This window comes from Coenobita brevimanus, chromosome 14 (genome assembly GCF_032717465.1).
Source record: "Coenobita brevimanus isolate Jiangsu-jjx chromosome 14, ASM3271746v2, whole genome shotgun sequence".
Lineage (NCBI taxonomy): Eukaryota > Metazoa > Arthropoda > Malacostraca > Decapoda > Coenobitidae > Coenobita > Coenobita brevimanus.
This window is the reverse complement of record NC_136967.1, coordinates 858,933-1,003,111: the sequence shown is the minus strand read 5'-3', so window position 1 is coordinate 1,003,111 and position 144,179 is coordinate 858,933. Positions and strand designations below refer to the sequence as shown.

At 40.5% G+C, this 144,179-nt stretch overlaps 6 protein-coding genes across 11 annotated transcripts in view; 2 read left to right on the top strand and 4 right to left on the bottom strand.

Moving 5' to 3' along the window:
• LOC145417712 (tRNA endonuclease ANKZF1-like) overlaps positions 1 to 17,283 on the bottom strand; it is a 20,906-nt gene extending 3,623 nt beyond the window's left edge. Inside the window, exons 1-13 of the mRNA XM_080286316.1 lie at positions 17,276 to 17,283; positions 15,123 to 15,199; positions 14,601 to 14,691; positions 13,419 to 13,637; positions 11,332 to 11,415; positions 9,900 to 10,000; positions 8,233 to 8,347; positions 7,053 to 7,207; positions 5,607 to 5,829; positions 4,631 to 5,143; positions 3,388 to 3,507; positions 2,516 to 2,657; positions 190 to 331 (exon numbers count right to left, since the gene is read on the bottom strand). Of these exons, the coding sequence (XP_080142442.1) occupies positions 190 to 331; positions 2,516 to 2,657; positions 3,388 to 3,507; positions 4,631 to 5,143; positions 5,607 to 5,829; positions 7,053 to 7,207; positions 8,233 to 8,347; positions 9,900 to 10,000; positions 11,332 to 11,415; positions 13,419 to 13,637; positions 14,601 to 14,691; positions 15,123 to 15,170 (1,953 nt within the window). The 5' untranslated portion in view covers positions 15,171 to 15,199; positions 17,276 to 17,283. The remainder of the gene's footprint in view (positions 1 to 189; positions 332 to 2,515; positions 2,658 to 3,387; positions 3,508 to 4,630; positions 5,144 to 5,606; positions 5,830 to 7,052; positions 7,208 to 8,232; positions 8,348 to 9,899; positions 10,001 to 11,331; positions 11,416 to 13,418; positions 13,638 to 14,600; positions 14,692 to 15,122; positions 15,200 to 17,275) is intronic.
• A 2,351-nt stretch (positions 17,284 to 19,634) lies between these two features.
• LOC145390429 (ES1 protein homolog, mitochondrial-like) lies at positions 19,635 to 26,328 on the bottom strand. Its single transcript, XM_080265358.1, has 6 exons — positions 26,174 to 26,328; positions 24,966 to 25,106; positions 24,159 to 24,304; positions 22,353 to 22,522; positions 21,864 to 21,940; positions 19,635 to 21,722 (listed from the first exon to the last, which is right to left on the bottom strand). Exons 1-6 carry the CDS (start codon positions 26,261 to 26,263, stop codon positions 21,585 to 21,587), a joined length of 762 nt encoding a protein of 253 aa, XP_080121484.1. The 5' UTR covers positions 26,264 to 26,328; the 3' UTR covers positions 19,635 to 21,584.
• A 609-nt stretch (positions 26,329 to 26,937) lies between these two features.
• LOC145417700 (uncharacterized) lies at positions 26,938 to 32,779 on the top strand (the record flags this gene model as incomplete). Its single annotated transcript, XM_080286310.1, has 4 exons — positions 26,938 to 27,113; positions 28,246 to 30,835; positions 31,539 to 31,673; positions 32,366 to 32,779. Coding segments are annotated over 4 exons (3,315 nt in total), but the record flags the coding sequence as incomplete, so codon positions are not given.
• An 18,366-nt stretch (positions 32,780 to 51,145) lies between these two features.
• On the bottom strand, positions 51,146 to 58,745 carry LOC145418500 (androgen-induced gene 1 protein-like). The gene is made up of 6 exons (XM_080286901.1): positions 58,630 to 58,745; positions 57,653 to 57,834; positions 55,015 to 55,152; positions 53,845 to 54,062; positions 52,988 to 53,139; positions 51,146 to 51,296 (listed from the first exon to the last, which is right to left on the bottom strand). Exons 2-6 carry the CDS (start codon positions 57,806 to 57,808, stop codon positions 51,229 to 51,231), a joined length of 732 nt encoding a protein of 243 aa, XP_080143027.1. The 5' UTR covers positions 57,809 to 57,834; positions 58,630 to 58,745; the 3' UTR covers positions 51,146 to 51,228.
• A 2,485-nt stretch (positions 58,746 to 61,230) lies between these two features.
• Positions 61,231 to 75,712, bottom strand: LOC145417684 (astacin-like metalloendopeptidase). Its single transcript, XM_080286309.1, has 7 exons — positions 75,652 to 75,712; positions 73,775 to 73,903; positions 63,426 to 63,484; positions 62,851 to 62,943; positions 62,064 to 62,205; positions 61,702 to 61,802; positions 61,231 to 61,344 (listed from the first exon to the last, which is right to left on the bottom strand). The coding sequence occupies exons 1-7, from the start codon at positions 75,710 to 75,712 to the stop codon at positions 61,231 to 61,233; spliced, it is 699 nt and encodes a 232-aa protein (XP_080142435.1).
• An 18,209-nt stretch (positions 75,713 to 93,921) lies between these two features.
• Stat92E (Signal transducer and transcription activator Stat92E) lies at positions 93,922 to 139,247 on the top strand. Of its 6 annotated transcripts, none has more exons than XM_080286872.1 (19): positions 93,922 to 94,104; positions 98,732 to 98,871; positions 100,161 to 100,320; positions 102,741 to 102,833; positions 104,104 to 104,275; positions 104,525 to 104,631; positions 105,746 to 105,927; positions 106,193 to 106,351; positions 107,457 to 107,691; positions 109,491 to 109,643; positions 110,271 to 110,399; positions 111,391 to 111,497; positions 113,353 to 113,467; positions 113,751 to 113,928; positions 114,345 to 114,561; positions 115,228 to 115,248; positions 116,513 to 116,632; positions 121,724 to 121,786; positions 138,106 to 139,247. In XM_080286872.1, the coding sequence occupies exons 2-19, from the start codon at positions 98,738 to 98,740 to the stop codon at positions 138,215 to 138,217; spliced, it is 2,457 nt and encodes an 818-aa protein (XP_080142998.1). In that variant the 5' UTR covers positions 93,922 to 94,104; positions 98,732 to 98,737; the 3' UTR covers positions 138,218 to 139,247. The 6 variants fall into 6 exon arrangements, with proteins under 6 accessions (XP_080142998.1, XP_080143019.1, XP_080143025.1 ...); XM_080286886.1 differs by lacking the exon at positions 93,922 to 94,104 and adding an exon at positions 94,994 to 95,080; XM_080286878.1 differs by lacking the exon at positions 93,922 to 94,104 and adding an exon at positions 95,120 to 95,149.
• Positions 139,248 to 144,179: the final 4,932 nt, after the last annotated feature.

Sequence of the window (144,179 nt, the reverse complement as noted above, 5' to 3'; positions counted from 1 at the left end):
GCCTTGTCTTAAGTGGTTTCATTGTTAGGCTGCTGTTGAACTGACAACATTCTTCATTTAAAGGTGCTTTGATTAACTTCTTTATCATTGTATCCTGCATCATGTAAATATGCATACCTTACTTTACAGCACCTTGAACCAGTAAAGTTCTACAAGCCTTTGCTGGGCCACATATTCATTTCATATTACCTTAGCATAGTCATAACGTTGTGGCTGCTGGGCCATAAATCTGCGGAAGACGTTACGAGTGTTCTTGTCTGCGGCGTCCTCATATGCCATCCTGTCCGTGATGTCACCAGCAGCAGCATCACAGCCCTCACACAGCAGCCACCTAAGGGATCACAAAGCTGGTGGTAATTACGATGCAATTAATTAACTAAATCAAATTATGTTATGCCTCCTTTTAAGGAATCCTCATATAACGTAGTTCCGGCCATGGCACAGCTGATGTTTTCTATGGACTGGAAACTAAATCAAATGGCAAAACTAGCTAATTATGTTTTAACAGTTGTAGAAATCTGCAGGGAAAAGAAATATCAGGTATGTAATATTATCTGTGACAATGTGAGAGTCTCAGCTTGGACTTTGACTCTGTTTACTTGTGGCTGAGTATTCTGCCTAAAAATGATGATGGTGTCACTAGGTATCAAGCTTATACCTCACAATATCACTAAGTGGTACCGGTAACACCTCCCACAGTCGATGTTCTTTGTCATCATCATCATCATCATCATCATCACCCGGACCTCCTTTCCCACCCTAGGGCAGGGTGAGGAGTAGCAACGTCCAGACAGCCCAAGTCTGCCTAATCCAATGGCCCACGCTTCCATTCACTCATCATTCAAGCCCCCGGAATCCTGGCTCTATCTGATGTGCCAGAAACATTCACCACATTCCGTAGCTTCACATAAATGTATCCGACTTAGTCAATCTGAATGCTGTCAGGTTAAAAAAAGGGTGCCAAATCCCTGATCATGCACTTCTCACAACATTCATCCAGCCAGCTTGATTTCTTGTCAGTCCCCTAGCCTAACCGACTTCCATACCTCTCTTCCTCACGCATTCATCCACCATATTCCTCCACCTTCTCTCCTTGGCCTACCTCACCTCTTCCCTCCTTCAACTTCGCTCAGATATACCTTTCTCACCACTCTATTGTTATTCATTCTCTCCACATGACCATACCATCTCAGCACACTCTCTCCGATTCTGACGTCCACAGACTTCCTCACTCCACATCTTTCACGATTCCCATTATTTTGTATCCTATCCACTCTCTGTACTCCACAGACATTTCTCAGTAGTCCCATCTCCACTGCTCTCACCCTTGACTTTTCTTTTTTATACCACACCATAGTCTCACACCTGTATGTTTAAAGTTGGCACTAACACTCCTTCATGTAAGCACCGCAGCTGCAACACTCAAGCCTCTATTTCCTATCATAGCACCAGCTACTTTCCTTCCTAGTGTTACTCTACTTTCCGCTTCTTTTGCACATTTTCCTCTCTTTTCTATCACTGTACCCAGGTATTTGAACTCTCTCACCAATTCAAGTTTCTCTCCAACCATATATTAACCACCGAGATAACTTGGAAATAATGCACGCAAGTACAATACGACATTTAATGTCTATTGAGTTTTAGGTGAAAAATAACAATGAAGTAAGAACAAGAAGTTGTGCTCTGACTGTGATGTGTGACAATGTAAGATATAACAGTGTGTGACATACCAGTGAGAGTTGTATGCCAAGTAAGGGAACATGTGTAGTCTGTGTGTGTAAAGTATGGTCAAGCAAACTGTAGCAGTGCAGTGTTTCTACTGCAAAGTGGCTGTTCTGATATCCTGTGGAATAACTCAGGGCAACACACTAGGTGAACCAGTCATGACAGGTCTACACTTTTGCCTCAGGGATAATAAAGAATCAGAGGTGCAAATCCATCCATCCATCATTCAATCTTATGCTGCCCCTTAAGAAGTTTAAGAGCCTGTGGCTAGGCAAGCTGGTTCTGCCATTTAAGATGAGAGTGATCAGCCTCACTCATTGCTGAGTGGGATTACGTGAGCAATAAACCCCAACCACCCGTTGGATAGAAATCTGCACAGGCTCAATCCAACTGGAGCGTCTTTATTACTCACTAAAATACCAGGCGCCATAATTTAGTTTTATGATCACCACCAAGTGTAGTAAATGGTTTCCTGGTGTACAGGGAATCATTTGGCTTGTCACTCAGTGCAGTGTCATCCATAGGCAGAAAGACAAGGAAAGAATGAAGGAAAGAAAGACAGAAGACAGAGTGTAAAGTCACCAGTAGGCAGATGCAAGAGGAAAGGATGAAAGAAAGAAAGACAGAAGAGGATGGAAGGAATAGAAGACAAGGCAGACACCCAAAGCAGCACTAAATTGAGTGAGTGGATGTTAAGTGTCCCCACCTAACACCAAGAAGTGCAAATAATTCATATTATCCTCTCCTATCCACCTCCCCTCTTCCACCCTCTCCATCACACTCAACTCACCACACAACATCTGTCTGTCCACTCTCTGCTGCAATGTGGAGCATGGTGCGTTTTTTCTCACCAAAACGTGCCTCACTTAACTCCTCAGGGATCTCGACCAATGCTATGGATGTGAGAACTTCTGCAGATAATTCCTTGCCTGCTGGGACAGTAAGTATTGGAAAGTTATCATCATCATCCTCATTAGCATTATTATTATCGTATCACAATTTCCCATTACTGGAACTTCACACAAGCAGTTAGGGAAAAGATATTACATACTCAAATAAAGTACTGACATTATGCTAACTGTAATCATGTGAAGAGGGTCCAAGTCAGACCAATATGGCTGAATCCTGATAAAAACGCAGTTACCATATGCGAGTACAGTACACAATAATTCATCCATAAAAATATTATCATCTTGGTAGAAAGGCTTAAAAAATAGGAACCTTAAAATTCAATACTAGAAGCTAACACCAGTGCTCTGTAAAATGGGACACACATTCAAGAGCTCATCACCAGAATGCATTTAATCTAACATAACAGAGATTCTTGACACCTTTCAGCTTAGTTTATGGCAAAGTGTTGTCATACTGGAAGGTCAGTTTAAACAGTCACTAAGGAAACTCATTCCTACCCCACAACTAAGGTTCACTGAATTTCATGTAACCACAACATTCAAATTGTAGCAATGGCTCAGCTGTCAAGTGCAAACAAGCCAACTAAAATATATATATATATATATATATATATATATATATATATATATATATATATATATATATATAATTATTTTCTTCATGCTTTGGTCATTCTGTATTGTAAGTCAGCATCTCTTCCTGAAAGTGTGTGCCAAAGTGATCATGACTGTTTTGGGACTGAGTGGTTACCTTGTGTGTCATCTTGGTCAGCTGGTGGTGACCTCTTGAGTACCATGGCCAGGTGATGCACGTTGCCACTCTTACAGGCTGACTGCAACACATCCCACACACGTAGCTTATGGGGGCACTCTGCCAGGAATACAATGGTAATTACTACATAAGGTACCAAGCAGCATAGATCTACTTTGTGCTGACCATGAAGGGGCATCAGCATTGTAACTCCCATGCTCATATCAGTGTGTGGGATCCAAAGCAAGGTTCTTTAATCTCTCTCAAGACAAGAGTCAGTGGATGAAAGAAGCCCTAAATACGATCTCATCACCTGTATCACAGGAGGTATATGACTGCTTGTTTCACATGTGCTGAGTTGTGAGGTTGTCATATCTTATCACAAATATGGAAATTACCTTGAATATTTAACAGTCTGATTAAACACAACGATAAATGATGAAAGTGAAGATTAAAGTAGAAAGTCAAGATAGGTTATGGGTACAGTCCCATCCTGAATTAATTAATACTGATGTTTATGGTACTGCATGATTTCCAATTCTGACTACAACACATCACTATACAGCAGCAGCCTCTATGCCACTTAACATGACAATCATCTTGTCTTGCTTCTACATCTTAAGGAACTGAACAACAAGTGTTTGATCTGTTCATGCAGTCAGACACTTTAGCTAAATATTCTGATCTTTGCCCACAGAAAAGTCATCACCTGATTCATCAATCCCATCTAAATGGGGTTGGTACGATTCAGAAACAGAGAGAGAATTCACAAAAGAAGAACTATTAAAAAGCATTCATAGTGAAATGGGCCACAATTATTCGCATCATCATCATTCAGACTTCTTTTTTCTCACCTAAGGATGGGATGGTATATCCAGAGAGCAAGAAAAAACATGACAGAATGAGAACTAACCAACTCTGTCGAACTAAATGGGCCATACATTCATTCACTCACCGTTCAAGTCCCCGGAAGCCTGTATCTACCTCATGGAGATACCGTTATTCACCCATAATACAAAACCTCAGACACATCCTACTTATAATCCCATAAAAAAAGGGTTGGATCAATTTAGCAAATAAACACAGCAAAATAAAAAATCAACAGTAGGAGATGCTACAAACAGAAAGTCTTAGGCAACAGGTGATACCATACATTCAATCATTCAATATCCAAGCCTTCAAAATTCTTGGTTCTTACCCACAGTCTCTATCATACAAAAAAGTAAAAAAGTCTAAAACCTACCTTTTGTTTTCCCATCACTTTTGCCAGACTTCTTGCTCTTCTTCTTTGGCCTGGACCTCCCCACTTCTCTTTTGTTCCTGCCATTTTCTCCTTCCAGGCTTTCTAAACTTTCTTCTTGCTTCACAGTGGTGGCATCCAATCCTTTATTACTCATCTGATTTACTGGAGAATTATCTTCTTTATTCCTCTGCTCCCACTGCACATCCATTCCTTCTCCCGGCACCTTCTTATTCTTCTTCCTCCATTTATCCCTCTTCCCCATGCAACAATCAGGTCCACCTCCCAGCTCGTTTGTGCTGATTGTTCGAAGCCTCAACACCAACTCCATTTCCCCATCACCCTCATCCTCAGTTTCCTCCTCCTCTACCTCTTTCTCGACCTCCTTCTTCCTCTCTGATTTTAACTTGAGTTTTGTAGGAGATTTCTTTGGGCTGGGCTCTTTGGGTTTTGGTTTTAGTTTCTTCTCGGCCTCCTGTGATTCCCTCACCATGCCTTGAAACTCTTCCTCTGTGCCTAATTACAAATTGGAAATCACAACATATGACATACTTAAATCTACAACAAAATGTGCTATATTCTAATAAAACAATATCCACTGTTTTATCCCCTCTTAGGTCTAATTATATACATGTGACATTGGAACAGATACAATAATATGTCTACATGTCATCTTCCTCACCCCATTTCCCAGTATTTCAATGAGGTGGATGAGAAACAGTGATAGGTTCCACCACCAAAAAAATGGTGATGATGATGATGAAAGTAGTGGCAATGAAAAAATATTGCAAATGCATGACAGTGATGATGAAGGCAGTAGCTGTGAAAAAATACTGCTAATACATGACTGATGGTGAAGGCAGCAGCTATGAAAACTATTACATATGCATGACAGTGATGATGAAGACAGTAGCTATGAAAAAATATACCAAATGCATCACTATACTAAGAGATTAGGGTACCAAAAAACCTGACCCACCATGTATAAAGATCTCCGAGAGTGCCACATGGACCCGCTGGACCTCTGCAAACTTTGGGCGTCTGGTGGAGAATGGGATGCCTCGTATGCGGTCATCGTGCGGGTCCAGGATGGGCCGTCGGCCTCCAAACAGGGTAGGCCGACCATGGTGCTTGGTGTGACAGAAGATCAGGTCACAAGTGTCCAGCTTAGGACGCCATGCTTCTAGGAGTTCTTGCACATGCTGTAGAAGGTGAACATCATCAGAAAATCAACCCCTTCCAGGCCTGATGTGTTGCTTGGTGTGGTAGAAAGGCAGAACTGTCACACATGGCAAACTGAGGTCTCCATGATTCTAAGCATTCTTGTGTGTGCTGTAAATTAGTAAAATATATCCATCCATCATATACTCCTCTGTTGCCTCATTAGAAACGATGGAGCCCAGGGCTAGGCAAGTTGGTCCTGACATTTAAAAAGAGAGTGACCTGCCTCACTAATCCCTGAATGGCATTATGTGAGCAATAAGCCCCAACCACCCCTTGGACAGAAACCTGCACAGGCTCAATCCAGTTAGAGTGCCTTAATTATCCACTAACCTGGCACCATAAAGGTGACCATCCAGCGTAGTAAATGGTTTTTTGGTGTACAGGAAAATCTAGTTATGCGCTTCTCCGCACAATATTCATCCAGCCAGCTCGGTCTCTTGACAGTCCCTTGGCCTCACTAACTTCCATACCCCTCTTCCTCACACACTCATCCATCATATCCCTCCACCTTCTTCTTGGCCTACCTTGCCTCCTCCCTCCTTCAAATTCGCTCAGATATACCCTTTCAATATATTATAGAGATTTGATAATCACAAAAAATGGCCAAGATCCTTTATAAACAAAACCCCTGGAATAAAGCAAGATAGATGAGGGTTTTCACTGGTAGAAGGAGTTACATGGGACTGGCTTTTGATGTTTTATCCTCTATATTACATTAAGATAAGTGGTAGGTGGGCGCTCTCACCATCCACTCACTCAATTAGTGCTGCTCTCAACTGATTGCCCTTCCATCTCTTCCTTCCTTCCTCCTCTGTCTTTCTTCCTTCATTCTTTCCTCTTCCTTCTGTCTATGGGTGACTCTACTCTGAGTGACATGCCAAATGGTTTCCTGTACACCAGGAAACCATTTACTACGCTGGGTGGTAAACATATAACCAAATTATGGTGCCTGGTGGTTTAGTAATAATGGCACTCCAACCGAAGTGAGCCTGGGAAGGTTTCTAGCCAAGGGGTGGTTGGGGTTTACCGTTCACGTAATGCCACTCAGAGGCTGGTCTCTCTCACCTTGAATGTCAGGACCAACTTGCCTAGCCCTGGGCTCCTACGCTCCTCATGGGGCATCACAGGTCTGGATAATGGATGATGATACATTTCTTCCACACAATCACATCCTTTGCCATCTATCACCCTATCCACTTGCCTGCCGCTGTGAGAGTTCGTTGTAGCGGCGCAGGGAAGCCCCACTAGAGCGAGGGTGTGAGGTGCCACTCTGAGAGTCCCGCCCTGCCTGGCTTCCACCCTGTTTGGCTCGCACAGTGTAGTTGTGGAATGTCTTGCGCATTTCAACTTTGTTCCCTGCGAAAAGAGACGAATGCTCTTCACTTAATAATCTGATTTATGTTACAGTAAGTCATACTGTTGGCTTACTCTGTTAAAACACTCCTATATCTTATACGCTTCCTAACCACGAAGATTCTGTGCCCTTTTTTTGGATACACCATCTAGGGAAACATAATACCCAGTTTCAAACCTCTCCAATATGTAACAGGAATTCCAAGGCCAAATTAACAGTACATGGAGGGATGTGCTGTCAACTTTTTCTAGTGCTACATCATTCCTTATGCTTAATATAATCTAAAAAACTTCCAGTAAAGACTTTAAGAGAATCTGGCAGAAATGACTTGCTATCTGTGATCCCTTAGTTTCATTATATAACACAAGTCCCAGCAAAAAGCAAGCATACCTGTATGATAAGTGCATTTAGACAATCACATAAAGACTTAAAGTTTTATTTTCTTACCAGTATGTCATGCAGTTTCTGTTCCACAAGTAAGAATGGTAACAAGGGAAGACACAGAAATAGCTTTTTTGGAAGATGGCAGACACAGTGGTGAGAAATCTTTATACACTAGCCGCAAACAAAATGATTTCCCCACTGTGTTTGTATCTTACAGAATGCTGTACTTGAAGCTAGAAGAATTAACTTTCACTACAGCCACACTATTTAATTCAGCATAATGGAAACTTGCAGTAGAGATGTTAGAAATAATATCCATTAAATCAGCTTGATCACGTCTTATACACCGTACTATATTATTCAACCAATAACAAAATTGTATTCAGTTTATGGAAGGCTTCTCATATACATTACAGCACTAACTGAAAATTCAAGCTCTTTGGAATGTGACTCAAGAAGACTGCAGGCTGATGATGTCCTCTTTCTGCTGCCCACCATCCTTGGTGGAAATGTAGGAAACTGATGGATGTTTGCATAACCAGGCAGCTCCACCACCCAGATATACTGGTGCCACCACATGAAGGTTAAACTTATGCAGTCTCTCCCTTAACTACACTGTATCAATTTCCTGATTTATGCTAACCTGAGAAGATGGCTGCGGCAAAGTGTCCACCTGAGAGCAAGAAAATGGCCCAACATTGTCGTCGTGGGGTTGCCTGCAGCCGCTGAACTGCATCCAGCTCACCATCAATCTCAACCTGACAACATCACTGCAATCATCATCTTAATCTCTTCATTCTTAAGTCATAGCTTTTATTTAATATCTGCTATAAAGTATTTAGTAACTTTTATTTAGTTTGGGAGAATCCCCTTGTAGTGAGAGAGAGAATGAAGACTATACCCAACTCTTTCTGTTCAAAGAGGCTTGCTTGAGCTGTACAGAACTGCAGCAAGAATAAAGTGGAAAAAATGTATCACTGGAGTGAAGGGATTAAAAACATGGGCTGACACTGTACAATAAAGCTGCCAATGTTAAGTGCTTGCAAGCTGGCTGCTACAATTCCTTCTTTCATTAGTTTGTCCTTACCCAATTTCCCAATCTTTCTAATTAGAGGAAATAAGTCCAAGGTACAATCTCCTTCCCCCCTCTGCTTGAGCAGGTATGAGGCTGCTTATAACAAGTGTTGGGCAGTATGACTGACACATCCCCACATCAATACAAAGAGGAGAGGTTTCCAGCCACAACTATATTAGGAATACTGTGGATACTGTGTCTTTTCTTCTCTCCTATAAACACCATCATCATCATCATCATTACCACCTTTTTCCTGTTAAAAGATGGGTCAAGGAAGCATCCAGAAACTCAGAAACACATTGTACAAAGTAGGAGCATATCAACAACTAATACTAATGAATGGGGAAAAAGTACTCTTGTTATTTTTCATGCATCAAAAACTCAGTTCTTACATCTATCACCCTGACAACATCTTCCACAGGAATAGCTACCCTCTAACTTTCCATATTATCCAGCTTAATTCTGTATCATCCTCAAATATACTTGGGGTTTTATTCTCTTGGGATTTATCTTGGAGAGAACAAATTACCAGTATCTCTCTTGTAAAACCTGCTGGTGGTAAGTGGGGGCACTCACCATCCACTCATTCAATGCAGTGCTGCTTTGGGTGTCTGTCCTTTCCTCTCTTCCTTCCTTCTTCTTGTCTTTCTTTCCTCTTCCTTCTGCCTATGGGTGACTCTACACTGAGTGACAAGCTAAATGGTTTCCTCTACACCAAGAAACCATTTATTATGCTGGGTGGTAACCATATAACCAAATTGTGGCTCCTGATGGTTTAGTGGATAATTAAGGTGCTCCAATCGGACCGACCCCGTGTAGGTTTATATCCAAGGAATGGTTTGGGGTTTATTGCTCATGTAATGCCACTCTGGGATGAGTGAGGCTGGTCATTCTCATCTTAAATGTCAGGACCAACGTGTCTAGCCCCGGGCTCCGATGCTCCTCATGGGGTGGCACAGGAGCAGATGATGGATGGTAAAATCTGCTTCTAAGAGATTAGGTGTGCTAAGCTGCCTTCATGCCTTCTTTACCCCTGCACATCATACATGGGTTTTATTCACCTCTGTATAGAGTACAACTCTCATATATGAGGAGGCTCCCCACATACAGCACTTTTCAACAAGGTGGAGTCAAAGGAATTTCGTCTCATTAACTCTCCTCCTCTTACTGGCTCCCTTCAACCTCTGTCTCTTTGCCAGGCTAACAGCACGTATGACTATGCATGTCTAGCTTACCCGTTTGCTGAAGAGAATGTTCCTGTACACAGAGAAAACAATGCCATCTGCGTTGAGGAAGAAGAGACGTGGCTGCCGGCCCAGAACATGGCTATCTGACTCTGTAACAACGCAAGACAAAACAATTATATACTGATAATGGGTACCCAAAGTTTCCTAATTGTTATTTTAATTCTTCTCATCACTTAACATATATAAACACTTACTTCCACTCAGGGATGAGTGAGGCTGGTCACTCTCATCTTAAATGCAAGGACCAACTTGCCTAGCCCCGGGCTCCTACGCTCCTCATGGGGCAACATGGGATTGGATGATGATGATGATGATGATAATGATGACTTCCGCAAGCTGGCTTTGCCACTGAAGCACAAACATCACATCACTTTCATTCATTCATTCGACCCAGCACTGCCTCATCAGAAGTTCTGGGGCCTGGGACTAGGTTACTCAGATGTAACATTTACTGCAAGTGACTAGTTGCACGCTCCACAGTCGCGTCCATAATTCTCGCAAAAAAGGGGCGCACAACCAAGATTATTCAGAAAACTTGATACTGAATAACATATAAAAAAAGAAGAAAAAAAATCAATCCCTTCAACCAGAAGCATTCAAAGTACAGGTACCTTACTCTGGCTGCCAGACAATTATTTTCAGCTCAATAGAGGTCCCTCAGAATGAAAGTGTTAAACTGATCATGTTTAACATAATTATGGAATTTATATACTGTATTCCTTACACTGTCAGAAGCAGCTGACACACCCTGTAATGCATCTTCATAATGCCAACCAAAGTCAACACAATTACTCACAGTGAAAACATGATATCTATGTTCTGTTCAATAAGCAGCAACAAACTGTGCAAGAGAACAATGTTCTACATACTAGAAATTACTTGCACTGCTGTTTTATCAACATTCTTAAGTTTAATATTACAAAACTAAATAATTATATATACATACATCATCTAATCCTGTGTTGCCACATCAGGAGCATAGGAGCCCAGGGCCAGGCAAGTTGGTCCTGACATTTAAGATGAGAGTGACCAGCCTCACTCATCCCTGAGTGGCATTATGTGAGCAATAACCGCAACCACCGCTTGGATATCAACTTGCACTGGCTCAATCCAAGTGGAGTGTCTTAATTACCCACTAAACCACCAGACGCCATATTTTGGTTTTATGGTTACCACCCAGCATAGTAAATTTTTCTCCTGGTGTACAGGAAACCATTTGGCTTGCCACTCAGTGCAGAGTCACCCGTAGACAGAAGGAAGAGGAAGGAATGAAGGAAAGAAAGACAGAAGAGGAAGGATGGAAAGAAGGAAGGAAAAATGGAAAGGGCAGGCACCTGAGAGCAGCCAATATTTAAATGTGTAATACTATCCACTCTAAGTAATGGCACTACCTAATCCTCCAAAACTTTCTGTATCTCACCTTCATCATCTGTACTGTCATCAGTGCTATCATCCTCAGTGCTCTCCTCCTCCTCATCATCACAGCCTGGTGAATCTGAGCCATCTGCAAGTGTAATATGACTGAATGCAAAATCAGTTCAACAGATACTTTAATATTAGCCTTCAATATTGTTTACCTCCACAGTTAGTCATTTACTATGGTTCCTTATTATCATTTAAGCTGTAATACTGTACTCTTCATAAGTCTAATGTGAACCTAAATTAGCACACCAAAATTAATTATCTTAGTTACCGGGTATTTCCCAGGTTACCTGAGACTTGATATCAATAAAGAACCAAAGTATGAATCAAGTATCCATTTAAAATGACACCTGTCCCATATAGTAAAAGTGTCAAAATGAACAAAAGTCACAAAATTTTCTGAACTGAAGCAGCGAAATTTTCAAACTCAGTGAGTTTTGGATGTACACATAGTTATACCCCCGAGATAAGATACCCCTCGATGCAATACCCCAGCTTAGCAATGAGGGTAGAAATACCACCATACCCTGCCTAATGATGGCCAAACCCTTGTATAACGATGGGTTTTGATTTTTTAAAAACCGATTTTGATGATATTTTAGACTTAAATTTTGTCTAGTTTGATTTATAAACTGTTTTTAGACAGTGTGTTTTAGCCGTAGGTGGGGTGAACATTGTCATTTTGGGGTACAGTTTACTAAGTTTGATTTTTTGACGCATAAACATGTCATTGGAATCTCTGAGGTTGGATTTGAAATGATGCAAAAACGCATCAGCGGAATCTCAAAGGGTTAATATTCCCACCTGTGATATTCACACAAAACGTGTCGATATTAAAACGATATAAGATCCATAAAAGTACAATAAAATACAAAGGTGCTTTAAGGAAAATACAGTACAATCCCAGTTAACCGGGTGGCTTGGGGAATTTACCTTCCCGGTTACAGATTTTTCCCGTATTTCTGATTTTCAAGTCAAATCTATACAAAGGCTATCACAGCAGTAAATACAGTTCAGGTACTCACCAGTCACATTAGGGGTTACACTAAGAGATTCCGCCTGAAAAACTGCCTTGTAAACACACACCATGGTCATAACGCACGTGTGCAATGTCTAGCAACTAGCAGTACTGCAAATTACACCAGTCCATTGTTTACCGAATTACTGTATTCATTATATGTACTGTACTCATAAAAATTGAAAAATAAAATATCGAAATAAAAGCTTGAACATTTATTAGTGAACTGATGATGTGTTAAGACTGCACTGTAGAATTATCACAACACCTGTGCCCCCACGTGAGTTTGTTTACGTTTCCGACTGTTCTTCTTCTTCCCTACATGACCTCCATCACTCCACCCCTCACCCGCCACTCAGCTGTTTTGCAGAAAATAAAATAAATGATGTACGTATGAAATGCAGGCATATTATTTATTTATTTTTCTTCCAACAAAGTAAACTTTCATTTCTATTAACATTTATATTCAGCCATTAGTGTTTTATAATGTTCGCCTTTTTCAAGTCTGTTGCATATGTCCAGCTTCTGTTTCAAGGTAAGCACGATACGCTTACGTTTAGTTTGCACTTTAGGCATTTTGGAGTGTACAAATTACCGTCTATCAGAGGAACACAATAGTAAGAGACCTTGTTTACTGTCTGGTGGCAAAACGCAGACTGGTGATTTTTGGAAGGTGTGGAAGATGACTGAATTCAAGTAGGGGAAAGAGGGGGAGAGGAGGGGTGGTTAAGAGGATTTGCTAGGGATTTACATCAGCCGGAAATGCCTCCACCTCGCTTTGTCTGACTTCCCCCAGCCTCGTGTGACACTATCAAACAGCGGTTTGGCGGTCCATTCAAATTGGCGCACAGTTATAACTTACTGACATTTTTACCAGCCCTTGAATTTTCCCGTTGTTCTGAGTATTCCGTTTGTCTGGATACCGGATTGCTGGGATTGTACTGTACACTGCTTAGGAAGAGGCATTGGAAAATTTCCTATGCTGATGAGAATACTGGGCTAAGACTGTACACTCAACCTTCTCAGAATGCTTGTATCTACGGACATCACAAGGACTGTATTCTCACCCTTCTCATCCTGGGCCTCAAACTGTTCTAGTGAGATTGGTGAGTGTCCCTGAGTGGAGCGCCTCAGGTTGTGGAGGTGCCAAGGGCTGCGGTAATGCTCCACTTGCTGCTCCCGGGAGGTGAGGGCAGCACCACACATTGAGCATCGCAGCCCATCAAAGGAAGTTGGCAGGTTTGGCTGAGATGGCACAAACATGGGTAACCCAATGGAGCAGTGTTCTGTTGATAAGAAATACATCATCATCATTACCACCTCAATTTCTTCCTGACAAATGGTGGAAACGTTCTACAACTGGGAATATGGATGTCTGAGAAGTTATGGACAAAACTGGACTATACAGACATTTATCAACAATTCACATCTTTAATACTCTTTACTAATGGTAGGTGGGGGCGCTCACCATCCACTCACTTGATGTAGTGCTGCTCTCTGGTGCCTGGCCTTTCCTCTCTTCTTTCCTCTTCTGTCTGTCTTTCCTTCATTCTTTCTTCTTCCTTCTGTCTACCGGTGACTCGACACTGAGTTACAAGCCAAATGGTTTCCTGTACACCAGGAAACCATTTACTACATTGGGTGGTAACCATATAACCAAATTATGGCACCTGGTGGTTTAGCAGGTAATTAAGGCATTCCAATCGGACTGAGCCGGTGCAGGTTTATATCCATGGGGTGGCTGGGGTTTACTGTCCATGTAATGCCACTCAGGGATGAGTGAGGCCGGTCACTCTCATCTTAAATGTCAGGACCAACTTGCCTAGCCCCAGGCTCCTACACTCTTCATGGGGCAACACTGGATTAGATGATGAATGAATGAAATACTCTTGACTACCTCACTGGTACCAGTAAATATACATTAACCTCTTCACTATTTGGGGTCTCTATCAAAACAGCTACCATATATAAAACCACCTGGCAGCTGCATGAATAAACAACACAAAACTATACAGAAAGGGTTAATGGACTCACAATTATACACATACAAAAATTTTGCTATTTACATACTGGTAAGTACTATATGCTACATACAGTATATACGGTACATGCATACATACATACCAGGTACTCGTGAAAAACATTGGCTAACACACACACACACACACACACACACACACACACACACAATTTATCTATATCTATCTATGGCCAGATATCCTTGACAATTTACATGCACACCCACGTACCTTTGCTGGGAGAGGATGAGGTCTGAGACATAACCTCTTGAAACTCAGCACTACCAGGTGCCAACTTTGCTCCTGCCAGTACTGTTGACACCTGAAAATGACAAGACAATGAAATACAAGTATATTACCTAACTCAGCAGTGAATCATGCAGTCTCCTTAAGTACTTCAACTGACCTAGCAAACTCCGTAGCACCTACTGCAGTAATCGTCAATTTATTCAGAATACAAGACTACACATTATTCTCGAGTATGTCCTTTAATTATTCATTAAATAGATGCAACTTGTCTAAACAACATACCTGAAAATATTAATGTAGTACATAATATACTGATAAACACTGCTGTAGAAGAGCTCATTTCCTAAATAAATTTCCTCACTTATAAGTTGGTTTACAGTACATGATTATTTCCCCATGTCCAGTATTTCATGATCAAAATTGGTGTAAATGGAGAGCTGACACTATTCCAGAGATAAAAGTGAGCCTCCAGTGACAAACAAAACTGTACATAAGATCACATACAGCATCCTTGTCCCAGAGAGAGACACTCTGCACACGCTTGATCACCATCCTGATTCTCTGTAGACTTGCCCTGTTTCCTGTAATAAATAACACCACATCACAATTATGATTATCATCTGTAGGAGACTAACAAAAATTACTGCATTATATTCAACACTAAGAACAACACAATACAATAAAACACATACAGTACAGTAGCCAGCTACAAAACAGAATGAACATTAAATTATGACGTCGCAATTGTCTCAAGTCTAAAATATTTTTTTTTTTTTTTTTTTTAAAGACTCTGGCTATAGTGACTGCTGGTATTTAGGCTATGAAAGCTAAAATGTGTCCAGTTTTTGGGGGGTTGGATATGATCTCTGTAATGTCTTCAGCAGAGGGATGTCATTTTCCCTACTCCAATGCATGTGTAAGGAGTGGGATGAGGCACACACTTTCACTAGGGGAATGTAGAGGAGAAGGACAGAGAGGGTTTGAAACAAATGCTGTGTCTAGCAACCAGGAGCATCTTGTTACAGGAAAGTTTTAAGGCTAAGTGTAACAGACACAGAAATAGTTTTACAGCCACCAATGGTTTTATTTGCATTAGCTGTGTGCATCAAAGTTTCAAAGTCTCCTGCTGTGCACCGCGCCTTCACAGTTTTGATGTGCTTGTTTATTTTATTATGGTTAAGGCAAAATTATTTTTTTACAGCTGTAAGACATCCTAAGGTTGTAGGGTTCAATGAAAATCAATAATCACAAAAGAAAATTCTCTGTATTACAATAATTTAGATTAAGTATATATACGTGTATACTGTGCACAGTAAAAGTCCTCTCATTCAGCTTCTGGTCTTATGGTACTTCAGGTATTTCAGTGGTTTTCATACAGTCATACTAGTTGCAAATGTTCTCTACTCTTCTGGCATATATGCTGACCCGAGTGGCACCTGCGGCGGGGTCGCCGGCTCGCCACTGATACCTGTGTGCCCATAGTTGTCAATTTCACACTGTTGGTGCTAGATCTAGTGCTTGACATAATAATTTAACACTTTTCATAATACAGTAATTTCACGCCAATAAATATCAGCTTTTCCTTTACATCTAGTGCATATTGAAGCCCAATTTACCACAAAAATTTGAAGTTCATCCATAGCTTACCGTGTTTTAAACACGAGCTTAGCACTTTTGAAGATTTTCGCTTGCCAACACTGCATGAGCCATCGCCCGTCAGCCATCATGACTCGTGAGTGTCTAGTTTTGTGAGCAGGACCTTTCAAAACTTTGGAAACTTTGTTGTGCTATTTTATGGTGTACATACTGTATCTAAATACACATAGGTTAAAGAGAGTTCATGTGGATTGTACCATTATATACATTAAATATAAGTTGCTTATTAAATATTTAGTGCTCAGGATTGACCACTAATACTCGCTAGACACTGTGATTGCATTGGGGCAACCGACCATGAATGCTAGAAACATTTTTGCAGGTTTTCCCGGTCATCTGGCAGTTTCTGTTTTTTCGGCACCTGCTTGGTCCCGAAGATGCCAAATGAGAGGAATTTTACTGAAGTTGGTCTGGCTGATCCATTAACTTGTCAAACTTTTCTGCTGATATCCTCAAAAGACTAAGTGAAATCATTAGGCAGAAGCATGGCTTGAGGATGCGAATAATCTTATGTTAAAGTAATTATCTGCCAATATAATAATCACACCAGAGCCACCCTGCCACCGGTGACCATGCATGCTGGAACCATTACAAATGAAAATGAATGGTGGATGACTGCTTGCCATGATTTGTGTGTAAAACTGGTGATTTTATGGTAGATATCTTCAAAATTACGAATTTCCTTATCTTTTAATGCTACAGTATCACAATGTTAATTCAGTTACAGTTTATTAAGGAAACTATACAACTGTAAATTTTATGTATCAGAGCTCTCCTGTAGTTTCACCCACTTTTTTGTGAGGAATGATTAAAATCTAATTAGCTTAATCTACTGAGAAAATACGGCGGTCAATTACAAACAATTACCACCATAGCTTACCCTACGCACAAAGGAGTTAATGTGAATTTCTGGTTAACATGAATTATCCAATAAGCTGAATTTGAAAAACGTATAATTTTCGTTAGCTTACGGTAAAAAAAAAAAAAATTACGCTACTCACCTCCCTTACGAAATACGGAGCGCAACAGCCCCTACCCCTAAAACAGCAGTGACGAGCGGAACATGTAACTCACCACTTTTACATGGTTATGTGCCTTTTGTAATAGCAGCACAGTACAACCTGGCGCAATAACCCTTGCAAGTACTTCTCAGGTGACGAAACTTTTACACATACACACAACAGCTGATTGACGCACCTGATGTAAGCGAACTCGGCCGCTGTGTAAACTATACATACTTATACATCATATAATAATTACAGTGATAGTGTTTGTATATTGCATTTGGGACCAACACCATAAAATTACACACCAAAAACTTTCAGTAGGAACAGTGCCGAAAATGATAGAAAAAAAAAAAAAATCCATAAAATCTCATTGTTTTTAGTTGGCACGCCTCCGCAGTACAATGATAACTTTGATGACAATCACCAATATATTTTAAATGTTTGTTGCAAATAAATTCACAATCGTCTTTGATCACCATAACCCTAGTTACCCCTGAAGTCTAGTTTTTTATTAGGGAGGGTAAACAAGAGGAATAACTAAATTATAAGACATGACACAAAGGGAGTCACCATGATCACTTAGCAACCAAGCAAATACACCTTTGAATTTGGCAGTGGACAATGGTTTCCCTTTAACAAACTTCACTTTTTTGGTCTTCTTAGGCTTTTCTCCCGGAGTGCCGGGACAAATGAGTACCTATCAGTGACCCCGGAAGGTACAATACCATTGAATTAAATATGGTAAACCCACTCGAGGCAGGAAATTAAACTCATAATACTGCATTTTTTCCCCCCCCAGCAACCATAAGAAGTAATTAACTGATTTGGCTGTTTAGCCTTCAGTCAATAGGAAACAGCAATACCACGCCAACCTCAACATGATTCAAGAGATAGCATGGCATCATTTGATTGATTTATTGACTGAATTCATATTTGAATGTGTCACGCTGTTTTTTTTATATTTGCATAATACTTTTTAAAAAAAATTGCAATGTATTCCAAGAGACTTATTTACAATTTCTTAGATGAGCAAAGTAGCTTTAGCTAGTAGCTTTAACTTATGCTTCACATCTTTGACTCAAATCCCACGGAACTGTCTGAAATTTCCATCTCGAGTTACATTCAGTAGTGAACTTGCAGAGCTGGTGAGAAAAGTCAATCTCTTTTGTAGTTTTATTTAACCTGAATGCTTTCCATGTTAAAACTGGGCTGACTTCAGTATGTTGCCCCTCATATGGGCAGCAGAGGCCCATACTTCAAGACTCACGTATTCTCCATTAGTTCAGTGTTCAAATGATTCTTGTACACTTGTGAAATGTTGGCTATTGCAAGTACAGTTTCTCAAAATTTAACACTCTGCATGAACAGTTTTCTTTAACAAGCACAGGTGGTCAATCCATTAAAGCTTTCAGACTCTCCTGAATTAATGCCGAATACAGCAAAACCTCTGTCAAAAGTACGATCAGCTCTCGTCAGTACAGCAATTATATTACCATACAGCTTCATACTAGCATAGCAAATGGCAGTACTAGCTCTCTTTACTATGTATATAAATGTGTCTCAGAATACTCAAAGTAACGTGGCCAGAGGTAGACTTATACTGCATATTTCAAAACAAATCTATTAAAACTTTAAAACATATTTCAAAACAAATCTATTAAAACTTCAAAGCTGTTATTCTCACTGGCTGTGGAAGCTCCCTAACACCCTTTCCTATGTGACCTATTTCATTTATTATACCTTACTGTCCTCTTCAGTTAAGTAAATCTTTCTAGTATTGCCATACTGTGCATAACAACATAAAAAAGTATATCAAACTCCCATATCCAAATTAAATTGCTAAGAGGTGTTCAGGAGATTCCTTAATAAATGACAAGAATACAGGCCTTAGTGTTCTGGGCTACAGTGGCATAGCTTCAGACTCCTACACCATGAAGAGGGTAATACAAAAGTAACTTTTTGAAGCCAAAATATTAAACTATAGTTTTCATCACAAATCTACTTCCCACTTAAAGTCTTCATGAACAGTAGACTAAAAAATGTACAATAAAAGTTTCAAGTACAGCCAGCGCACGCATAATGCGGGAATATTATACCCTCAAGCTCCTGCTTTATGAGAATCCCATGTTACAGGGCCATATGTTTACATGCTAAAAGGTTTCATGGCACCTAAGCCATCCATAAGTTCACCTTTTGTGGCAATTTTCAGTTTTTTCTTTCCCATGACATTTACCTAATAAATACTTCATTACATAAATGCTGGTTTCCTCATCTTAAATGGAAGAGGTTGTGGGCTTGCTGGGGGGTAGTGGAGTGGGGTTCAGAGGCAGGGCAGGACTCCTACTAGTCACAAAGATCACACAGAGCATGTGTGCAGCCACAGTGCAGGGAGTGGGAAGGCTCAACTGGGGCATGAATGCTCAGTGGACTGTGACGACACTGCGCAGACAGACAGCCATATCATACGGTGATGCAATCCGTGCTATGACTATCACTGGCCACGTTGTGTCCACACCGCATTATGACCCTAATTTGCCATGTTATGACTGTTTGAATGATAATTTGGGGCCTCTGGCCGCATTATGTCTATTGCTGTCGCATGGTATGGTGTTAAAAGAAAAGGGCAGCTTCCTCTGTCCATTCAATGTCTATAATTTTCACGGAGACTAAATTTGGACATAAAATTTTGCCTCCCGTGTTATGTTTTGCACTATAGGATCGCATGTTATGTGAATGCTGACTGTACTGTAAAATGAGACACAATCATTCAAGCTTTTGACAACTTGGCTTAACAGAAAAACTTCATCTGCACACTTATTAAAACACTTGACAAACACATCAGGGACAGAGAAACAGAGCACTTTTATAACTTTTACTTAATAAATTCTCAAGAATAAGAACTGATAATCTCCTTCTTAGGATGTATAATGCTATACTGTAACATCTGTTTTCTGTGCACAAGAGCTGATCAGGTAATTCACTCAATTTTGCTCACTATATCTGTATAAATTTCATTATATACAGTACTGTATACCACACAATGCACAGGCCTCTGTCACCTAATACTAAGTGCAAGGCCATGAAGTGTAAATACTGTACATGTATTATCTGGAGAGAATAGTACTAAACTTATTTAAATTAATGTGTAAATCAAATCTTAAAGTTACAATTTTAAGACTACAGCACTCAAGTAATAAATACCGAGCATTATACATTGCTCTCATTAAACTCTGGCATATCTTGGTTGGTCTTTAATTTTAAAGTAAATTTTCATTAAAGCTCACCAGTATAAATCCAGGTACAGTTTCAATTACTGTACAGTACTAGTTATCAAAAAAAAAAAAAAAAAAAAAAAAAAAAAACAACGTGCAGTAACTCATAAAATGTTCAATCACTTCAAGAGAACTTGGCAAGCATCAGATTTCTATTCACAGCCAACTGTTTCAATGATAATTTATAGCTCTTATTTTCCTTTCAGTGTAAAACTGTCTACAATCATTATAGCTGTATGCAGTATAATAATAGCATAATTTTTAAAAATGCACCATTAACATAAGGTTAAGACTATCTAAACACATGCCATATCCAGATACAGAACTGAGCCAATCACATGTTTGATACTAACTGCGATCAACATTTAGCTAAATTCATATCTGGAAGCATTTTCTTTTTCTAAAACACTGTCAAAGGTTACTTTATAACAACTACAGGCTACTAAGAACAGAAGAAGGGACCAAAGGCGACAGGAACTGAGTTCATTCAAGATATTTCATCAAATCTCACAGGGTCAATAAATGTTGTGTAACATATTACACACCTTTTGTCGAACAGTTATACACAGGTATACATTCTTAAAAGAATTCAACTGAAATACAAAGTGAAGTACAGTAATGCTCATGGTGTTTGGCTTTCATACACAATGTGTCTGGCCATCTCAAGATTAACAGATCTTGATTTGGCTCTTGCATAACTTTCTTTTGAAGACATGAATTTAGCAGGGTTTCGCACTTTCATTCTCCTTTCCTGTAAAAAATCTCATGATATTAACAAAACAGTTATGGGAAAAAAGGTCACTCTGCTATGAGGCAACTTAAGTCAAGTGACTGATGTGCCGCCAATTTTACTTACACACACCTAAAATCCTAGTGTAAACACGGCTTCTAGTAATATGTAGAAATGCCTCATCTAGATGCAATCCATCCTTGACAGGCAAATCCAACAAGAAAATTTCTATACAAACTAACACTTGGTTTCCAGCGTGGGTTGAAACAGCACAGTATATACGAGGTACGTGAACATTGGTTTAGCTCTTGATGAGGCTGAGGAGTGAGTTGATTGCCTTGGCAACTCCATCATGAATCTCGTGGAATTTGCCTTCGTACATGTAGGCTGGTGTTGTCACTACTCGGTTAGCTTCGTCTACTGCCACCTCGTTCACACCCTGCATAGTCAGCAAAGGCTTGTATTAAGACAATGAGGTGTAAAATTCATAATATCTGCTGTAAAGTGTAATGAAGAAAAACTGTAGGTTACTGTATGTAATGGGTATTTAATAATTATGAAACAATGAAAAACAACCTACCTTTTCAACAGCATTTGCACCAAAACTTTTGGCGGCATCAATGGAGCCCGCATATGGCCACTTCCCAGAACCATCATCTCAAGAGATAGAGAAAGGAAAGAAAAAGTAAATACTGGGCACTGTAAGCACTAGAAAACACAAAGCAATACAAATAATCTTGTAATGTGAATTCCTGCTGTCATAAACCATCACCATCATCAACCTGATATTTTTATTTTTTTCCCACCTCAGAATGCAGTGAGATAGTGTCCAGAACACATGGAAAGAGAAAAGTGGAATAAAACTTCACTGTACTGGACTAAAAGGGGAAGGTCCTGTTTGATAAAAGCCACTCTTAGCTACAGATATTAAAGAACTCACAGTAAGTTTTGCACAAAAAAACATACACACTTATCAGAAAATGAACTTAACAAGAAAATGGTCCCAGCCATTAAGTGGGGAGTGCCTGTATCATGATGTCAGCATAAATAATACAGCAGTTTTACTAACCAGCCTTGCCAAGTGTAAGAGTGACTCCTGAGGATCCGAGAACCTTAGCAGCGATGACAGGTGCAATACAACAAAGGCCAATTGGTTTCTTGGCCCCATGGAAGTCCTTGATCACTCTCTCCACCTCACTTGCAACGCTCATGTCTGCGCCCTTCACTGCGAAGTCTGAACTGATGGTAAAGATTTTGAGAGTTAGGTCTCACAGGCTGGATCAAAACTACAGGTTGTAGCTATATACCTGTAGTCCTTGTTATAGCTAAGTAAGGGATGAGATCTCCAGTATCAAAACTTTTTAAAAACAACTGCTACTGCAGTTTATGGTAATAACTACAGTAAATAGTAAGAAATGGTGCTTTAACAACTAATCTCCTTTACCCTTCTGAGGCTTTAATAACAAAAAAGAATGTCAAAATGAACTCATAACAAGGACAACCTGTAATGACACTGTAGGTATTACAGTCCAGTATTACATAATGGTCTATAAAATATCTGTATTTTTATCAATACCTATGGTATCTAATAATCAGAAATTACAATGCATGTCAGTCATATCAAACCATCAACATACCTCTCCCTGGATTATGTCTAAAGTGAAATTACCGTACTGCGTGTCAAACATGGCTTTGTTGTTGCCCCAAGCTCATCTGAAGGTGAACCCTGTAGATTCCAGGCTGACGTTACCCTTCTCATACAAACTGCCCAAAGCATGGTACAAAGAGTTTATCCATCCATCCATCATCCAATCCTATGTTGCCCCATGAGAAGTGTAAGAGCCTGGGGCTAGGCAAGTTGGTCCTGACATTTAAGATGAGAGTGGCAAGCCTCATCCCTGAGTGGCAATAAGTGAGCAATAAACCCCCAACCACCCCTTGGATATAAACCTGCACTGGCTCAATCTGACTGGAGCGCCTTAATTACTCACTAAACCACCAGGCGCCATAATTTGGTGATATGGTTACCACCCAGCATAGTAAATGGTTTCCTGGTGTACAGGAAACCATTTGGCTTATCAGTCAATGTAGAGTCACCCATAGGCAAAAGGAAGAGGAAAGAATGAAGGAAAGAAAGACAGAAGAGGGAGTGTAATGTCACCTGCAGACAGAAGGAAGAGGAAAGAATTAAGGAAAGAAAGACAGAATAGGTAGTGTAAAGTCACCTGCAGACAGAAGGAAGAAAAAAGAATGAAGGAAAAACAGATGAGGAAGGAAGGAAGAGGGGAAAAGGTAGACATGCAAAGCAGCACCACATCAAGTGAGTGGCTGTTTATCCTGGGGGGGAAGGATGCAACTCACCACTCCATCCTTCTGCCTATTTGACTCATCCCCTTGTAAGAACTCTTTTACTTCATCTTTCCACTTGACATTCCCCATTTCACTGCTTCAACAATCTAATACATTTACTTAATTAACTGTTAAAAGTTCTCTCAGCTGAAGAAGACTGTAAAGTGTTTGGCTTAGGCTGTGTGAAATACTGAATCAGTCTACAATGCTAAAAGGGTTAACTACAATATTGATACTTTGCTTTTAAACCCTCCAAGTTACAGGATTTCCCTCAGCTGAGCAAAACTATGATGTTATAGCTCATTCACCTTAACTTGGCCCAGATTTTCTCCCTTTAGTGGCTTATTACATGTAGCTCAATGGTTGGGGGGGGGGGGGGTTCTGGCTCCGTATCCTTTCCACAGAACTTCATGACTCATACACTATTGTTAATCCACTACTGAGTCTCAACATTCAAGATGGAGAGATTGCAATTTCAGGCCAAGCTGAAAGTAAAAAAACACAGTACATCACATGTGGTACTTACAGATTCTTAGCAGCCCCAAACCCGCCTGGGAAAAAGACGGCATCTGCAGTAGCTGATGACAGTTCGGCAAGAGGCTTAACGTTGCCTCGCGCAATCCTGGCTGATTCCACCAACACATTACGACTCTCACCCTCCATCGGGGCACCCTGAACAAAAATGTTAATAATTACTTACAGACTAGGAAGTCTCACATACAGTTTTAAGATGATGAAGTACTGTGGTGTTGATGTGGATGTGACTGCAAGTGTTAAGAGAAATATTCTGAGATGGTTTGACCATGTGGAGAGGACAGAGAAAGCGTGATTGACTAGACAAGTGTATGTGAGTGACCTGGAGGGGGAGACCAAGGATGAGATGGAGTGATGGAGTGGCAAGGTAAATGAGGGAGGGGGTATGTGCTGTAGATAAAGTGCCAAATGGCAAAGGACAGGCAACATGGAGGCAATCTGTTTGTGGCCACCCCTTATGGGATTAAGACATCTGGTTATAAACAGAGATGGACTGATGATGAAGGTGCAGACGTGGGACAACTTCCTGTGGTGGCACCGGTATGACTGGGCAGTAGAGCTGCCTTGTTGTGCAAATATCTCAATCCTTCCCTATCCCTTGAAAGATGGACGGTGGACTGTAGTAGGGCAAATATGGCATGCAATCCACCATGTTCACATTCTGATTAGCTTGGCATTGCAGCTACTACTAAGATGACACTGACAATGATAATGAAACAAAAACAATGAGGATGATGGATGGATGGACTGAAGACTAGATGACTGTGGGTGATGATGCAATTTCCTGAATGTTGGTTACCTTAGTATGGTCGATGACGTGGAGTTGTGGGGCATGTGGGGCATAGCAAACAACCTCAGCCCCAGCCCGAGTAAGGCTGACCAGTGCTGCTGATGCCTCGTGTATCTCTGAACCATCGTACACACCCGACCCAGACAGCACCTGAAATAGACAGAGTATCAGTTTACATACACATGAATAATTTATATACCATTTTTCATTTTCTGCGTAAGACAGTGGGGTGGCTGGTGTTTGATAAGTTGGGAAGTACCAGTAATTAGCTCACTTGGGTACAGTATGGTACGGGGAGCACGGTAGCTCAGTGGTAGGGCGGTAGGGTGTTGGGCTTGTAATCATGAGGTTGCAAGTTCACACCCCGCCCGGTGGCTGCTGTGCTGGGAGGGATAGCGCTCTCCTGTAACCCTAGCAGGGCTATATGATCTGATCAGGTCTAGCTCGGGAATTGATTCCCCCCCTTGGGTACGGTACTTGGTTTTGCCTCCAGTTCACAGGAAACAGCTGCTGTACCATGGCCAACATTAAGCTGATACAGGGATTTCTTTAAGAGTTAGCAAAGATGTAATCTTACTCCCTCATCTATTATTATAAGTGTACAGCATATAAGTGTAACTACAGGCCAGGCAGCCCTTCCTAGTGGCAAGGCTGCCATTCACCTCTCAAAAACTACCCTTCCCAAAGAGATACATGTATAATTAGCTTGGTTATGATGCTAATCCCATCTTTGCCTCAGTACCAACACATAATACAACTAATATTCCACCATGCCCTCATTGTGGTGCAGCCCCCCTACACACCAATACCCCATGCATCTTACACCTTACTATCAGTGGGTAGTAAAGTGGCCTATGTTGTTTAGTAACTGTGAGTAATTATAAACAAATATGATGGTGTTTGGAACTTCATGGTCAACATATCTGCAATATGATCCCAAGACGAACTCTGGATTTTCATTCTAATAATCAATGCAACCTATCACAAAGTGGAATGGGCCGTTATGAAACTGAGGTTTTGGAACCGCCAAGGCTTCTACCACACTCTGTAATGCTGTTAACAACTACCTTAATACACTTTTTTGGTAGTAGGGATGCACATTCAGTTTAGCATTAAATCAACCGTTCTGCAGAAAACAATCCTAAAATACCCAATGCAGTTCCTGTCACCACAGCCGGCAACCAGACACAACATTTTTTAACTCTAATTAAGCTTACCACGGCCACTGTAGGCGCCTGCATGGTGGGGCTGTTGGAGAAGAAGCGAGCAGCTGTAGCCCTAGCTGTTGTCCTCACCAGGTTAAACATTTTCAAGCTATATTCTGTAGTGTCAACCGAAACTCCCAGACAGCTGAGCACAACCCAATTGTCCGAATTCTTGGCAGAGACTTTGGATTTGTGAAAAAGCTATTAAAAACGTAATCCTATACTGCCAAATATCCTTCTGCTATCTTTAAAAATAGAAATGTGTATTTTTCACTGAAATATACTTCGATTCAGCAACGCACACAATATATACGCAGAATAATGGAATTAGCAGTAGCAGCTTCCTGTGCGCTCTCCCACCACAGTTCATTGCATATATTGTTAGGCATCCATCGTAGAACCAGATGTAGTGATGCACAAAGGCTAAAACTACAAATATTTAGTAGTCTCAATAGGCCTAAAATTGCAACAAGCACAGTGACAGCGGCGCCACGCATGCGCAAATGCTCATTTAATCAACTCTGAGGAGGGTCATTTTTATTTTAAGTCGACCGTTTTCATTTTGACTCGTTCAAGTGCTTACAAGCTAAAGTGATTTTCAAGGCAGCAGAGACAATTTACCTACTTTTTTTTGTACACATGTTCTCTGCGTAGTTTTCTCAACATTTTCTTTAAACTGGAATATTATCTAGAGCGCTGGTAGTGCGATAAAATGGTAATATATATGCATGTGTGAGCGAGGCCATGTGCCCCCCGCCTCCCCCGCCGCCCAGTAACATGGCGGGGCTCGACTCGACAGGAAAATGGAGGGCCAACAACCACCTAGTATTGATATATGCAAAGGCCAAAAACTGGTAGTGACGGTGGAGGATGCCTACCCTGACCTGCTACTTGTGTCCTATGAACATGGCACCCAAGTTTTCCAAGGAGTTCTGCTGGATTCATCCAAGGGGTGAGGAGAAATAAGGCTTCATATTTGAAGGTGTCGTCATGGCTGGCCCTGCTGGCCATCTTGGCATTAGAAATATGCATGTCTGTTGCTTCAGATTTCTCACATGGAACATCATTTTAGAGGTTGTGAAATACAGGATCTTTCTTAGAGGGAGGTGCTGCAGTGGATGAACTACATTGCATCCCCTCACAAAGCCTGGATGTTCAAAATAGTCTTGTTTGAAGAGCAGGGAAGCCAGCCCTCACCTTTGTTTATTTTCTGCCCTTGTTTCTCTCAGCTCATATTTGTTGGGCCAGTTTGTCTCATTCTTTGCCTGGATTTAGTGTATGTTACTTAAAAAAATGTAGTGTACACTTCTTCTTGCCTTTAATAATGATAATTTGGCCCATTGGGAAGCTGAAGGTAAATTATTGGGAAAATTTGCCTCACAGTATTTTAGACTGAATGTATTTAAAACTTTCGTTGAATTTCTGATATAGAAGGAAGTCATTAATACTGTTATATTTAATTTTACTTGATTTTTGTTTGGAATTAGTCAACAACTTCATTTTAATGGTACATCTGAGCATGTGGAATGTACCTCGAATTATGGATAAGAAGGCAATAGAAGAAGGCAGAGCACAAGTGACATTAACAGATATTATTTTTGGAAATAGGAATGTGTTGTTTGGACATAAAGGAATATGTTTTCTCATGCAAAGTAAAAAAAAGTACTCACATAACTAAATAAGTAAGGCCTAACACAAATGCTAAAATATCTGTTTACTGTGTGCATCGTCATGCACTAGACTGATACACGAAGCTGCTGGAGATGGTAAATGTTACAAAATTCAACATAATGTGTGATAGGAAAGCAATTAGTGGAGCCAAAGAAGTACTGGTACAAGAGTGACCACACACGTTATCTTGTCACGGTAACATGCAGTGCACATTAATGAATCACTTCTTAATTTATATTGTATCAGATACATCGCAATGTTGGTAGAATACCATATAGCTATGTAAAATTTGTGGATGTTATTCAGAAAAGAAAAGAAAAAAAACGAAAAAGAGGGGATGTAAAGTGACTTTACAGGGTATTGTACACAAGTTAGTGAAATACGTATTATATGGTATAAATTTCTTCTTCCAGGAGACTGCCATGTGGTATCTACCCACCAGGTGGGGTGTTTCCTCCTCCTCCCCCACCAGAACCTACCATGGTCTCTGAAAATGATGATAAACTGTTTTCAGTGAAGCAGCGGCACACGTACTACCAGCAGGACCCGGTTGTGGACGGTAATCCCAAGAACAAAAAAGGTGTGCAGTTGCGTCAATCGATATCCCTCACACAGCGCTTTAAAAACTCCCGTATGACTGTGCGCTTGAGACCCAGACAAGTGCTGTGTTCTAAGTGTCAGTCAATATGCAATGAGAAATCTGAAAATGTGAGTGGTAACAAGGGACAGAAGACCAATGAAGTTACGACTGCAGCGAGACCAACTGCTGAAACGCGCTCAAGCTCCCGGACTTCTCGTGATCGAAGCGGCCATGACTCGAGTGTCTCCTCACACAGCCGAAGGACAGATCGCTCCCCACAGAAAAATGTACGGTTGGTCCCCAAGCTGGTTAAGTTGAAACCCAGTGAAATAGAAGCTGCCACCAGTAAAGGTGTGAGTTGTTTAAGGAAAAATTCAAGCCGAAGCTCCCGAAATGAGCCGGAGCCCAGTGATAACGAAGATAATGCAGGAACAAACCACTTGTATTCAGTGTCTGGTAATAACTCAACCTCTGATGGCAAAGTGCCAAAGTTGAAACTGTCGACAAACCTCTGTGTTTCTGATGGGGACACGAGGCGGAAGGGTCGCATTCCAAAGATGACTATATCCACACTCAATCTTGGTGTATCAGGAAGTGATAGTTCCAAGGAAGGCTGTGAGGGTGAAAGCGGTGATCTAAAATTACAGAGTATTCCCAAAATGATATTAACGGCAAGTGGTATTGTAAATGAAACTTTAGGTGATAAGAAGGATAAAGAGAGTGGAAAGGGCAGGAAAGTGAGTGACTTGGGTGAGTCCCATGGTGATGGAAAAGAATTAAAACTAAGATCCGGCAATGTGCACAAAGTGAGCCTGGCTGCTGGGGGTCATCAGGAATTTAGTGATTGTTTATCAGAGCGAATGTCTCCAATACCAAAGTTAACCATCCTTCCCTTGATCCCAAAGAAAGAAAGTCAGGGTGATGATGTGGGAGATACCAAGCATCATAAAATTGTAAAAGGGTTTTTGGAAGATATTCCTTTAGAAAAGATGAGTCTGAGAAAAAAGCGCTCTCTCGGATCCATGGAAGACCTATGGGATGAGAGTGTGTTTGATGAAACCGCGAAAAAGCACAAAAGAGAGGAATCGGAAGACAATATTGATGAGAGTGATACACAGACACTTACTGGTGAAGACACAGAAGGTGACAAGCCCAAAACAACGCCTGTTCTTAAGATATCTTTTGGGCCTGAGGGAAAAGGAACTGTTCTCAAAATACCTTCCAGAAGTACTGTTGTGACTATTAGTAACCCTGAAGTAGACACAGAGGAAGAGAATACAAAGAAAGACAAGGATATGAGTGCCAAAGCTGCCAAAAAGGCCTTGAAGAAAGCCAAAAAGGAGGCCCAGAAAAAAGCAGTGTTAGGCGGAGCGTCACCGGCATACATGGTTGGTGGGATGTCGCCACGGTTCGGTGGAATGTCTCCCCTGCGGCTGGGTGGCATGTCCCCTGCCAGGCTAGGTAGTTTCTCCCCTGCCAGGTTTGGTGGGACATCTCCAGCACGATTTGGGGGAATGTCACCTGCCCGAGCCACAGCTGTTGACCTCTCCACCAGGGACCTCCCACCCAAGAAGCACAAGCATAAAGTGAAGCATAAAAAGAAGCACAAGGATGAACGCAGGCACAAACTGGCAGACGACAGCAAGGTTCAGGTGGACTTGAAGGATGACACGAAGGATGGTGCACCACATGCAGCAGATTCGGCAGATCCTGATATTCCTGTTGAGAATATAACTCCTGACCTACAGTGGAATTCTGAAAGGTCCGACTACCAAACCGACCAGTCTTCTGCCATGCCTCATAGTCAAGGGGGCACCTTAAACTCACAGACTGCCACCACTCCATTGCAGCCCTCCCGTCATAAACTGTCCATATCCATCAAGAGAGTTAGTAATGCCAGTTATGTAGCGTGTGACTCCAGCCATTCTGATGGGGAGCGGACAGTTACCCCAACCAACCCAAGCTGTAGCGAAGATAATCTGACGGACCAGCTCCAGGATCAGACCTGTGAGGGGTTTAACACGTGTGAGAAATCCCTGAGAATAGAGTGTGAGGAGTATGATAAATGTGCCCCTTCCGAAGCACCCAATGCATATCATGTAGAGGGTGCGAATATGGAGAGTTTGGGGTACCTCACAGATAGCAGACGGGATGGGGTCGGTCTGGGGGCCGGGGGTCCATATGGGATGGAAACCCCTGAACCATCCCTAGCCGGCAGCAACTCCCCATACAGTGATGATCCTGGCAGCATCCCAGACTTCCCCAGCACAATGGACGGTGGGGATGAACAGCCCAGCGCAGCACTTCTAATGCGGCTGAGCTGGCAGGAGGTGCAGCAATGTGAAGTTGGGGATGGGCGTGTGATGGCGGTGGGGGATGTGGTTTGGGGCAAGATACATGGCTTCCCATGGTGGCCAGCCAAGGTTAGCACTCGCATGTTAATGTACTGTTGTGAATATAAATATTGATTCACTTTATTACAGTAAATAAGGAGACAGTGAGCAGTACCTAACTTATCAACCTAGTATCTATTGTTTTCGTAAGAGACCAACAAACTTCTCAGAATATTGTAGCTATAAGGATTTCACATCATAGCCATCTACATATGGACTGATATTATTCACTGCAGTTTTACCTTGTCTTAGTACCTTAGAGCATCATAATATATTTTATTGGAAGATTCAGAGCCACGTTAGATTTAGCCTCAAGATTTTATATCATATAGTTATTTTGTTACCTGAAGGGATATTGTGAGTGATGTAGCAAGTATTCATAAAATTTACCATATGTTCATCATCATCATCCAATCCTACATTGCCCCATGAGGAGCGTAGAAGCCATGGGCTAGGCAGTTGGTCTTGACATTTAAGGTGAGAGTGACCAGCCTCACTCTCCCTGAGTGGCATTACTCACTAAACCACCAGGTGCCAAAATTTGGTTATATGGTTACCACCCAGTGTAGTAAATGGTTTCCTGGTGTTCAGGAAACCATTTGGCTTGTCACTCAGCGTAGTCAACCACAAGCAGAAGGAAAAGGAAAGAATGAAGGAAAGAAAGACAGAAGAGGGAGTGTAAATATTTTACCTTTTTAGGATCCCATGTTCTTAAAGTAGTTCATGTGTTTAGGTGGTAGGAATGCGAGTGTTGCGAGAGGGTAACGGCGAGGCTCGGTGGCAACAGGCACATGTCAGCTGGTATGGCTCATCAACGTCATCACTCATGCCCGCTGCTACACTACAACCCTTCCTCAAGATGTTTAAGGTTGGTATCTAGCCATGTGTCTGTCTGTCTGCCTCAGTATTGTTAAGGCCAACATCTGCCTGTCCATCCTTCTGTGCACTGGACTGTGCTCCATAGCCAGATGCCTTAAGCCTGAAAGGGTTGGCCACAAACACATTGTCTCCATGTCACCCTGTCAGTGTATCTTAATAAACTGGATTTGCACAGTACTGGTAGCTGTGACTTGGTACATACCAGCTCAGATGAATTTCCAGGAAAGAAGATTTGTGTGTGTGTGTGTGTGTGTGTGTGTGTGTGTGTGTGTGTGTGTGTGTGTGTGTGTGTGTGTGAAGAACAGACCACATAATTCTGATTATTAGTATTTTCTAGTTGGATATGCTGTACAGTATTTGACAAGTTCATAGTGTAGACTTTTTTGTTTCTGAATTTATGAAGAACAGACCACATCATTCCAATTTTTAATAGTTTTTAGTTGGATATGTTGTACTTGACAAGTTCATTAAGGGTGACAGCTGTGTGTGTGCATTGTTGAAAGGCCTTTCCCCCCCCCCCCCAACTACACTGAATGAGCTCTTGGAACTGGGTATGTCTCAGTAGATAGCAAGTAGACTTAGTTACAAAACAAGGACATAGAAGAATTGGAAATGATGTAAAAGAATGTAAGTACAGATGATGGTAAGTATGACAGCAGTGATGATAATGAAACTTTGCAGATGCGATATAACAAGAGGAAGCGTGGACCATACCGAGAGGCCATCAAGCAGGCCACAAGTGAGGCTGAGCAAACTGTAGGTGGGGATGACCCACCAGGCCAAGAGAGGGGCATGACAGACATGATGTGTCTGGCATCGGAGGCAGTGGTGAGTGACGATGCGTGTATGGCACAGGAAGATGTAGCAGATGATGAGGTGGAGTCTCAGAGCCAAGAACAAACTGTACAGGGGGAGATGGGGTGCTGGGGACAGGAGGCGGGGCGAGTGGTGAGTGGAGGGCTGGACTGCACAGGGCAGCAGGCAGAACAGCTGGTGGAAGGGGATGTGGAATGTCCAGGGAGGGAGGAGCAGCAGCACACAGCCCCAGAACACCTACTGGGGGCATCACCCAGAGAAGTTGATGTAGTCAGCTGAGACATACCTGGCCTTGCCCTAGCCTTTTTCTAAACCTGCCCTGCCCTGCAATAGTATAACCCTACCCTTCCTTGGCCTATCATAACTTTTTCCCTACCTTACCTTTCCCAGTTCCCTGCTCTGTCCCAGTACCAGGTATGGGGTATACCTTACCTGACTAACCTTGCTTCCAATATTCTGCCTTGCCCTGCCCTAATATAACTTTCTTTAACAAGCTCTGTAAATCAATAATAATGTCTAACCATCTTCTGCTCATCTACACTCCGACCAAGCTTGTTCTACCCAGCCATACCCTGCTTTGCCTAACTCAACCCAGCCCAGATAAGCTTTAACTTGGAGGAGAACTGGTGTGGCAGGACCCTTTGTAGCAGTGACTGAAGCTGAATCTCACTAATTTCAGTTTGTCCATTTGGTGCTGTTGAAAATGCTGTATGGTACGTATAGGTTAAAGGGTATGATTTTATTTTTTGCTTTCATGTACAGATCCTGAAATGTGCACAGTCATCTGCTTGGTATATGCAATATTATGTAGAGAATGTTATATCCTTTATGTCATTTATGTAATCTGTTTTGATAACCTGTTTTGCCTAAGGATAAAATGTTTAAATGTAATATAATTTTAAAGTTTCAGTTATTACAAATTTGTTTTAACTAGTTTCTTTTTGTTTGAAATTTCTGTTATGGCTTTAATGTATATTCTGTAAATGTTATTTTGTTTTACCCCATTAAAAGTTGACGATCAGGCCATTCTCAGTCAAGTTCAGTGCTGGGGTGTTGGCTCTGATATCCTCCTGTCCTACACACACTTATTTATACATCGTATACCAACACACTGAGTCACACTCACACCCACACACTTAGGCATGTCTAACACAAACACCAATGTAATGTAAACACACACACACACACACATAACTACAGTACATGCACAGTTCCCTCACACCAGTCTAATATATACACACACAAACACATTCACAGTTCCTCCTGTACAAATTTAATGCAAACATGGACACTTCTCATGTCAATTCATTATACAAACATATACATAAATAAATGTACTCTTGCATTCCCTCTTATCACAATCACAAGCTAACATGAACTATGGTTGAATCTGTCATTTGGTTCTGTGCAATGTCAGCACTTGTGTTTATCTTCAGTTTATAGTTTTTATGTACAGTATACACCTTATGAACAAATACCTACTGTAGAACTATTAATAAGACAACCTTTTCCTCACTTGTGTGTAAGAAATTTTGTAGATATTTAAGGCCATATTGCAGGTGGCATCAGAAGCTTCATAGCATCTTTTCCTTGGTGATCAATTTCATGTTACTTAATGGTACTGGAGAGGGACACCTTTATGTTGTGGTACTGGTATAACTAGACTGTGCTGCTACCTGCTTATGCAAACATCCCTCAGCTCTCCTCGTCCCCCAGATGAGATCAGTGGACTCCGGGAAGTGGGCAGCTTAATCCTGCAGTCCACTGGGTTTACATATCAGATGGGCATGGGGTTGCAGCGTCTACTGCTGAAACACCTTTTAATGCTCTTATGTGTTACTGAGGCAGACTTTATCAGTACTGAATATACAAGATAACACGGAACAGAATGTCTGGTAGCAGGGTGAAATATGCATGATAAATTGCCAAAAAAAAGTTGTTATGAAGTCTCTCATGCCAGCTAAATTATGACCTTTAAAACTACAGTCACTCCTCACTTAAAGTCTAGGATATGTGCATGAAATGCTGTACTGTATTGCAGAATAAGGAAAATAACTTTTTTTTATTATTATTATTATTTTTTTTTTTAGGAGAGAATTTTCAATTTGGAGAGGTGTGATGGTGATTTCAATAACCCCTTCACTCCTGGAAGACACATTGTTTTGGTTTGATTGAAGAGTTGTGAGTGTAGGGAAAGAGAGAGAGAGAAATGGATATATAGCTTTAACTGAGGAGTATCTGCAGTGACTTACCATGACTGTGATAAGCAGAGCAAGATCTTACGTGGCGATAAAGGAGTGTGACCTTAACCAACAGAAGTGTTCATTTGTCCATGTAATTCACCATTGACCTAAATATATAGAGTATTTAGGAAATAAATGTTCATCTGCCCCATCAGTCTAATGATACTTTTTTTTTTTTTTTTTTTTTCCACCTTGGGATTAACTTTTTGAATTGTTTACATATAACTTTCATTGACTTGCTGTGTGACAGGGACTCGTAAACTGAGTAAAATAATCTGGCAGCAGCAGAAATTAACTACAAAAATGCTTTACCATATTTATGATGTTAAGTGGGTGATGATGAGTTTTCCGGTACTGCTGTATATATTAACTGACATCTCTGAATTACTCACTGCTGTACTTACTTATGAATCGATAGGGTACTAGTTAAGTTTGGTATGTGTCCATTACCATGATTTGAAAGTCTGCAGTCACTTAAAACCACACGTCTCCCTCTGTTGCCATACGTCCTCAGTGGCACTCAGAATGTATGCACCTGTATTTGTTGTATGCCCTAAAGTATTTGGCATTACTGTGTTTCCCTCAGTTATTGGTGAATTAATTATCTTTTTGCATGTTTGTTTTATTTTAGGGAAGTTATGGTTTATTAGGAGTACAGTACTTTTCCACTGCAGTAATGAACTAGAGGATTATAAAGCAGATTTTAGGTTTAGTCAGACATTGGTAAATTCGTCATTCTGATTTTGAGGTGTTGGAGTAAGGTAGTGTAGTAGTAGTAGTGGTGATGGTGATGGTAGTAGTAGTAGTAATAGGAGTAGTAGCACTGTAGTTGCATCTCCAGGCTCATCCCAAAGTGAACCCCATGGACTGCAGGCCAAAGTTGCTCTTTATCTGCAGTCTGCTACCCACCTTTTGGGCGATAGAGCGGGGACTGAGGAGCATTTGTATTTCCAAGCAGCCCAACACCTGGTCATATTGGTGCCATCATGTGAAGGTATACCTCATCAGCACTAATATTGTGAGGTGGGATGGTGTGTGGTGGTGGTGGTGAGGTGGGTGCAAAGAACTGTAATGGTGCTTTTCTTTCTCATCAGTTCACAAAATTACAAGATCAGTGTGGTTGGTGTAAAATGTATATTTTCCTGTTACTAGCCATAATACAAAGTGGACAGGAGAAACAGTGATAAATATTTGACAGTTTCATCAGGATCATCTGTACATTGATTCTGACTTACTGCTGTTTTCGTATTCCAATGCAGAATTGAGGAACATGTACTAATGTTTATATCTGATTTTGTTTACCTATTCAGTAGGTACAAATTAAATAGGCAGTAACATCGCCTAACACTTCTCCTGTTTTGGTCATGTTGAATATTGTTAATAAATATGCTTTCTGTCTACAGTGACTGGTGTTTTCACATTGATTTATCACAAAATGCCACTTAAAACTGTCAGGGTATAATAGACTGCATTGATGCCACATATTAAGAAATATCAAAATGCTGTGTAAATCATATTTAGGCAACATCAAACCACTTCCTATAGCCATGTACTGTGTTTCTTCTGTGCATTATTTATTCTTTTATTTTACCTTTTTGCTGTGCCTTTTTATTATGACTCGCACCTGAATCCAGTCTATTTGACAGTAGGTCATCATTGTTGTAAATAATTTTCCAGAAATAGGACAGGAAAACACAATACTATAGTAAGAGAAGTTATTAAAAGAGTACCAAGTGAAATGGATCATACAGCTGTTCATTACATGACATCATCATCATTATCATCATCTGTGCCCAAATTCCCACTAATAGATGGAGTGGGGAAGATCCAGAAATAGGAAAAAAAAATAATAATAAGTCGGAACTCTAGTGTATGAATTTCTTGAATCCATAGTAGCACCAAAATTGTTGATGCTATAGTCTTTTAATGCTTGTTATCCAGCAGTTGGTGGACTTATTTTGGCTGAACAAAATCATCTGATCTTAATTTGACTGAAAGCATCTAAATGCATCCCTAGCAGGGAAAAAGTTTTTTTACAGTCCTCTAAAGATCTAACATCGTGTTTCACTGATGTGGTGGAAAATAGTTTCAAGATATGACCAGGGTTTCCACATACAATTGTATTTGGCCAATGTTCTGGAACATACCTAAATACAGATACATACCTGGCACATAAAAATGATACCATATTTTGGTAAAAATAAACTTTATGGCAACTTTTGTCATTCTTCCCCAGTGTGGTGTTTTATATACCAGGGGCATTACTTGTACCCAGGGACACACTCCTCTTGGGAGTGACAATGCATTCCCTCCTTTTGTAGTTGACTGTACTACTTGGATTTAGTTTAAGCAAGATACTGATGATGATTCTGCATTCTTTGTCTAGTTAGACATGTACTAACCTTTCTCTGCAATAGCAGTATGGTTATGAAATGAAGTAGCTTACTGATAATATTTTATGAAGTTGTCATTGTCAGTTGTGGGTAAGTACAGTCTCCTTAGCTCCACTTGTACAGGCACGCTTCAAGATTTTTAAGTGTTGCAGTGCTGTGTAAGTTAATATACAACTGGATGGACCATTTTATAGAAGACAATACGGCAGAACTGTTCATGTTAGTGTTTGACTGGATGGATATCTTTATAGGATACTGTGGAATTAGTGAACAAAGTTTTTAAACTTTAAAATATTGCTTGAGACCTGAAGCCTGCCTCTTAAAGCAGAAATGGTTGAGACTGTACTTTCACCCTTTATGGCACTGTTTAATTTTTACTGAGTGTTGAGGATGCTGACCATTGCCGAGTTTACTAACAGTATTCTCACAGCTTCCTTGCAAACTCTTTACCAAACTGTGATTTTTCGGATGACCGGTAGATAACTGTAAGATGATAGTGTCAAATTTGTAGTTGAATGCATTTGTCTATTTTACTACTTAAAAATTATGAACACAGTTCACTTTCACCTCATGGGTAATATTAACTGGTGTCCTGCAAAATGATTGTCAGATAGAGTGAGTTTATACTTAATATAAATACTGTAATTTAAGCAATGATACCAAATAAATTATTATATAGTATTCCTCTGGTAAGCATAAAATTTTTATTCATTATAGCCATTGCATTGGTAAGATTAGTGTTAATTAAGAAATGTAAATGGCTGTTGGAAGATGGCCTGTTGCTTTGATAGGAGAGGGTCAAGCCATTGGAAGTGCCATTTACCAAGGTAACATACTGTAAAAGCGTTGGACCCAGGAAAGTGACAGGTTGCTGTTGCTGTGTTGTTGGATTGTTCTGCTCAGTGACCCACTCCTGCTTACCCTTGACTCGCCCCAAAGCAATATAAATGCGATACTGTGTGTGTGGAAGATTGACACGTGTTTGAGGATAGGTACTTGAGATGCTGTATTCTTGTTTGCCTAGTAGCTTTCATAACACATCTTCTTAAGCAATGTATTTAGCCCATTATTGTATTGTTTCATATCATCTATAAAGGCTCCCACATGTTTGCATGCTTCAGCCATGGTCAACTGATGGTGGCTATCCATAATGCTCAGTGTGACAAAAATAGATGCAAACTTTGTTGATATTACAAAGATGTAAACAACACATAAAAGTACTGTAAGTTGTAATATGCAAAATAAATTGGTTAGGAAGAAGAGCTACAAAGTCTGTCATGACAACAAGCTTATGAACCAAGATGTGGAAGTTGTATGAGTTTTTCTTGACAGAATGTTAACCAGAGGGATGACACTACTGATGCCTCAAGTAGTATATCACACAAATTTTACAGTGATGAGGATACTTAATTGAAGGCAATGATGTATACTGTAAATATTCAACAATGTGTAATATGCATGTTATTACTAAATAACTTTGACATTTTCCTGAGGCACCTTTTGGTGTCATGGAGTTGCATGTCATGTACAGGTTTACACTGTGTGTCATACACGCATGAAGGTGTTTTAAGAATATTTTGCATGCATTGGAGTATAATAGTATTGCTTTCTCATAAAGTACTGATAGCTATTCAAAAGCTCTGCATGGTGATGGAACTGCAGTCACTTAACATTCTGTGATGGCTGTGATTGCAAGATGTTGATTATACAGTACAGTACCAGTGTGTTCATAATACTTGAGCAAAAGATGTCATGAGCCACAAAGCAAGTTGTAAACAAGTGTAATACTGATGACAGAATGTGGTATGAGAGTATGAAATAATGCAAATGCTGCATCACGACAACATTTCCATACATATGCAACTAAATATGAGATCTGAAAAGTTTGGAAAATAATAATGTAACCATGCAAAAGAATCAGGGGAACAATGAAAATATCAAGATGGGGTACTTACTGTAGAGGTGATACATATTAAATGATCACTATGAGCCACAAATGGTTGGTGAAAGTAAGTAAATAGGATTTGTAAAGAACTCTTTCTAGGGCTGGTACAGAAGCCACTTCGGGTTTGTACAGAAGTCATTTAAGGTCTGTAAAGAAGGGAGCTCTGCTTTCCTTATTCTTATGTAAAGTGTAATATGACTGTATAAAGATGTTCATAACCGTATGCTTGCAATATATGATTTGCGTGCATTTTGGATATACTGTAGCAAAGTATGGTATTGTATATGTTTTATGCTAATTTCCTACTATTATGTGTGTACAGTTAATATTACAATAGGATCTTCCAGTATTTCCTTTGTAAATATTGATGCTCCCATTATTATTGTTGTAAACATATCATATATTTTTTCAACATCATAACCAAGGCTACATTTTCTCCTGAAAGTGGTTAATTTATAAGTGACAACCCTTTGTTATTAGAAATGCCGTGATCAAACATGCAGGGTACTACTCCTCTAGACCTTATAATCACTCTTTGATCCAGTAAACAGCCATGTAGCACAAGTATTAGGCCACATCAGGTAAGACTCTACAACTTGGCCATTGGAGGTGATGTGCTTTGCTTTCTGAGGTATTTTTATTTTCTCTCTTCTCTCTTCCCCCCCCCCCCATTCTTGTTTTACCTCTTACTCATCTCTTGTTTTCTTTCCTTTCCTCTTCTCTCCTCTTCCCAGTCCTATCCTGTTGTATCCTCTTTTCTTTCACCTCCTCATTCATTTTACCTAATCTTCTCTTTCATAAGTATGTTGCACAGATTCAAACAGATGATTTTATGCAACTTGGGATGGAACTTTCAGATTCTGGGAGTTAGTGGAAATAATCTGAAACCCTGTCTGTATGTGAGGTTCCTCCCAAGGTTAACAAAGTTGTGTTACCAGTATAATTAAAGGAAAAGCTATTGTTGAGTTATTGAGGCCAAATAGCTTATAATATACAGTTATGGAAAGAGGATATATGTTTCAGTGTTTGGAGACTCATTAAGAATATTTTTTTTCTCCTTTTCTCCTCCCCCACCCTTTATCTATTGTACTTAGCAGGCCATGAGAAACCAGGCACATCCAAGTTTTGATGGTGGATATGTGGAGTCTTACTAAACCCCTTCAGTATGATGAGTTGCTTTATTTAATTCATGCAATCCCTAAAATATTGTAATCAGCTTGGGAGAGACTTTATGATTTGGTGGAATTACATGCAACTCATAAATATAATACTTATATATATTTATACATTCTCATGCTGAAGATGTTACTGATGTTTCTAGTGTTGGTTGGTGTGTGCCATTACTGAATTTTGTATTTTCACTTTACCTGTACCGTGTTGACGTGAAATTAGGACCTATAGTATTCTGCTTTACCTTAAACCCTTCCTTACAAGGATGTCTTCTGTATTTTATTCATGCTTTCATCAGATGATTATATTCATCTTTGAGGGGAGATTTTGGAACTGGAGAGGTTAAAGTTAGATACTAGAGATCCTTCATCTGTATATCTATCTATAACTGGATGCCTTAACCCTGGAAGGGATGGCCACAAGCAAGACAACTTCATGTCAAACTGTCCTCCACCTTCAGGCTGTCCTCTCCTAAACTCACAATCCATCTCCCTTATACCTTTCCCATCCCTCCATCTCACAAACCCCCTCTCTCATTATGTCTCCACCTATCTCTCCATTTCATCCTCTGTCTCCCCCTCCCCCTTCACCTCACTTATATACACACTCTTAGTCAGGCTGTCATTCTCCCTAAATTGAAGAAATTTGATGGTAGTAGTACTTAATAAGAAATAATAATAAAAAAAAAAAAAAAAAGCTTAGCCCTTCAGTACTAAGCATTTTTCATCTCAGTTACCATCAGTTTTATAGTTTAATACTGTAATCCCAAACTGCAAAGGAATTAGTGAAGGATATAGTGATCTAACCCCTCTAAATCAGAAAAGTCGCTCTTAAGCTGAATAGTCTCCAGCAAAATAAAATATGAAAGACATCATCATAATGGAGTGGTTGATTTTTATGACACTGTAATAGTTCTTGCATATTGGTCTTAGTTTATACACAAGTCCTGAGAGTAACCCCAATATATGAGCTTATACAAGGCATTAGTGATGTGACCAGTGTGTTTGGGACAAGATACAGACAGTCCATGTTGTAAGTCAGGGATTCACAGCCTTTCATACAATTGATACTGTAAACTGGGAATATCTGGCCAAACAGCTCAATAAGTAGTTGTTATTGTGGACCCAGATTCATTTGAATATGAACCCAGTTGACTGTGGGCCCAAGTTGTCCTTCTCTTATGGTCCAGCATCCTTCTTTCAACGATGAGGTAGCCCATCACGTGTAGTCCATCCTCCTCCTTCCAGCAGTGAGGAGGATGTCCATCTTTTACTGTCCGTCATCCATCTTTCAAAGTATAAGGAGGGAGCTGAGGGATGTTTGTTTAACTAGACAGTGTTGCTACTCGATATATCAGTGTCACCACGTGAAGGCGTCTCTCCAGTACCAGCTCTATGGAAACTTAATATGCAGTTGTTTTAGGATTAACTGTGGAATTAATAGCAAAAGAGATTACCAAAATGGTGACTTATAATGAGGACTTTCTGTAGTGTTTACATGCATCCAATTACAGTAGTTTGCTTTTTTTTTTTTTTTTTTTTTTTTTTTTTTTCCTGATGCTCGTCTTTTTACATTACTGTGTTGTACTGTATCATTTAATTACGACAACACCATATACCTCCTGGAATGACATTGTGGTTTATAAAACCTAAGTAAATATAAAGATTCCAAGACAGAACCTCTTATTTGATATACCTGTATGTAAAACATTTACTCCCCCCCCCCCTAGGATTCAGTCTTCAGTGTTTGACATTACCTACCTTCCATCTGATTTTTTTTTTTTTTTTTTTTTTTTTTTTTTTGAACTGCTATCTGCAGATCATTTTGTTAACTTTGAAAAGACAAATTATATTCTTGCTACCTCCAGATCATTTTGTTAACTGGAAAAACAATTTATAGTCTTGATAACCTGCAGACTGTTATGTTAACTTCGGAAAAATGCTTTATATCTGGGGTTAGAAATAGTCTCCATTAACCCCTTCACAACTCATTTTCTCTACCTAACTGAATAAAATTATCTGCAGATGACAAAAATACACTTTAAAAATAGGACACTGGATTGAAAGGGGTTACCAAATTACACAAAGACCCACTGGCTTATTAAACATCCCAGCCTATGGACAGCTGTGAGTAATGGCACAATGTCAGGAACTACAGGAATTAAGAAAACATGCTTTAACCACCCGTATAAATGAAAGGTATGTTCAGAATAAATAAGCCCTATTTTTATATAACCTTTAAAATTTTAAAATATCTGACACATTACAACCAACATATGTACATTACAAACATTTCAACTTCCTGTATAGTCAGCTTTCCTGAAGCTGACAAATATTCCCAACCCCTTTCAGTTCAGGTGAAGGCAGCATGCAGTCAGATTAGAGGGTTGATTTGACTAATAACCTAGGAGATTTGTATCATATCCAAGGCTCATCCAACTTCATGCAAACATGACATCGTTTTCCAGTTTGAGAGTAGCCTCATTCCGTCTAATGAAAATGAACCATCTATAACTGCTTAGCCATGCCTGAGAGAGCACTGCATTGAACCCAGCCTGATGACATCCTTTTCTATTTTATCAGATTACCACCACAAACACCGACTCAGCTCAATGCAAATTCTCTAGCACAGAAGGGGTTAATCAATGTTATCTCCAATCCAACAGGATCAAGAAGTCTTCCAACCTGAGTATAATCACCTGCAGATGGCACAGAATTACAGAAAAATACATCCATGGGTAACAGCATTAATGTTTGAAGCTCCTGTTTGTTTGCATTTTTACAAAGAAAATCAGAGTTTTTTTCTATTTCTGCATCATAATGTAATGTCTTGGAGAAACCAAAAGCAGGCAAAAAATATGGTTTCATGAGAATTTTAAAACAACAGAGGTACATGACCATTAAAACAGTTCTGTGAGAATTTAAAAACAACTGAGTACTATATGCAGTCTTAAAAAATATGGTGTTTTGAGAACACAGAATCAACAGAATAAATGATCTCTGAAAATTTCATACCACCTGTGGCAGATGCGATCTAAAACCAGAGGGCAACTAAACCAAATAATATTTGATGTAAAAAGAATGAGCCAAAGGCTGATAGCATGCAAAATTTATCATTGCCAGAGAAAACTGGACAAAGGGAAAGCTAAATTCAAGAAACGTTCATTTTGAGATGTCTGTATGTACTGAATTTTTAAATGACTGGAGGTCACCAGTAGTGGAGAAGACAGAATAAGGTGATCCAGAGTTAATCAACTGGATACACAGAAGAGTCTGAGAACCAGATAATATTTACATTAGGGAACTGGACAAAAACGGGGTGAGTCTGAAGCTAGCTGGGTGCTGGGTACCTGCAGTAAGAGGGAGCAATGCAAGGAGAGAATAAAAAAAATAGTGGCCAGAGTAGTAGTTCAAGATGATAAAGATGCAATAACGATGTAATCTGCTGTGATGCAAGTGCTATAGTGTACTCACTTTCCCTTTGTCATAAACATGTCTTTAAATGACGATATATAATACAGTACCTGGTCTGTTCAGAAAGCCTCTGACCTTACCCTCTAAAACAATAAATAGCTAACCTGTTGAGCTAGGACACTAATCCCCCTCAAAGTAGGCCCCATTTGACTTGACACATGTAGCCCAGTGTTCTTTCCACTGCCTGAAATGCTGTATTTTTCAAAGTTGGTTTTCAGTATCTCCTTTCGACATGGAAGTAAAATTCTCATGTGGGAAGGCTCCCCACACACAGCTCTTCTCAACAGGGTGGAGACAAAGGCTTTTCATCTCATTAACTCTCCTCCTCTTACTGGCTTCTTTCAACCTCTGTCTCTTCACTGCACTGTTGCATCTTTATCTCTTTTTTATAGCTACTTCAATGGTCACTGGTCCTCTGAACTGTATGCCTGCATCCCTCCACCACTATGGAGGGTATGTAGCATCTGTCTAGCAACAAAGTCTCATCCTTTTTCTGTCCAACTCTCTAATGCAAGAGTTAACCACTACTCCTAGTCCTTCATGTATGCAACAGGCCGACTCTGGAACTGTCCCCCTCTCTTTTTTCCTACTGTCTACAATCTCCAGTCTTTCAAATGCAGTGTGTCCAGGCATCTCAAAATGAATGAATCTTGAATTTGGCTCTCTGTTTTCTTGTTTTGTTTTTTTTTCTTGGAGGGAGCAATTTTGCAGGCCCCTGGCCTTTGGTTCCTTCTTCCTTGTATAAAAAAAAAAAAAAAAATCCTGCTTGTGCTTCATCACATTTGTCATGGTCTCTTTTCTCGTCACAAATCGGGAATCCTTCAGCAGAGTTTGGATCTTGGGGAATAACCAAAAGTCACACGGAGCCACATCTGGTGAGCAGGGAGCCTGCCAGACCCGCAGGATGTTGTGCTTGGCCATAAATTCCTGAATTAGTTTAGAAGAATGGGAAGAGGCACTGTCATGGTGCAGCTCCCAACTTGCTGCTTTCTAAAGGTCTGGTCTCTTCTGCCAAACTGCATTATGAAGACAATGGATAACGTTGAGGTAATATTGTTTGTTGACAGTCTGACCTTCTGGTGCATATTGTGATGCACAACACCACTGTGGTCGAAAAAAAACTGTCAGCATGAAATTCACCTTGCTGCAAATCTGTCATGCTTTTTTTGGCCAAGGCGACCCTGCAAGCTTCCACTGGGATGACTGTGCTTTGGTTTCTGGGTTGTACCTGTACACCCAAGTTTCATCTCCAGTCATAACAGTCTTCAGAAGTCTGGATTGTGATCTGCACAATCCAACATGTCTTGAGCAATGTTTATCTGCAGAGGTTGCTGTTCATGTGAAAGGAGTTTTCAAATGAACTTGGTGGCAACCCTTCGCAAGCCTAAATCATCCACTAAAATTTTGTGTGCTGATTCATTGCTGACTCCAACTTCATTAGCAATTTTTCAGTCAACCAATGATTTCCCTTGAAAAAATCACAGATTTTCTTGACATTTTCAACACTCCTGCTTGTTGATGGCCTCCCAGGATGTGGATCACTCTCGAATGACATTCAGCCATTTTTGAAGTGATTGTAAAACTCCTTTATCTGCATTATCCGCATGGCTATCAGGACTTGTTGGATCATCCTGATAGGTTCAACTTGGGTATCATAGGCAGAATCTGATGCAGTATCACTGTTTGACGTTTTCGGTTGTCGTCATGAATGCAGGAACACAAGAAACGTAAGGTGCACGACCATGAACACAGGCTGACTAATAGCCAATGAGTCGCTCATGTCAGCTGGCATTAATCACGCATGCGCACAATGGTCCTGCACTACGCTACGCAAAAAACGGCCCCTATCCTTCAACTGGTTGGTGAGAAAAAAAAAGAAAAAGAGGTCGGATACTTTCTGAGTGGACCTCGTATGAAGCATGCTGGGTATAAATACTTATTTCAACTGAATTTGTACACAGACAGTACTTGATGACCACAAAGTCAACAATGCTATGTACAATGGTGGGCATCAGGATCCCTGACTGATATGCTTCTGCCAGAAATACCTTGCACATTTGTGCTAATGGAAGTTAGTGGGACATGCACCTCCTAAATTACCACCCAATACTGGCACTCCTCACCATGCTAACCCCTAAATCATAGGATGTCTTTTTAAAGCATTCTTGCTACTTCACTTAATTTTACCCAACTTAAGAGAGACAATGCAAATTGGAGGGGTTAAATACAGCGCTTCATTAATACCTACACTACAAAGAGGCTCTCCTAAGATGAATAAAATCAACTATGTGACAGCAAGCATAAATAACAAAAACACCTTACCAGTGACGTGGCTATGGATGTGTGCAAACAAAATGCTAGTTTCTGTAAAACAAAAAGACTGGCTTCCAGTTTAGAAGTTGTAAGCACAAAACCACTCAATTCTGTCTTCAAAACATATCGTCGCAAGTGTTTATTTTTTTTATAATTTTAATAATATGTACCATTAGAGTACAAAATTCAACTCTTTATCAGTCAGCCACTTGCATGCTGTACAATCATTTTTTGCATTTAAAATCATACTACTGTATTTATTTTTTTTCTTAAAACTGTACATAATAATGATACAGTACACTCTTGATACACTGAACCCTGTTTTAACAAATTTCGATCTTAACGACCACCTTGAACGGGCCGAACGTTATGTTCATTTAACGAATTTTGTTCGGTACAAGAATGGACGCATGAGAAACATCCACCAGCGTGACATGACAACTAAACATAGATTTATCCAAGGCCTACTTGCAGTCTTTATTTGCAGTGCAATTACCTCCTGACTGGTAAGAATAAATACATAAGAGAGTAAACAGGGCATTTACTGAGAAAAAGGGCCATTTAGACCTAGCTGTATGTTACTGTGTACGAACGTACAGCCGAACGACATTCTATAATTAACGATCTTTGTTCGGTAAAAGCCATGACACCTGGGAAATTACTGAACGGCATGGTGTTCGGCTTTAATGAACTATCAACTTTAACGTCAAGGGCTCCCGGCCTTTGGTTCCTTCTTCCTAGCATTAAAAAAAAAAAAAAAAGTTCCTTATATCGAAGATGTACTGTATTTTAGAATAAAATACACGTCTATAGTTTTATTTATGTAAAAAATAAATTATACCCACATGGTGAAATTATGTTTATTATGCCCTGAGTTACACAGTTCTGAAACGTGGATTCATGTTACACGGCAACAACAACCATGACCCTATACTGTACCAAGCTGCATGATTTCAGAGTTACAATGGTTCAGCCTGGTGGAAAATCTCGCCGATGCTTGAAATCTGGCACGTGGTGACATCATGGTGTACAAACCTCAAAGAGAGAGAGAGAGAGGAGAGAGAGAGAGAGAGAGAGAGAGAGAGGTGAGTGGCAGGAATGGACTAATTTTGCCATAGAGTCTCTTAGGTGTGAGGAGGAATTCTGTTATCTGGGGGACACGACGTGCTGGAAGGGGGGCTAGAGATAGCACAGTAGCAAGGGAAAGCAGTGGTTGGAAGAAGTTTACGAGCTGTTACTTCTTCTGACATTGAGAGGATTCTCCCCCTGTGTTAGATAGTCCTTGTTTGCAGCATGTGTTCAGGAATGTAATGGTGTATGATAGTGAGACCTGGGCAGTAGAAGAAGAGGATATTTGTAGGCTCAAACAAAGTGAGCATGATCAGATCGATGTGTAGAGTGTCCTTGAATGAAAGGTCTGGGGGGTTAGGACAGCAAGAAGAGTTGAGAGGATGGATGGGACTTGAATTTACTAGTAACATGATGAAAAGAGGTCAATTGAGATGGTCTGGGTATGTAGAGAGGAAGGAGGATGACAAATGGGTGTGGATGGTGAGAAGTATGAATGCTGAGGGCAGAGTTGCAAGTGGCAGACCAAAAAAGACTTGGGATGATGTCATACAGTATGGCCTCAGTGAAAGAAGTGCCACAATATGTTACTTTTCTAATATGACTATTTTATGCATGTTTACCTCTAGACGATAAGGTATGTCTTTAGGAAGCATATCAGCATAGTAGGCAAGTCTGTCCATTAGGGGAAAGTGTGAGCCAAGCACAAGATGTGGTTAACACATTAGTATTCATATACTGTAACGTGTTTCAATGGCTCAAAATATACAGTTTCGTGTCACACAGTGTGAGCCGAGCACAAGATGTGGTTACCACATTAGTATTCATATACTGTAATGTGTTTCAATGGCTCAAAATATACAGTTTCGTGTCACACAGTACCCTGCATTAACACATTAATCTTGTAATTCAGGAGGCCACTGTATAACAATTCTGACCCTACAATCTGAAGCCACAGAACCTTCACAATAAACAAAAACATCACTCAACTCCCTCCCTATTCTCCACATGAAGGAGGGTGGTCTGTAGAAGGGCAGCTTCAGACTGTAATCCACCAAGTCCACATCCAGATAAGAACAGGCCCATAAAAACAATAATAACAAAGTTTCATTATGTGAGTATAATTTCTTCCAACTGAACAATTCCTAGCACTGTGAAATCAAGACTAAGTTGTACAGGTATATTTAGAGTCAAGCACAGTGATTAAATTTATATACTACTACTCACAAAAGAGGTAACTCTATGGGAGAATTAAAGAATATTTAGATAATAAATATACTGTCAATATAGTCTAAATGAGTTTTCAAACAACTCTATAAATTACTTAATTTACCTTGTCAGGAGTAACTGTTTTGTTTTGTTATTAATGGTTCCAACATGCTTGCATGCGTCGGCCTTGGTCACCCAATGGCAGCTCTCCATGCTGCTCGATCTCTAGCAGCCTTCCTATTCAGTCCTTTATCCCTGAGGTCAAGCTCAACGACTTCATCCCAGGTCTTTTTCGGTCTACCTCTCTCAACCCTACCCCTAACGTTAACACTTCTCACTTTCTGCACCCAACTGTCATCCCCCATCCTCTCCACATGCCCAAACCTCCTCAATCTACCCCTCCTCATCACAACACCAATACACTCCAGTCTCATCCTACCTCTTAACTCTTCCATCGTAAACCTAGACCTCCCAGGCCTCGCATTCAAGGATGCACTGCACATCCACCTATTCACTGTCATTTCTGTGCATCTGAGCCTGGAACATCCTCTTCCTTTACTGCCCAGGTGTCACTACCATACAGCATTACACTCTTAACACATGCCACTTACAAAGATCCTTTAGTACAGGGGAGAGCCATCTCAGTGTTAGGAGAGGCAACAGCTCCCTGATCTTTTTCAACCACTCCTCACTCTAGCCACAGAGCTAGCTCCAGCCCCACCTCCAGCACTAACATGTCTCCCAGATAACAAAACTCTTCTACACAGTCGAGAGACTCACCAGCAAGATCAATCCGTTTACACCTGACAATCTCCACATGCTCTCCCTGACACACTGCACACATGAAATGATCAGCATTACCTCCCAGTCTACCTCTAATACCACTAAGTCTCTTATGCACCCATGTACCACAAACACTGCACAAGATGGAATTACCTCCCATGCCCTTGTGGCAATTTGCACATGACCACTCTTTCTCTTCTTTGACAGTACCTGCACCTGCCCTACATTCCATGACCTTTGTAATGGCTACAATATGTACTGTAATGGCTACATTTAGGTATTGTAATGCCTATATATGTATTGTTACAAATATTAACTATATAATCATTACCTATGTCAATTTCCCTTCTTTATACAAGATGGAAAATCTGCAAGGCTTCCTTTGATCTCTTGACATTAATCAGAGGAGACATGAAGCCCTTGGTTTACTGCCCACCCACCCACCTTCCCGTGCCAGAGGACACTACAATATATAGGGTATAGGCGGTCTGCAACACAAGTGTTGAGTGGTGGGGCTGCCACATGGTTAAGGCAATAAAATTGTTGCACCCACTACCTCTGACCCTTCATTCATCTTTTGTCACATATGTGGCCTTGTGTCATTCTCAACTCTGCCTTGGGATTAGTTTGTTAATAATAACTCTGAGATCTGGTGAGAAATACTACTGCACAGGTTATGTATTATAAGATGTGATTAAATGGGGTCAAAGTGGAAGGCTGGAATCCACTCTGCATGTTCACATAGGGATATGACCCTACCATTCAGCCTGTATGTTGCAAGGAGCATCATACCTCCTAATCACACAATAAATGCCAGATAATACAATAGGCTATCCAAGGCTTCCTCTCTCCCCTTATTTGTATCACAAGAAAGATCAAAGAGGCTTGCTTTCAGTCTCCTCACTTAAGTGAATGGAACATGCTGAGAACTGTACACAAGATGAAGTTTGTATACCTTACATATTGTAACTAGTGTGATTTACTACAAAAATTTTAAAATACATTTTCTACACTCTACTTTCTGTATTGTGATCTGTAAGAATTAATATTGATCAGTGTTAGCTTTTCTCTTCTTCCCCAGATCATTTACCAGTGTATCACCTCCAGTAATGGTAGCAAACCTACCACATGGAGTGGCTTAATCAATTAACTGAGTTTGTGTAAGTAATGTAGAAACTCAAATGAACCACGCAGTAATTTAAAGAGAAAGTATGAATGTATGACCAAATAAAGTAGCCCTCAATACATGTCAAGGATGTGTTTTAAAAAATCACAGTTTTTCTTATATACTGTACTGTGGTTAGTATTGTAAATTTGGTTCAATAATTCTAGAGAACTGGTAAATGAGCTTTATATGAAGCAATGTAAGTTTGTCAAATAATTTTTTTTTCTAATTTTCTATGGACTTTATAGCCAGACTATGCATCACATAAAGGTGACACAACAAGGATCTATTGCAAGGAAATTTAGTGGAATGTTGATGTGCCAGGTTAGAGAAATAGGACTAAGCTAATACAGCACATGAACGACAAATAAGAAATTTGTACTGCACTACAATATTGAGATCAGTGCTACAGAAGCTAACAAATGTCTCAATATGCTCTGATCTGCCAACAGTAACATCAACTGTTACTATGTACAATACTCTATATGGGGTACTGCTGTTCCTACCTGCTGCTGTTGCTGTTGCCTTCGCTAGTGCATGAATCTGAAGTTGTGAGAGTAAAATATGTTACTTTCAGAGTTATGTTACTTTTATACAAAAAATGATAAGTAAAAACTGTACATGTAGTCCTCATCTCAAGCTGCTTCATGCAGTGCTGTGTCATCATTAAACTGCTAATGAATGATAACTGTTGCAGTAGTAGCTGCAACATCAGGCTCATCTCAATGCAAAAAAGTTATCCCTCCTCCTGCAGTCCACCATCCTCCTTGTGAAGAGATGGGGAGGGATTTGAAATACATTTGTATAACCAGGTGTTGGAACCACCCAGTCACCATGTGAAGGCATCCCTCTAAAGCAGCAGGGGACAGGGTAACACTGGGAATTTATGGAACTGAGAAATCAAGACACACAGTAACTCCTCTTACCATCACTGTGGTAGTCTGCTTCACGTTATCACACCTGCATTTATTTTATCTTCTGTTTCTGCTTTTGCTTCTGCTTTTGCTTCTGTGTCTCCTTCTCCTCTTCCTCACCTGAGAAGAATATAAATGTAAAATATGAGCTAACAGTAAACACTGCAGGTAAAGTTATACAGAGAACTGAGATTCGCTCCTTCAAAATCTGGGGTGTTTCAAAAGGTGTTCAAGTGGTTGGTGAAGTAATCTGGTGTCTGATATGATGAGAGTTCAATTCCAGCTGCCGCAGAAAACAGTCTGACGATCTGAGTTTCATTAATACGGACTTCACTTTACTTCCACAACACTCATCAACATGACATAAAAACACCCCCACTAACACCATGATATCTGTCTTGAATGAGATACCTAGCTCTAGCATGTGGGCCAAAGCAAACCAATGACGGGTACAATATATTAGTCATTCGTGTATTATGCATCACCGGGTTGATTTTTTTGTCTCTCTCTCTTAAACTTATGGAGGAGTGACCAGACACAACCTAACTTGAATCAAATGACCGTGAGAAGTTCAATGTCTCCTTTAATGTCTGTTTTTCTTTGCCCTCTTTTATAACCTCATTTTTTATCCTCATCATCTTAAACTCCATGTCAACTGTCACCAAATATTTCCCAAAAGATTTTGTTTTGAGTGATATCTCAATCTTCCCCATGGAATTAGTAACATCTATCTATCTATCTATCTATTGCCAGACACTATAATCCCGTACGGGGTGGCCATTTGACTCTGAGTTATTTGTTTTACAGGGAGGGGCACTAACCCTCCACCAACCCACTTGACACGTAGGGAGCATGTATGGTTTGGTTATATGGTTACCACCCAGCGTTGTAAATGGTTTCTTGGCTTACAGGAAACCATTAGGCTTGTCGCCCAATGTAAAGGCACCTGTAACGGAAAGAAAAGCAATAAGTAGTGACAGAAAAGATGGGAGAAATAAGAAGAGAGGAGGGCAGGTACAGAAAAAAAATGATAAAGGCTAAGGAAGAAGTAGGCAGCACTACATCAAGTGAGTGGATGATGTTCGCCACCACCTACCACTAATTAGTAACATAACATGTAATAAATTTAATTAACTGTCTAATGGTCATGAAACTTTATATATCTATACCATACCTACCTTAGCAGCAGTTTGTATGTTAGAAGTCCAAGACAGGAAAAAAAATGTCAAAAATGCCGAAAAAAAGTAGTTCAAGGTAACTTTGACATCACTCTGCTTTGGGTCAAGTTACAGTCCATGTACCTTAACACTTCCTCCTCTTTAATACCAATATATACAAGATGCCAAATGTGAGTGAGAGGAAAATGGCTTCATGAACATGATTAGGAGATGTATTCTAGGTCGCATAGAAGATTTTACAGTACCTCTTTCTCTGCAATGTATTTTCCATATTGTATCTTTTAATCAGACTACTGTATGTCGGTACTAACAGTTCTATCCCCACCTTCATTTGAAATGTGAACCTGGTGTACTGCAGGTTGAAGTTGCCCTTTTCCATCAGTTCACCATCCTCCTTTTAGTGGTAGGAAGGGAGCTGTGGGATGTATGTAGAACCAGGCAGAGGAATCACTGATTATACTGGTACCACCATGCGAAGGCATCTCCAAAAATACTGTGCAATATATGAATGATGTATGAAAGGACATCAGGGTGTACAGGTACTACAACATGCACAAAAAATAGCTTGGAAAAAGGTAATATAAAGCCTCCTATGCCACTCAGATTAATGCTTTATATTCTATTCACACTCACCCCAGACTCTTTTGTGGATACTTTCCCCGATGAAGTAAAAGACGCCCATGAGCACCATCATAAAGCCAATGAAGGCCACCCGTGCCGGCATTATCAGATTGGCCAACACTGGGTACACCCAGTGGCCAGTCTGGTATGCAATAAAACACACCCTGGAATGTAAGTCAATAGATTAGGTGACAGCCCAGATTTCATGGTAATTATTTCATGGCAATTCATTATGCAGGTGCACATTATCGTACAAATTGATATTCTCTTCTATGTTATATATATATTTTTTGTATCAACACAGTTAACTTCAGTAAGGTACATGAAGATGAAGATGAATAACATGCAAAATAACTCACTGAGAAGAAGTGTTATGAAGTCTTGTATGCTACCACAACCCATATAAATTTTTTATCAATCCATACAGCACAATAAATCATCACTATAAGTCATAAAAAAATCTTATTTCATACCAACATCATCCTGCTCTTTTTCCCACCAAACAATCGAGTAAGGTAAGATCCAGAATGCACGAATAGAGAAAATCATAACAATGGAAAAACTGATCAATGACATACACAAAGAAATAGGCCACACACTCATTCACTAACCACTTGAGCCCCTAGAATTCTGGCTCCATTATAAAGACATTACCTACCTTCCATACATGAGTGCTTCATATTCTATACATGAGTGCTTCATATCTGAGTACTGGTATATAATAAAATGCACAAGTAGACAAGGCAGAAGAACATGACAGTGGGAAATCCTGTGATGATGATGATAATGATGAACAGTATTCAAGGTTCTTATAATACAAAGTGTGTGCTAATAGTGAAGGTGGCTCTCACATATTGTACCGTACTAACCAGCTCAAGTATATTAAGGTGAAAAATGCGACTGTAGCAAATCCCGAGGTGCGCGAGGGAAAGCTGTGTTGTATGAGGCAGAGCTCCAGCAATGCCCCGACACCCGGCGTGGTGTGCACATTGTGATTCAGCCACAATGGAAAGAATGAGTCGAATATCTCTGGGAATATCAACTTGCGGTCTATATTGTACAGGCCCCAGAATGACACCGTCACAAACTGTTGGTAACAAGAGCAAACTTAAACAGGTTGTCCTTATTGTAGGCCAAGCATTCCAAAATATCATAAGTTTTCTCATACAAATGATACTGTACCTGTACAATAAAGTCAAATCAAACAATACTATGCTTTCTCTAACTGAATCCCCTATACTGAGGCTGGCAATGGTACAGTTGATGTTTATTATGAGCTGGAAGCCAGCTATACTAAGTGCCAAAAACTAACTAATTACTTCCAAATACTGATGGACTTTTACTACATTTACATGTAGCTGAAAGTCCTGTTTAACAGTGATAACTGTGTGGCTACTACATTCATGAAATAAGGAATTACTGATATGGTAACAGAAGGTCTATTAGCCCATAATGAGGTTATCAGTTTGGAAACAAATGACAGAGCCAACGATCTAACCAACATGTGTGAGTAAAGGATAAAAACGAGGAAGGCTCTCCCCCTCCCCTCACAAAACTTCATTTTTATGGTAGTACCTCCCACAGCTGATGGTAGCCAGCCATCTATTGTCTTTCGAGTGGCGGGAAAACTGGCGAATCAACTTTACAGATAGCAATGGAATCACAACAGAGAATGTGAAACTGACAAGGACAGTGTATGTGGGTGAGGCGGAGGGGGGAAGGGCAGGGGGAGACTGAGGATGAGATGGAGAGATATAGGATGGAAGAGTGTGTGAAATGGACAGGGGGCAGCCAGATGGCAGAAGACAGAGAGACATGGGGGCACTTCATCTGTGGCCTCCCCTTAAGGGACTGAAGTGTCTGGTGATTGATACATGGATAAGACAGGATTTTTCTGCAATTTTGTGTGAGTCACAAGCAAAACAGTACATAAAAAATAAATTTCTAATTTAAACCTAATGTACTGTACTCAAAAATTCAAAATGCTGAGGAAGGTGGTACTAAAAACAATTCAAAGTATGAAGGGTGTCAATACTCACCAAGCCAGCTGAGAAGGCAACGGTGGAAAACATATAATCCCGCACCCTCTGAGTGACCGACTGCTTGTGGTGCACAGGGGTGTTGGTGCCTACCATGTCATTCACAAAGGCGAAACTGAAGTACGTGAACTGAAGCAGCTGGAATAACAAAGGAAACATTAGAAATACCTCAGGATATGGACTTCAGTATGATGACATCCCTTACTCTTTTCTTGCTACCTCCATTTTATTAGGGACCTTCAATACTGCAGTCTTTTGTAATTGAATCTTGGTACAATAAAACAATGCTGGAAAAGGATGACTACAAATGGTGGCACCAATATAATAGGATGGCTCTACTTCCCAGTTATATAAATACCCCTAAACTCCCCTACCCTATCTCCCGTAAAGAGGATAGTGGGCTGCAGAAGGGCAATTTCAGCCTGCAGTCCACTGGGTTCATGTCCAGATGAGCCTAAGGTCACAATCTACAGACAGATAGTTTTATTCATCTCATAAAAATCATCTTTCGGTGAAAAGGATTAGAAACAGCATCCCTTACAGTGATTTTTTTACTATGAGATGTCTTTCCTTTGTTGATTGAAATTGTATGATAGCATCCTAGATAAGTGCCATGGCTTACTTATCCTGCAGTATCCACATGCTGAGGAACCTGTATTGCCCAATATGAATTTCACTGCTGCCAAGACCTGTATGACTATGCCAACTCCTTCCACCTTAAAAGGCAAATGTAAAAAAGTATTATGTGCAGTCTGGACAAACAAATGATACATATACAAGTACTTTAAGACTTGGTGCTAATGAATCAACAATGTGTACAATGAAAATGAACCATGTATCAAGCACACTTTATGCTTATTCTCTAAGGAATAGCTACAGTGCAGTGTGTAAAGCGGTAGTGAATCCCATGATAATAAAGACTGGGGAGTGGTAAAATTTGGTAAATACTGTATATAGCATATTAGACTCATGGCTTGTGAAACATAGGCTAAGGTTGCCAAGATCCATCTATCTATCTACAGCCAGATGCTATAATCCTGTAAGGGGTGGCTGTTTGTCTTTGAGTTAGCTGTTTTATGGTAAGGCGCATTAATACCCCACCAACCTACTTGTTGACACATAGAGAACACATATGGGTTGGTTATATGGCTACCACCCTGCATTGTAAATTGTTTCCTAGCTTACAGGAAACTATTAGCCTTGGCACTCAATGTAATGCCACCTGAAAGGGAAAGAAGAGTAACAAAAAGTGACAAGAAAGACGGGAGAAATTGGAATAGAGGAGGGCAAACAGAAAAATAATGATAAAGGTGAAGGAAGACGTAGGCAGCACTACATCAAGTGAGTGGATAATGGTCACCACCACCTACCACCAAGATCAAAATGCTAAAAACCAACACTTTATAACCCCATGAATCCAATTACATAATTTATTGTTTACTTTTACTACTTCAAGACTTGTTTTATTCAACTTTGGATTGACTTCCAGCAGTGAAGGAGTTAATGAAGGCTATATCTAAAGACTCCAGTTTGAAAGCTCCAGTTCCACCCAAAGCTGAAAACAATTATCTAGCTATGGCAAGAATAGACTAATACAAAACATGTCACTGGACTAAGGAATTGTTTCATGGACTTGTAATATGTGATAAAAATTCAGCATGAGGGGGTTTCAAAGGAAGCCTCTAGTGCTTATACCACCACTGATACATCTCATCCTGCAGATTACAAGACAGTGCTTGAGAGAACTAGTAATTATCTGCAAGGTCAAGTATTTAAAATGGATGAGTCTGGAAACTTTAATATGTGACTCCTATCCTCCATACTAGAGGGGAAACACAAGGTTAAAACCTGCCAGGAAAGAGTGGGTATTAATTGCAGTGACTCCTACAAGCAAGTGAAAGTGAAAACAAATATTTATTTAAAAATCTGATAAGCTAAGGGTGCTGATGAAGATAGACACAGAGGTGATAAGCATACACTTTGACAATAACACAAAGGATTGGGGTACTGCTGCTGTGGTGGTAAAGTGGCTTGGCTCAGAGTTTGTGCTGAACGTGGAGTCATGTTGTGCTGCTTATAACATGGCAATTAAAGGTGCCTAACCCTTGACATCTGGTCGAGTCACCCTGCTGTTTTGGAAGGTTGTGAAAGAGGTTAGAGGGGAAGATGGAATAAACAGTGGAACTGGGGATGGCAATGTTAGTGAAAAAATTAAATGTTTTCAACTTGAGGACATATTAACTGACATTACTACCCAAACAATTTTATTTAATTCAGGAAAGACGACTCACAAGGCAAGGGGCTGAAAAGCACTGAAACTAACCCCTCCCTTAGCTGAATGAATTCATCTGAAGGGACCAAGAATAAAATGAAAAATAATAAAACATTATGAACATTTTAGAGAACCCTGGTTTACAACATTCCTAATACTGTATTACAGCCTGTTTGTTTTCACCTGATGGAACTGATCCCCTTGCATAACCTGAATACTAAGTCATGGTTGCATAAAATCTGACGGGATATGAGTCTCCTCGTTTATTAGTCAAATCAGCCCTCCAATCTGACTACATGTAGCCATCAACTCAGCCGAAATGGGTCAGAGATGATCGTCAAGTAGAACAATATCACTAAAACTCACCATATCCCAAAAAGTAAGGTACTTAAAGGGCCCATAACCAATGTTCCTCAGCTTGAGAATCTCCTCTGGTGGTCTAAGGTCGAGCAGATATACTTTGATGCCGTACCCATAATGCACCACCATGGCCAGGTGGAAGAGTGTTGTCAGTGCCCCCATGATGCACACAAGTAACTACCTTCAATCTGGAAAGAGCAATACATTTCATTTACTGCCTTCACTCCAAGAACGTGTTTTTAACCTGCATCACAAGACACCAGGTATAAAAGAAAAATGCACACTTATCTTTTTCCTGGGTTTGTTTGCTCACCTGGTAGGACGCCCAATCGGAAACAAATAACACAATAGAGATCAAACGGCCCAACTTGCTAAAATGACATACCATTCAAGGAAGGCTTGTAGAAATATCTTATCATTTTACATTGGTGATTGGTTGAGTGTGTCAGGCATGAATCTGATGGGGAGATAATACTAATTAATACACAATTGCTGTAGAATGACTGATTGGGTTGGGGAAGAAAGCATTATGGACTGAAAAAAAAGAAAGAAATTTTTGACAAAAACCTTCACTGCATGCAAGCCATTAATCTAAAATTCCTGCATACCTTTCCACAGGCCGCACTCTCTTGACCCCTCCCCACACCCACCATAATTGTGGCTTATCTAATTTATTCTTTGTGCCTCATGCCCATTTCTTTAATCCCCTCCCTTGACACTTTCTTTTTTGTAAGATTTTTGGAAATAATGCTTGGAGGATATTTTGACATACAGACTAACGGCAGCAAATGTTGCTCCTTTCTTACTTAGAGTCTGGTCATGAGTTTCACCTGCCCCCCACAACTGTACTATTTCGACTGTCACACCCAGGAAACTGAGGAAAGGCTTAAGTAATGACCTTCGTCACCATGACACATCAAGTTGAATAACCATCATCGGAACCCCATTCCCCGCCGTAAAATATGCATAAATTAAATACTTACGTGACTCTCAAGGCTGCCACGGAAGAGTGACTTGCATGGAGGCTCTACCAATGAGTGGCTGTCAATGCTTACAGGCAGTAATTGCGAATCAGCTGCTAATCCCTGATATTAACCGCACCCCCAGCCCGATCAAAGGTTGTCATGAGTGTTCGATCGAGACTGTTTGGCTTTAATAATTTAATAAACCTGTATCATAAGTTCTGTGTTTTAACTCAAATTTAATACAGTACTACCAAAATTATCTTTTTCATAATTCTCCGTTCTAATGCACCAAAAACATTTACAATCATATTTTACAAATACTATGGTGAAATATAAGATCCAGGCCGTAAACTGGAACAAACCCTTCAATTGTTTATGTCCAATATTGTCAAGTAACGGGTTCGAAATTGAGTTTAATTCGGCTCCTCTTTTTTTTTATTTTTTATTCTTTTTGTTTTGGCTGCCTGGTTATTTTTATTGTTTTGTTCTACAGCTATAACCACTCTCATCTACTCTAGTCTGATTTGAGTATATTTGCAGTGGTGTCTGTGTCAATGTGATACTTTCTGATTGATTGACTGAATAAATTTTATTGTTGTAGGTGTATACAGAGTATTTATGCATCAAAAAGAGGTGGTGGGTCATGCCACACACATTTAGCTTTGTTAAATTACAGTTAATAGCAGAATGCAATATAATTTCGTTTCCTCGTCTCCTGACGTCGAAATGTTACCTATCGGCTTGTTGTTGTTGTTGTTGATTCTCTCCTCATTCGAGGAGACCGGGCCTTGCTGTAGCCCGGTTGGTGGTGGTTGTCTTGAGTAAGGTAAGGGGGAAGACAGGGCCTGGGGAATGCCCAGCACACACGCCCTGTCTCCTGGCTGAGTTGCGGTGTGTGTGACCTATCGGCTATCCCTATATCCCATATTGTGTCCCTTCGTATCTTCCTAAAAATTTTCTGATCGTTTTAGCGCTATTTCGGAAATGACTGCATCCGTCACCTACATGCTAGAAATTGATCAGCTTGTTTTTTGCATGCCAATTAACTATTAGACAGGCAGAGTATGTGTGACACAAGAATCAATGAAAATCCCTTCCTCCTTTGGTTACTGTGTAAGAAAGCACATTACCAACGCTAAATTAGCACCATCCTTCCCCGTCATCCTTATTCTCTTTCTCTCTCCTCATCTTTATTCCCCCTCTCACCCTTTCCCTCTGACACCTTCCCCTCCCCCACTCCCATCTCCTTACTCCCTTTCCCCTTATCTTTCCTCCTCTCCTTTCCCCTCACCCTCAACTCTCTCTCCACCCCTCACCCTTTCCTCCTTTTCCCTCCCCCCCCTTCTTTTTCACTCTGTTCCAATCTCCCTCCTCCCTCCCCTCTTCTCTACTCCCCCATCATCTCTCCTCTCTCTTACCTAACCCTCCTCCTCCCTACTCCCCGACCCCCTCAAGATATCTACTGTTAGAAACACTAGTTCTTTAACCTGTTCAGTACTATGATCTCTGTCTGTCTGTCTGTCTGTCTGTCTGTCTGTCACACACTCTTTCTCTCTCTCTCTCTCTCTCTCTCTCTCTCTCTTTCTCTCTCTCTCTCAATCAATCAATCAATCAATCAATCAAACTATAATGGCAGGACCATCATTCCACTCCTCTGAACACTTGACTCTCACCTGCCTTGTTCCATCCCAGCCTTGTAATATTAGTTATCCTCATTGTCACCGTCGTCGTTGTATCATCATCATCATCGAAGATAGATGGATAGACAGATAGAGAGGTGGATAGATAGATAGATAGAGAGTGAGAGGTAAACTCTGGGATGATGCGGTGATGTGTGTGTGTGTGTGTGTGTGTGTGTGTGTGTGTGTGTGTGTGTGTGTAAACTTGAAAGTCATCCTAATGATGATCTCTTCTAGAGTAGAGTGGTGGGCAGATGGGTTGGGTTGGGTGGTGGATAAGTGGGTGTGTGAGTGGGATGGGGTGGGTGGGTGGACGGGAGGGGTGGAATAGAGTGGGTGAGGTGATAATTTATCGTTGTCTGGAATAATGATATGCACATTTAGAAAGGTTCTTTATTATGGAAATACAACGGTTTAGACCCCACCAGGACCCTCTTGAAGGTAAAAATAGGAAGAGAGTACATGCTTTCATGCAAGGTAATCCATTTAGGCTACTGTCTCTTTTGTTTTGTGTTACGAGGGGGACGCGTGTACGGTTTGGTTTGCTGAGCGCAGGTACAGTAGTGTGGCTACGTAATGAAATTAGTAATTAACCATGCAATCAGTGACTGTTAAAAAAAAAAGGCAGACAGTATAAAGTATATATATAAAGAGCCGTGGGAAGTTGAAAATAATGCTGGGTAGAGTTATGTAAGAACCCGTTCTATGTTACCCGTATGATTCCGATATCACCTTCATCACAGTCGTTATCTCCATAATACCCGTATAAATTTATCATCAGCAGCATCAACATCTCTTCATCCACGAGGGTGGATCCGACACATCATTATCATCATTATAATCGTCATTAAGCCGTATCCTTATGTCAACACGATTCTCTCTCTCTCTCTCTCTCTCTCTCTCTCTCTCTCTCTCTCTCTCTCTCTCTCTCTCGTGTGCCTCAGAGACATCCATAGAACATATTAATCTTGCGTTTGTCCCGCCATGACAGTTCCTTGTTGCCCATTTTCACGTCCCCCTCTGCCTTGGCGATCAGTGTGGGCTGTGAGGAGTTCTGTCGATGTAAACACACACATTTTAATATTGTTAATACCTTCAATCTATAGTGACGTTTTTCCCAATTATTGTTCTTATCTGCGACGATTTTTTATTTTGCTTTTTGCTTTGAGGAGACCTTTTAACCATGAAGAGCTGGATGTGACTTTCAATACTTTCACTAACTGGGTCTCTTAAGGTATATAAATATAGCCTGTTACTAGCAAAGATTAAAAAAAAAAATGGAGAGCTTAATATTTTCATTGTTGTGTGTGAGAATCAAAGCCAATGATTTCTATGTCCATACAAACTGTGAAGGAAATGAACTTTGGGATTTGTATGGATATTTGTGCTTTGTCGGACTGACGAATCTGACCTTGGCGAATGTCCGACGGCCGTAGTGCATGATGGAGTGGTAGTCGTAGGGCACCGCCAGCGTCGGGAACTTCCAATTTTTCTGGAACTGAGCCTTTGAACCTGACACAAACACACAAGTAAGCCTTTTTAGTCTCACTGATAAGAGCGAGAGCGTTGCATGCACTGTTCATCATCATCATAATTATCCTCCTCCTCCTCCTCCTCCTGCTCCTCATCATCATCATCACCATCATCCTGTAGTTACCGTAAGAACAGATCACTTCAAAAATTAAATGTAAGAATAGGTAACCTCAAAATCAAGACCCACTACTTATTAATTCACACCATCGTGACGTAAAATGGAACTGCCGTGCTGCTCACCATCCCTAATGTTGCTCCAGACGACGGTGATGTGTTGGTCGCGATCTGGCCTGCTGTGTTCGTGAGGGAAACCCAAGGCGTGAAGGACCTCGTGTTTTATCTTGCCGGGGTACACGCAGCCCTTCCCTAGGTTCACTATCACCTGCGGTAGATTCTTGTAAATTAAAAGAATAATAAAAACAAAAGAAGAACCCATGGGATATAATCTTCAAATTTTATCTTTCTGTATTAAAAAGGGTAAGAAAAAGCTGGAGGGGGGAGAGGAAGGGGGAGACTGAAGATGGGATGGAAAGATGGAGTAGAGAGGTATATGAGAGTGGGGGTGTAAGTTTGAGGGGAGGGCAGCGAAATGGCAGGGGACAGCGATATGGAGGCGATTTATTTGTGGCGAACCCTTACGGAATTAAGACGTCTGTATTTAGATAGATAGGTAGATAGATGGACAAGAGAAAAAAGCCAGATTCAAGATTTATTCATTTTGAGATGCCTGGACACATCGTATTTTTTAAAGACGAGGTTAAAACGGTGGGAAAGACAAATTGAGAAAGACTGTTCCCGAATTGGCCAGATGCATATGATGAAGATGATGATGATGATGATGATGATGATGATGATGACGTACCAAGCAGATATCAAAATTTAATAACAAAAAGAAATGATGGTATTTTTTCGGGTGTTATGACAACTGAATGAGTAAGTGCTGACTGATTGATTTGACTGACTGTTTGATTGATTGTTTGACTGACTGATTAATTGATTGATTGCCTGATTGACTGTTCCAGCTCACCTTGCCGTCTGACGAAGGATATCCTAGGGCAGAGGTCCAACACTTGCCGCTGCCCGTCCTAATTTGCAGGTACCGCGCCTCACCTGCCCGGGCCTGCAAGCAAACAACACATACAGGTACGTACACATCATTAAACAGTATCAAGGGTTGTTTATAAAGGATCATGACTAATTTGGTCGACAGAAGATCCTCCATGACAGTTAATCATTATCCCAAAGGTAGATTACACGTCCGACATGTGTACGAGTATCATGGGTCGTGTTTATAAAAGACCATGACAAATTTTAAGAGAATATTCCATAACGTTAACAAAATTTTAAGATAAATAAATGTCTAAAGAGGCTAACTTTCATCGTATAACAGATCGTCTTTTTTTTTTTGTCACGTTAATATTGATTCTAAATGGATAGCTAAGCGTTTTGGCATTTGAATGAGGGAAAATAAAAGAACGAAAGACCATTTTCCTTCAAAACTTAGGCTATATTCTCATGGTTTTAGAATTTCCCTGATGCCACTTCGTCAGCGATTTATTTAGCATATCGCACCTTCGCTATTAACACTCTCTGGCTACGTACCGTGAAATTGACGCAGGTGTTTTGCTGGATGTTTCTCAGGGCAGCCTTCACCTTCTTTACTGTTGGAGGGGGGGATGTGGTGGATTAGCAGATGAAGAATATGACAAGGATAGTAATGACAATAATTAGTTTCATGATGTGACATAATTTTATACTTGTGTGTGTGTGTGTGTGTGTGTGTGTGTGTGTGTGTGTGTGTGTGAGAGAGAGAGAGAGAGAGAGAGAGAGAGAGAGAGAGAGAGAGAGAGAGAGAGAGAGAGAGAGAAGAAAAAAGAAAAATGTACTCACTAGCTTTCTTTGAGCCGGACACCTCGTAGGGGACTCGTGCGTTAGGCCAGGGTTGGATCTTAGACGCCCGACTGCTGCCCTTCTCTTGCATCTCCTCAAAGGAAGGCTCCTCCTCCAGTTCCTCCCACGGCCTCTTCTCCTCCAGCTCCTCCTCCAGCTCTTCCTCCAGCTCCTCCTCCAGCTCCTCCCATGGTGTCTCTTCCTCCGCTTCGTCCCAAGGCAGAGATGGCTCCGGCGTTCCCGTTGTCTTGTCTCCTGAAGCGATATTAAGACTTGCCAGTGCTGTCATGTTTGCCTTGCGTAATTATATGGCTGTGTGTGATGGAACATGAAATTTGTGCCAAGGGAGTCTGTACACATACCGTTTCCATGGTACCTGTGAGGGATTTTTTTTTTTTTTTTGGGGGGGGGGCCTGAGGTTGGAGGTGGGAGGGGGAGGAGGGGGAAGGAGCAATAGGGTATAGACAGGTCTACACAAGTGGGGGAGGGGAGAGGCTCCGATGGGGTCATACTCTGTTACAGCAGAGCTCACTACTGCACACTGTGCTCACATTTTATAGTCCTGAATTTAAAAAAAGGGGGGACCAGAGGGAAGTCCAAAGGTATAAATAAGAGGCCTGGATCCCCTCAGGACCCCTCAGGACTACGGGATTGGGGAAGAGGGAACTAGACAGTTTTATGTGAGAGTACCTTTTAATCCACCGCATTTTCTGTAAACGACTATTGGTACACATGTGTTCTCTAGTAGTTGAGACGGGATCAACATCAGAATATTACATTTTAGTGAATCAGAAATTTAAGAATGTTACTACCACTTCGCTTTACAGGGTGTTAGAGACTACTGAATGTTAAAAAATAAATAAAAAAGAAAATAACATTCGATATATGGAATGTTAGATAAATTTACCATTGTCCTTTTTTTGTACCTGGACATGGTAGCCTAGTGTAGGCCTACTGTATATGAGTTTGTGGACGCATGTCATCGGCCAGCTGTGCTGCTGAGGACTTTAACATATTCCCCTCTTCCTGATTTTCTCGCTCACGATTACGAAACCGTCTTTTCCACATGGCGACGTCCTCTTCACTTTAATCAGGCAACAACTGAACGATATTATACAACGAGGATGATGATTAAGACTAACGCCCTCCAGTTTTAAGAATATCTCCGTCGAGGAAAATAATTTGGAGATGAAAAGAGTAATATAAAAAGTACCGTACGTGGCGCTCAAGGGGTTAATAACACGTACACTTATCACGTGCACTGGAATATCCACCCACAACTATGCACATTATAGACGCACTTCAGAACTCATCATCATTCTGACGTTATTATTATTTGTTAATATTATTATTGTATTATTATTATTATTATTATTATTATTATTATTATTATTATAGCAACAACAACAACAACAACAGCACCTACCACTACTACTACTACTACTACTACTACTACTATTATTATTATTATTATTATTATTATTATTACTATTATCATTCTATCTATCTATTGCCAGACGCCTTAATCCCGCATGGGGTGGCCACAAACCAATATATCACAGACGGCATCACCATACCTTCATAAATATATTTTCAGTCAGTCTTTAAATTTTGCACAAAAAGGTAAAATAAATAAAATCAAAGCCAGATTCAGTGTGGACTGTAGGGCATAAATATTAATTTTCACCTCCCTAAGATGAAGATGGCTACCTGACGTGGCTCACACCTTTTTCTTTCTTCCTCTCTTTTCTTTTTCTTACTGACTTTCTCTCTTTTTCCTTCTTTCTTTCTTACTTACTTGCTTTCTCTCATTCATTTTTTTTTTTTATTATGTCCGTCGTAATTTCTGTTGCAAAAAGACCGGACTTAAGATTTTTGCCGGGAAACTTGGACCTCTAATGATGTCACCGAAAACGTAAGAGATCAAAATAAGAGAGGGGAGGGGGGTAACTTCAGAAACCCTACACCGAGGCGTTTGGTTACTTGCAGGCGTGTTCCTTAGTGACAGATGGGGCTTGGGTTACTTTGAGAGGAGCAATAGGTTTCTTTGAGCTGGGCAAGTCACGAACATGACTACCTTATCTCACCACATACACGTTTTATCTCATGACACGATCCCTCGACCCCCATATCAACAGTGAGTGCAGTAGAAAATCACCATTATACTATCTATCTACGTATCTATCGGTCTGTCTGTCTGTCTATCTAATTTTGGATTGTCAAGAAGCCATACTGTTCGATCAGATACAAAACTCGAAATTAATATCTCTAGTACCCTTTCGCGCGACACCTTTCACGTGAAAGTGGACTTGAGAGAGAGAGAGAGAGACCTGGATTTGATTCCTGCATCTTGAAAACCAGTAATACAGCTACGATTAACAAAAGATATGACCAAAACGAAATACCGTATGGATGAATGCAAATATAAACCCTAAGAAAATGAAAATATATATATTGCCTGAACAACAAAGCCTAGATAACTGAGAATATCTAGAAAGCCTAGAAAACAGAATATATGAAGCCTCGATTGGATGAAAATTTTTGTCGATGTACTTGCGGCAAACCTCGACTTGATTTTTGGTACCCCGTAACTCTCGATTCGCAACTGCCAAAGGACGTAACAAAGGAGGCAACGTGTGTATCTTCAAAAAGGAGGAAAAACTGTCAAATAGGGCATCCATTATCGCTGGGAGGGAGCCAGAAAGCTGAGCTGTCTGGGAAGCTTATCGTTATCTATTTTCCTGTTTCGGCGGTGCTATCTAAGTCGCTATCAGTGTGTGCTGTACTTGATTTAGCACCACTACGCTTCTCAACTTTAACAAGGGTAACAATATTATCAACATCACTTGAATAAAAAGCACCATACGCAGGCTCTTGTCCTTTATCCTCATTAAAAACAAAAAAATAATCAAATATATGTGCTCCTTTACTGAAACTGAAAACATGTGACGTCACTGGACAAGATGGCCTACTGCGATGTACACACAAAACACAAGTTCACTGGTCACATTTTCCACTTACAGGAGAACCTAGAAAAAGAGAATTACGAAATTTATATAATGTAGTTCAAAGTTCATGTACCGGTAACTAGGTGAATATGACCTGTAATATTTAAAATGAGAATATGATCCCGACACCAGTATCTTGTTTAAGCGACCCACTTTCGCGAATGTTTTAACTTAGTGTTCTTGGAAATAGGGAAAGGCAGTGGTTATCGCCCCATTATCTCTGCAATATTTCCCCGGTATTTCCCTTGAGTTATATTTCCTCATTATCCTCAGTATTTGGTTAGTATTTTCCCAGAATCTCTCGGTATTTGTTAACTTCTCTCTCTCTCTCTCTCTCTCTCTCTCTCTCTCTCTCTCCATGTACACGGCTGCTTTAGTTGACCGAACCGTGGTTGAAAAAACAAATGACATAGGCTTAGCAATGAGTTTTGAGAGAGAGAGAGAGAGAGAGAGAGAGAGAGAGAGAGAGAGAGAGAGAAACGAAATATAACTAATGTCTCTAAAATGATGATATATAGCTTACAACACAACATTCTTCCTTACAATACACACATCTGTAGAAGCAAAGATGAAGTAGTATATTAAGAATGCACCTATTGAACTCCCTTATTCTGTTTTTATTTGACTTACTGCATATTTGGCTTTTTGTTTTTCCATACGTATAGCTTTTTTTCATGTCAACACCCTCAAATTATTCCTGGATCCGCCCCTGGTGTATCCCGCCAAATAAATCGCTAAGGAAGAGGTGTTAGGGAGCTTCTTTAACCGGCGAGAATAAGGGTTTCACAGTTTCTAGCAATCAGTTCCGGAGTTCATCTTTTTTTTTTTTTTTTAATCTATATCACTGTCAGTCATTTAAAGCATCGTTATTTATTGATAGTGAGCATTGAGTAGACAGTCCGTTCTCTGATGCCCAGCAGTTGTCGCTCATCATCAGCAGAGAGTGAGCCCAACATCTCATATCACCGCATGGGTACGATCACTGAACACACACACACACACACACACACACACACACACACACACACACACACACACACACACACACACACACACACTCATGCATACACACAGTATTAAGCATAATAATAATAATAATAATAATAATAATAATAATAATAATAACAATGACAATAATAATGATAATAATAATAATAATAATAATAATAATAATAATAATAATAACAATGACAATAATAATGATAATAATAATAATAATAATAATAATAATAATAATAATAATAATAATAATAACAATGACAATAATAATGATAATAATAATAATAATAATAATAATAATAATAATAATAATAATATCGATAATAATAATAATGAAATCGACAGCAACCCCTCCAGTTCGAAAAAAAAAAAATCCATCCTAAGGTGAACGAAACCGTCTGAAAATAGTATAAGAGGAAAAGAAAGGTTAAGTCAATGGATTCGTAACTTTTCCCGTCATTTTTCCCCTTCACTCTGCAGAGCATCGCCACTGGAACCTGTTTTGGCGGTATAAGGGTCAAGAAAAGGATTGTGCATGTGCGGGGTGTGGGGTGAGGGGAGGGATGGCACTGGGTGGGGGAAAGGGGTGAGGGAGGGGTGATGCAGGGTGGGGGAGAGGGGTGAGGGAGGGGTGTTAGGCCCTGGACGCACCCCGCAAAGTTTTCCTACTGTCGGGTGGGGTGGGAGGGGTGGTGGGCGGTTACAACACAAGGATGTCCCTTCCTTGAGCCACGTGCAATGGGAATGTAGGAAAGCACTGCAAGGATGATGATGATGATGATGATGATGATAATAATGATGATGACGTACGGGAACTTTCTAATGATGATGTTGATGATGATTAACATGTCGGTGTTCTTTCACTCACACAAGTGTACGATAAACTGAATCATAGGTATTATCCTCATTTAGATAATCACCATTTACTAATTACCAGCTACATCACGCACTGCACTATACCTTTGAACTGTAGCTTCTGTAATTATATCTGATAATATCCCAGTCAGGGCTAAATGTCCGGTAAATCAGCAAGACAGTGTATGTGTTGCGTTTTTGTGTCGTCACTGTTGACTTATTTTTTTATACCTTTGCTTTACAAGGTTAGAGTCGGTTCTTCAGTTTGTATATATCTCTGTTTATATGCGTCCACGTATGTATATAAAGTGAAGTAATTAACACACAGTTCAAACAAGGAAGGGGAAATGAGAAGGCAAGAGAAATGACAGGGGAAAAAAAATATATATGTAAGAAATGTGTACGAGTATGGAGGTGCACAGGACAAGGGTTGCAGTGTATGTCTTTTAACTTATACTCGACGAAATGGCGTTTTTATCCGTAGGCATTATAAACAACGTATTTTTGTGGATCACTTGGTCTGTGAGAAGGTGCCGAGAAAGTCAGAGGATGGAATGGTCAGTGTATGGATGCGTAGGCTATTTGACTAGGTGGTTTATTGATAGTTCTTCAAATACTGCACTTTTCTATTTCTGTTTTTTTTGGATCCCTTGATGAAGTAAAAGAAATAGGGTTGAAGTGATGATGATGATGATGATGGTGGTGGTGGTGTTGAGGGTGACAATGATGATGATGATGATGATGATGGTGATGATAAGTTAATAAATAAATGGACAAATAAATCAGAATGCCAACTTTATACTGAAGGTCCCTCACTCCTAGCTCCGCCCTCTCCTTGAGAAATTCTTACGTGACTTGCATTCAAATAATAGACAGAGACAACAGATAGATAGATGTATAGATGGATAGATAAAGGGGTAGATAGATAGAGAGAGATATTCTGGAGTAAAATCTAGAGACAGCTATTGATTAATTATTACATGTAGATATTAAGAAAGGTATCTGTACACTGACTGAAAGAGAAAAAGATTGCTAAAGAGGTATACAAAGAGAGAGAGAGAGAGAGAGAGAGAGAGAGAGAGAGAGAGTTCCCGGAAAGAGCAGTGTGTCTCTTATATTTACGATCAGTTCAAGGCTCTTATCCTCGTGGGCGTTTTCACCTGAGGGAACTGAGCAAGAACATGAAATATTAAGTCGTAGCTGCATGAAAGTCGATGAGCCTAAGTTTATGAGGTAGGAATGAGTCTCCTTGGTTTCTAGTCAAATGTATCCCAGTCAAAGTTCACCTGGCCATCAACTGAGATGAATAGTAACAATAATAATAATAATAATAATAAAATAATAATAATACGAAGCAAAGAAGAGTAGGAAAGGAAGGGAAAGCAGGAGGAGGAGGAAGAGGAGGAGGAGGAGGAGGAGGAAGAAGAAGAAGAAGGAAAACAGGAGGAGGAGAAGGAGGATTGACAAGTGTGGGCGTATATGGGGGAGGATGAATGAGTGTGGTGGTTCCCAGAAGAGGTACACATTAAGCCCTCGTAGCCGTGTGCTCTTTGTTTTGTTTTCATAGGATAGAACTGGGCCATTTGCATAACTTGAATACTAACGTCCTGGTTTTTGAAATTCGGTGAGTCTTAATTATGAGGCAGCACTGAATCTCCCTGGTTACTAGTCAAGACGCCACTCCAATCTGATTACACTTGGCCATCAAGCGAGCCTTAGTTATGAGGAAGCAACGAGTCTCCTTGGTTACTAGTCAAATCTGACCTCCAGTCTGAGTATACCTGGCCATCAACCGAGCTGAAAGGGGTTAAGGATTTTTGCCTGTTAGAATAAACGCACTATAGTACTTTTTAACTTTACGATTTTTTTTATATAATATTTTCACTACTGCCTTTGTGTCAGTTAGATTATTCTCACATTGATTCGGTTTTTATAACACAAACTTGTTAATTTTTCAGTCCCGTTCTGTTATTTTCCTCATTTTGCTGCTTATTTTCCGTAGCTTAAACTGTGGCTCTACGACTTCCCCACAGCACTTCTTCGTGACTAGCACCATATTCATTCTAATATAGAAAAAGTTCACATAACAAAAAACTTAATATTAACTCGTCCTATGCAGATATTTTCATTTGGTTGCTTATTTCCCATGGCATAATGGGCGGATTACAACAAAACACTTCTTCGTGATTAGCACCATCTTCATTCCAGTACCGTCAATAGCACTCCACTAGAAACTCGCCTGGTGGTATCTCTTGTACTGTGTGGAAGGGTCAGTCTGCTGGTGTGGGCGTGAGTGGCAGTGGGAGTGGGAAATATGTCCCACTCTTTTTACTGGTCGACTAGGCGTGATGGGGGAGCGTTGTCATGGTAACCACAAGAGTAGCCAGGCAGGTGTGTGGGGTAGGTGTGTGAGTCAGGTGTGTGGGTCAGGTGTGTGGGGTAGGTGTCAGGGTCAGGTGTGTGGGTCAGGTGTGTGGGGTAGGTGTCAGGGTCAGTGTGTGGGTCAGGTGTGTGGGTCAGGTGTGTGGAGTAGGTGTGTGGGTCAGCTGTGTGGGTCACGTGTGTCGGTCAGGTGTGTGAGGTAGGTGTATGGGTCATGTGCGTGGGGTAAGTGTGTGGGGCATGTGTGTGGGCTAGGCGTGTGGGTCAGGTGTGTGGGTCAGGTGTGTGGGTTAGGTGTGCGGGGTAGGTGTGTGGGGTGTGGGACAGGTGTGTGTCGGTGGTGTGTATGAGAGAGAGAGAGAGAGAGAGAGAGAGAGAGAGAGAGAGCAAGTGTATTGATCTTTCACCTGCTGAGGTGAGAGCACACCACACCACACCACACCTGTAGAACACCACATCACACCACACCTGCGGCACACAATACCACACCACACCACACCATGTTGAGTTTTTACACCAGCGCTAGAGAAGTGATAGAGCGAATGTTGTGCTTTACTCGACGTGTGTGTGGTGTGTATGAGAGAGAGAGAGAGAGAGAGAGAGAGAGAGAGAGAGAGAGAGAGAGAGAGAGAGAGAGAGAGCAAAATAAAATAAGTTTTAATCCGATTTCATCCAGACTTGACCCAGCAGAAGCAATTTAAACCATTTTTTAATCCCATTTACACCAGACATTTTGAAGAGTTGAAAGTAAAACAAGAACAAAGGACTTTAATTTTGAAAAGAGCCATAGGTCAGGGTCACAGGGGAGGGTGTAAGGTCAAGGTCACAGGGAGGGTGTAAGGTCAAGGTCACAGGGAAGGGTGTAAGGTCAAGGTCACAGGAAGGGTGTGAGGTCAAGGTCACATGGCAGGGTCAATTTATTTTTTTTTTTATCCGAATTAGACCAAACTTGGCGGAAGGGTTCAAGGTGAGGCAAGGAAAGGGGGCAATTAAATATCAAAACAATAAATTAAGATCAAAGTCAAAGCGAAAGGACAATTTTCCAGGTCAAGGAGTAAATTCATCTCAAATCGTTCTGATCGGAAGGGTTAGGGGTCAGACAAGGATGAAATAATTCCGTCTTGAGAGCAACCAGTCGAAGGTTAAGATCAGAAGGCAAAGTCAAATGTGTGTGTGTGTGTGTGTGTGTGTGTGTGTGTGTGTGTGTGTGTGTGTGTGTGTGTGTGTGTGTGAGAGAGAGAGAGAGAGAGAGAGAGAGAGAGAGAGAGCCGGCACCCTGCACGCAATATACTCATTAGCCCTACGGACAACTATACTTGGCGGCCATCTTTGATCCAGACAGACAGATAGATTGATAGATAGATAGACAGAGATAGATAGATAGATAGATGGATAGATAGCTGCAGGAATGAAATATGTATAAAAGTATTAATATGCATTGTGCTTGAAATACATAGATACACAGACAGATGGATAGATAGATGGATAGATAGATAGATAGATAGATGGATGGATAGGTAGATGGACAGATAGAGGAATGATGTATATAGGTGGTAAGTAGTAATAGAAAGTTTGTATGAGAGAGAGAGAGAGAGAGGAAAACTATGGTAGCGGCAACACATAACCTTCAACAATAAACACAGTAAACAGGATCTCTCTCTCTCTCTCTCTCTCTCTCTCTCTCTCTCTCTCACACACACACACACACACACACACACACACTTGCTTAAATAATTGACACAAATAATACGAGTTCTGTGTTTGCATAATAATCTGAAGGTTGACAGGCATACCACAATGGCGAAAGCTGTCCCCCTCTCTGTTTACCTTGGGATCTCTTTATTTTCCGCCTCTTGTTTACACTGTTTCGGCACCTCTTTGTGAAATTGTATATATGTGCGTTTTTGTTTATTTGTGTTGTAGGTTATTGTTGCTTCTGAGTTGTGTGTGTGTGTGTGTGTGTGTGTGTGTGTGTGTGTGTGTGTGTGAGTGTGTGTGTGTGTGTGAGTGTGTGTGTGTGTGTGTGTGTGTGTGTGTGTGTGTGTGTGTGTGTGTGTGTGTGTGTGTGTGTGTGTGTGTGTGTGTACGAGTGTGTTTATGTTGTGTTGGGCCTTATGGAGAGAGAGGCTGACTAGGGAAGTGTGTGTGATTGAAGTGGATGAGGGAGGGGGAGGCTAAGGGTGTGGTGGAGGAATATGGCGGAGAGGTAAATGACAGTGGATGCAAGCTGGGGAGAGGGCAGTGTGATGGCAGAGGACAGGGTGACATGAAGGTGATTCGCTTGTGGCCATTCCTCTAGAATTAAGACTTCTGGATACATGTAGGCAGATACAGCGTATGTATGTTTTGCATTCTTGTGGTTATGCTAGTTGCTGTTGTAATGATGCTGTACTTCGGTCTGAGACGGCCTTGATTCACGCACAGGGGCTCAAATCCCCAAAGTGATTGAAGGTTCTCTCTCATGAAAAAAGATACCAGGTGAATGGGTCGATCTCCTTCCCTGGACTACAGAAGCCTACCCTCGGGCCCCTACGCCACTAAAAAGGTAATATCGGACCTACTGTTACCGTTATTCTTATGTGTTCATGCGTGCAGCTTTCTTTATCATGTTTTTTATCTAGTGCTTGGAGCTGAAGAGAGACGCCTTCAGGTCGTGGCTCTGATACAAACGTTCCTCACTCCCCTTCCTCTCCCCCGAAAGGAGGATGATGGACTGCAGGGAGGGAACAGCTCCAGTCTGCGTCCACTGTGACCACGTCCTTGTGAACCTGAGGCCACAGCAACAACATCTAATGCTTGTGTGTTAAATGAACTTACCGATATTGTTGGCATGGCGGGCTGCCCTGTGCTGGCTCTCTGGTGGCGTGCCTTCGAACTCGCCCCAGTCCTGCCCGGGGCCGGTGGTGGTGGGGCTTTGTGGGGCCCGTAGACCACCCACACCCTTACCTGCAGCATGAACTTATGGTAGAGCACTGGTTCCTTCATTTTTCCATTTTGTGGCCGAATTTAAATACGATAACATTCTTGATCCCCATCAGCATCTTGATTTAAGCAAACATGGCAATATTGTCTGGATGAGCATGCTGGATGTGAAATGTTAAAAGTTTTGGGTAGTTATGAATAGAGAAGCAGTGCATGCACTTTATATAACACTTCAATATGACCCTGAAAACTCACTGGTGAAACCGATATTACATTTTGTCATCAACTGGAGTATCGGTAATTGAGTTTTACAGTAAAATGTCGTTTCCCACGTGAAACTGATTTTGCTGTGCTTGTTTGATACTGAACAGCTTTGAAATCTCCTTTTCGCAGAGATATTAAAACTGATAGAATTACCTAAACAACCAATTTGCTGATAATATGGCAGCAACCCAAAACTCGATGAAACTCCTTTCTCAGAATGTATCCTTGGCAAATGAGTCACTTAAATTTCTGGAATTCATCTTGCATTGCTTCTAAGTAAGCTATCAGTATGTTCTACACGAGTTGGACAGAAAACGGATTCATCACAAATCTAGCCTCGGCAAAATGATAATAAAATGTTTTCTCTAGTGAATCCATATAATTAAGGTTGCTCCAAAGCCCCCATGAGAAATGCGAAGTGGCCATCTGTATGGGAACAAGTAATTGTAAGTCTTATGGGAATATATAAGCTGCTGAATTCCTCTATTACTGAGAAGAGTGCTTTTATCTCCTCTTAAATTGTCACCGAACCTGGTGGACACATCTGAGAGCACTGCTATGTCGTGGAAAGTTGTAGTTGAGTACGATACCAGGTTTTTGTTAGAGCTGCGGTGATTTGGTGGCTAGTGTACTCAGTTCGTGTTGCGTGAGTCCCGAGTTTAGGGTTGGAGACAGCGCTGTGGCGGACATATACAGTGGGTGTTGGTAGTTTGTCCTTTCACACATACATATCTTCTAACCAAGTCTGAGTTTTACCAATTATATATACAGACTCTGAAGCACAAATATAGCTCCGATACAGCGCACTGACTTTCACATGCATCATTCTTCCTACAGACACACCTTCCCCGCTCGTATTTCTCCAGCACTGAGGAAGGGTTAATTCTGGCTGTCACTCTCCCTCCGAGGAGAATGTTCAGCCCTGCAATGGACCCCATATGGGAGAGATTTACACTACGTCATTGTTGACTCATTGGCCTCCCCCAGGGTCACAGACTCCACTTCCTTTGCCTGCGTGATAACCATGTACTAAACAGCATTATTCAAAAACACCTCACTGACTCTGGCCACTGCAGAAAATTAACTTTTGATACGGTAATAAAGCTACCTGTCATGATTACAGACACTTTGCAACAGTGCAAATAAGTTAGCGTATGAAAAAAATAAGACCGAATTTCTGAAATCATCCTGCAGGCCGTCTGAACCTTCTTTGTAGGCCAGTAGTAGTACATGCTTCAGTTTGAGAAAACGTCTTATATTGTAATGGCATGAGCAAAGTTCACCAATAATCCTCTGCCAGCATTATTTCCCGCCTTCCATATTTCATATCCCTTCCCAAACGAAAGAGAATAGAGTCCCCTTCCTTCTCCTACTCTTTTGTTGTCTACATCATGTTGTTATCACATAAAAATAGTGCAGTTACGCAATGCCTTCCGTTGCCTCAGCCAGCAGAGAAGTGTCGACGAAATTTTGCTCATGGTAGTACAGTACAGTTAAGGTACACTCACCCTGTGCTGCCATCACCACCACTACAAGCCACACTGCCGCCATGTCAGCCCAAGTCACCATGATGCTAGGACGTATGTGTTTCCTCCCTGCCCTTATGTTGGCTGCCCCTGTGTCCCTGTGCTCTCTGCTGCTACTCTTGTACTCCGTGCTTTTTCTCCAGTGCACATCTGCTCTCTTCTCCTGCTACTGTTCCCCTCTGCCCTCTGTTCCTGCTCCTCTGCACTCTGCCCCGTGTCTGCTGCACCACCACAGCTGCAGGACAAGGTACAGCGGTGAACATCCTGCCGAGTGATGCTATACCGTGTCTCTCACAAATGGCCCCGCTGTTATGGGATGGACATTCTGAATAACGCTACAGTGACGTCACGCGCTGTTCATCACGGCACCTCATATCACTTCCTGTTCGCTCATGCAACGGTGCTGTCCGGATATGCCACACAGGGGGAATGAGGGTGAGAAGTATCATTATCATCATCATCATCATCATCATTATCATCATCATCATTATCATCATCAGCATCAGCATTATCATCAGCATCAGCATCTTTGTCCCCATCAAGGGGTTCATCATCACCAGCAGCGTCTTTATCCCTTTCAAGAGGTGCCCTAAGCAGCGGCCTGTCAGTTGAACTTGGCTGTCAGCGGTATCTGTCCCCACCACACAGCTATTAGATTATCCCACTGTGTACGTACGTGTGTTGAGGTACCAAATGCGAGCTCTATGTTTAGCCCAGTTCTACACATATTAGCTGGCATATCATTTTTTTTTTTTTTTCATGACAGCTGAGTCCATTGTTTCTCGGTTGGGTATCAGTCTTGGAAAGTGAGTATTATGCATCATCGGCTACAACTAAGTCCCTCGTTTTAACACTAGTATTGTACAATGTGAGTGTTGGTCTGTTTACTACTGTATGTGCTGTATTGCTGAACGGTTGTGCCTCGTGTTATTTCTCTCTCGGAAACACCCAGCACGTAGGTACGCAAATCTGGCAGCCGACAGACGATCGTACTGAGATTGAGAGTGACCATTACAGTTCTTTCACCTCAAGTTGCTTCAGAATTTCCACTTTTTGCAGCTTGTTTCACGTACCTCAGTGGCAGAAACAGGGGGATGCCACGGCTCTATATCCCGGCAGCATATTCTAGTGTTAATCTATTGTTACACCTCAAGGAATCAAGATGGAGGGACGGCAATTTTAAGTCAGCGTAAAAAGAGTATAGTTGCCTTGATTTAGACTGTTGTGCGGCCCGGCAAGACTGATTTCCAACCCTTCTGGATAAAGGAAAGGCTAACTATCAGTCTTAATCAACCACACCCCTGCAACAAAACGATACGTAGCGTGAGATGGATTCAGTGTGGGAATGTGGGAAAATACTACCTCGTGTGTTTATACCCTGGGTGAACAGGATGCAAAGCAGGAAAAAGTAATAAAATGTAGTTAGTGTGATTACATACAAGTGGTAATAAAGATGTCTGTAGTGCCACACACGCGTTATCAGTGGTATGTTATTGACGTCAACACACACACACACACACACACACACACACACACACACACACACACACACACACACACACACACCATACGTACACATCCAAACAGGAGCACTCAAATATATGCAAATGTATATCGTACATAAAATTATACAGATCCCTCCCGCCGTCTCTCTCTCTCTCTCTCTCTCTCTCTCTCTCACACACACACACACACACACACACACACACACACACACACACACACACACACACACACACCATACGCACGCTTCCGAACACGCACACTCATAGAGTATATGTAAATATATTATGTTACAGGGAATTTGGGTGACCAGTGATTTCATGAAATCCCTAGCTAATTCGTGAAATGATTTTAAATTAGGATGGATTACTTAAGGTTAGGTTATTTTAGGCTGCTGTTGGGTTAGGCTGGGATAATCTAGGTTAAGTTTAGGTTAGGTTAGGTTAGGTTAGGTCAGTTTAGGTGAACGTTAAACATAATTTACCATTTATCTAAATTAGTCTAACTTGAATTTGGCTCTCATTTGTATTTTTTTTTTTTCTTGGAAGGAACGGTTTGCGGGCTCCTGGCTATGGTTCCTTCTTCATTGAATAAAAAAAATATGAAAAATGAAAGCAGCGAACAAAATAGAAGATGCAGAATAAACAGCATCCAATAAAAACAGAGGCGAAATAAACACTATAATCTGCACAGCCAAAAGCAAGAGGTAATATGGAGGCAGGAAAATATCCGATGCAGCCGTGTCTACAGAGCGGAGTGTGGGCAAATCTGAACACCGTGGTTTCTGTTCTGAATATCAATACTATCATTAGTTCCTGGAAGAGCGCTGTTTGTGGCGGAGGGAGAGAGAGAGAATAAATAAATGCTGAAGAATTTGAAGGAGGGGGAGTTAAGAGATATACTCTATATACGGTATAAAATAAGTATATCTATATATCTATCTATCTATCTATCTATCTATCTATCTATCTATATATATCTATATACAGTATATATATATATATATATATATATATATATATATATATATATATATATATATATATATATATATATATGTGTGTGTGTGTGTGTGTGTGTGTGTGTGTGGAGAGAGAGAGAGAGAGAGAGAGAGAGAGAGAGAGAGAGAGAGAGAGAGAGAGAGAGAGAGAGGAGAGAGAAAGAGAGAATAGTGTTAAGCTGCACTGTGAGTGGTGAATGGAATGAGAAGGTGAGTGGTGTGAGTGAATGAGTGGTGTACGATTAAGTGGATGAGCAGAGTGAGTGGTGTGAGTGACTGAAGGTTGTGAGTGGATGAGAGGTGTGAGTGGCTGAATGGCGTGCATGGGTGAATGGTGTGAGTGAGTGAGTGGTGTGAGTGAGTGAGTGGCATGAAAAGGTGGGTAGTGTGAGTGGATGAACGATGTGAGTTGATGATTGGGATGAGAGGGTGAGTGGATGAGTGGGGTTAGAGGGTGAGTGGTGCGAGTGGTGTGAGTGGATGAGTGGTGTGAGTGGATGAGTGGGGTGAGAGGGAGAAACTAGTGATGATGGAGATAGTGGAAGCGTTACTAGGCAACCACCCTACCCTCGCTCAGACCCCCTCACCTCACTTCACAGCATCTCACCTCACTTCACCTCACCTCACCTCACCGCACCTCACCTCACTTCACATCACCTCATCTCACCTCACCTCACCTCATATCACCACACCTCACCTCATTTCCTCACCTCACCTCACTTCACATCACCTCATCTCACCTCACCTCATTTCCTCACCTCACCTCACCTCATATCACCACACCTCACCTCATTTCCTCACCTCACCTCACTTCACATCACCTCATCTCACCGCACCTCACATCACTTCACCTCACCTCACCTCACTTCACATCACATCACCTCACCTCACCTCACTTCACATCACATCACCTCACCTCATTTCCTAACCTCACCTCACCTCATTTCCTCACCTCACCTCATCCACTGTTTCCTTACCTCATGCCAGCTACACAGACACATAGAGTTCACAGACTTGACGGTTCCAGCCGGCGGTCCTGGCTTAGCACTGCCTATGACTGATTATTTACTCTATAATCACAAAGTTCCAAGACAAGGTTAGCACAAAAAAGGCCTCTCCCCCACCCTCCAGACCCTCCGGCAAATGGTTGTGAGAGAAAATGGTGAAAAAATTGCAAAAGCTGAAAAACCTGTAGCAGAGAGAGAGAGAGAGAGAGAGAGAGAGAGAGAGAGACTAACCTCAGATCACCTCACCCCTCAGCAAGCCATCCTATTCCCTCATTAATTCGAACGACGGAGTGACATTCCTTATATATGAGAAGTGAGGAGCATGAGGGAAGGAGGGAGGGAGAAGTGGGGGGAGGAGGAGTGGTGAAAAGAAGGAAGAGAGGGAATGAGGGTGAAGGAAGGAGGGGGGGAGGGAGCGTGAATGGGGGGAGGGCAAGGAGAGAAAGAAAGAAAGTAATCGGGGGAAGAAGGACTGAGAAAGGAAGGAAGGCTGAGAAAACGGAAGTGAGGAAGGAAGAGACGGAGGGAAAAAGCAGGATAAAAAGAAAGGCGATAGATAGAAAACAGAGAGAGGGAGAAGAAAGAGGGAAAGAGATAAATTTGGGTGAGTTAGGGCCGCACCTGTCAGCAGCAGTAGCGCCATGGTGAAGGGGTCATTAGTGTAGTGTGGTCGTGTTGACTTTCCGACCGTCATTACCATACAGTCCAACACCCATTGACACACACTGGGAGCCTTTGGAATGCGGTCAATGAAGAGCGATTTTTTTTTTCATTTGATCCTGAAAAAGCATGGAAAAATCACTCCCCCATTAATATACTGTTGATTATTTGGTACACAGCTTATCTGGGGTGGTTAGATGGAAGAGTGATTTTTTTTTTTTTATAATTCTCAGGCTCCTGTGACTCGTTAAGTTTAAATCGTCCTGTGAATAATAGAATTGATCTGGGACCCTAAAAAGAGTATAATCCCTTCATTACCAGAGAGAGAGAGAGAGAGAGAGAGAGAGAGAGAGAGAGAGAGAGAGAGTCCATGACACAAAGGACTGCTAAGCCAAAGGGAAAGAACTGTTGAGCCTATTCCCAGAGTTGGTAGTCATTTCGAATGGTGAAAAGGAGCAGTGGATATTATTATTATTATTATTATTATTATTACTACTACTACTACTACTACTACTACTACTATGTTTTAGGGGGGAAGCATGAATGCTGTTACTACTGTTGATGATGATGATGATGATGATGACGATATTATTAACATTACTGTCGTTCAGGACGTTTATATTTTTGTTGTTTTGTTGATGTTAGCGGATGTTGTTAATATGATGATGATGATGCTTGAGGTGATGTTTACAATATTCACATCGGGCAACTTGCGACCGTAGACTTTAAATATAATTTTTTTTTTTCTTTCTCTCTCTCTCTCTCTCTCTCTCTCTCTCTCTCTCTCTCTCTCTCTCTCTCTCTCTCTCTCTCTCTCTCTCTCTCATGGGCAACTTTTAACATTTTTTGAGCTAATTTCGAGTAATAAATGGAATATCAACAGAACTCCCAATTTTCAGTCATTACGGAACGAAAATTACCATCAACATTAAGGACGAAAATTGTCTGCCTCATAACTCATCCATAAGGTGAATAAGTCCGGCCCAGCGACTGTTGAAAATTAGATAGATAAACAGATAGATGGAGAGATAGATAGATAGATGGATAGCGATAGACATAGAAAAAAGAAATGGAATGAGATACAAAAAATAGATAGATAGATATAAATAGATAGCTAAATAAGATAAATAGATAGACAGAGATAGATAGAAAGAGAAAGAATGAATGAATGAAAAATAGATAGACAGATAGATATATAGATGGACAGATAGATACAAAATTGTAGATAGATAGATAGATAGATACAAAACTATAATCATCGGTATGCTAAAATCTTATCCGACGTTCAGCAATTTTTCAATGAGCGAACTGAAGCCACAACACACCGTCACATGCCACCACTTGGGTACTGGGAGCAGAGAGAAAGGTATGTGCCGAGACAGTTAATATATTCCCATTTCTGCTTTGTTGGCGAGAGAGAGAGAGAGAGAGAGAGAGAGAGAGAGAGAGAGAGAGAGAGAGAGAGAGAGAGAGAGAGAGAGAGCACCCCACACCTGTACACACACACACACACACACACACACACACACACACACATCACCTCACATCATCCCAGAGTTTACCTTAGCCACATTTTTCAGCTCTATTTTGACGTGGGCTGACCCCCCCCTCTCCCTCCCTCCCTCCCTCCCTCCCTCTCTCTCTCTCTCTCTCTGTCTTCTTTATGTCTATTTCAGTCTACCTCTCATCCTGCCTACCTAATTATTATATCTCATCTACTTGTATGTCTACCTCTATCTATTATCTATCTGTCTATCTATCTATCTATCTCTGCCTCAGTCTGTCTACCTGTCTATCTATGTATCTATCTGCCTCTCTGTCAATGTATCTGAATAGAGGTGAGAACAGGTGAAGATGAGAAATAAAGATAGGTGAAAATTAGAGATAGACGAAAGGTGAAGGTGACAGAGGTGATGGGAGGTAAAGGGAATGATAGGTGAAGGTGAGGGCAGGTGAGAGTGAGATGTGTGTCAGGTGAAGATGAGGATAGGTGAAAATGAGCCAGGTGAGTTAGGTGAAGGTGACAAAGATGAGGGCAGGTGAAGGTAAGGGCTGGTGAAGATGAGGCAGGTGAATTAGGTGAAGATGACAGAGGTGAAGGCAGGTAAAGGTGAGGGATGGTGAAGATGAGGACAGGTGAAAATGAGGCAGGTGCGTTAGGTGAAGGTGACAGAGGCGAGGGCAGGTGAAGGTGAAGGTAAAGGCAGATAAGGCTGATGGGGGTATAAGGATAACAAAGACTCCTCTTCCCTGAAACAACATGGTATTTCCTGGTATTCTTAACAGTGGCTGGTGTGGGTGATAAGATAGTGGTCATATGCTGTCTCTCTCTCTCTCTCTCTCTCTCTCTCTCTCTCTCTCTCTCTCTCACACACACACACACACACACACACACACACACACACACACACACTCTCAAAGGGGTGCATAATGTTACACACAGAAGACTGATGAACTCACACACACACACACACACACACACACACACACACACACACACACACACACACACACACACACACACACACACACACACACACACACACACACACAACAGATAACGAGAGGAAAAGGGGGAGGTGATAAGGAGGAGGGGGGCGGTGATAACGAGGGCTGCATATAGTTAAACAGATATACAGACTACACAGGCACAAGGTCCTTTTTTTTATCTGATGGAACTGGTCTACTCCAATAACTTAAAAATAAAGTCTTGGTTGCATCGATGAGTCTCCTTGGTTACTAGTCAAATTATCCTTACTGTCTGACCACACTTTGCAACTGAGGTGAAAAAGAATTAGGAATCCTTGTCAGGTTGGAGCAAACACACTGTAGTTACATATTTTTAAAGTCCATGAATAATATGATGCTTTCCCCTCTCCTCTCTCTCTCTCTCTCTCTCTCTCTCTCTCTCTCTCTCTCTCTCTCTGTCCCGTCCTGTAATGACAAAAATAAATCAAATGACGTAATCGAATCGGAGGTTTTAATATATTCTGGACGCCATTAGCCTAGCCTCGGGCCCCTAACCTGGCAGGAGGTAAGGTGGGGCAAGAGGTAGGACGGGGCAGAAAGTAAGATGGGGCAGGGGACAAGATTGGACAGACTGTTACCGATTTTTTCACTCCTCGCATATTTGTCTACGTAATGGCGGTATCTGACAAGTGGCTAATCTAATCTTTCAATAAACTTAGGGATGCAGTCGTTCCCCAGCCTCCTTCCACCTTCGGATGCGTCCATACCAGATTCTTGCTGGCGCGCGCGGGAATTTTGCGTCGCTTTAACCCGTACAAATGGCGCCATTGAACTCGGCTGGATGCATGTGAATATGTCTATGGAGTTCAGTGAGGCAAATCTCCCCCCGCACCAGCCAGCTTTTGGAGTGGACGCTGCCTAATGACACGGTTTCAGTAAAAATCACATACATGAGCAATAGGTATAGGTTTTTAGCTTGATATTTCTCAGAATTTTAAGGAATAAGTGAGGCATGGTTAGACAGAGAGAGAGAGAGAGAGAGAGAGAGTCACTATCTTGTTCCAGCGCTGTCCTATCCCACAGCCGAGGTCCCCCCTGTTGAAGGCTTTTTGGCAAGAAACGATGCATGTTTGGCTGGTCTGTTTGTGTTGTCTAGGAAACGGGATGCTGACAGTCTGAAATTACTCGATGTCTGGGTTATAGCCCACTGCACTATAGAGGTAGGTGATGACATGGTTTCTGCTGTATAGTGTATAGTGTATGTATGTATAGTGAGACAAGTGCAAGACATAATAGGTAGTGTGAGTACTGTGAAATCAAAACAGTGCAAAGGGGTAGACAGGCTGTATATCGTAATGGCGATATTGTGACATTACGAGCTGTATTCTAAATGGCTTGGGAATTTCCACGGGTGCAGTGCTGCAGGATGTCATACTTGCGCCACTCCACCACCTTTAGTTGGCCTATTCATATTAAAAAAATGATTCTCAATGATAATTTTGAACGCAGTGACGTACCTACGGGGAGGGGGGCTGGAGGTCCGAGCCTCCCAGTCAGACCTCTGGCCTCCCACTGGCTCCCCATTTGAAATTTGGGAATATTTCATGCGTGGACAGTGTGTAGCATTATGCCCCCCCAAAACATTAGGGTTGGTTCCACTTTCTTCTGGTAAGAGCCTAAATAAAAATACCTAAGAATAAAGAAATGGTAAAAACATCATAAAGATATCCTCTCAGCCCACAAGTGGACAGGAGGTAATGGCCAGGGTGTTTCCGCCTGTCTTTATAGGATTTGTGCTGAACTAAAGGGATTAATTTATGAGATGATTAGTTGTGGGATCACGAAAAGGATGGAGCAGACGAGGAGAGTGAGGGGAGAGGGAGGAGAGGTGATGCAGGAAGGTACTGTTGATGATGGCCAGCCATCCTCCCGGCACACACACACACACACACACACACACACACACACACACACACACACACACACACACACACACACACACACACACACACACACACACACACACAGACTGGAGACAGCATCGTTCATTTATACAGCTGATCAACTTCTGAATTTTCCTCTGCTTACGACCGTCATGTTCTCAAACGTGTCCAGGCAGACTGGGCGAAGTGAATCTTGCCTTGGTTCTCTTTTATTCGACTAGATTTAGAATGAATGATTTTCCAGGTTTCCTTGCATAGGCTCCTTGTTTTTATAAGTGTACACCTTCTGTTTCTTTCTTTTGACAGACAAAGCAAAATTTCTTTCATTTGTCATTCAGATCTTCGGCACTGTGTTTCCTTTCCACAGGTTATGCCATCCACACGTAGAGTAGTTCCATGTTGCTATTTTATTTATTTATTTTTTTTTTTTTTAAGATTGTGTGCCATCATAACACATCTGACTAACCCAACACACTAATAGCGGTGAACGGGGGACGAGGTGGGGGGTGGCAGGGAAGAGTTGAGAGGTGGTGTGCACTGTGCAGAGAAGGGGGGAAGGCAGGAGAGAGGGAGAGGGGAGCGGGGAGAAGGGTTGGTTGTTGATAAAGATAAGAGGCAACAGGGAGAAGGTGAGGGGTACACCATGTTTCGAGTGAGGGGGAGGGAGGGGAAGGGGAGGCTGATGGAGGGGGCCTTACTAATAAAAGATAGTAATTAATAATAATAATAATAATAATAATAGTAGTAGTAGTAGTAGTAGAGGTAAGACCGTCAACATTCCCAAGCAATACAAGATGGTTTCCACACAGCTATAAGGACATTGGCACATATACTTCTGTGCAAAACTGCCATTCAGGTACGTAGGTTTCCAAATCTGCTTTTTATGTTTTAACGATTGGTCAGATAAAACCTCGTAAAAGATGCAAATAAGGGAAAATAAAAGGAAAATCTGAGTGTGAAGTAAAGGGTGAAGAAATGAAAGGAATGGCAATGAACTGCAAAGTGTTTGCGAGAGAGAGAGAGAGAGAGAGAGAGAGAGAGAGAGAGAGAGAGAGGGGGGGTAAGTGATTAGGAGGAGGTTCTAGAGATAAGAAATCCGGGGGGGGGGGAGGTACAAGGGGGAAAGATGGAGGGGAGGGGGGTGTTGAAACGTGAGGGTGAGGGCAGTGAGAGAGAGTGGCCCAGACGGGATTCGATATAGCGTTCTGACAACACCATGCCGGGGAGGGTGCACACATATTACCCCTACCACCAAAGGACAGCCAATCGTGTACGTATTGTGTGTGTGTGTGTGTGTGTGTGTGTGTGTGTGTGTGTGTGTGTGTGTGTGTGAGAGAGAGAGAGAGAGAGAGAGAGAGAGAGAGAGAGACTGTGGGGAGAGAGAGCAGGTGTGTGTTTTCTGTGTATGCATATGTATGTGCATTTGCTTGAGAGAGAGAGAGAGAGAGAGAGAGAGAGAGAGAGAGAGAGAGAGAGAGAGAGAGAGAGAAGACAAATATGATCTCTTAAAGCAAGTTTCCAGTGCCAAAGAATAACAAATGCTACTACCCACGCATTCCCCGCGTGTCATTAAATGTGCCAAAGATTAGAGTTCTTCCTTGTACCCCATAGAGACTGGCAAGCATAAAATATCGCTCTATAACGAAAGCTCTGTATTTTGTACGATAATTTCTGATACGCGTGACGAAGGGGAACGCATAGAGTCCATCGTTGCTAACTGCACTATGAAATATGGGATGCAGGCTAAACGTACCTAATAATGACAAGCATTCGTAAATGCATAAATAAATAAATAAATAAATATAAAAACTCGTCAGAAATTCTACTATTATTCGAAGTAAGGGGAACACATTTTTTGTCAATATATATAATTTTTTGACTCGATGTAATGCTGCCTCCAGGTGACTCCACACTGAGTGACAAGCCAAAAGGTGTCTAGTAACCCAGGAAGCCATTTACTACGTTGGGTGGTAACCATATAGCCGATAACTGGATGCCTGGTGGCCTAGTATATCAAGGCGCCCAAACCAGATGTGTCCCACTGTGTTTGAGTCCAAGGATGGGTTGAGAGTTAAGAGAAATGTGCAGAGTTGGTTAATGGGGAGAATGAGGAGAATCAGACCGAGAATGAGGTGCAGGATGAATGAAGGAATGAGGAGAGGTAGACTGAGTATGAGGATGATTAAGAGAATGTGAAGGAGACCGAGAATGAGAAGGAAGAATGTCTGGAAGAATAATGAGAGGAAGAATGAGACTGAGGTGGAAAGATGAATGGAAGAATGAAGAGAAGGAGAGCGAGCATGCGTTGGAAGGATGCATGGAAGAATGAGAAGGAGAGCTAGAATGAGGTGGAAGGATAAGTGGAAGAATGAGAAGCAGAGCGAGAATGAGGTGGATGAATAAAGTGAAAGGGCACAGTACGGAGTGAATGAAGGGGTCTGTGTGTATCATCAGCCCCTTCTATCACTCTATGCATGTCCTGAGTTAGTGTGAGTGAGTTAGAGTGATTCAGAGTGAGTGTGAGCTAGTGTGAGTGAACCAGGGTGAGTGTGAGTGAGTAAAGAGTAATTTAGAGTAAGAGTGAGCTGATGATTTAGAGCCAGAGTGAGTCAGAGTGCTTTACAGTAGAGTGGGAAAGTGTGAGAGAGATAGAGTGACTAGGTTAGTGTGAGAATGAGGTACCTTAGGAACATTATCTTAGGGTTAGACTAGGTTAGGCTAGTGTGTAAGTGAGGTAGTATGAGAGAATGACTGTGAGAGCGATGAGTGACTTTGGTTAGTTTTGGATAGATGAGGTGAGGTTAGTGTAAGAGTAAGTTAGCATGAGAGAGTTAGAGTTAGTAGAGTGAGAGTTAGAGTTATAGTGTAAGTTTGTGTAAGAGGTATTTGGAATGGCGTCGATGTGAGTTAGGTCAGGGTAGGTTAGGTCAGGTTAGGTCAGGTTTAGTCATTGTATGATATTATGTTATGATGTTATTCTATGTTATGATGTTATGTTGTTATTCTGATATGATTTTAGTAATGTTATGTTATGGTGTGTTGTGTTCTGTTTCGTTATGTAATGTTATTTTGTTATGTTACATTATGTTATGATGTAATGTTATGTTAAGTTGTCATGTTATGTTATGCTATGTTATCCTATGTTCTTTTGAAAATTATGATTCAATTTTTATCTTAACTTAGCCCAGATTTTCGTTCTTTCGCAGCTTAATTCACGTAGCTTAATGGCAGGAAAAGACAGTGCTACGGCTCTTCCATAGCACTTCTTCTTGACTAGCATCATATTCTATCTATCTATCTATCTAGCTATCTAGGGTGTTCATTTATTTCTACAACTCAGCATTGAAGATGGAAAGGTGGCAATTTTAGGCCAGGTTATAGTGATGAGGATAGCAAGCGTGAATGTGATATTGAATTAGTGTGCTGTGGGATAGTAACAGTGAATTCAGTTATTTAATACGTTAGAGTGAGAGTTAGGATGAGTTAGGCTGAAAGTGCAAGAGTGAGTTAGTGAGAGTGGATCTGAGTGAGAGTGAACAAGTGTGAGTGGATTAGTGTGGGAGTTTGTCTGAGTTAGTGTGAGTTGGGTTAGGTTCAGTTAGGTTAGATTAGGTTAGTTGTGCTTAGATTAAAACCAGGTTAGTGTGAGAGGTGGAGAGAGAGGATGGGTTAGAGCGAGGAGAGTAGTGTGTAGTGAGGGTGGTGAAGGCATGGAGGAAGGCAGGGGGTAGGGTAGGGTAGGGTAGGGGGGTAGGGGATGATCCGAGACTCATCCTTCCAAGAACTGAGGTTATTGTGGTCCCTCTCTACCTTGACACCCCTGCTTTGCCCCCTCCACCGCCCCTGCCCATACCCTCCTACCCCTACTTTTCCCTCCTTCTCCACTCCTGCTTTACCCTTGCGTTGCCCCCCCTCCATCACCCCAACCCCTACCCCTTCCATTCCTGCCCTCCACATGCCCTGCTTACAGACCCCTGCCCTCCACACTCCCACCTCTTCCACCGCTGCCCTACACACTCATGCCCTCCACCTGCCCATCCGCCCTTGCCCTGCACTCCTTCGCTCCACCCTTCCCTCAGCCTCAGGGGCGTTGTCAAGAGCTCAACAAGGAGAGAGAGAGAGATGGAGAAGGGGGGGGGGACGGTTGAAACCACAGCAACAGCGCATATTGGGATCTCTTGCGAAAAAGGAAAAAGGAAATTCACCTCTACATTATAATTAGCAGGTGTTGTCGACGCAGCTAGTGTTAAAAGTAAAGATTTAATAATGTCGGAGGCGCAGTTTGGCTACTTTCATCGTGTGCGTTTCTGTGTATATATGCGCAGTGTGTGTGTGTGTATGTGCACAGTGTGTATGTGTGAACAGTGTGTTATGTACGCAGTGTGCATGTGTGATAACGAACTATGCATACGTGGTCCGGTTTAAGGCAAAGTTTACACACACACACACACACACACACACACACACACACACACACACACACACACACACACACACACACACACACACACACACACACACACACACAAACACACACACACACACTGCACATGGATTAAGTAAGAACTTGATAAATTCTGTAGGAGGTCACAGAAGGATCGAGGTCAAAGCTCAGGGAGGGGGGGGGGGCTGTGAACTCGAGACATCTTTTATTTATACATTTAAACTTTTTATTACACACCAACATGAGGGCTAGTGGTCGAGTGGTTGGCGAAGTGACCTGCTGTTTGAAAGGCTGTGAGTTCAATCCTAAGCTGTGGCATGTAATAGTTTTAGTATTTGTACGTCGCTAAACAGACTTCACTGATCTTCCAGACGACCCACCGACATATCATAAAAACAGCGCCCCTAATAAAGTTACGCCAGTCCTGAATGAGACAGCCCTGGCATTTATGGAAGGAGGGTATTAATGTCAAAATGATGGTATGTGACGGTGGGTGGCACGTAGGGGAACTGCTTAGCCTCAGGGAACGGGCAATGAAGCGTATGCACAGGATCCAGCACATGAACAAGGCTATTATGACACTAGCTTTCGCCATCCTGCCTTACTGTGGAAATGTTGGATGGAAGAGAGAGACAGAAAAGAGCTTGAATTCTTTATTGTCTAACGTTTCGGGCTACACAGAACCCGAAAAACTATAGACGATAAGGATTTCAGACTCCTACCTGTGATTCTCTTCTACCCCACATTTCCACTTGTAAAGGATCATCTGCTGGTTTAATATACTTTTTATTAACATTGCCATATTAGCAGGCTTGTTCAGGGGAAGTATTTGATAATGATTTCTAAGGAAGGGAGAATATATTAAGTAAGAGAACTGATGTTAACACCAGAGCTGGATCCGGTGGTAAGGCACACACACACACACACACACACACACACACACACACACACACACACACACACACACACACACACACACACAATAACAGAGAGAGAGAGAGAGAGAGAGAGAGAGAGAGTAAGCTGTGCTGGCGTAGGTGAGGGTGAAGGGGAGGGGGGATGACCCACTCACGGGCAAGAATAGTTCCTGGAAGCACTGCACTATACGCATATACGTCCCCTGTGTTGGCGTCTGGAACATAACCATAACAAAGAACCTGGTGATGTTTTAGTCCATTCCAAACTAAAATTACACTGCATCTCACATCCACATCTGCACATAATACCTCCCGTTAATTTCATCACCTTTATTTCCATTTCAAATTAAAGTTATAGTTACAAGTGATAAAGTGAGGGCGTATTGCAATGTGGAAGGATGTGAATTTTGGGCGAGTGTAGTGCTAATTTACAGTGAACTATAGTCACGTCTTATGACACTGTATTCATGATATTAATGGGATCATAAAGGGGAGGGTCACCTGCCCCTTTTCCCCCTACCCCTCCCGGTTATGCCGCTACCCTGCTCTACTCCAGCTCAGATACCCTGTAAGGAATCTTTGTACTCACTCATTTCCACCCCTATCCTGCCCTGCCCTGTCCTCCTTGCCTCGCCTTGTCCTGCCCTGCCCTGCCTAACCCTTCCCTGCCTAACCCTACCTTGTCCTACCCTGCCCTGCCCTGGCTTGTCGTGCTCTGCCACGCCACACCCCAAATATCTGACAGCAATCAGCAAACATACACTCATTTTCTGACCAGTCATTAAGTAAAAAGGTAAATATATACAACAGGACAAATTGCATTGGGTAATAACATGAAACATGAACTTCCATTTTATTCTTTCCTGTATTTTTTTTTTTCCAAGATAACATCACACTAGTGCCTACCCTATCGCATAATATGAAGTAGCCAGAAGCGTGACACTGGCCACCCCTGATATGTTTGGCCACCATATAGACCACGGGTCCGTAACCCTCTTGTTTCCGGCCGTCTTTATTTGTTTGCAGGTGAGATCCTTTGAAATTCGATGGGTTAAAGCACAACCCAAAATTGGACACGACAGAAGCCCGTGTTGTGATCAAGAGTCTGCAAGAAAAAAAAAAAAAAAAAAAAGGTATGACCTGCAAAGACATCCATGAAGACATGGTCAACACATTTGGTGAGAACACTCCTTGCCATTCCATCATAAAGAAGTGGGCTGCTGATTTCAGTCGGGACAGGGAGAGCATTGAAGTTGACCCACGGTCGGGAAGCACAAAATCAGTGACCACGGACGATCAAGTGGAGGCCACTTATCACAAGGTCTTGAATGACAGACGTTTGTTTGTGCAAGAGACAGCCGACACCATGGGCTTCAATGCTGGCTCAGTGCACACTGTTATGACCGACATCTTGAGTATAAGCAAGCCGTCCGTAAGATGGGTGCGCAAAATGTTGACACCAAACCAGAGGCTGACCAGATTGAAACCTTCAAGGACACTTTTTGCTCGTTTCCTGGCTGATGTAGCTAATTTCTTCCAGAGATTTGTGACCCAGGATGAGACATAGGTTCACCACTTTGAACCTGAATCAAAGAATCAAAGCAAGCAGTGGAAACGTCACGGTTCTCCACCTCCCAGAAAATTCAAGCAAATGGCATCTGTCGGCAAGGTGACGATGGCTTCAGTGTTTTAGGACGCTGAGGGAGCTCTCCTGATTGACTACTTGGAAAAGGGTCAAACCATCGATGAGGCATATTATGCATCAGAAGTGCGACAGTTGAAAGAAGTAATAAAAGAGAAACGGAGAGGTAAGCTGCCAGCGGGCATACTGTTGCCCCAGGATAACGCTCCTGTCCGCACGGCACGGGCGGCAGTGACTGAAGCGCCCAGCTGTGATTTTGAGCAGTTGCCCCATGCTCCTTACTCATCCAATCTGGCTTCGTCTGACCTCAGCTTGTTCCCAAATTGAAAAATCCACCCACGTGGTCAGCTTTCTCGGAGTGATGAAGTCATCCATGCTGATGAGGCGTATTTGGAGGCTCAAGATGCGACCTTCTTCCGTGTCGGGATAGCATGCTGAACGTCAGTGGACCAGGTGCACTGAACTGAGGGGAAACTATGATGAGAACTAATACAAGAAAAATCTTTCCCCGGTGACGTTTATTGGGTGAGGCCAAGAACTTTCTGAGAGATTCTCGTAGAGTTCTCCTTTGTCCATCTTGTTTGGTCATACCATTTTTTTTTTTTAACTCTAGCTACGGCGCTCTGTGTACTTTTTTTTTTTTTTCCATATATCTCAAGCTAAATTTGCTATTTCCTTGCTTTCCACAAGGAACCAAGTTGGTGTGGGTGAGTTTGTTTATTCTCGTGGACTCTCGAGGCCCGCTGGCAAAGGCGGCAATTGTCACTTCTCTGTTTACTCTGTGTGTGTGTGTGTGTGTGTGTGTGTGTGTGTGTGAGAGAGAGAGAGAGAGAGAGAGAGAGAGTCGCACCTCCCTAGACCCCGGTCCTTTCTCATCCACTACCCCCCTTTCTCTCTCTCTCTCTCTCTCTCTCTCTCTCTCTCTCTCACACACACACACACACACACACACACACACACACACACACATTCAGGAGGGCCGGTGATGGGGTGCAGGAAGGTGCCAGTCCTACAAGGATATTCCGTCTAGCGTCTGAGGGTGCTGGAGAGAGATGCCTTCACGTGGTGGCACTGATAGAAACAGGCGGCTTAACTACCTGGTTATTCAAATGTCCCTAAACCACTTTTCTATCCCCCTGAAACGAGAATGGTGGACTGCAGAAGGGAAATTTTAGCTTGCAGTCCACCGAGTTCACGTTTCCATGAACCTGCACTTGCAGCTGCAATTACTATTACCACAACTACTTCTACCATCACTACTACTACTATAACTATTATTATTGCTCAACGTCTGAAGGTCATGTTATCGTTGGCTGCGGATATGCTGTAACACCTCCTCAGTGACATGTGGCATATTGCACCTTATTGTCCTCTTGTACGCTGCTCATATATGTAAAAAAGATAATGTAGATATGACAAAAAATAATAAGGTAGGTATGACAACAATAAATGAACATACAAGAACGTATAAAGTGTATTATACAAAAGAAATCGCAAGAGGGTATCCTATGAAGAGTTCTACACAAACGAGATTACGGCAGTGTTTTATCTTCGCTGTCAGGTCAATGGCACATTTTTTTTCCCCTTTAACAGCGTATGACAGCTAAAATAAAAACGGAAAATGGTGTAATAGAGATAAATGTGTATCCTCTAGCCTCATATGAATTCCATCAACTTAATGAAATCGTCTGGCATTAGAATAATAACATTCAATAGTGGCATTGAAAGGGTTTGAGCATTTCGTTCCCCTTGTTCTGCAAGCAAGGAGTGAGGGAGTTATTCAGTGGCTGCTGGATGCTCCCTGGTTCCTCCTGCCCTACTGTGCTGATTGGAAGGATTTTTGAAAAGGCTCTGTTTAGCCTATGAAAAGATCAGTGCTTGTTGTGTATCTGCAGGTTGTTATTTTTACTGATCTATCAACACATTCAGTGGTGCCCGCGTCTCATAGGACCTTGACCCTCTCTAACCCCGATCTTCTTACGCATGATATTTATCCGCTCTTATCGGTGAATTAATATCTAGAGGGGAAGTAAATGGTAAGTGACAACAGTAAACAAAATAAGAGCCACAATGATACTGATGCGAAAAGTAGTCGCTCCCAATTAATGGAGACTGCAATAATGCTACGCGCCTATAAATTATGAATAACCAAACACTTGAGTTTTCGTTATTAACTTTGTCCGGCAAATTTACAGTAGTATACAGTGCTGTGAACAATAAAATCAATGTAAAGTGGCGAAGTTGCAGCCGCTGGTAACAGTCTGCTCACTGTCAATATTACATGCTACCTCTCGCTTTCTATACTTTCTCTTGCAGTACATATGACAAACCCTCCATAAAATAAAGCATATTAAAACCGTCCAGGGTTTGAGGTGAATCCCAGCAGAAGATACCTCCCACTGAGCACATAGAGACCTCGGTACTGTGGTTAGAAAGTCAGTCTGGCGGGCTGTTGCATCCCTGGCTTTTCCCTGAAGGAGAACTGGTTCCAGGAAACCCTGGCAGCACTGCCAATGCTTCTTTCCCCTCTCCTCGGTTATACTCACGCGGCTCAGTTACTGCCTCTACTTCACGTGGTTTCTGTCTCCCGTGTCGCAGCTTTGCATGAGTTAAAACATGCTCTTCATTATAGATATGACTGATATCTATTAAAAGTGCGTTAAATTATATTAGAACCGTTTGTATAGTGCGAGTTACGCTGTGTATGATGAGTGAAAATGTAGCTGTAGAGATGGACAATTGTGTGAGCGAAGGGCCTGACAGGAAGACTCCCTCATGTATACCCAACTTTTAATTAGCTGAGTGGTTTTAGGAGCAACATCTATCCTTCGTATTCATTCCATAAACCAGGTAAGATTAAAGAAGAATCAGCCTGTGTGTGTCCTAGTTTTGAGTACCGGTGAGTTTTTTTCTTTTAAACAATTTACTTTCTCATTTAAGGGTGATACTCTTTGATAATAGCCATGACAGCCTATGTTAATTTACTCCTGTAACTATTGAAATATGGGAAGTTATATGCAGATTAAAGTTACTGTTTTCCAGTGAAATTGTTTACTATACGACATGAGCATAGGCTCAAGCATAGGCTCATCGGCAAATAAGAAGAAAAAAAAAAAATAGCGGTAAGGCTACAATTTACCAGAATTATTCTATGAAAGTGATTGTGTACGATAAAAAGCCCAATACACTCAAGAAAGTGACTGCTCAATAACTTGAAGTTTTCTTAATCGTTAAAAAATAAAATAAAATAAGATACTATAGCAGAAAATACTGATATTTACAGTTCATGCAGAATGAAGCGCTCATAACCACCTTAAATGACAAGGAAAAATAATTTGTAGTATTATAAACCATCATTATTCAAGAAAAAGCTATAGATATTAATATAAACTAATACAATTTCTACAAATTTGATTTCTGAATACGAAGCGGCAGGCCAGTACCAGGAACTTGCGGTTCAGCACCTGCGCCCAACACCAACATCACAGTGGTGCCAAGTTGGAAAGTCAGACCCTTATAAGTCAATTAATTTTCTAGATTCCGTACTCATGGTAAAGATTAACAAAATAGTTAAAATAATAGATCTTTAATTTTTCTATTCAGATAGCGTTTCTTATCTCTTTGTGAGGCGTTGAGGAGTGTCATAAGCGCTCAGAGACTTGGCAGTGCTGGAGTCACGTGACCTTCCATATATGGTGAAAATTCTTGGAAACGTGCGTGTGTTTTGATGAATCGATCTGTGAGAACATTTTGTACTGGGAAACAATAATTGTCTCGGAGATATCGTAGTGACAGCATCCAGAACGGTGTCCCCACCCACCCACAGGTACAACTAAGTGTGTGAAAGGGATGTCATTTGGTGAGGTGGCGGTGAAAATGGAGGCCAGTGTGCGTGGTGAGGGCTGGGGAGGCCATGGCAGGGGAGTGCTTGGAACAGGAAAATAGCCTACCGAGTCCATATCCTGGTCTGTGACATGTTCCCCGTTCAGGATATTTGATGTTTTGGCATCCAAGTCACCTGGATCAGTCATAATAGAGCGGAGGAGAGAGAGAAAGGTTATTGGAGACGAAGAGTTAGTGCAAGGCAGGGTGTGAGTCAGCATTGTTTACGTCAGAGTTTGGCACAAGCAAGTGAATTTTTTACTTGCTGCACAAAGAATGATGTGTAGACCGGTGCTGTAATTTATTTTTGATAAACTTCAAGGCGACTCATTTTTAAAATTTTTGGTTTCGCCCTTTTGTGTTTGTGTGTGTGTGTGTGAGATTTATTGTAATGTACATACCTTTACTTCCTCAATACTGTGAAGGAAGTTTCATTAGTAGGCTGTACAGTACTTCCTTAGTCAATGTATTGCCCTTTTGAAAAAAACAGAATTGTTAGGTCAGGTTGAGTTTGAGTGTGGAACCACCCGGTATATATTGTCTCATCAAAGACAGTACTGGGTAGTCATTTTATTTTAATTGCAACAAGTGCATCATTACTGGTTGTGTTATTTGTCTTACTTATCATTGGTTTAGGTGTAATCACCATGGTCAGCTTTCACATTTGTTTTCAGTCTTGATGTACTGTATTAATACAGATAAGAATCAAATTTGACCCTGCACCTCTCTGTGGTGGTTGGACCATGTGGTTTGAAGTGTAGATTATGATGTACCTTTCTTGTTGCCTTTGTAGGGAGTATAGGCTAGTGTCAGATCCTGAACTGCCAAAGCAGGGGAGTGTGGCCATGTGCAGTTTGCCACAAGGGTGTGGGAAGTAACTCCATTTTGTGCTGTTTGTTGCTTAAGAGATGTGGTATTAGAGTTAGGCTGCAAAATAATGCTGATTTTGTGTGTATGGTGTGTTTGGGAGAGCATGTAGAGATTGTCAAGCATGAAAGGATTGATCTTGCCGTAGAAAGTCATGAGTGTGTGGCTGAGTTTTGTTGTTACTCTTGTATTATGTGAATAGGAACTTTTTTAGGTTTTCAGATTTATTGTTTAAAGCTTTGTTTTGTATTTTACATTCAGTATAAGTATTGGAACTTAAAGGTTTAATGAGATTGAAGCAGAAACATTGAATGTCAATCTCAGCAACTGAAATTTAGGTCGATGCCATAGCCTATTATAGTTCGGTACCGGTAGCTACTATAATAAGTACAAAATGGCGACCATCATCCACTCACTTGATGTAGTGCTGCCTACTTCCTTAGCTTTTATCATTCTTTTTCTGTGCCTGCCCTCCTCTCTTCCTATTTCTCCTATCTTTCCTGTCACTTCTTATTCCTTTTCTTTCCATTACAGGTGGCCTTACATTGAGTGACAAGCCAAATGGTTTCTTGTAAGCCAAGAAACCATTTACAACGCTGGGTGGTAACCATATAACCAAACCATACGTGCTCCCTACGTGTCAACAAGTGGGTTGGTGGAGGGTTGGTGCCCCTCCCTGTAAAACAACTAACTCAGTGTCAAATGGCCACCCTTTACGGGATTGTGGTGTCTGGCAATAGATAGATAGATAGACGTGACAGACCAATCATCATCAGTCAGATAGTCAACACAGTAAATATTACAAGCCAGACGAACATTGTACATATCGTGCATGATGTAATTTTGCCTGCTTGTGATATACAGTGGGCTGTACAGAACAAGGCAATTTGTTTGTGTCCACCCCTTCCAGGATTAATATGACTGGCTGTAGGTAGATGGGTAGATGATGGTTGTTACTGATTTCATTCAATTTAAGGAAAGATCTCTCGTATTTTAGGAGTTTATTGATCTTTATGTCTGACCTCCCTCCCCCACCCTGTGTGAAAACTATATCTGAAGCTGAAGAGCATTGTCAGGAGATAGGAAGAACATACAGTATACAACAAAATGAGAAGATTCCCCAGGAGTCAGTGGGTTAATAAATCAGCAGTCAGTTTACTTGAGTTGTTCCTATTCATGGAAATCTTTAGTACCGGTACAATAAATGGCAAAAGATTTATATATGCATATTGAAGGGAAACCAGAGCTACCGTAGGTGGTGGTAACTGTCATCCACTCACTTGATGTAATGCTGGTTACTTCTTCCTTCACCTTTATCATTCATTTTGTATGCCTTCCTATCTTCCTTCTTCTCCCATCTTTCCTGTCACTTTTTATTACTCTTCTTTCCTTTTCAGATGGCTTTACATTGAGTGACAAACTTAATAGTTTCCTGAAAGCCAGGAAGCCATTTACAATGCTTGGTGATAACCATGAAACCAACCCATACATGTTCCCTGTGTGTCAGCAAGTGGGTTGGCAGAGGGATAGTGCCCCTCCACTTAAAACAGTAACTTAAAGTAAATTAGTGATTGGTGATAGCAATATGCTCACATGCAAACCCCTTTAACTGTTGTAATTTACCTGCCCAGTACAGTAAATTAACCAAACTGATTGAATTATGATGTAAGCCAGGGAATAGAATACTGTATAAGCAACATAATGGAAGCCATTCCATATAGTTACTTCATTGCTCAGATGAGAGCTTGGCCAGACAGGATGGCATGGGAAACTTTCTCATGATTGAATGGTTTAGTGCATGTGTTCTAACCAATTGAAGATCCCTAACCCCTCTTAGCGCGGTTGATGGCCATGTGTAGTCAGGCTATAGGATCAGCTTGACTTGTAACGAAGGAGACTCATTTCTATCTCACAAGTAAGGCTTATTTAATTTCATGCAACAGAACCTAGTATTCATTTTGTATGTAGGAGTGGACCAGTTCTTGCAGATAAAAACAAACACTGATTAGCTATAATGAGTAAACGTATAATGTTCATCACAGTTAACAGTGGAAATACTGTGAAAGCAGTTCTGGCTGGAGCTGTCACACAGGATAATTCTTGTGGAACTGCATGTGTCCACTGGTGTGAATTGGTGCAGATACACACATGAATGTGTGTAAGGAAAGGAAAATGCAGAATACCATCATCGGAAGAAAAGAGAAAAATTTGGTGAAGGATGAAGAAAAATGCAAAGATATAAATAGCTATGAAAAAAAGGATAAAACCATAAATAGCAAAGAAGTGCTTGAAAAATGGGAAAAAATTAACTAGATGTTTGCTCCGAGACACTTTCTCTAAGCTGGCAGAAATTATCTGGTGGTAGCAAGAATTAAAATTGTGTCGCAGCTGAAGCGAATTTAACTTACCGTACATGATTTTAAGATCTTTACAGCTGTTTAATAGTTTAATACTTTATTTAATTTCAAAGTGTGGGTGTGGGTTAAAATTTCAAATATATATGTACTGTATATATTTTTCAATGGACAGTAAAGTTTTCTTTCTTTCTCTGTCTGTCTGTCTATCTCTCTGGATTGTGGGATATGGCGATGATTTGGCATGAAATAGGGGTGCAATAAGAATTTGTAATAGGAAATATGGTACGGTAACAATATAGTACGGTAATTGAGATTGTTTAAAGTGGATAGGCTAATAGGATTGCGATGGTGATTGGGTTATCTCCTTTCAGGCCACAATGTCACTGTGGAACCGAGCCCAGCAGTTGCCGCCCGATGCTCTCCGCCAGGTCCAAAATGTGTATGGTGAACAGTTTCCCATTGAGGTGCGACACTACCTGGCAGGATGGATTGAAGACAGAATGCCCCAGTGGTAGGTTCAATATGGTCACCTCACTGTAACCTCTTAATAACTCTCCAAATTGATCAATAAATTAAAAATCAATAGCATTAGAATTATTTGTTAGACAGTTAATCCATCCATTCCTCCCCCCCCCCTTTTTTTTTTCTTCAGGGCCAGTGATAAAAATGTCATGCCTCTGCAAGCTGGCAGTTTTGTTTAGTTTCATTTCATTTGTAAAGGCTCCAACAGGCTTGCATGCGTCTGTCACTACAGTTTGCATACACACAGTACCGGACGGTTATATTCAACCTGGGAGATCCGTGTGATAAAAGAGTAATGGAGGTACCTAACTTTTCCAGTTGTCCTAAAATGAATGAAATTGTTTGGCGATAGTAAGAATAAATTGAAGAAAACATTCAGGTGGAAGAGGTTAAGATCTGTAGGAATATTGAATACTAGCCTTAACAGTTCATGCCTAAAATTCACTGACAAACTGTTAAATCCCTTAACCCATACAATCCCAGGCATTTTTGCAATTTTATGTATGATTTATTTTTCAGGAAGGACAAGGGAAAGGGGTGCTTAGTCTTAGCATGCTTCATTTTCTCCCTGTGAAAATATATACAGTATATACATCTTAGTTATGAGAGGGAATCAGTGCTTTGCCTTGGAATTATGCTAAATCCATTGTACACAAGGATGTTAAATTCTCAAGGAACATGGCTATATGGTGTAGTTATATTTGTTGACTTGGTGCTTTAACTCTGCAATCTATGTTTTATTTTTATTTTATTACTTTAAATTTTTCCTGTCATTATTCATCTGTAGCCTAGAATTGACTGTTTGAACTGAGAGGTTACTTATTGCCCTGATTAACCCCTATGCTGTTGAGACTCTCCTAAGCTGAATATAATATTGTTCAAAGGGGAAATGCTTTAACCCCTTTAGAACGTGATGTATATACTGTTAATTGTATTCATGCAGCCACCACAATAATGGTTACATGTATCCAGCTCCTTCACTTTGAAGAGTCTGCAAAGCTTGACAGAATTGTGTGGTGGTATCAGTAGAATTTAATATGCATAATGGGAGTGAAGTGGTTATCCTCTACAGTTTAGGGATGACATATATAGTGAAGTGCTTAATGGAAACCAAAGAACCTAATGGAAACCGAATAGCTAAATGGAGATCATATCAAACCCTTCAAATTTGAAAAATGCCTCAGACTGAAAAATATTTTCCAGAGACAGCTAGAGCTCCTAATTGGATGTCATGTGATTCAAGATATTAATATCTACCGTATGCTTTTCACTCCACAGGAACGAGATAGATCCAGATAACATTGCCCACAGTCAGTATGCTCACACACTTGTTGGACAGCTTATACAGGAAATGGAAAACAAAGCCCTCAGTTACAGCAGCAATGAAGACTTGTTCTTGGTTCGAATGCGGCTTGATGAGGCTGCAAATATGTTTAAGGTAAGATGTGGGTGGTCAAGAAAGAGGTAGATGGATATGGGAATGTGGCAGTTAAATGGCTGAGAGGTATGGAAATTGGTGAGAATAGGGAATTGATGGTGGTTTGAGCACTGCTGTGCTCTTTAAGCACCTTTTTCCTTTCATAATATTAGAATTTATCATACATTTGTTGAGTAATCTCAGAATGGTGTGTAATGAACTCGGTAACCTTGTATTTATATGCAGTAGTTTTGCCATGTGGAGAGGATGGAGAGTGAGAGACTGATGAGGAGAGTGTATGTGAGTGAGGTGGAGGGGGAGAGAGGGAGGGGAAGGCCAAGGATGAGGTGGAGGGATGGAGTGGAGAGGTATATGAGAGAGGGGTGTGTGAATTGGGAGCAGGGCAGTGAAATGACAGGGGACAGGGTAACGTGGAGGTGCTTTGTTTGTGGCCACCCCGTAAGGGATTAAGACATCTGGCAGTAGATAGGTAAATATATAGTTTTGTGAAATTATTGATTAGGTTGCCTTAACTGCTAACATAATTACTGTGTCATTGTAATACCAGTTGGAAATTATTTGCATTTTGTGGTTAGGCTCATATTAGGTGGTAGATAATAGCTTGACTGATTCTGAACAGATTTTGTAAAATGTAGAAAGTAATTATAGAGTCTAGAGATGTTTGTGTGGCAGCATGTGGCAGGGTTGGTTGAAGCTGCGAGTATTATCTCTTCAGCTTCCTGTGGATGTGATATGCAGTCACCTGCTGTCATCTGTGTGATCGCCTACATCATTATATCGTCTGTGTCTGCTGGGGTTTGAGCCAATTTAGCCTTGATAGGTGTGTTGTTCTTGTAAATATCAAGCTGGAAGTTACGATGTAGAAAGGGATAGATCGTTAAAATTTGGCATCAAATGAGATAGAAATATAGTACTAAGTGATAATTTTCTTGTTGGTGATAACATATGCTCACTGAGGAGTTTAATATTCTGCTGACAAACTCAAAATCAGGCAGTAAAATATATTTGTTTTCTTTTTTATTAACTGGAAGGGGAAGGAGTGTGAGGCAATCTAAGGGGTGAATAATTAGGATATTATGTAGTTGCCACATCAGGCAGTAAATTCAGCTGATAATTATGTCTATAAGTACCTGTTCACTAATTTGAGTGATGACCTTGTTTTATGCACAAAGGTTTAGCCCCCCAGATGTGTGGAATGGCATTTTTTCATGTCATTGCCATCAGGGGCTTAGGTCAGTCACCTGCCTTAAACCCCTTTCATCAGAGGATTAGTATTAGGTATGGGCTAGGCAGCTATGCTCTTTATTGCTAGCTTTAGAAAGACAGATTTACTTATTGTGTTTGTGTCCTGCCATGTTAGGTTACTGCAGTTTACCTTTTCAGCTAGAGGGTTTAGTTTTTAGCTACTGATTTATTCCTGCTTCTAGACAGTTTTGTTCATGGAGATACATGCTGATTATAATCCAACTCCTGTAGTCCAAAAGGTGTGCATTTTAGCTGCTGCTTTCTTCCTGCCTCTAGACAATTGTGTTCAAGAAGATACATGCTGGCTATAAACCAACCCCTTTCGTCCAAAAGCCCTGCACTGATTTGAAGAAAATTGTGTGGAGGTGGCAAGAATAAAACAATAACATACCTTGTATGTTGTTTGCTTTATAAGTTAACCCCTTGAAAGTGGTGACATCATTTTTTATTGTTTATTTTTTGCTGTCTTCTGAAGGTTTTAATTAGTTTCAGAGAGACATTTTGAACATGAGGGGTTACATGTAGCCATAGTTGGTCCCTTAACTAACAGGTTGATAAAAACATTTACTTTGTTGGATGGCAGCCACATAACCAAGTAAGTGCTCAGTATTCTAGTGGTGTAAAGGAATCCCACTGGATTTGGTTCGTAAGGGTGTACATCTGAGGGGTTGGTGAGATTTACTGTTCAGAATGCAGCTTGAGAATATGACTTGGTTCTCCTGACCTCAGATGTCAGGACTAGGGAACCAGGCCTGGGTCTTATGTTCATTTTAGGACAGCAGAGGACTGGATTTTGAATGGATGGATGGCAGCATGATTAAAGCGAAAGAGATGTCATTGGGTTCAAGGAGTCAAGAGTGGATATTACAGACAAGTGGCTGTACATTTTAGTGGAACAGATATGTTTACCTCTAGTGGGATTGTAGTCTTGGCCAAGATTAATTTCATTGCTGATCATCAGTGTCATTGTCATTGTTGTCATTATCATCAGCTGCAGCAGCAGCAGCAGCAACATGTTTATCCCTAGGTTATTTCATTTCAAGTAGGAATGTGCCTTTTTCCAAGGAACTCTCACCTTATTACTCCTCATGTTGCCCATATTTACTGAAGTGTTCCTTGAGTTCATTATTTGTATTTAAAAATTACTGTAATTTATTTTTTCTCTCTTGTTTCAGACACGGTACCTGCACACCAGCCCTCTAGAACTGGTGTCCATTGTGCGGGAGTGCCTCAAGACAGAGCTGCATTTGGTTCAGCAACACGAAAATGTCAGTACACATCAAATTTCATGGTCTGCTGTAACCTTACTGATATGTGCCTTTCATATATATACATGAATGGGGCGATGAGAGAAGCAAAAACACGAGTACTGGAGAGAGTGATGGCACTGGTAATGATTGGTGATGGATGGAATATCTCAAGTTTATTGTACGCTGATGATGCAGTACTACTTGCAAATACCTGGCAAGAACTTGGTACACTAGTGCAGAGTTTTGCTGATGTCTGTGAGCGTCGTGCCTTAAGAGTAAATGTAGAAATGAGTAACTGATGGTAATCGAGAGAGAAGATGACTCCCAGTGTGATGTTACAGTGAATGAAGAGAGACTGGAATTGGTGAGAGTTCAAATACCTGGGTACAGTGATAGAAGAGACAGGATAATGTGCAAATGAAGTGGAAAATAGAGTGGCACAAGGAAGGAAAGTAACTGGTGCTATGAAGGCCTTGCAGCTGCATGAGGCTTACATGAAGGAGTGTTAGTGCCAGCTTTAACATACAGATGTGGGTCTATGTTGTGGCATGAAAATGACAAGTCAGGAGTGAGAGCAGTGGATATAGGACTGCTGAGGAATGTATATGGAGTACAGAGTGTGGATAGGATACAATATAATGTGATTTGTGAAAGAAGCCGAGTGAGGAAGTCTGTGGACAGTCGAAGAGAGTGTACTGAGAAGGTGTGGTTGTGTGGAGAGAATGGGTGACAATAGAGTAGTGAAAAAGGAATATCTAAGCGGATTTGAAGGAGAGAGGAGGCTAGGTAGGCCAAGGAGAAGGTGGAGGGAAATGGTGGATGAGTGTGTGAAGAAGAGAGGTATGGATGTCGGTGAGACTAGGTGACTGACAAGCGGTCGAGCTGGCTGGATGAATGTTGTGAAAAGAAGTGTATGGTCAGGCATTTGGCACCCTTTTTAATGTGACAGCATTTGGATTGACTCTGTCGGATACTTTTTATGTGAAGCTACAGAATGTGGTGAATGTTTTTTGGCGTATGAGATAGAGCCAGGATTCCAGGGACTTGAATGAAGAGTGAATGGAAGTATTGCCCATTGGATGGGGTAAACTTGGCTGTCTGGACGTTGCTACTCTTCACCCCACCTTAGGGTGGGAAAGGGGATCTGAATGATGATGATGATGATGGTGGTGGTGGTGGTGGTGGTGGTGGTGGTGGTGATGATGATGATGATGATGATGATGATGATTCAATCTCCAAAATTTCATTACCGAAAGTGATGATAAGTGATTGATATAATACTTTACAGATGTTGGGTATGGGTGGTACTGGGAATCTGGTGATGGAGCCATGTGCAGAGATTGTGAATGAGTTGGAAATCCTGAAGCGGCGGACGCATGAGACTGCCGAGGAGTTGAGACAGCTGGAACAGGAGCAGGAGTCCTTTGCACTTCAGTACCATGACTGTGCCAAGATTACGGGTGAGTGGCAGTGGGGTACAACAGAACATCATGGAGAATTTTGAGGTACAGAAGATGGAATTGAGCCCTATAGCACCAGTAGCTGCTCTTTACTTTTTCTAATTATTCTGTCTACTGCCAGACTGTTTTGGTAGATTAAAAGAAGTATTTGTATTGGTGAAAGATTAATAATATTTTGTTAGTTGATAATATTTTGTCAAATTTTATTCAGATTTATTACGTGTAATGTAAAATGATTTTGTATTTCAGCGCACCTGTCACACATACAAAGTCAAGAAAAAACACCCCAGAACAGAGAAATGGAAAATAATTTAAGAAGAAGAAAAGATGCATGTGAGCAACAGTTAACTCAAAAGGTAAGGGAGTTTCATAAGCTTTTATTCAACTGTACATCACAGTAACAAGACAAGTTGAGACCCAATTTACACTATAGCAACCTACAGTTTTATGTTGGTGTTACAATACAGGTCATCCATGCTATAACGATGAGATGTGTTTGGGAAAACCCATTTTTGAGCTGGGGTATCGTTAAACAGGGACATTTAAACATAGATGTGTTTGGGAGCCTTGGGATTACCCCCCCGACCAAGTCCAAAACCCATCCAAATGAGTCCAAAAACAAGTTTCTAGTTCACCTAATCTCCCAGATAGCTGTAGCTCAAGCCAAACTAAGCTTAAAAGCAGTTTATAACTCACCTAAACCTCAAAATAAATCTGAAATCATCAAAAATAAGTGGAAAAAATCAAACTCAGTAAATTGTTCCCCAGAATGACACTGTTCACCCCACCTATGACTAAAACACATTGATCTGGGTCAAAAAACTGTTTATGAAGCAACCTAAACACAAAAATTAAGTCTACTGTAAGATATGAAAATTGGTTAAAAAAAACAAAACACATCGTATAACTGGGGACTGGCCATTGATAGGCGGGGAAGGATGTTAATTTTTTCACATTGCTAAGGCGGGGTATCGTATAGCAGGGAATGCTTGTACAGTACAGTATTTACAAGGTTATTTGATGGGACGATGATGAACAATATATATATATATTTTTTCAAAGCAAAATTTGGGTGTATTGTGCCTTGGAAAAACAGGGATTTAACCCACAGTCATCCAATCAGCGGGACATTACTTGTACATTAAGGAGTACCTGCAGTTAATACCTGTGGTTACAACTAGGAGTAAATGTTAGCAGTAGTGTGCCGTGTTTAGGGTTATGATTGTTGCCCTGAACTCATCTGTAATGAAAACCAAGTGGACTGCAGACTGAAGTTTTCATTCAGTTCACCATCGTATGTTTGGATGATTGGGAAGGAGTTGAGGAATGGTTGTATAACTAGACAGAAGAACTGCTTGGCTATATCAGTGCCACCATGTGATGGTGACCCTCTCCAGTACCTGTATGTGAAGTATAGAGTGTATTTACATTGGCCAGTGTTTGCCGTGATTTACATGGTGATATGTGTAGGTATCGGGACTGCTGCAGCGGAGGATGGACCTGGCAGAGAAGCACAAAGACACCATTGACCGCCTCAACAGCCTCCAACAACGCATTCTGGATGAAGAACTCATCAACTGGAAACGGGAACAGCAGATGGCAGGCAATGGCAAGCCTTTCAACCCTAACAAACTTGACCAGATACAGGAATGGTTAGTAAATGCTGCTTAATTATTTTATGTATTAGACGTTACATTTCATATTATTGCATGTCATTATAATTCCATTTTAGCTTAAATGCTCTTAAACCTTCCGGTTTCATACGTACACATGGCCTTCAGTTAATGAGATCAGTTTTATTTTTTGACCATTGTCAAAGTATTGTACTTAGCTTAGGAGAGAGCTTTTGTCATGAAGGGGTTAATAATAAGGTCATTAATATGTGCTGTATTAAGCTTATGCCTATCTCTACTATAGGTGTGAGGCATTGGCAGAAATAATCTGGCACAACCGACATCAGATCAAGGAGTGTGAACGTCACCAGACTAAGATACCCATCCCCTCACCTGGTGGTGTTGACATGCTGCCTACACTCAACTCTCACATCACACGCCTCCTGTCGTCTCTCGTCACAAGGTACCGTATGCGTCCTTTTATGCACTCTTTCCTCTGGGGATGTATGTATATATATATATATATTTTTTTTAATGTTTCCAGAAAGTGAGCTACCATAATTTTGATTCTGGGTTTTCTTGGAGGCAGTCTTTTTGCTTTGTCATTAATATTGGCCATTGTGGAGATTTTGAAAAAGAAGAAGAAGGAAGATTGATCATTAACTTGAATTAGTGTTAGTCTAGTGGTCAAGTACCTGTGTTGAATTGATGGCCTTGCTTTGAGTGCAGAGTTTTGCCTCTGGGGGGTGATTGGATTTTTTTTTTTTTTTCCCCCTTCTTTCCTTCCATCCTCTTCTGTCTCTCTTTCCTTTATTCTTTCCTCGTCCTTCTGCCTACAGGTGACTTTACACTCCCTTTTCTGCCTTTCTTTCCTTCATTCGTTCCTCTTCCTTCTGCCTGTGGGTGACTACACTGAGTGACAAGCTAAATGGTTTGCTGTACACCAGGAAAACATTTACTATGCTGGGTGGTAACCATACAACCAAATTTTGGCGCCTGGTGGTTTAGTGGGTAATTACAGTTCCCCAATCGGCTTGAGCTGGTGCAGGTTTGTATCCAAGGGGTGGTTGGGGTTTATTGCTCACGTAGTGCCACTTGGGTGAGCGAGGCTGGTCACTCTCATCTTAAATGTCAGGATCAACTTGCCTAGCCCCAGGCTCCAACGCTTCTCATGGGGCAACGTAGGATTGGATGATGGATGGATGAATTTTCCCTTAATTCAACCACAGGTGTAGGTTAGCCTCCTGCCTGTAAATATCTTACAATGTTGCAGCCAAGCCTGAAATCCTTTTGCCACAAAGGATATTGTAAGACTTGCTGTTACTTTTTTTTTCCTCGAGTACAGAAGGGAAGGTTTTCAGTTGGAAATACAGCCATATATTAGATCAAGATTCCAGGGGCTTGTATAGTGAGTGAATGAAAGTTTGGCCCATTTATCTGGGCATACTATTGGTGGGTCCCCCCTCCCACTTTTTTTTTTTCATCATCCGTGGATGAGACAGGCAGTTGTGATGATGATATGAAAATGCACAGTACTTATCCTCATCTGGTACTTTCAATATCCACAGTACTTTCATCATCGAAAAGCAGCCGCCACAGGTGATGAAGACTAACACACGGTTCACGGCAACAGTGCGCCTGCTAGTGGGTGGGAAGCTCAATGTAAACATGACACCCCCACAGGTCCGTGTATCCATCATCAGTGAGGCTCAGGCCAATGCACTCCTCAAGAATGATCAGATGAATCGTGGTGATCAGTCTGGGGAGATCCTTAACAATACAGGAACTATGGAATATCATCAGGTAGGTTTTATAAGTATGGTAGTCAGCTTAGCTTGCTTTATTCTTAACATTCAAGCATTTTTGTCTATGCCCACATCTCTGTTTACAATGTGCAAGATAATTATGTCTGTCTTGGCCTGTGGAGTTGCAAGATTGAATGCACCCAGTATATTATTTGCCCACATAATAGAACCACTTACACTATAAGCATCCTTCTCTAGTTCACTACTAGTGTAAAAATTTTGAAAACAGTCCACTGCATTCACTATAGTGTTAGTCCTCACATCACAGCACAACCACCTTATGCACCTTATTTGTTTAAGTGCCTCTATGTTTTATGATCAGTGGTTATCTTTAGTCTTTGGAATTGTACAGATTAGTATGTATTCAGTTACCTTCATTATCATCTATATTCAGTTATCGTCATAATTGTCATCATCATCCGGACCTCCTTTCCCACCCTAGGGCAGGGTGAGGAGTACCAATGTCCAGACAAAGTTTGTCCACTTCAGTGGGCCACACTTCCATTTACTCATCATTCAAGCCTTCGAAATCCTGGCACCGTCTGATAGGCCAAAAAATTTTTTTACCACATTCGGTTGCTTTCGTTTCGTTTTTAAAGGCTCCAACATGCTTGCATGTGTCGGCCTTGGTCACCTAATGGCTTTACATATGCCTATCTGATTGAGCCAGTCCGAATGCTGTTACATTAAAATGAGGTGCCAAATCCCTTGTCATGCACTTTGCTGCACAAAACTCATCCAGTCAGCTCGATTTCTTGTCAGTCCCTTAGCCTCAACTAACTTCCATACCTCTCATCTTCACACACTCATCCACCATATCCCTCCACCCTCCTTCGTTTTCCTCTTCACTAGTCTCTTTATGTGCCTCTTGCACTCAGTATATTCAGTTCTTATTTCAACTGAACCCCTGTCCCATATGCACTCTCACCACTTCTTCCTCATTTCCTCCACTGCTCTCTTAACCTCTTCATCCCATCATGCTGCACTTTTTTTAGTTGTTGTTACTCATGCCACACCACACACCGCTTTAGCTTTCCCAGTCAGGCAATCCCTATGTGCATTCCACGAGCTGACCAGATCCATTTCATTCCAATTCACTGATTCTAAATCCTCCACTACTTTGGCCCTTATTCATTATGCCATTTCTTTGATCCTTAGCTTCTCGACTTCCAGCCTTTCTCCCTGACTACTACTCTCTGTTTTGGTCCACCTCACTCCTCTCAGCTTGATCTTGCGTACCACAGTCACATGATCTGACAAATCTCCACATTGTCCTCTCACTGCCCTCGCATCAGCAACACTTCCCAGCATCGATTTCTTTATGCGCTTGTAATCAGTCAGGCTCCTTTCGACACGATCTCCATTCCCTCTGTACCATGTACATTAATGTTCATCTTTGTGTTTGAAATAAGAATTACAAATGCACAACCTCCTTTCCTGACACACATCCTTCAGCCATTTCCTAGTATCATTCTCTCCTGGTACTCCATTATCACCCATTATATCATTCACAGAACCAGTTTCTACTCTCCCATTCATATCGCCTATTACAAACACCTTATAACTCCTGAGCATTTCTCCTACTTCATCCAGCTCATCCCAAGACTTGGCGTTCTCTGTCTTACTCCTGTCATCACACGATGATATTCAGTTCTTCAAAGAACCAGATTTTCGTGCGTTAAATAGCTAGTAAAAGACAAAGGTTAGATAATGATAAATGGTGATTTAGCACTGTGTGTAAGTATGATTAACTCAGTTTGTATATGTTTTATATGTGTTTTTAATTGTGTGTGGCAGGGCACGAGGCAGTTGTCAGTCAGTTTCCGTAATATGCAGCTGCGGAAGATCAAGCGTGCTGAGAAGAAAGGGACGGAATCTGTGATGGATGAAAAGTTCTCGTTACTCTTCCAGTCACAATTCAGTGTTGGTGGTGGAGAACTGGTTTTCCAAGTAAGGATATAAAATTTTTTCAGCTTTGTATATGGTAATTTTACTTTCATTTTTCCCTGGTTTTGTATCCTACCTTATTAGATCCTTAGGTAGGAAAACGTATCAGGATGATGATGACTTCTGATATTTTAATACTAATAACCTGTTTCTGATAATATAATCTTGTCTCTAAAGCCTGAAGCTACAGCTGCACTGTTTTGACAGTAGTATTTCCATTTTGTAGATGCATTTTCACTGACAGTGGCAGATACACCCAAGATATTTGCTGCTTGTTGTGATATTGCTCTGGTGGATTGATAATTTTCTGTGCACACATTCTGCTCAGGGAGGCACTTATTTTTAGATCATGACATTGAATAGTTCTTAAAAATGTCAGATAAAAAATGGTTTAAGAAAATTATATCCTTTTTCTGTATGGATTTCATGTCATACGTACAGCAGAGACTGTCTGTAAGACTTAATGGTATACCATACTTCATTAAATGAATGGAAAGTTGTATATTTTCACACCATCATAGTGATATAGATTTATCTTCTGGCTGTTGCATGACCATCTTACTTAGCTTCAGAAGGACGTCATGAACTCTGGATTTCTGTAAACTACATAATTGTTTCATTCTGTGCCAGGTGTGGACTCTGTCGCTGCCAGTGGTGGTCATAGTTCATGGTAACCAGGAGCCTCATGCCTGGGCCACTGTGTCCTGGGATAATGCTTTTGCCGAGCAGGGCCGCATCCCCTTTACAGTCCCAGAGAAGGTTGGTAGCATTCAGTCAGCTTGATAATTCATTAGTAGTATGGTATAGTAATGAATTCTTGCCTGTTGTCCACGCGGGAGTATTTTGCATCAGTTAATCCTTTAGATGTGATGATCTGTGGGGACGGTAGACCCGCACGGATTGTCAAAATGTAGCCAAAAAATGAAATTGTTCAAGCTCAATGTTCAAATGAGCTTGTAAATTGCCATTTCTGTGCTAAGTGGATCAAGGGGCATCTGTATCTGTGAAAAACAATTGACCAGGCCAGTATTTTGTACTGTAAAATGCTGCTTTTTTTTTTTTTTTTTTGGTCAGAATTATGTATTTTTTAATTAATTTATTTTTTTTATTTTTTTTTACTGTAGTCAAACATTGTATCTAAAGGGCTAGTTCATTTTGAACTTAAGAAATTATTTAAATTTTATTGTTGCTTGAAGGTTGCCTGAAGTTATTTAAGCTCATTACTAAGGAAATTTGTACACAACTGAAATGCTTGATTGATAAGGGACATTGCCTGATTTATTATCCTGATATTTTATTAATAAGGGACATTGCCTGATTTATTATCCTGATATTTTATTAATAAGGGACATTGCCTGATTTATTATCCTGATATTTTTGTTGGTATTGTATTACATATTGCATGTAGGACCGGTCCAGTGGAGGACTACATTCCACCACAAGGAAGGGTAAAGCCAGTACCTTACCAAGCTAACTTAGAAAGTTAAGAATGGGCTGCATTGTACCACAGATGATCCAAATTCTATTCCCTGGAAACTTTGCAAGTCACAGGCAGGAATGGAGGATGATTTTTAATCGTATATTGTAGGGGAGGAGCATATATTCATCATTATTTTAAACTTCCCTCAAGAAAAGTTACTGGCCTCTATTTCAGCTTGCTACTGCTTATAATGACTGGTACCGTATTCATCTTTGTGATGCTGAGAAAAATTAAAGATTGGAAAGTAGTTTAATCATGTGATTTCTGCAGGTTCCTTGGCCTCTGGTGGCAGACATGTTGGATGCCAAGTTTAAATCTGCCACAGGACGTGGACTTACTGATGATAACCTGAAGTTCTTGGCAGGGAAGGCCTTCAGGTAAAGAGATAGTGATTAAATTCTGTCAACATATTGAATCCAAAGACTTTTTTTTTTTTTTTTTCTCCAGATGCTTTTAATCAGCTCAGGAAGGGCCTCTAGCAGCGAAGTGGTCAACGAAAGAAATATCTAACACATCCATTTCGGAAAGTCTGTCCTAAGCTGAGTAAAATTGTCTAGAGATAGAATGAATAACAAAAATATCATTGGATAGAAGGGATTAACCAGTAACATGGGTCATTAATATTTTCAGTATTATCTGTTTTCTAGATATCTGCATGTACTTTTGATGTACTTCAGTATGGAATGTGTGATTGATGGAATAAGTTAGTTCAAGATTCATATATTGTGCTGTGATTTATTGTCTTTTTCCGGTGATGTGTTAGGTCCTCACAAGCTTAACTAACACAAGAAATGATTGATGTGTCAGTTTGAAACTCTGTTAAAGGAATATGAAGAATATTGAGTTGTTGAGGTGGTATGTTGTTAGTAAAGAATGATTGATGGTGTGTTGTCTTGAAACTCTGTTGACAGCTAGGTGTTAGTTCACATGGTAAAGGATCTTGGAATTTTTCTTTAAAGAGAGAGAAAATAAAAGTATTACTCAGGCATGTATTGAGAAATGAATAAGGGTAGAAAAAACATAGAGTTGAGATACTAGGTATGGTACTCTGGGCATTGTTTCCTCAAGTTGCACAGTAATACCCTAAACCCCCTGATGCCGGTTCATGTGTGAGGATGTGTGGTTGACAGGCGCTGAGTCACGTCTGAGGATGTGTGGTTGACAGGCGCCAGTTCATGTCTGAGGATGTTTTCTTATTTCGCGGGCATGTTTCAACTTAAAAACATGCCAAACTCACTGAGAGTGGTGTGGTGGGCTCTCTCATGCACCTGAGGGTGTGGGAAGAGGCTAGCTGGGACAAAGGTGGGCAGGGGGGGGGGGGGGCATAGTACATGTGTACTGATTACTGTCAGCCACCCACGCACTAGTACAGATATACACCAGCAGAGGGTAAGTTCATACTTCTTTTGTGTGCTTGTATCACTTGTGATTGATATGTAAGATTTTTTTTATTTTTTATTTATTTTTTTTTCTGGTGGGGATGCTCATCATCTGCTTACTTGATGTAGTGCTGCTTTCGGGTGGCTGCCCTTTCCTCCCTTCCTTCTCCTTCCTTCCTCTTATGTCATTCTTTCCTTCATTCTTTCATCTTCCTTCTGTCTATGAGTGACTCGACACTGAGTGACAAGCCAAATGGTTTCCTGTACACCAGGAAACCATTTACAATGCTAGGTGATAACCATGTAACCAAACTGGTGCCTGGTGGTTTAGTAGGTAATTAAGGCTCTCCAGCTGGATTGAGCCAGTGTCGGTTCATATTGAAGGGGTGGTTGAGGTTTATTGCTCACATAATGCTGCTTAGGGATGAGTGCAGCTGGTCACCCTCATCTTAAATGTCAGGACCAACTTGCCTAGCCCTGGCTCCCACGCTGCTCATGGGGAAACACAAGTTTAGATGATGGATGGATGGATGGAAATCTAAAGTACGAAAATAGGTCTGGTTGTAGGAAGGGGATAGGGTGCAGGGAGGCTGGCATCAGGGGGTAGAAAACATATGCCATATGTATATGGCTGTAATCCAGCATTTACTCATATTTTTCACATTTCATTTGAATATCGTTCGTTTATTATATTTGGCCCTTTTCCACTGAAAATTCTGCTCTTCCTTTTATGGTCATTCATACTTCTGCCGGGTTGCAGATAAAAATGTTTTCTGCAGGTTTTCTGTCTATAAGCTGCTAAGGGGCTTAATTGAGGTGAAGGATGTAATTCTGTGTATTTTTGTTGTATCAGAACTCCACAGGTGCAAGATTTCAACAACATGCTGCTGTCATGGTCTCAGTTCTGCAAGGAGCCATTATCAGAACGCAACTTCACCTTCTGGGAGTGGTTCTTTGCTGTTATGAAGGTACGTTTTCATACATTTATACTGTAATGTACTTTGCTGATGAAATGATGAGAATTTGTATCAGTCAAGTTGTTCTTAGGTGTTAATGTAACAAGCAGTATGGTGCTGGTCAGATTTAAGGTCCAGCATATTCTCCTTCTGTTGTGCCTTCTCTTTACTTGCTTTCTTGGCTCTACCTCACCCCATTCATAGGTAGGAAAAAAAGAAGGCAGGATAATGGTAATGATGTTGGTAATGATGATGTTGATAAAATGGTTTGTAACTGAAGTGATTGTCTGCACAGGTGACCCGAGAGCACTTGCGTCAGCCTTGGAATGACGGTTCCATCCTTGGGTTCATTGGGCGGCGGCAGGCGGAGGAGAAACTCAAGAGCTCAAAGTCTGGCACCTTCCTCCTCCGTTTTTCCGATTCAGAGCTGGGTGGTGTCACTATTGCCTGGATGTATGAAGATACTTCAAAATGTATGTGTATTACCTAGAGGTTCATCAATTTAGATTGGAGGAGATTTTTGTCCATTTGCAGCTTATTTCTTGTTGCTCAGTGTCAGACAGTATTACTGCCTTGCATCCGTCCTTAGTCTTTTTTTGAGTCACCAACACTGTATTCTAGTGCTAGTTGCATGGTACAGCTCATTATTCATAATGGAGAGGTTACACTTAGTTCAGTTAAAAAGAATTAACTGGTGTTTTATTTTCTAAGTTAATAGTTTGAGAAAAATAAGCCATCTTCTGGTGAAGAGGACGTAAATTCTTCAAAATTCTTTTTAGATACCATAAATCTGCTTAGTAATGAAAGGATTTCAGAAGAAACAAAGTTGTCTGTGAATGTTTTGACTATTTGGGTTAGTACTATAAAACTGGACGGCTCATTCTTGCAGCTTGTGACCAGCGGGACGTATTCATGTTGCAGCCATTTACTAGTAAAGCCTTTGCCATCCGTCCACTGGCTGATGTGATAGCCGATCTCGCGTATCTGCACTACTTATATCCAAATGTGCCCAAAGAGCAGGCGTTTGGTAAATACTACACACCCGTCGGTGAGCAGCAGCCCAGCAACGGATATGTTAAACCACAGCTCATCACACATGTTCCAGGGTAAGCCACTTTGCACAGTTAGTCTTCATTATTTGTCTGTGACATTTTCCAAAACATTTTCCGCACGGCTGTTATTGTAAATTGGAGAACTCTGACAGTTCATCTTAGTACTGTACACAGTTAGATTGTCGATAAACGGCAACATGTAACGAAGACCTACTTTTCTCAGTGTTTTGATGAAGTACAGAGAGGCCTCACCTAGTCATGAGTGTCTTCCAGGAAAATGTTACCTTTATTATTTGGCATATGATTTGGTTTTTTAAAGCTCACGATAAAGTAACTTCTGACTTCAGAGCAAATGTATTGTGAATCAGGAGCAACTTTATGTGAAAATTAGTGGTAATTCATCAGCAGCTAAATAGTAAAACAGCTTTAAATAAGGGAGAAATAAAGAGAACAATAAAGTCACACCATAGATAATAATAGACTTAAACCAATAACTAGTTCATCTCTTGCTTGTTGGTAAGTTGTATATGCTTTTTTGTTCACTGGAATAGGAAAAAAGAATGCAGGAATGGATTTTAGTCAGCAGCTCCTGACGGCTAAATTTATTTTGCTTGTTAGAGGTGAAAATTAATTAAATGTATTTGTTTTTAGCCTTAAAGATTGATCAGATATTCCAGCATTGTACTTCATGAACCTATTTTGTTTTTTGTTTTATTTCAGTTTCACCATGGGGCAAAACGCGTAAGTTGTGGCTTTCTCCAAAGTTTACCAAATAATTGTGTAAAAATGGGTGCATTACATTCCATATTTGCTATTGTATATGGTAGAAAAGTTATTAAAATCTGCCTGTAACTCTGGCCAGTAACTTGGAATAATGGTATGCCTTGCAGATTATTCAAATTTAATGCATACTCTTAATCTTTGTGGTTTGCACCTTAGTTTGTAGTCTTTTTTAGAAGGAGCCAAAGTTTTTGTTTTCAAGGTTTGTTCAGTTGCAAAGACTTGTACATACCTCAGTTATTTTTTAAGTTGGGAAATGCTTTTTTAAGTAGGAAGTATGGCTGAAAATTAAATTTAATTGTATTTCACATTGGAAATGGGTACATAAAGGAGCAGGAGTTGGAGGCTGGAATCCATCCCTTGTGGTTTTGACGTATAGGGATGTTGAAACCATGTCACTTAGCACTTCATAGATTTCTGTAAGAGCTCAATGCATTTCTCTCCATTCAGTATTTACAAATCTAGTTGCTGTTGCTCATTCTCCCTTACCTGAATACTATATTAGTCATACCTTCCATCCCTCTGTTGTCTGCAGCTCTTAAGAAAAAGGTACTTATAGACAGTTAGTAGTGAAAGCATGTGAGAAATAGCTAAATATTTATTAATATGGTCAAAAACATACTTGTTAAACCAAATATATGTGTTATGTAGAAGGAAATTGTTAACTTCATTGAAGGGCTTTGTTAACGTTCGCAAAGCATGTGGAAGATTGTGTGGATGATTGAATGCCATTGAATGAAACAGTATACAGTATTTGATGAACCCATAACCATTCAGGATGTTGTGAAATGGGTTTCAGGGTGAGTGATGGGTATGGGACTGAAATAATGATAAATGATAAGGCATTTCATGTAGGATGCATGGAGATGGTGTTATCTGCTTGCTGATGGAATTGAATGTTTTCATCCTGGCTCTGAGCGTTGTGGATTTTTGTGAGTAGTGAGGTCTACAAGTGCAGTCAGATGAGATAGGTTGTGGTAAGTTACCGAGTGAAATAGCATCTAATTGATATTGAAAAAGCAGAAGAGTTGGTGAAGGATGGAAGTAAATGCGTCTTGTAGGAGATGCAAATGTACAGAGTAAAATGTGGGGCAGATGCTAGGAGGTGATTAGCCTTGCTGCTCACCTCCACAGCATAGATCTTTTGAAATAGATTGAGAAATACAGAGATAGGTAGATAGATAGCTATTTACGCAGCGCCAACAAGGCATGTGTATATTTTCAGGTGGCCAAGTGCCGGGCTGGACTCTTACCCCAACACCCCCCAGGCCATATACCCCATGCCCGATGGTGGCATGGCTGACCCGCCATCCGTATCGTCAAATCCAGTTGATAGCGTGGCCACGTAAGTACTCATCTCACTGTTGTTGATATAAGTTGGCATTGTAGGTTTAGCTATCGTGTATCTTCTCTCTCATCTTGTTCCCTTTCCTTTCCTCGTCTACCCTCCCCTCTCCTTTCCTCGTCTGCCATTTCCTCTTCTCTCGTTTACTCCCTTTACTCCTCTCTTCCTTCCCCTCTCCACTCCTCCTTCTCCCCTCTACCCTACCCTACTTGCCGCTGATCTTCTTTCCTCTCCTCTCCACTCTCATTCATTTTATATATATATATATATGTGTGTGTGTGTGTGTGTGTGTATGTGTGTGTATGTGTGTGTGTATGTGTGTGTGTGTGTGTGTGTGTGTGTACTTTTGTGTCCTTCTTTTGCTCTTCATTTTTGCTAACAAATTTTTCTCTCATTCCTTTCTCACATTTGTTGCTAAATTCATTTTACTTTTGGTTATTTTGGTTGTGTGTGTGTGTGTGTGTGTGTGTAGATTGCATGTTGTCTCTAGAGTAGGTAGCGTTAATTTGTATAGTGCATATTATTTATCCTGAATACTTTCTGTCAGTTACAATGAACATTAGCAAGTGTATTTGATCATTTTGAACTCTGTAATAGGAAAGTACTTAATATGTTTACCTGGTGCTCTTTAGTTGGATTTATGGTTATGGAAGGATTGTGTCAGTATCAACACCTTGTTTAGTTTTCCAATGGTCATGTTAATTATGTGTGGATTCTTTGTCATTGTCTGTACTGTAGAATTAGGTGTTAGTCCCCTTTAACATTAATTCATGATGAGTCAAAAACTGTAACTTTAATTGATGTAGACTAGAAATTCTGTACTGTACTGTACTGTCGTTCACAGATTGTTTTTTCAGTGACTGATCCGAGCCTTTTTTTTTTAGTTACGTATGGCATTCATAATACCACTGCACACATGTCTACTGGTTGGCAGTAAAATTTCTTGTTCATAGTTTACGTTTTTTTTCTTTCTTCCCACGGGAGAGATGCAGCACTCGTATTTATTTTTTATCATCCATTTCATGTTTGTGTGGGAAGTTCCTGTAACAGCTCAGCTTAAATTACCTTTAGGCTCAATTTGTGAACGCCTCATATACTGTATGTGCATCCAGCATTTGTTGTGGGTGGCACATCCTCGGCAGCTGAGTTAGTATTGTCCATGCCAGCTTTCCAGTCATGACTGGTAGTTGTTGCTTCTTCGTCAGTAATTTGTGATTTTGTCCAAACTGATATTAGAAGTCGGAATTAAAAAGTAGGGCAGTTATGTGTCAAGTTATGTATACCATGTTTTTGAAGTTAAGATTTTTGTGGTTATGACACAGTTTTCATTCATCTTGAGGTACAGTTATGCATATTAATTGTTTTAGACCAGTAATTATTTACGTTGCTGCACCGCATTCTCAGACTGTAAAGCTGCAAGATTTTTACAATTTACGGGGAATAAATTGCTCATTAACCCCTTCACGTCGGGGTTTTCCAATATTGCACGCTCCTCCCCACGGGATATCCATGATGGAAAAAAGTACCCTTATTTCAAACACTAATATCTGCCAAACTGTAACAGCTAGAGAAAAAATTAAAGATACATAAGACTCACCAACTCTTCCTCTTTCAAATGAAAGTATCCCCACGTCTCCAGGTGGTCCCATCAATGAGTAAGGATAAGTTAAATTTCAAAGGGTGGTGGGAAGATGCTTGCGGTTATGCACGTCAACCGGCGTTGCTCCGCGCCCAAAATCACGACGGTTATACACGTCATCCGGACTGTAGGAGTAAATAATAGTAGCAGGAAATGTAGATTCCTAGATTGCTTCAGCCACAGCTCATGTGGGATGGAGATATTGTATAACATACATAGTAGATGGGTGGCTGCCATACACCATGGGAGGTACTAACATGGAAGTGAAGTGTGACTACAAGCTTGGTAACTATCCACATTATCAGGCAGGACATTCATTCACGGGTAAATAGTGAAGTCAACAGCTGAGACTTTTACATTGTTGCAAGTCTTATTACATATCGTAGATTTCGTATTTTCCAGTAATTTCCAACTGCTATAGGAAAGTAATTAGCTGCCTATGGCACTTAAGAGGGAACATGGCATCATTTTTATGTATGTACCATATATGTATATATATAATGTATTTATGTATGTATATATTTTATAATTATCTTTGCATGCATTTTTCCAAGAAAATGGATGCACATGTATGCAGTGCATTTTTTATAAGATTGTAATAATTGTACAATGATTCATATTGAAAAGGCATGGTGTGGTACAGTACAGTACTGTATAAAGTCTATATTATGCCATAGTGACTAAGTTGAATCATAAGTGATGTTGCTTTAAATTATCTTGTTACGAGTGAGTGAGTGAATGATGTTTACTCTCAGTTAAGTTTGGAAATGAGCGGCCTGGCCCAACCCAACTGTCACGTTAAGCATAGGTTAATAACTTTTCTCCTTTATGAAGTAGAGTTGAAACTCTTTCCACATGTGAAACATTCATTCAATAAATTTTTATAAAGTAAAAACTCACCCGTAAAGGTATAGGAACCCCTTGAAATCGTCAGTTTTCTCAGGGGGTGTTTGGCTCAATTTGTGAACGCCTCATTTACGAAATCAAATTAAAAAAGATTTTGTCTTAACTTCCCCCCCCCCCCCCCAAATCTAGCTGTTAAATATTGGAGATACCTCTTATAATTTTATACTAAAGGAAGTTATGATTACATGGCACTCACTCATATGTCACATGCTCACAAAGTGCACTTTACTGGTTAATTGGGCGCATTGTTGCTATCTGGGGATACATGACCAGATTCACAGTATTTTATGGTTACTTGAGGAGGATCACTATACTGCTAACACCCAGTTGACAGGTCTGAAGCATTATGTTTGTAACAGAATTGATAGAAAATAGGTGTGTTAGATCTGATTAGGGTAAACAGTTGTGTGTGGCAAAACTTGTTAAGGTAGCTTCATAATAACCTGAGGGGAGGTAGAATAGAGTGCTGTGTACAGTATTCAGTAAGAAGTATTTGTTTCTTTATTATTGGAGTGGATGTTCTTGGATCTATGGGTCATGTTCTTAAAAATGAGAGGGCCAAGATGTATGCAGATACCCGATTTTTGAAAAAGTTTAATAGAACAGGTTAGAACATTGGATGTAATTAACCTGCCTGATATGATACGAGTTCAGTGCTTGCCTACAATTTTGCTGGCTCTTTGAAGAATGTGGCCCTTTATCTCAATTTTGTCTTCTTGGGATTGAAGTGGAATTCATCAGACAACAGATGGTACAGTGTATGTGGCCAGAGCTGTTATCTAATGGATTCAAGTTCAATTCGTAGATGGCAAAATAGAGCTACTATAGTCGCGGCACACGACTGTAAGGTTGTCATTATTGTACCCTGGCAACCTACCATTCAAAAGTGCGTTCTGTTTTGCGCGAATCATATTATTATGCACGAATATATTAAACACGAATATTATTATACACGAACATATTGTACATGAACATAATGTACACGAATCACATGCTTCTTATACTGTATTATACACGAAATCAGACGCACTTTTGAATGGTAGGTTGCCAGGGCATGATAATAACAACCTCAGAGTCACGTGCCGCGAGTATAGTGTGTACTGAGTTGTGTTCAAGAACTGGTAGGATCTTTTGTGTGCAGTTGATGTTGCTTCTGTTTGTGAGAGAGTGGTTGGGTGCTGGAGAGGGATGCCATCACGTGGTAGCTGTGCTGTGTAGTCCCTCAACTCCCTCCGTATTCCCTGAAAGGAGAAGGATAGACTGCAGTGGAAGGGCATCCCTCAGCCTGCAGTCTGTGGGATTTATGTTCACATGAACCTGGGCCACAACAATAAGAAGAGTGGTTTATTTTATTATGGTTGATTTTGATATGACATGAAATTGGCGAACAGTATTTTTCTTTTTCATTGTGACTGGTTTATGTGTGAATGTGTATGTATGCATTTGCATATTTGTGAGTACACATGCATGGGTGGGTTTATGCAAGAATTTGATACAGGGAGAGATTCAAGTATGCATGTGGATTTCAGTGGCCTCCAGTTGATCTGTATGATACCATAACAGAGATGGCTAACTGATCATCACTCAGACATAAGCTTCTTCCTGTGTCACCGGAAATATGTCTTTTATAATTACAGCTCTTTTTATCTGCTTTTTGAAGATACGATTAGTAAAATTACTTTTCTTGTAGTTAAGTGACTGATGTAAATTCTAGTAATAAAAGAGATAGGAAGAGATATTTTGAGGCCGCATCATCCAGGAAGAGATATTTTGAGGCAGCATCATCATCTGTGGGGCAATATAAAGTGATATTAGTTGAGGAGAAATACTAGGTCTTATAAGTGTACAAAGCTGGTCACAGGTACACTTGAGTCATGGTGTTGGAAGAGGTAATTGATGGTGGTGTGTGTAAGATCAGATTGATGTTTAATGTTTTTATATTAAGGAAGTTAAATAACTTAACCACTTCACTCTGATGATGTAGTTGTTAATCTTGCAGATTTTAAAGGCTTTTATTCAGCTTTGGAGAAAATTTTTGAACTGCCAGGGTGATTTGTAGTCTGTCACCTTTGCAGGGACTATAAGTGGTTTTCCACAACCCTTTGGGTGAGATATCCTTCTAAATCTTAATGCAGCTTTAGCCTGTGTAATGTACTGGTAGTTGTGTACCCTTTTCAGGTTTGTGCAAGTCATGTGGTGCAATACTTACATATGATGCATACATACACTATTTAATTCTGTTTCTTGGTGCTGGAGAACAAGGCATTGAGTGGTTATATAAACATCCCTCAACCTGCTCCCTGTCCCCAAAAGGTGGATGGTGGACCACAGAAGGGCAGCTTCATCCTGCAGTACATCAGGTTCACATTCTGTTGAGCCTGGGGCCACAGCAACAACACTAACAGATCTTCTGTAAGCTGAATAAAGGCATCCCATGATAGTCTGATCAGAATGAAAATACGTCATCGGATTGAATGGGTTAATACTGTAATTGCTGCCTAGATGCTTGTCCAATGTCTCTGAATGGTAATATGATTCCTTTACAGTGACCAAAAACCTTCGTTGGATTCTCCTTTATTTGACGCTGCCAATGTCCTCTCAGAGTTCCAGTAGGTTGGAGTGACATTTATCATTAATGCCCTCATGCCATCCACTGCGTCAAAAAGTTCTTGAAAACTCGCATGCACAAGCACAACAAGCAATCAAAATTAACAGCAGTAAATACTCATGCTGTCAAGTTACTTAAAAATTGTTATAAGTTACATATATATATTTTGAGTTGAATGTGCTTAACTCATTGTTCACTTTGCCACAAGCATTACCTCTACATATCGGATGTTGCATTAAGGCTTAGTGTGATACCATGTACATGTTGTATACTAGTATCTGAGCTTATGTGCTGCAAAAGTTTTATACTTCTGAAAATTATACATTTAGAGGATATCATATTTTTGTAAGTAGTGCACAGTGAACTCATGGCTGCACCTAAGGCCTTCTCTAAAGTATTGCAGAGCTCTTTAGATGCTTTCACTTAAATATGCTGTACTCTAATTGTAAGTGGAAATATGTACAAGCACATGTGGTGATGTCCTGTACACAGTTTGCACACAAAGTACATATCTGTGGGTAAGACATGGCACTCGAGTAGGGGAGTGTGAGCTTCAGTTGGATGAGTTATGGTGTGCCAGTGTGAGGTGTGTAGGCTGTAACAGGATCTACAGTACCCCACCCCACCTCACCTTCCCCTGCCAAGGTCCAGGCCTCTCCAGGTTTATTCATCAAGACACACGCACGTTTCCTATTACCAAGAGAAAATGATGAAGAGAAACCAATTAGCTGGGATTTCCATTATTTGAGGGGACCAGTTAGCAGGGGTTGTGGGGTCTCTTGGCACATGGACAGTACTTTATACAAAAATGGTCCATCCTTAGTACTCCCTCAGAGGTGTAGGGCCTCAGGCTAGGTTACCTAGTCCAGAACATTTAAGTGTTAATGACTGGCCATAAGAGAAAATCATGAAATGAACCGCTTCAGGTATAAACAGTCACGAGTGCTGAAGTTACCCTCCTGTTTATATAAACCTGATGGACAGGGTCAGCAGTGCAACAGTTGTGAACTGGTATACAAGTGGTCAGTTTTACAAAGTGTATTGTGATGCAAAAAAAAAAAAAAAAAAAAAAAAAAAAGTGAAAACCTGCCATCCAACTCAATGCTCAAATGGTGCCGTCAGTAAATCATTAGTTGTGAACAGATTTCTGATTTTGCCCCTCACAGTCAGTGCACAAAATTACATGCGTAAGGGGTTGTGACAACAGGGTATATATATTTAAATATTCATATATGTGTGGTGTATAGTGCTGTGTTTGCTTTTATTAAAAGTAAAGTTGAAGATTAGAAGCATATATGTTAACACTAAAGCTATACAGTTTATGGACTTAGCCAAGAGACATTGTTGTGTGCTTACCCTGGTGCCAGTGTGAACTGTTGGGCCATAATATAAGTGGCTTTGGAGATTTTGTAACACCTCTTCCATAGCGACTTATTTTGCATATTGCACCTTTTTATCCTCTCATGCATTATTGAGGTAAGCCATGTTGGTTTTTAAAAACTGTTTGGATAACTTGACAGTGTATGGAGGTGTAATGGGCATAATAAATTGTGTAGAAAAAGGTGCTGAATGTGGCCCATTGTGAGAGGCATTGATGGTGGGCTTCTGTGTAACTGTATTTATGTACCGTACACAACCAGTACCACCAAGGGCATAACTCTACAGTGATAAGTTCTCAGCTAAAGACATGCATTTATGATTTGAATCTCTCTTTAATGTTCCTTTATGTAGACCAAATACAAATGCTATCTATCTGATATTTGCATTGCTTTATAGTTTGTATGAATGTTTTTATTGTGATTCCAGTAATGGAATGTGTAATGCTACGATGATAGCATTCATAGGCTACATACAAATACTGTAATGTTATGGGTTATAAATTGTATGATTCATAGGTTCTTTTAACAGTGTAAGTAGAGTGAATTCTAGGTTAGTTCTCTGTGAATGTATGTTATCCATTTTCCCTTGACAGTGTCATGTTAACCCCTTTGCAACAATGGGTCTGTTATTGACTAACATGATATGATGGGAATAAGAATTAAAATGTCATCCTGCTGAAAGGATTAGCAGAGATTGTCCCCCCCTAAATATGAGGGATATCGTCAAAACTATAAAGTCACGTTGTGGTAGCAAGAAGGAAAAAGGTTCCATTGTAATAAAGAGGCTAATGTGCAAGTCATAACACATGCTTGAAAATGTTGACCAAATTGTAGGAGATCCTAAGTTGTGACACTGACAAGCCTCCTCATGGGGTGGTGGTGCTGAAGTGTATCCACCAGACATGATGTGATAGTTGAGTTGGTCAGTGGAGTGATATATACATGGGTAATCCTTGTTGTATGTCAGTATATTCAGATTTGTAGGAATCACTGAGTTGAAATGGGAATATTTTTTAGTTTACTAAGGAATTAAAAGTAGAAAGGAACAAAAAAAGGCAACATGTAACTGGAGCTTACCATACAGCAAACCCTTGTTTTATGTTGCATCTTTTAACAGACTTGCTTGCTCTTAAGTTAATAGTAAATTACAGAAACACCTGTTAAACTTCTAGTGCAACCTATAAAACTGACTTGACGTTTTCCACAGTATCAGTTGACAATTGACAGTATCAATTGTATGGAAACAGTTGTGTTATTTGGAATGCACAGAAATGAGAATGTTGAGGTTGGTGTGTAGGATCTTACAGAGCAACAGAACTGAGGTTAGTGTTGTGAAAGATAATTGGTGTAAGAAATATCATAGACATGTGCACCAGAAGGTTTAAGTAGATTAGACATGTTGAGAGGAAGGTGGAGGATGGCTGGCTTGGAGGGTCACAGGCAGAGGGAAGAGTGCCTAGCAATGACCAAGGATGATGTGGGGCAGGTCCAGCATGGTTACCTCTGGGCTAGGGGATTCAGCAGGGAAATAGCTAAGATGGAGGGGTGAAGTCATGACCTATATATGTTACAGGGAATTTGAGTAACCAGCGATTTCATGAAATCCCTTGTGAATTCATGAAATGAGTTTAAATTAGGATTGGTTAATTAAGGTTAGGTTAATTGAGATTGTGGTTAGGTTAGGCTGGAATAATCTAGGTTAAGTTTAGGTTAGGTTAGTTTAGGTTAGGTTAAATTACAAGAGTGCTAAGTTATGCTAAGTGTTCATAAAATAACCTAACCTAACCTAACTTAACTTAACGTAAACTAAACCTAGATTATCCCAGCCTCACCCAACAGCAGCCTAAATTAACCTAACCTTAATTAACCCATCCTAATTCAAACTCATTTCACAAATTCACTGGGGATTTCACGAAATCACTGGTTGCACAAATTCCCTGTAACATATAAGCTAACGTGGTTAGTGGTCCATAAACGTAAATTATCATTGACATATGACAAGGACCACCTGTACAGTGAAGTTTCTCACTTGTAAGTCATAGTAAGTCATCATCATCATCATTATCATCATCATCATCATCATCATCATCATCATCATCATCATCATCATCATCCCAACTTTATTTTATTTTTTTTCCCACCAAAGGATGGGGTGAGGATTTAGTAGGTAACGAGCACAAATAATTGACCACATGTTTCTAATGTTGTACTGAAGTGTCTTAGTAGTTAACAGTATTGTGCTCTGTTATGAAATAGGCATATATAAGCATATATATGTATTGGTAGTTTACATTTAAAATAGAGCAGACAAGAGAAGTAAGCTGTGAATAGTATTTCTTTTTTAATCCTTTCTGTCCAGTGATGCATATTTTTTCCTTTAATTCTTGCTACATTCAGATGATTTTATTCAGCTAAGAGAGAGAGAGAGAGAGAAAAAAATGAAGTTAGGGAGGGTTTTTCCATCTCCATTATTTCATTGTTTTCTTTAGATTTTATTAAAATTGTCTGGAGGTAGCAGGAATAAATAAAAAATAATGTCATGGTATTGAAGGGATTAACTCAAAATCAGCAGTGTTATACAGTACTCTGTCCACTTTAACTTGGCTTAAAATTGCCTTCTTTCCATCATGAACGTCGGATAGTATGAGAGTGGAACATTGTGCTAGTCATGAAAAAGTACTATGGAAAGAGTATAGAGTCATAGTATTGTCTTATTCTGTCATTGAGTTATGGGAAATAAACTACAGAACAATTAAATGTCTTCACCAAGTTAAGGTAGACAAGCTTTAGTATCCAGCTCAATAAGCCATAACACTCCAGTATTAAGGTCAGCATTGACCCTGATTATATGCTCTGCTAAAGATTCTTAAATGCCTGTCGGTAACTTTAAATATATTGACTTTACCAGTAATTATTCTAGTGCATTTTATGAATTACAGTCTGTATAATATGGTGTACAGGACGGTCCATATATTGTGTTACTTTTGTTACTCAGTGAAGCCTTGTATATTGCAGGGATGGCTCTGTTAGCATTACTGATGTGTACCCTCCATCTTTTCATACTTCCTTAATTCTGTTCTTCTTTATGGTATCTTTGCTTTTATGTGTATGGATCGCATTGTTTGGAATTTCATAAGAAAGTTGAAATGTCATCACTTCTCAGATTAACACACTGAGCCTTCCCTGCAGCACACAAGATATTTCCTGGTGAGTATCAAGGGGCTGCAGCATAAGAACTGCCCTTTGTTTGATATTATTATTATTATTATTATTATTATTTATTTTTCCAGGAAATATGTATGATGTGAAAGTAAATGTTGTCATTATTTTCTAGATGTTGCCGGTCTGGGTTGGTTCTGAATTTTCATTTGGTGTTTAAAGAGTTATACTGTATAGTTAGCTTATGTTTGAGTTTCATTGCACAAGGATAGCTTATTATAACTATTCTGTTACTCAACATTAATCCATATTGACTACCTGTAGAGGGAAAGATGGAAGTGAATATTATAATGAGGAGTACAATTATTGCTTAAGGTGCTGATTATTGAGTGTCAGTTTTTTTGTGTGGGTAAAAGAAATCGGTAAATTGGAAGTGATTATGGAAGAATGGAAGTGGTGATATACAGTGCAAAGATTGGAATGTTAAGTTTTCTATACATTTAGTGAGTGACATTCAGTATTATAGATTAACAAAGGTGTAACCCACAGGATTATTGGTAAGGTCTGGGTGAGGTGATTGAGACAGGAAGTGATTTTGAAGATGAAGTAGATTTGAATGACTTGCCCAGTGGGATAGATCAGTTACTTTCAGTATAAGCAAGTGAGTAACATACTTTTCAACATTGTCATCATCATCATAGTCTGTCTGTCTATCTATCGCCAGACGCCTCAATCACGAAAGGGGTGGCTACAAACAGATCCCCTCCATGTTGCCCAGTCCAACATCATTTCACTGCCCTGCTTCCAACACATATACACCCTCTCTCATATACCTCTCCACTCCATCCCTCTACCTCATCCTCATCCTCTTCCCCCTTCCACCTCACTTGCATACACTCTCCTCATTAGTCTCTCCCTCTCCATCCTCTGCACATGGCCAAACCACTTCAGTGTATTTCTCCTAATGCATTGTATCACATCGGCATCCACACCACAACGCTCCTTCACTTCTTCTTTTGTCAATTCATCTCCCCTCGTAACTCCACATGCTCCTCTCAAGTAACTCATTTCCACTGCTCTCACTCTTGATTTACAATACGTCCTTCCAACAAGGTCCAAGCTTCACTTCCATACATTAGAGATAGTATCACAATACTGTCCTGCAGTGATTTTTTTTTTTTACTTCCATGCTCTCTTCCCTGTTCCTTATCACTGCTTTCAAAGAACTAGCAACTTTTCTTCCCTGTTGTACCCTTTCAAGCACTTCACACTCTAAACTTCCATCCTTACTCATCACACTACCCAAGTACTTAAATGCACTCTCATTTTTTATTTCCTCCTAATCCAGCCACACTGTACATTCAGTGACGTCATTTCTCTCAAAGACCATAACTTTTTCTTCCCTATATTCACCTTTTGATTCTGTTTCCTACACACTCTCCCAGACTCATTCACCATGCCTTGCAGTTCCCCTTCGTCTTCACTTTACAACACAGTATCATCTGCAGACAACAGTCATTCTCGTAATTCAGTTTGCCACTTTTTCACAGAGAGAGTTTGGATCCAGAAATAAGCAAGGCACCAAAGTAGAAGCTATTATTGAAGTGGCCAGTGATATCAGATCATATGTAAGTTAAATTTATCATGCAGGCTTTCAATATATGTAGAACTTTGGGTGGAATTAGTTACAAGTCCATTGAAAATGGCATAGCAGGAAGTAATAGGATAAAGTTTGCCAAAACATTTATTTAACCAGTGTATGAAGTTGCTAGTCATTGGAAGAGTGGTCAACATACTCCACTAATTCTGTGCTCCAGAATATAATGTTCAGTTCCCTCCTAATGTAGCCACCCAGCATGCCAGAAACTCCACTAGAAAACATGGTCACTCATAAAGCTTGTAAGCAAGTATATCAATATGGTTATATAATAATTACAGTAGGTAACACATAAATTTTGATTGTTGAAATAAGTTGCACATAAAAGAAGCACCTAGCATTTTTTTGTTTTTTATTCTGTTTTATTAACTGAATCAAAACATTAAGTGGCTTTGTCATTGTGAGATAGTACTCTACTGGAGTGATTACAAATGATTATTTCAGGACATGGAGTTGCCTTATAGGGAAGAGATAGGGAGGATCCTCTGTTTAACAAAGCAGTTACTATAAGTACTGTAAGTAGAGATACCATATACCTTAAACCCCTTGGTTAGGAAAGGTCTGCCTCAGGTGAATTTTATCCAGAATTAACTTAGCTTTTTCCATGGACTAAGATCAGGAATACTTGAAAAAGCCATCAAGTTTTTGAATGGCAAAACATCATATATAGTTAACTGAGGAATGCAGATGGAACATTATTTTCCCAAAAGGTGGTGCTGCATTAAAGCCATGCCAGAAACTGCTGTCACAGAGCTTTGTCTTTATACCTGGGCTATTGGCCATCAGGTAATAAGTATACAATATAGTTATTTTGAGGCAAGTTTTTGGAGAGCTGCCATTAGGTGACCAAGGCCAGTGCATGCAAGCTTGTTTGAGCCTTTTAAATGATACAAAAATATTTTAGACAGGAGAAACTGGTTTATTTCTGTTTCTGCTTTGGATTTTTTTTCCAGAAGATTCTATTAAATGTACTTAGAATTTCAAGAATTAAAAAAAAATGTTTGTTGTTAGTTTAGCTTGCAATGATAGCAATTTGTAGTTGTCAGTTGGTGATATAATTCTGCGATTGGTATATTAATAACTTTGTTATCTTGAAAGGATAGACTCATGAAGCAAGCTTCTTCCCTTTTTAAATGACCAAAGTGATAATAATCCATGACATGTATTTCAGGTTTACATAGATATTGTTATATAAAGTGACATTTGAATAATGCATTCGCTAGTTCTGCACCTGGTAGTAACTTCTTTCAACATGGATGGTATAACAGTTTCACTGTGCAGCTGCTCAGGACCCACACAAATGACAAAATGTTGAACTCACTTAACTTTCACCATACATGCCTGCCACACTAGAGGATGTCAGCTTCTGTAGTTCACTATGATGCAGGCATTAGCCATTTACTGACAGTGCATAGTATCATAGTCAGTGTAGCTACGAGAGATTGGCTACGAGAGTATGTGTAAGAAGTGAAGAGGGAGAGTGGGACATATATGAATGAGGGTGGAGTGAGTTTGAGAGAAGACAGCCAAATGACAGAGGACAGGATGACATTGAGGCAGTTTGTATATGACCACACCATGTGGGATTAAGGCTTGTGACTGTATATAGATATGTTAGATTTTGTCTTTTTGGTAGTGCCATGGTAATTGTTCAAGTCACTTCTGAATTGGCAACCTGTGTACCATTAGGAGGCACAAATTTAATGGTTATACTGTATTACCAAAGTTGAGAGTGAGATGGGGTAGCCATGCCCCTGTGACTATCTGATATGGAAAGCACCCAACATTTCCCTAGACTGACATGCAGCCATTGAGGGTAGAATTGAGGTCCCTGTTTCAGTTGTAGGTGCAAACAGACAATTGATAAAGAGACCTTGCTGAAGGATCCGGTGATAGGATCAGATTGGTAGATAAGCCTCCCAGTTTTTTATTATGGAACAGTTGTGGCCTTGAGATGTGTTTTTGTGTGCATGCCATGGTACAGAGTACATTCAGCAGTAGACAGAAAAACCAAGTGCACTTGAATCTTTTGATAGGTTTATCAACAGACTGTCAGGAATAAGAATATTGCCTAGGTCTTTGTGCCGTCAGTTTTACGTAGTTGAATCGGGTTTAACCTTGCTACCTCTGAAGAATTTTATTCATCTCGGGAGCAACCTTTTGTAAAGGGTTCAGTGAATGCTGTATGTAACTCCCCAAGTTTGGAAACTCTATCCTAAGCTGAATGGAATTGTCTGCAGATAGCAAGCTTAAAGTGAATACCAGTACAGTGTAATATGTAACTGAATTAATTTAGTTAATAATATGGTTGGTTATCTCTGCAAGCAGTTCAGGTAGGGAAGCTGTACCTGCTTGTGGGTTTTTAGATTTATTTATTTTTAATTATTTTTTATAGTTACCCTGCACTGTTTATGTGTGACTTCCCTGCCAGTAAGTTTTTATTAGTAATTTATAATACTTAACTTTTTCTACTTAATTACCTTCTCTGAAATATTTCACTCTACTTATAAATTTACTTTCGTGTTTATTGTGTGAGTGAGTTGTGACTACCTTTGAATCAAACTTGTAGACAGATGAGAAGAGCTGGAAATCATATTGTGTGCTGTGGGTTGATGTTATGTCAGATTTTAGTTAAGTGTAAGTTATTCTCTATATAATTTTAGTAGTTTTCACGTTGGCGAGAAGAGAAATACCCTCCTCGTGCTGTAATTTCTTGTTTGCATGAATTGAGATAAATTTGTTTGCAATGTATTTTAGATTATGGTATGCATTAGCTTGCGAGGGTGGTGATAAAAATATCATATGTGGAGCTTGCACCATAGGAGTTCCCTCTTGATTGGTGGTAGAATGTTACATTGTGTTTCCCTTGCAATTTATTAATTAGTTTTCCAGATTATCTTTACGTAATGATAACCATTGAGAGTCCAGTATGTCTTCAAAAGCAGCACTAACCAAAAATTTATCCAGGCCTAATCCTTAGCAGTAATTTCCATATCCATTATAACACCTTCCAGCTAGTGATTTTAACAGATGTTTGCTGTGGTAGAAAGATTTACTGGCTATTCTGTCATTACACATTGCTGTAGGTGCAACAGTCATGTCGATCCCTTTTCCCTCTTCAGCCACCCTAGTCCATTTACCCATGTAACTGAAGGTGATCCATCTCTGACACAATCTGCTGCCATGCATTCAGACATCTGTTTTATTAATGCTTCCATGTAAAAACCTCTTCAGATGTTATTCATGCTTTCAGAGTGCATCCTTGTTTCTTGAATTCCCTTCCAAAATATTGTTTCACGACCGTTTCATGGTAATTTTAACAGCCGGTCTCCTGTTACCTTGAAGTGTAAGTACCTGAGGCTAGACTTGGCTCCTTTTTGCTTTCTATAATTATACTGGTATTTACTTATTACATGCTTCTTGGAAGTATTTCCTAGAGGAATCAGCAATTGCTTTGATGCTGCATACTCCAAGACCAAGTACTTTGCTTCATGCAGTAACCAGCTCTCCCACTCTCCACAGTTTTATGGCAGTCTTGCACACTGCTGGGGAAATACAGTGTACTGTACACCAGCCTCCTTGGTATGGTGTAATTAGTTATCATTCATTATTCTAACCCAGTGGCTCATAAATACTAATAGATATTTCAGCCGTGATGATACTGTACTCATGTAACATAAGTAATTCTCAACATGAAAATTGCCTTGATACATACTCTAACCAACAGAAGTTCCTAGTAATGCTATGATCCTGCGTATAACAGTTCTGCATACTGGACATTACCCTTCCAGTATGCTGATGTCTGTTTTATTTCCTTCTTTTTAATACCAAACGACTTTAGTTTAGGGAAGACCTCTTGCAGTAAAGGGTAAGTAGTTATCTGCTTTACTGCTAGAGGATTTTACTAAGCCAGATAAAATAATCTGGGTGCAAGAGTAACATGAAAAACATCATCGTACTGGAAGGGTTTAGTTTCAACACAAGATATTCTCCATGCCAGTTTATAGACTTTAAGTTTATTCACCAAATTTGTCTTGCAGTATTATTAATTTTATTAGTAATGGTCCCATAATTTATATTGTTGAAATATTGGTAATTATTGTCACTCATTGATCTCAAATTCGTAATGCATTCCTGAAAGAGGATGTTTGTGCAGTGACCAAGCATGATGGGTCGTATTCTTGTACACTTAGCAGGTCCTGGAGCACCTCGTGGTTTGTGATTTATTTTGCATATTACAAGCTAATATGGTATCCTCTTGTATGTTGTTTATGGAGCCTTAGTGATAGCAGTCTACATATGTCCCAATCCAAGCTGTGGCATCATTGTAAAGTAAATTCTGGTAGTAGTTTCTTTTCTTTTTCTTGCATGCATTCACACCGAGTCAGCGCATAATGATTATATAGCTGTACAGTCTCTGACACACACAAGCATAGCCAGCACATCACTCAGCTTTCACAGGCATCACTTTTGCTGTTTTTATTTCAGCTGTATGGAAAAGGATTCATTTTAGCTACAATTCTCCCTCCTAGGAGGTGGGGTGGCCTTGCACTGGGTCTTATGTGCAGTAGTTTGTTGCCTTTTTTTTTTTTTTTTTTTCTCCCACCATCTTTATTATCATTATTCAGATCCTCATTGCAATGCAAGATTGTCTTTTTTTAGCATCAGTATAGATTACATAAGTAACATGCAGGAGAATATTAATGTGCCATAAGCAGAGATATGCTTGTATGAAGACGTGCTGTAAAGCCTTCCAAACATACGAGTACAGTATATGACCCGTTGTGTCATACAGGGTACAGTACAGGCACTTCTTGCTAAATATCTAGTGCCTTGTTGAATGGTACTATAATTTAAACTGTTTTTAAATACTTCATCCCTAGAGGTTCATCCCAGGGAAAAGCAAATCATGTGTTGGTATTTAGGAGAGAGTGAAATGTGAAATTGTCATCTTGCTTAAACAATTAATGATGGTAGCATCTGGCTAGTATTAGTTTGAAGAACAAACGAACTTATTACAGTACTGACGTGAAAGCAGATTTTTATTGAATCAGTATTTAACTTTTGTTAAAGTAATTCTTGATTCATCAACAACATTAAACAAGCAAGTTTAAATTAAAACTTAAAATATCAAGCACCTCTGCAGCACATTGCATGATAAATCCTGGTCACCATTTGTTTGTAGGATATGGTTTGTATATCATAATACAGTTAATAGGTGAGATGTATATGTGAAAATTAAATGGAATTCCATTCTTTTGTCGAAGAACCAGATGATGGCAAAAGACTTGTCAGCAGAAATGTGTGTAGTGTTACATAATAGGGAAGGGGTGACAGTGGCTGTGCTATGGAAGGTGTGACCGGGGCTGGCTGACCTCGAATGCATGATGTTTTAACCTTTTGTAGGTGTTTATGACCTGTTTCATTTGTGTAGTATGTTACATCCTTTTGTGCAGTGACATCTTTTGAATTTTTTTTTTTGTTCCACCACCCAACAGTTTTGTTCACTTTTGGATGGGCATTTTGTATTGAAGAGGATAGTGGATTGTTCCACTCCCCCCACCCTCATCACAGAAAGCATTTCACCAAGCTGAATTTAAACACTTGGAAGTAGCAGTTGTAAAATTAATGATGTGATTGTACTAAAGGTGTTGTTGCTCGTCTCAGAACAACTATGCCATGCAGGTTCAAGAAAAGAATGACCAACATTTGTTTTTGTAGAATTTTTCTTCATCTGTCATCCAGTCCTGTGTTGCCACATCAGAATGTTAGAGACCTGGGGCTGGGCTGCTCACTCCAGGCAGTTAAAGGTGATGCCACATTGTTATTCACAGAGAGTATGTACTGTATGTAGAGCCATATTCCTCTAGACTTAGGAAGCTCCTCAGCACCTTGTAACTTGAAAAGTTTATTTTGCACATGTGAGTCTGATATATAGCTCAAATATTGCTATGTTTTGCATTCGTAATTTAAGGGAAATATGCCATTTGCAGAAATAAACTGTCAAGGAACTGTGAGGGAACTTTTGTAGCTAAATGAGGATTCCTTTGTCAGGATCAGAGTTATATTGTGTGGTCTTGCTCTGATGACACTGGTGCTGGTAATGTACTGTAGTTGTACCAGAGAGATAGGCACCAGCACATTTTTTAGTTTATTGGACTTTTATTTTAAATGTGTACTGCTTTCACGTGCAGGTAGTTTTATTTTAATACTTTGAAAACATGATTTTGGAGAACACTTCTCATTAAATGCATGGCATTAAATAGCAAAAATCATCTTTCCAACCCTGTATTCAACTTACATTTATGCTGTATATTTTTATGAATACAGCATGAATTGAAAGAAACCTGATACTGTTGGTCCAACTTTGAAAATGTTGGTACCTGAGTTAGCGATGTACCGTATAACTTTGTCGCATTGTATATTGTAGCTGTGTGGACCTGGATTACAGTTCCATATTATTTAAGTCATGATTCACTTATTTATTTACTTACAGTATTTATTAAGTGCATGTCCACACCAAGCCAGGAAAGGAGCAGCATGTGGAGAGACTTTGTGTTTTATTTAGACTGAGTGCTTGATGTCGAGATGTTTATTAAGTGAAAATACAGGAAAGCCTCTAAGTTTTAAAAGACATCAAGTTAAACAGCAGTGATATAGTCATTGTAATAGGTTTGTATTATCAATGTAAGTATAGTAATGGGAATATTGCTCCACTTTTTGGTTGAATAATTATGAATATTTTGCATATATGTGAAAAGTTTGGTTGGCTTAGTAGATAGACTACTAGGTTTGGAAAGTTATTGCTAATTGACCCATTATGTATTGTTAGAAAGTTTGAATACTGTATTCTGCAAGTATTACAAAACTTGCTGAAGTGTTACTGATTGTGATGAGAAGATGATGTGTGCTGTGTTCGATGGCTACTTCTGTGTGAATACATATATATATATATATAAGGAGCCTCTGTGGTACAGTGGTAAAGTGTGCGTTTTCGTACACTGAAGAACAAGGGTTCGCTTCCCGCCAAGGTAATAAATTTTGGGAGAGTTCTTCAGGCCACGTACTGCATTGGCGAACACAAGGGGTGCTGTGGTTGAACCAGTGTTGCATACTATAAAATATGCTTGCACCCAGTTGGTTTGCGCGGGCCAATTACACTTGGTTCACAGACTACACACACATCCAAAGCCATTCCAACACTACAATTACACTTACAAGCACTTCTCACCCTACATACAATCTCTACTAGACAGCCTAAGCCACTTGGTAGAGATACATTGGCTGTATCGTCCCCACTTTGGTCGGGATAGACCGGTCCTGCAGTGGACACACAAACGGCTGATGAGATGATATATATATATATATTATTTATATACACGCATTCATTTATCTTTTCCCCTCCTGACACAGTGTTGATGTTTGAGGTTAATTTATAAAGTCCATATACAGCTTGGTGTTTGAGTTTTGTGTCTTTGTAGAGGAGGAAGGGGTATAGTGGGGATGTGGGAGGTGAATGTGTTGGTGGTGAAATGTCTAGGGCTGTGTTCTCATAAGATTAGGAGGCTTGCCAGCACCTGTTCCTTAGAGATGTACTTTGGCATATGGCATGGTAATATTTCCTTGTACAGTACATTGTCATTTGTTCAGGATATATCCATATGAGGTAATGGAAAGAGATGCTCTCACACAGTGGCACTTCTGCTGCCTAGTCATACGAACATCCTCAACCCCTTCCAAAAGAAGGATGGTGGACTGCAGTAGAAGGGCAGCTTCACTTGGTTCATGTTCAGTTAAGCTTGAGAGAACAATAAAATCATTAGCATTATATCCATGTAAAAAGCAGCCAGAATGCCATACAGCATAAAGGAATATTTAGTTGTACCCTACAAAATAAATTGATAAAAAGGAGGTACAGTACTAGAACATTACCTAAGCTTGTGAGAACACGAGCCTCAAGTCTATATATTCTCACTATCATAAGGCAAACTGTCTCCTGTCCTGAGTATGTTCGTGTATCTTGATGTTGGTTTATTTATTTATTTATTTTTTTTTTTTTATGTTCACCATGGTGTTTTAAATTATTAAGCTTTTCAAGATGATGAAGTTTACTCCATTATTGTTATTCTTAATGTGTTAATGTAGATATATTTTTTATATTTATAATTGCAGAAGGTTTTAATATTTTGTATGTGCAATTTTTTATTTGATTAGTGTAAGAGTGCTCTCTCTGCTTCTTATATTAAAGTAGAGAGGTGTGCAGTATATACGGTATATACACGTGGGATTAATTTTCATTTTCGTTTGTTAGTGCCAAACATTAAGCTTCTCTGTATTACAAAAGTTAATGTGTTAGAAACTTTTCTGATGATGCAGCTTTGCAAGAAGGCCTTGAGGTCGCAATGATTGCATTACTTTTTGTTTGATTATTCTGTTACCTGAATTGATGATCTTTCTGTAACATACACTGTCAAGTGTCAGTTGGAATAAATATCTAACTCACAGCATGCTCTTCTAACCCTTCCCATGTCTTCACCATGATAGTGCCTAGGCGGCTTACGTGTGTGTGTGGGTATGTGCGTTTGTGGCATGAGTGACTGTTAGGTTTCAATATTTTCAGTAATAATTTCAGTATTCATTAAAGGTGAAAATTGACAGGTTTCAGTGTTTTAACCCCTTCACTCTGATGACTTTTTTCCACCTTAGTTTTGCTACTTAGATGAATTTATTCAGCTCTGGAAAGACTATGAATTGAAGAGGCTAGGTATAGTTTTCATACTCTTTACCATGAAGTCTGCATACAGCTGAATAAAATTGTCTGGAGGTAACAAAAGTAAGCTTTAAAGATTGGTCACACGATTGAAGTGGTTAAGTAATAATTTCAATATTGGTGAAAGGTGAAAAATAGCCATTTTGTGTGGCTCAGGGTGATCCTAGTGTTGTAACTGTCATGTGCAGCACTTGCTTAGAGGATAGAGAAATGTCAGTCACAAACAATAAGAGACAAGTCAACAGAGAGTGAAACAAGTGAGTGCAACAAGCTTCAGCATGCCCAAGCAATTCCCTGTCACAGAATCTATGTCTGCATTAGTCTATCCTTTCAGCATGAGCTGCATTTCATAACTTTACTCTGTTGACTTGTATCAGTGGTGCTGCTGCTGCAAGTAGGGTGAGGTTGCTGCATTTGGCACTATCAACCCATGCTGCACTGCTGTCCTACTCATCCCATCCCCCACCACTACCACCACCATTACCACAAACTGGTTGTCTGGTTGTCTCCCTTTTTGACCAGTACCAGGATATCTAAGGTGTTGGTATAGGGAGCACTGGGGCCTGTATCCTCTCTGGGCCGGATTGTTAAAACTGAGAGCCCAAACTTGTTGACAAGTCTCTGATTTTTTGACCATTTGTGAAGCATGTGATGATGATAGAACATGCCTAACCTTGCTGTTTTGTTCCTGTCTTCTGGGTAGTGTGGGATGAAGGCTGATCGCATTCAACAATTGTCGATGATCCACAAATAATCGTCAAAAAATAGGAGCTTGCTTTGGCGTTATCAGTTTCAGTAATGTGGTCTTTTGTCAGTACTGCCTCATAGCCACCACCCACCCATACTACACACACCTAACATCTTTTACAGAAATAGTGTACCATTGTACAGTTCAACACAATATCTCTCTTGTTTATAGTTTGTACCATTAGATTGAGCAGTGGTTTAGCTTTGTACCCTTTATCCTTTAGCACTGTAGCTGATGTACATGAAGTTTCCATTACTTAGCAGTGAACAGGTGAAAGTGGATAGAATACAAAGGAACATGTATGAGACTTGGAGAGATGGGCACTGCATACAATTTGTAGTTATTTTTAACTGCTCTTCATCAAATATATTTCTTAATAGGAGGCATGGATAGGTTTTTGTGATCAGCATGGCATACAAAAAAAATAAAATAAAATAAAAATAATAATAATAATGCTTAGATGGTGGTGGTGGTGGTGGTGGTGGTGGTGATGGTGGTAGGAAGTGGTGATTGTGGTGATGGTGGTGACTGTGGTGTCGATGGTGAAGGTGGCAGCAGTAGCAGCAGCAGTAAGTGTTGTGACTGACATCTTTCTCTCTCCTCACAGGATGCATCCCTACAACGACATTGATTTCGAGCTGGAAAATCTGCCTGACCCAGAAAACTTTAACGATTTCAACATTGACTTCCTCCAGCCAAACTTTATGAATCCACAGTGAATCCACGGAAATATTTACATCTTGTGTGATTGATTGTTTTGAAGTAACAGTTATATATAAGCTACTTTAAAGAATAATGTGTATGAATTTTACTTGTGCATAGCAGGATATGAAATTTATATGGTCAGTACTCATTAATTTTACTGTCTGCTTATGTAATAAGTACAAAGTTTCAGAAAATGGTTGGAGATAGGATGCTTGTTTTTGTTGATTTAACATTACGAATATAGCCACCAGAATTTACAGTATGAACCGTATAACGATCTGTACAGAGCATTTGTGATAATAAGTAGATATGAAGATAGACTTGTGAAACACACTCAAATATAAGACTTGTATTCTGAGTGGCAGTGGAGGTTTGTAATGCCTCTTCTTTAGCTGCCATATTATTTTGCATATTACACCTCAGCATTCTCTTGTATGTTATTTATATTGTTTGAGTATTGACATGGTTTGCATCAGTATTCTGTAGCTTCTTACCCTGTCCTAGGGTGGGAAAGGACTTCCAGATGATGATGATGATGATGATGATGGTGTATCAGTAATATACAAAAGGATTAATAAGGTGTGTTATGCAGAGTAAATCACTAAGGAAGAGATGTTACAAGTCCCACAAACCACTTACAGTATGACCCTAAAACCCTGTAATGACAGGGAAGGTGGTCTTTATGGGCTGTTTTGCTGGCTTGGGAGTTTTCATAACACTTCTTTTTCTGAATGCTTCTTCAGCAGTTTATTTTTCTTGTTACACTTTAATGTCCTCTGTGTGTTACTGATGTGAACTACTGTGTGTTAGAAATGTGTGGGTAATTATATATATATATATATATATATATATCTTAGATTTCTTCTCCCCCTAACAGCTTCCAGCAACTGTTGGGAAGTAATTAGCAGGTTTGGAATGTGGTCTAGCTTTCATTTAACAGAAAACATAAGCCAACCTCAGTTCGGAGATTCCTTGAGAGGAAGCATGGCATCATTTTCATGTGTGTATATAATATAAAGATGTTATGTGCAAAATAAATTGCTTAGGAAACAGTAGTATGAAGCCCCCATGCCAGTGACAGTATGGCCTTGTGTTTCCCACCTCACCAGGTCTCACTCATGGCTGCTAGCTGTTCTTTGGCTGATGATAACTAGTTTGTATAGTCTCTCTACAGGCACTCCTCACTTGATGTCTGGGATTTGTACAGGCAGACTCATGGAGCCCGGGGATGTCCTTCATTTCACTCTTGCCATTACATGACAAATTTACTTAGCTTAGGATAGGCTCAAGAAACTAAAGGGGTTGAGTAAAGACCCCTCAATATGAGATGCGTTTCCTAAACTGAATTAATTTGTCTGGCAGCATTTGGAGTAAACTGAAAAGGATGTCTTGTGGACAAGGGGTTAAGTGACACACATGTTTTCAACTAATGCTTAAAAACTTATAAGCACAAAAACTCCATTTCAGACTCTTAAGAGAACATTATAGATAATCATGAACATCAGTGTGATATTAGGTGTTACTTTGTCTTGAAAGTGAGGAGTACCTACACTAAGTTAATTCTGCCTTAGAGAACATATGACACCTTTGTGCCCACCTCATCTTAGGATTGCTTTGGTCATTAGTATCTCTGGACCCTCTGAGTGTGAGAGGACCATCAGAAGCTGAAAAGACTTACTTGGCTGTGTCATGAATAAAATACAATAGTGTCTGCTCAAGTGTCAAGAGCTTCTAAAAAAATGTTGATCAGTATTTCTTGACTGCCAAATGAAAGAGAACCGTCAGCTGATCAGAATTGCCCGGCAGTCACAAAGGTGGAATTAAGAAGATCCTTATGCTCAGGGGCCGAGAGCTGATTTGCACACATTCTCACTCAGTTTTGAGTCTGAGTGTTAGATATCTATTGCTCTGTGAAGTAGTGCAGTGGTGTTGAGGTTGGTGTGAGGTGAATTCAGTATCCTTGGTATTAGGTGTGCAATATGTTGAAATTTAAAAAATCATCTTTTTTCCCCACACAACTGGTACTAAAAAATTTGAAGTTGCTATGTGTGTTAAAAAAAAAAAAAATAAAAAAAAAAAAAATAATCCCCATAGAACTTGTATATGAAGAAAAATGAATTTTGGTTCCTAACCTTAAATGCGAAAAAGGCAGTTGTACAAGAAAACTTCTGTTATTTAATGAATGTCCAAAAGTAAGGGTAAGTTATGAAGTGGAATTACTGTGGTAGGTTTGTGAATGAGTTATTGTTGCCTAGTTCTTGGCACCTAAAATCTGAGGAGATGGTGATAACAGAAGTACCAGAATACTAAAGCTTATGTTATTTAGTCAGTATCCATGATCGTCCTTTTTACATATATTACTCCTCTCCTTTGCTTATGATAGAACTGTAATGGTTTCCTGGCTTCTTTGTATACTCCTGCAGTGTTACAGTATCTTATGCATAATTGTGGCATTATATGAACTTTGAAAGGTATAAAGTTTCTGTAGGATCTGTCAAGGGATCCTTTGATTTGCGAATGTGTTGTTACTTTTGTTAGTGATGATGATTTACCAGAGTCTAAGAATAAGAAACCTAGAGTGCCACAGGAAGAGTTGGCAGATTTTCATCCACCTGTGCTTTGTTAAAAATGGAACTCTAGACACTTAGATGATAGGCAGCTTTTCACTGTCATGATTGTGGCTCACTGGAGCACTGCCTGCCTGTCTTGTGGTTCAGGGTCTGATCCATTGGTGTGCACAGACAAAATGGGGGGGCATGGGCTCTAGCTAAAGGAAGAAGAGCACCACAGAGAGGGAGAGAGTGAATCTTAAGAAGGCAGTTGATAACCAGGAGGTCAAAGGGACAGAGGCTCTAGCCCCTTCTAAGCCTTAACTGTGCATGTTTCTGGTTTAATCCCTGACACAGGTGGATATATGTTAAGTGGTGATTTGCACTTCATTCAATTTTCAGATTTATTTTTTAAGGCATAACATGAAAATTAGAGGTTTCAAAGATGGAAATTAGGAATGTTCAAGTATTGTTCAGTGTTTGGAATGCATAGTGGAATGTAAAATGTGATGAAGAGGACACTTGACATGTTTGATGACATGATGCCCATAATGGAAGCTGACAAACTGCATGACTTATTGATTGCTTCCTCCCCCTCTCACACCTCTCCAGGTGAGGGTATTATGTGGGTTTCCATCTTGTTTCAATTTTTTGAAAGGTTCTACTGCAATCAATATTTGGCTGTGACTTGAATTAGTATAAGATTTATTTTATTTTATGGTCAAAGCCATAATTTTACAGATAATTGAAACTGTGGGTTAGTGTCCTTGTTGTACCCAGGAGTTGCTTTGCTTCTGTCTGTTACAAGGGTGGGTACAGAACTGTACACTGTTGACAAGAAGGTATTCAGATGTTTGTTTTTTATCATAAACTGTTTATATTGTACAGTGTAAGAAATATTTTGTAAGAATAGTATGTTCATGTAGAATGAATGGTTTTTAATACTTGGAGGCATCAGTCCCAGCTGGACATAAACCCTTTAAGGAAAGCTGTTTGAATTTGGGGCAGGTCTATTTCAGTGCATTATTTAAGAAGCAGAACATTCTGTACAATTCCTTAATGAAATAATACAGTGAAACACAGGTCAGTCATGATTCTGGGGTATAAGTAAAGGACATCTTATGATGCAGTTTACTCTTAATGCTGCAGAAACCAAAAGACTTTACCAGGATTGTAAGGAATGGTTAGCATTTGCTTCTTTGATGGCTTGGCATGTACAGGTCCACCATTTATTGCTTGTGATGTCATTGTTGTTGTTGTGGTCCCAGGTTCATTGGGGGCGTGAATCTCGTGGACTGCAGACTGAAGTTGTTCTTTTCCTGTAGTCCACCATCCTCCTTTTGAGGGACAGGTTGAACATTGTTCATTGCCACTGAATGAAAGAGTTGTCATTGAAGTTAAACCAGTTATAGTCTTGTATATTAACATGTCACACCATAGTTGATTATACTTAGTCCACTTGAACTCGGTAAAAATTTACAATCTCTCCGTCATGAATGCTGAGCTGTAAGAAAAGATTAACATCAGAGTGTTGTTCTAGTCATGAACAACGAAGGGATGTAGAGCTGTGGTACTGCCTATTCTGCCATTGCTAGAACCGTATTGTTGTCTTATTATGCCACTAACTTTGAGAAAGTAAGCTGCAGCAGGACGTCAATCTGCTAAGTTAGGTGGACAAACAATAGTTGCCAGGTCAGTGCTACACCTAATGATGCCTCCTTTTTAAGACATTGGGCTAGTGATGACCATGGCTAACAAACTTGACCACAGGATATCATTCATTCATTGATCATCTAAGCCTGTGTTGCCCCATGAGGAACGTAGGAGCCTGGGGCTAGGCAAGTTGGTCCTGACAGTTGAGATGAGAGTGACCAGCCTCACTCATCCCTGAGTGGCATTGCATGAGCAATAAACCCCAACTACCCCTTGGATATAAACCTGCACCAGCTAAATCTAATTGGAGCACCTTAATTACCCACTAAACTACCAGGTGCCACAATTTGGTTATATAGTTTTCATCCAGCATAGTAAATGGTTTCCTCATGTACCTGAAACCACTTGGCTTATCACTCAGTGTAGAGTCACCTGTAGACAGAAGGAAGAGGAAAGAATGAAGGAAAGAAAGACAGAAGAGGAAGGAAGGAAAGAAGGAAGGAAGAGAGGAAAGGACAGGAACCCGAGAACAGTACTACATCGAGTGGTGTCCTCACCTACCACAAACCACAGGATATCATAACTGTATTCCAGATGGCATAGGAGACTTCATAGTACCTCTTCCTTTGTGATTTATTTTGCATATGACATTTTCTGCTTAGTGAGGCAAACTGTGTGAGTACTTTTCTGTAAATACCCAGTACAGTTATTAATTATGTCATAGAGAATATGAAGTTGTAATAGGCATAATAAATTGTTAAGAAAAAGCTTGACATGGAGGCATAGTGACCACCACCTCTGCATTTTAAGGTATCGGGCTATAGATAGACAGTTACGTAGAAAAAAGTGCTGTGAAGCCTACAGTGCCACCTATACAGTAGAATACAACACCCAAAATATTACTGAGATTGGTTGAAGTGGAGATTGGAATGTTTGTAACTGAGAGGATTTGGGTGACAGTTTTTAGAACATTACGATGGTGTTTAGAACATTGTATATACCAGACCCGACACTGACCATGCTCTTGTGTAATGAAATTTCTTGCTCACTATTATGATATCGTCCATTCTACCATTAATGTAGTACAGTACAAGTAAATGTATACTGTTTGTAAATACCAGATTTTAATAGATTAGGATAGAATTAAACGCTGCTACCATATTAAGGAGAGAAACTTTAAGGTTTTCCATGTTATCATAGAGGCAAATTATGGGATACTGTATCATATCTTTCAAGTGCATGTACTATCTGTGTTTCTAGAACTTGTTTCCTCTCAGTCACATAGCTTCATATTTAAACACCCTTGCATAACAGTTGATTGGCGGACTCCTGCATTCCTGATTACGTTTCCTTATAGTTTTACCTCCAGACGATTTTATTCAGCTTTAGGAAAGGTTGCTTGTATGGAGGTGTGGTTGAAGGTGATATCTTAACTCCTGAAGTTTAAAGACTCTGTCCCGAGGTGAATAAAATAGTCAGAGGGAAGAAGAGATAAATGGAACAATACATCAGTGGATTTAAGGGAGTTAAGGATTAGAAACAGGTTTTTAATAACATATTACATGTTATACTGTACAGTGTCTTCAAGTTTGTCTTTGGTTGCTGGTTTGTTAGGCCCCTTTGTGCTCTTAGGACCCAGTGAGAGCTGGTTTACCACTTGGCTTCATGTCAATAAGTAGAGTGAATCCCCAGTATATTCCAGCCTAGCTTATCCTGACTCTTGGTACTGATCACAAAACTTATGAATCTTGCCACTGATGACACCTGATAAGTC

Coding starts and splice junctions, on each gene's coding strand:
- LOC145418500 (XM_080286901.1), bottom strand. CDS start 57,808: ATGGGGGCACTGACAACACTCTTCCACCTGGCCATGGTGGTGCATTAT. Junction 53,140..53,844: donor ACCTTAATATACTTGAGCTG/GTTAGTACGGTA, acceptor CTTACATTCCAG/GGTGTGTTTTATTGCATACC. Junction 51,297..52,987: donor TATCCACAAAAGAGTCTGGG/GTGAGTGTGAAT, acceptor TATTCTTCTCAG/GTGAGGAAGAGGAGAAGGAG.
- LOC145417684 (XM_080286309.1), bottom strand. CDS start 75,712: ATGGTGACTTGGGCTGACATGGCGGCAGTGTGGCTTGTAGTGGTGGTG. Junction 62,206..62,850: donor ATCCTTCGTCAGACGGCAAG/GTGAGCTGGAAC, acceptor AATCTACCGCAG/GTGATAGTGAACCTAGGGAA. Junction 61,345..61,701: donor GCCGTCGGACATTCGCCAAG/GTCAGATTCGTC, acceptor TTACATCGACAG/AACTCCTCACAGCCCACACT.
- Stat92E (XM_080286872.1), top strand. CDS start 98,738: ATGTCACTGTGGAACCGAGCCCAGCAGTTGCCGCCCGATGCTCTCCGC. Junction 102,834..104,103: donor TGGTTCAGCAACACGAAAAT/GTCAGTACACAT, acceptor AATACTTTACAG/ATGTTGGGTATGGGTGGTAC. Junction 105,928..106,192: donor CTTGACCAGATACAGGAATG/GTTAGTAAATGC, acceptor TCTCTACTATAG/GTGTGAGGCATTGGCAGAAA.
- LOC145390429 (XM_080265358.1), bottom strand. CDS start 26,263: ATGTTTAACCTGGTGAGGACAACAGCTAGGGCTACAGCTGCTCGCTTC. Junction 22,523..24,158: donor TTTGGGGCTGCTAAGAATCT/GTAAGTACCACA, acceptor CTTTACCATCAG/TTCAGACTTCGCAGTGAAGG. Junction 21,723..21,863: donor GTGCAAATGCTGTTGAAAAG/GTAGGTTGTTTT, acceptor CTGACTATGCAG/GGTGTGAACGAGGTGGCAGT.